The 138927-nt window shown below is 37.1% G+C and overlaps 17 protein-coding genes, 2 long non-coding RNA genes and 2 pseudogenes across 25 annotated transcripts in view; 11 read left to right on the top strand and 10 right to left on the bottom strand.

Annotated features, from left to right (window-relative positions):
* LOC149044795 (uncharacterized) overlaps window positions 1–2617 on the top strand; it is a 3343-nt gene extending 726 nt beyond the window's left edge. Inside the window, exon 2 of the long non-coding RNA XR_016186547.1 lies at window positions 2301–2617. This is a non-coding gene — a long non-coding RNA (uncharacterized LOC149044795). The remainder of the gene's footprint in view (window positions 1–2300) is intronic.
* Window positions 1–4134, bottom strand: part of LOC113672511 (uncharacterized) — a 10409-nt gene extending 6275 nt beyond the window's left edge. The window contains exons 1-4 of the mRNA XM_089206250.1: window positions 3568–4134; window positions 2438–2667; window positions 2021–2156; window positions 808–1238 (exon numbers count right to left, since the gene is read on the bottom strand). Of these exons, the coding sequence (XP_089062376.1) occupies window positions 808–1238; window positions 2021–2156; window positions 2438–2667; window positions 3568–3913 (1143 nt within the window). The 5' untranslated portion in view covers window positions 3914–4134. The remainder of the gene's footprint in view (window positions 1–807; window positions 1239–2020; window positions 2157–2437; window positions 2668–3567) is intronic.
* Window positions 4135–8878: 4744 nt separating this feature from the next.
* Window positions 8879–19109, bottom strand: LOC113672515 (uncharacterized). The gene is made up of 10 exons (XM_089206233.1): window positions 18385–19109; window positions 16961–17262; window positions 16328–16481; window positions 15778–15992; window positions 15530–15662; window positions 14614–14678; window positions 12665–12828; window positions 12092–12123; window positions 11162–11287; window positions 8879–10791 (listed from the first exon to the last, which is right to left on the bottom strand). The coding sequence occupies exons 1-10, from the start codon at window positions 18725–18727 to the stop codon at window positions 10019–10021; spliced, it is 2307 nt and encodes a 768-aa protein (XP_089062359.1). The 5' UTR covers window positions 18728–19109; the 3' UTR covers window positions 8879–10018.
* Window positions 19110–23452: 4343 nt separating this feature from the next.
* Window positions 23453–32815, bottom strand: LOC149044794 (uncharacterized). Its single transcript, XM_089207868.1, has 6 exons — window positions 32752–32815; window positions 30928–31016; window positions 29435–29598; window positions 24773–24816; window positions 24485–24670; window positions 23453–23940 (listed from the first exon to the last, which is right to left on the bottom strand). The coding sequence occupies exons 1-6, from the start codon at window positions 32813–32815 to the stop codon at window positions 23588–23590; spliced, it is 900 nt and encodes a 299-aa protein (XP_089063994.1). The 3' UTR covers window positions 23453–23587.
* Window positions 32816–33043: 228 nt separating this feature from the next.
* On the bottom strand, window positions 33044–37871 carry LOC149044793 (EGF-like repeat and discoidin I-like domain-containing protein 3). Its single transcript, XM_089206248.1, has 4 exons — window positions 37364–37871; window positions 34959–35257; window positions 34140–34293; window positions 33044–33425 (listed from the first exon to the last, which is right to left on the bottom strand). The coding sequence occupies exons 1-4, from the start codon at window positions 37698–37700 to the stop codon at window positions 33184–33186; spliced, it is 1032 nt and encodes a 343-aa protein (XP_089062374.1). The 5' UTR covers window positions 37701–37871; the 3' UTR covers window positions 33044–33183.
* A 1989-nt stretch (window positions 37872–39860) lies between these two features.
* Window positions 39861–53578, bottom strand: LOC113672509 (uncharacterized). Its single transcript, XM_089206230.1, has 11 exons — window positions 52967–53578; window positions 51184–51410; window positions 49361–49511; window positions 48221–48363; window positions 47211–47320; window positions 46288–46325; window positions 45032–45054; window positions 44588–44660; window positions 43501–44177; window positions 42470–42539; window positions 39861–41693 (listed from the first exon to the last, which is right to left on the bottom strand). Exons 1-11 carry the CDS (start codon window positions 53211–53213, stop codon window positions 41446–41448), a joined length of 2007 nt encoding a protein of 668 aa, XP_089062356.1. The 5' UTR covers window positions 53214–53578; the 3' UTR covers window positions 39861–41445.
* A 725-nt stretch (window positions 53579–54303) lies between these two features.
* On the bottom strand, window positions 54304–63603 carry LOC113672507 (uncharacterized). The gene is made up of 10 exons (XM_089206221.1): window positions 63169–63603; window positions 62242–62456; window positions 60372–60492; window positions 59535–59977; window positions 58732–59066; window positions 58146–58177; window positions 57642–57670; window positions 56538–56640; window positions 55791–56119; window positions 54304–55298 (listed from the first exon to the last, which is right to left on the bottom strand). The coding sequence occupies exons 1-10, from the start codon at window positions 63485–63487 to the stop codon at window positions 54912–54914; spliced, it is 2313 nt and encodes a 770-aa protein (XP_089062347.1). The 5' UTR covers window positions 63488–63603; the 3' UTR covers window positions 54304–54911.
* A 55-nt stretch (window positions 63604–63658) lies between these two features.
* Window positions 63659–67732, top strand: LOC113672531 (N-acyl-phosphatidylethanolamine-hydrolyzing phospholipase D). Its single transcript, XM_027188819.2, has 4 exons — window positions 63659–64595; window positions 65250–65911; window positions 66168–66282; window positions 67091–67732. The coding sequence occupies exons 1-4, from the start codon at window positions 64368–64370 to the stop codon at window positions 67196–67198; spliced, it is 1113 nt and encodes a 370-aa protein (XP_027044620.2). The 5' UTR covers window positions 63659–64367; the 3' UTR covers window positions 67199–67732.
* A 489-nt stretch (window positions 67733–68221) lies between these two features.
* LOC113672530 (N-acyl-phosphatidylethanolamine-hydrolyzing phospholipase D) lies at window positions 68222–74267 on the top strand. Of its 3 annotated transcripts, none has more exons than XM_089206222.1 (6): window positions 68222–68437; window positions 69425–69464; window positions 69963–70178; window positions 71458–72107; window positions 72463–72577; window positions 73263–74267. In XM_089206222.1, the coding sequence occupies exons 3-6, from the start codon at window positions 69972–69974 to the stop codon at window positions 73428–73430; spliced, it is 1140 nt and encodes a 379-aa protein (XP_089062348.1). In that variant the 5' UTR covers window positions 68222–68437; window positions 69425–69464; window positions 69963–69971; the 3' UTR covers window positions 73431–74267. The 3 variants fall into 3 exon arrangements, with proteins under 3 accessions (XP_089062348.1, XP_027044619.2, XP_089062349.1); XM_089206223.1 differs by having other exon boundaries at window positions 68276–68437; window positions 69425–69438; XM_027188818.2 differs by lacking the exon at window positions 69425–69464.
* Window positions 74268–74610: 343 nt separating this feature from the next.
* LOC113672521 (N-acyl-phosphatidylethanolamine-hydrolyzing phospholipase D) lies at window positions 74611–78586 on the top strand. The gene is made up of 5 exons (XM_027188808.2): window positions 74611–75016; window positions 75738–75960; window positions 76510–77159; window positions 77655–77769; window positions 77929–78586. Exons 1-5 carry the CDS (start codon window positions 74913–74915, stop codon window positions 78052–78054), a joined length of 1218 nt encoding a protein of 405 aa, XP_027044609.2. The 5' UTR covers window positions 74611–74912; the 3' UTR covers window positions 78055–78586.
* Window positions 78587–79198: 612 nt separating this feature from the next.
* LOC113672522 (proteasome subunit alpha type-5) lies at window positions 79199–84416 on the bottom strand. The gene is made up of 11 exons (XM_027188809.2): window positions 84253–84416; window positions 84074–84165; window positions 83132–83198; window positions 82645–82771; window positions 82079–82146; window positions 81784–81891; window positions 81237–81295; window positions 80620–80672; window positions 79935–79984; window positions 79659–79745; window positions 79199–79380 (listed from the first exon to the last, which is right to left on the bottom strand). The coding sequence occupies exons 2-11, from the start codon at window positions 84100–84102 to the stop codon at window positions 79300–79302; spliced, it is 729 nt and encodes a 242-aa protein (XP_027044610.1). The 5' UTR covers window positions 84103–84165; window positions 84253–84416; the 3' UTR covers window positions 79199–79299.
* A 15-nt stretch (window positions 84417–84431) lies between these two features.
* Window positions 84432–93793, top strand: LOC113672518 (mitochondrial-processing peptidase subunit beta). The gene is made up of 17 exons (XM_027188806.2): window positions 84432–84554; window positions 84665–84724; window positions 85606–85695; window positions 86260–86346; window positions 86703–86832; window positions 87364–87562; window positions 88448–88527; window positions 88652–88761; window positions 89360–89464; window positions 89808–89870; window positions 90102–90172; window positions 90287–90352; window positions 90886–90971; window positions 91270–91300; window positions 91415–91472; window positions 91977–92052; window positions 93544–93793. The coding sequence occupies exons 1-17, from the start codon at window positions 84477–84479 to the stop codon at window positions 93606–93608; spliced, it is 1455 nt and encodes a 484-aa protein (XP_027044607.1). The 5' UTR covers window positions 84432–84476; the 3' UTR covers window positions 93609–93793.
* Window positions 93794–97519: 3726 nt separating this feature from the next.
* LOC113672517 (ras-like GTP-binding protein RHO) lies at window positions 97520–99810 on the top strand. Of its 2 annotated transcripts, none has more exons than XM_089206225.1 (2): window positions 97520–97669; window positions 98624–99810. In XM_089206225.1, the coding sequence occupies exon 2, from the start codon at window positions 98644–98646 to the stop codon at window positions 99232–99234; it is 591 nt and encodes a 196-aa protein (XP_089062351.1). In that variant the 5' UTR covers window positions 97520–97669; window positions 98624–98643; the 3' UTR covers window positions 99235–99810. The 2 variants fall into 2 exon arrangements, with proteins under 2 accessions (XP_089062351.1, XP_089062352.1); XM_089206226.1 differs by lacking the exon at window positions 97520–97669 and adding an exon at window positions 97944–98081.
* LOC113672516 (ras-like GTP-binding protein RHO) lies at window positions 99806–102123 on the bottom strand. Its single transcript, XM_027188804.2, has 2 exons — window positions 101836–102123; window positions 99806–100638 (listed from the first exon to the last, which is right to left on the bottom strand). The coding sequence occupies exon 2, from the start codon at window positions 100622–100624 to the stop codon at window positions 100049–100051; it is 576 nt and encodes a 191-aa protein (XP_027044605.2). The 5' UTR covers window positions 100625–100638; window positions 101836–102123; the 3' UTR covers window positions 99806–100048.
* Window positions 102048–104328, top strand: LOC149044792 (ras-like GTP-binding protein RHO). Its single transcript, XM_089206224.1, has 2 exons — window positions 102048–102768; window positions 103483–104328. The coding sequence occupies exon 2, from the start codon at window positions 103498–103500 to the stop codon at window positions 104092–104094; it is 597 nt and encodes a 198-aa protein (XP_089062350.1). The 5' UTR covers window positions 102048–102768; window positions 103483–103497; the 3' UTR covers window positions 104095–104328.
* Window positions 104329–105661: 1333 nt separating this feature from the next.
* On the top strand, window positions 105662–108164 carry LOC149044791 (ras-like GTP-binding protein Rho1 pseudogene; annotated as a pseudogene). Its single transcript, XR_016186540.1, has 2 exons — window positions 105662–105966; window positions 106291–108164. The product of XR_016186540.1 is annotated as a ras-like GTP-binding protein Rho1 pseudogene (transcript).
* Window positions 108165–108738: 574 nt separating this feature from the next.
* LOC113672514 (ras-like GTP-binding protein RHO pseudogene) lies at window positions 108739–112761 on the top strand (annotated as a pseudogene). Of its 2 annotated transcripts, none has more exons than XR_016186541.1 (2): window positions 108739–109208; window positions 110746–112761. The product of XR_016186541.1 is annotated as a ras-like GTP-binding protein RHO pseudogene, transcript variant X1 (transcript). The 2 variants fall into 2 exon arrangements; XR_016186542.1 differs by having other exon boundaries at window positions 108877–109208; window positions 110758–112761.
* Window positions 112762–115980: 3219 nt separating this feature from the next.
* Window positions 115981–121179, top strand: LOC113672533 (ras-like GTP-binding protein RHO). Its single transcript, XM_089206229.1, has 2 exons — window positions 115981–116051; window positions 119171–121179. The coding sequence occupies exon 2, from the start codon at window positions 119185–119187 to the stop codon at window positions 119764–119766; it is 582 nt and encodes a 193-aa protein (XP_089062355.1). The 5' UTR covers window positions 115981–116051; window positions 119171–119184; the 3' UTR covers window positions 119767–121179.
* On the top strand, window positions 115981–123796 carry LOC149044790 (ras-like GTP-binding protein RHO). Its single transcript, XM_089206228.1, has 2 exons — window positions 115981–116051; window positions 122189–123796. Exon 2 carries the CDS (start codon window positions 122203–122205, stop codon window positions 122785–122787), a length of 585 nt encoding a protein of 194 aa, XP_089062354.1. The 5' UTR covers window positions 115981–116051; window positions 122189–122202; the 3' UTR covers window positions 122788–123796.
* A 5724-nt stretch (window positions 123797–129520) lies between these two features.
* On the bottom strand, window positions 129521–132443 carry LOC113672529 (uncharacterized). The gene is made up of 4 exons (XR_016186538.1): window positions 132231–132443; window positions 131390–131468; window positions 130916–130970; window positions 129521–129612 (listed from the first exon to the last, which is right to left on the bottom strand). It is a non-coding gene; the product is annotated as an uncharacterized LOC113672529 (long non-coding RNA).
* A 1176-nt stretch (window positions 132444–133619) lies between these two features.
* Window positions 133620–138275, bottom strand: LOC113672506 (uncharacterized). Its single transcript, XM_027188794.2, has 3 exons — window positions 138094–138275; window positions 136644–136936; window positions 133620–135784 (listed from the first exon to the last, which is right to left on the bottom strand). Exons 2-3 carry the CDS (start codon window positions 136851–136853, stop codon window positions 135020–135022), a joined length of 975 nt encoding a protein of 324 aa, XP_027044595.2. The 5' UTR covers window positions 136854–136936; window positions 138094–138275; the 3' UTR covers window positions 133620–135019.
* Between the last annotated feature and the right edge of the window lie 652 nt (window positions 138276–138927).

Below are 138927 nucleotides of genomic sequence, written 5' to 3'. Positions count from 1 at the left end.
TTGGATTTCAGTTAAATTTTGAAATGACTTTTACTTTGATAATGCAATTACTTTTGCTTTTAAATTTGCTTGCAACTTCATTTTACTTTCAATCGTTCTTTTTCCTTTGTTTTGCAGTCACGTTCCACTTTACTTTCAGTTTTGATTTATTTTTTTCTTTTATTTTTTATTAAATCTTTGAAAAATTGTAGAATTTTGAGTGGCAGTCCTCGGCCACCATAGACTTGTAAGTGCCAACTGAAGGTTTTCATAATTTTCTACGTCATCACCCGCTAATTCGTTACCAGTCTACGGGACACTTAATAGACAAAATAACAGCACCTAAGGACCCGAAAAACCGAGTTTTAACTTTTTTGAAATTTTTTCTTTTTTCGGAATTGGTTTGTAAATATGATAAGCTGAATATTTACGCAAAAAATTCGTGTCATTAGCACTTAAGTACAGTTTTTTATCCCATATGTACTCGCTAAATAACACAACTGTATAATTTTACTTACTTAAAACCGTTTAAGTCCCAAGATCTCATTAGTAATTCTCCGTACTGTCTGCCATATAGTTCTTGTGATGTTAGTTTGGAGAGTTTGGTATTAGATCAACCAATAATATTTTTCTTTACTCTCATCACTTGTCTGCTTGATATCGTTTTGATATTGTGACAAGAAATTCTGTCCTGGTCACTCATGGGAGTCAAAGGGTTAATTACTACCTTCTAGGCTCCATTATAATCATGGTTTCATAATTTCAGTGTACCCTCTTCACATTTAATACTTACAGAACTATCAACTGTTCCTAACACAAAAAACTCACCTCTGATGGTTCACTATAATTTGGTTCCCCTGTGCTAACCGAATATTCTGGAATCCCAGTGTTTACTACTTGATTAGAAATTTTTTCTGAATTGACTGGCAAGGAGCTCTCCAGTTCAGCTGTTGATGTTGACAGCAGAATTGGTCCAGATGAATGTAAGGCCGGCATTGTTTGAAGTGACCTGGTTTCAATGTGTGTTGATACAAATGTTGAAAATTTGTCTGTATGTGTTGCATGACTTTTTGTGGTAGCACCCAATGAAGGAGAGGATGATGGTGATGATGATGGTTGTGGCATTGGTGACAGTGAGGATGTTTTTGCTGATTGTGGTAATTGAAGAGATGGTAAACACAAATATGATGACCATGGAGTGTGAGAACTTGAAGCAGTTGGAGAAGTATGTACTGAACTTGTCTTTGATGGGGCATAATCTGAGAAAGGCAAAGGGAACATTTGACAGTGTGACTATCCATGTATACATTTATTTTTGAGTCTATTAATTATAGATAATGAAATTTAAATGCTGGTAAAACTGACAGTCTTTGTTAAAGGGGAAGAACTTGAATAATATTATTCTGAATTTCTCGGTGCGGCACATAATTATAGTCTTCTACTCATTCCTACATGTTTACTAATAGATATGAACCCTCATTTGTTTGCTTAATTTATGATTGGCTGTAGTGCCTTCTTGTTTGTACTAATCCATCCAGAATTATTGAATCCCTATTGGTTTTCTAGATATTTACTTTATGAAGTCTAGTATGAATGACACTTTTAACATTACAGATGTACCAGTAAGGATCATAATCAATAAACTTTATCTAATTCCATACTGTGATGTACCCCAAAATGCATCAATAACTCCCAAACAACTTGTTACATAAAGCAATCTGAGCTCATTTGATGCTCATTTGCTCTGACAAAGGGCTAATGCTCCAAACATCAGCTTTTGAACTCTTACAGTGGCCAATTTACATAAACAACTCAGTTGATAATAGGTTAAATTACCCTGTTGAGCTCATTTGACCTGAGCACTGCTGTAAAGCAAATGTCCCAAGCTACAACATTTAAATATGGTGACACTTAATTGCAACAATTATATGGTAATCCTTATATAATCCATTATCTAAAATAATCACAACCATGATATCAATCCTAAGTTCTGATTACAGGTATTCTTTAAGTCATTAGCTTTACTTTTGAAGAAACTCACATGTCACAGTCCCTAATGCCTTGAAAAGCATGCAACCTTTGAATGGTGAGTGGGGAAGTGAACTTCTGGTATTGCAGCAAGTAACAGAAAGACGAATAATCCTGCCAGAGAGTGTACCATTCTCATCTGCTTTCCACTGTTAAGAAATGGTAAAACAGAGCATAAAAAGAAATTTTAGGTCATAGTTTAAAATGATTTTAATGTATTTTAAGTTATTTTGATCTGTACTTTTCTTTTTATGGACTATTGACCAAACTTTTTTCTGTTCCTTCTCGTGCAGGGAAACATCTCTTCAGGGAATATTACCTGTTCTGTTCTCACAGCTAAACCCTCAATGGAGGATTCAGGAGAGTGCCTGATAACAAAAGAGATATCATAAAAAGGAATACATATAAGACTGAAATATTAATGCTGTACCTGAAGCTTCACATTGTCATTGCTGTTGTTAAAACTGAATATCTGGTCATGTATACTTTTCCATTCACTGTGAAAGCCATTGTAATCAAAGTAGTGCCCATGGATTACTGAGCAGTTATCTCTAGACGATGAATGTACAAGTTCCTCTGAGTTCGCTACTAAAAGATTTACAGCTCCAGACAACAGACTACTTAGTGACCAGTGTTTAAAAAGTATATAGTATGAACATCCTAAAAGATAAAAAGCAGGATCAGTTGTCAATCAGTGGCATGCACTTACTTTGCCTACAAAATTGTTACACCCAATTTGATGTATTAGATGATGGCATGTATTAGAGCTGGTTTGAGTCTCTTCTCCTTAGTCACAACCATGGCTTCACCCATGGCTGTTGGATATTAACTTACATGTTGGTCTTAGCGGTAATGAATACCCCTTTAACAATGATAAGCTTGATGAGGAAGGAAGCACACAAGGGTAAGGATCTCAACAAGTACAATAGAGTATCATCAGAACCTGATTTAATACTATTCCATATTTGGAGCAACTACAGAATACAGGGCCTCTGAGGTTCACCTTGTTGACAGCACATAAAAGGATGTACAGTGATTAAATAAGATGTAAATAAATGGCCCTGTATTCTGTAGTTTTACCTGAGATTTCACTGCCACAGCAACATAAAGGTGTGGTTTTGTGTGGCTGATTTGATAAACCCTCTAACTCCCAAGATCTCATTTGTGATTCTCCTTACTGTCTGCCATACAGTTCTTTTGATTTTAGTTTGGAGAATTTGGTATTGGATCAACTAATAATCCCCCAGTTAATATTTTTCTTTATTCTTATCGCTTGTCTGCTTGATATTGTATTAATATTGTAAGTAGAAATTCTGTCATGGTCACTCATGGGAGTTAAAGGGTGAAGATTAATCAGGTTTTGAGCAATATCAAATCTCTGTTTTTTGGTAATCTTACAAAGTAAATTATATAACTTCTCTCTTTAAGATTATAGTTCTTTTTTTGAGGATATCGTGAATTGTTCCGTGTATTTTGATTTAATCTTTATTTCACATTGCGACCGGATTTCAAGTTAACAGTTCAACTTTTGGAAGATATCAAATAATGGTTCTCTCTTACCTCCTAATCTTTGAGCTTGGTTTCCATCGATACAAGTTAGATTTGAAGACAGGAATGTTAGAAACCCGTTACAGCAAGAGCAACCGCAAGACTTGCCTTTTGTGGTCAGCGAATTATTGAGGCACGCTCTCAGCCCGTTGCACCACAGGTCGACCCGGTCAGCATTGCTAAAGCAGAAAGATCCATTCTTATAATTCAACATGAACAAATCGCCATCACTGCCACCTCTTCTCTCAATGAGATATTTCTCAACATCTGTTTGATTGATGACCTCGAAACTTGACAGCCGAGAAACTATTGTCAACAAAAATAGCTTCAGCACAACAACTTTTAGTCCTCCTTTCATTTTCGTGCAGCAAATTAATTGAATGTTCCGCGGCGACAAGTGATCAACAGCGTGGTGAGAATCACATCATCCAGTATTTCAACTCTTCGCAAACAAGTAACTTGTTCGCCGACCCCTTCTTCACGCCAACCAAGCACTTAATAAACAGTGCATGAAGCTATTTCCGGATTCACAACAGACATATACGCAATGAGGACAAGCAAGCGTCCCGGAACTGGACGGTGTGTGATTGCTTGGCCTTCTGGGAAGGCAGCACCCCTGCGAGTGGGACTGTGTCACAATGTAACGTCCTAGTCCCCTTATATGATGATTATCTTTTACAGTACAGCTGGGTCACACACCCAAGTACAAAGGATATAGTACAAACTAAAGTAAGAAAAAAAATAGAAAACCTTAGTAGTTCATCGATACTAGAATAATATGAAAAATTAAAAAAGAGAGAAGAGAAAAAAGTGTTGGTCTCCGGCTATTGCAGTTGTCATAATCTCGTCCTAATTGCAAGTTATCGGCAAAAACCTTCCCTAAAACTATCGCATATTTTCTAAGGAACGCTTTGTCGACACAATTTAATTATAAGAATACCAATATGGATCTGCTATACAGCAGCGGAAGGCTGGGAAGAGAGAAATCATTGTTCGCACTAAGGGGGTCAGCGACGGTCAAAATGAAGGAGAGGGCTGGTTGAATATCGAATAATTGATCGTGATGAGCTAATAAGGGTACACCCCCCCCCTCACCCGACACATTTTTTAGCACTTAAACTACGAGGCTCGTTATCTATCTAAGCAAGTTGTAATGAAAATGGAGTTTTGAACAAACTTGAACAACATGGAAATTGTTCCGAAGTTAATAGGTATTTAAAAAAAAAATAGTTTTGAAAAATAATATTGAGAGATTCAACCTTAAAAACCGTTTAGTTCCAAGGGAACTTTAAGTTTATTAGTTTCCGAGTCCATTTCCGATAATACCGAGCCGAGGGAAAGAAAGAGCATAGCCAGCGGCAAGAGCATTTAATTAACCGCGAGAATATTTGAGCTCGAGGCCTTCAGCAAAGCAAGCCGACCAATCAGGGATCTGTCTCGCTTGTAACGAGGGCTTGCTCGAAGACTATCGAAAGAAAATGGGCGTAAGGGTCCATAGACCATGAGAGTAGATAGGGAGGTAGAGGTAGGAGGGGCACAGAGCGCAGGGGAAGAGAGGACCATAATAGAAGTGTACATTATAAGCGAAATATTATGTACTTATTGACTGCGTGGGAGGGTCACTCCGGTGCGGCCAGATGTTTTCCCGTCTGGCCCGACCCTACTCAATCAATAAGCATTGTATCATATGACCACTGACTAAGTTTTTAAAACTTAAAAAAGGTTGTTTCAACTAAAATAAGACGAAATAGACTCGCGCGTGCGGGAAAACCACCAAAAAAAATTTAAAACTTTTCCTTTATATTTTTTCAAAACACCAGAACAAGAAAATCACAATTCATCGAAAAACCTGACTTATCCACCACTGTCACTCATTTTTGCAACAAAAGCGAAAAATTTCAAACCAACTAACCTAATCCAAAACCGTACAGGTGCACCAGAGCAGGAAAGCTTTTTCCGAACTGGATCACGTCAACCCGTCCGGCTTTATACACGTCAGCTATCACTATGGTTTCCTATGAGATAGCACAAGCGGGACCGGAGGGGTTACATGATAAGTACGTGAATTCAAAACTGATTTACGAACCTTTTCTCCTTTATATTCTCTTGTTAGCGCATCTGTTACTAAACGCAAGGTTTCTATAGCGAGGAGAATGTATAAGAAGTTTCAAAATTATGAATGGGTTTCTCCATTTGCCTGTTGGTGAAAAAGTCCAATTTATTAAAGAGTCCGAAACTTCTCCTGTACGTAAAGAAACCATGTTAATTGTTAGAATTGCGTATACAGCCAACAATTGATGCGTAACCAATTTAAACCTCGTAACTACTTTCACTGATATTCCTTGACTTGCATAGTAGTACATAAAGCAGGCGGCTGTTGAATTAACTCACCGGTATTGTCACAACACCCATACACTTCAATCAGCTCTAGACATCTGTGCTTACGTGTGTTATACTCTTTGGGATATATTCTTAAAAATCTTGTTTTAAAAGTTCCTTGGAAGTAGTCATATTTCATGGTGTCTTTTTCACTATTTCCAGTAAACCTCTGAAGGTGGACATTAAATGAAACACTGAAGAAATATAAAATAAAAAATGAACATGATTTGATATATCCTCACAATGAAAAAATACTCTGTTAAGTAAATATATGTGAGTTAGAAGAAGAGCCAAATTATTTCACATAAAAATGGTTGAACTCAACTCCCATTTATATACAAATTCATTAAATATTTTATATGGCCCCATAACAATTCAATTCAACTTCCAAAGAAAGGAATTGATCATCTCGTTGAGTATAATGCCCTTGGAAGAAAGGATATTCACATGTAAGATACTTAGTTAAAACTTCAGTTCCTTTTTTTAAACCATTTCAATCTTTGTAATCAAACCATGTTACACCATAATAACTGTATTTCATCTTAAATGTTTTAATATAGTTAGTCAATGATCCTTGGTATCCTTGAGCTGCAAGGGCTGAGACAGGATGCCTGACTTCCATTAGATCAATCTCTAAAAACATGTTGATACAATAAGAGCACCAAGCCTTATAATTATTCAGTTTTCCTTCCGATGGACCAAAGCCTGGAAAACTGTCTATGGAACTTAGCTGGGAATCATTAATTTTCCTCGGTACTTTCTAAACCAAGTGCTTCTGAGCAATCCACAAAAGCCCAAAGGTGACAAATTTATTCAGTATGATTAGGACTCCGCAACTTGAGTGATATTTAATTACTATGCAATCGGGAGTAACAAATAATGATTGGTAGAGAGAATTCATGAAGGTGGTATCCTTGTGAGGGACCCAACTATGTTACCTTCCACAATCATTAGGGTGATTTAGCAAGAGGAAGAGAACGTCAGCTGGTCGCAGTACCGAAAAAAATCGAGCCCCATATTCAAAGGTGGGGTTACTAAAGATCCTTTCAGGAAAATGTGCTACAAACCGAAATAGTTAATAACAAATTCCAGCCTGGAAATATACATTGATATTTCAGAAAAAACTCTGAAGAGTGAGAGGACAAGAACTGAACGCACTTTGATAATCTCTCCTCATTTACAATTAAATAATGTTTACTTCCTTCCAAACAAAGATTTCTTTATACTTGCTGTATCAGTACAACTTCCTGTTTGCGGGAAGCTAAGAAGGTAGGAGTGCCGGCCTTAAATGAACAGCTACTTGTTGCAATATTGGTCACCTAAGCAGAGGTGTTCTGACAGACATCTAAGGGGCATCTGTAGCCAGTTTTGTTAATAATATTGAATACGTTGCTATCGTACGTTCCTTCTTCCCCCGGTAATAACATACTCAGTAACGATGCCGTCTGCACCCAAACTGGCTTGTATCCGAGAGGCTGTACAGTTGCAAGACAAGACACCAAAAACAAAGACATGTTTCTTCGCGCAAATTATGAGCTACATCTTACTTCCGATTACAAGAAATATAATTGAGCGTGTTTTTGACCGCGATATGAGGGCACACTGAAGTTCAGTCCTCTTTAGGGGCGAGTTAGATTTATAAATCTTTCCAACTTCCTTTGCAAACACCTTATGACGTCAAAATGTCCGTGAATACTCCCACGAAGGATCAGAAAAATCATGCTCGGAAATTTAAGCATAATGCTTTTAAGTGCCACCCCAAAAAACATGGCGTCGTGGTGAAAATAAGGATCAAAATTTTCCCTTTTGTTCAACTCAATAATTCAAATTAATAGCTTTTAAGAACCTCTGAACCTCCCCTCCCTCCTCTCCCCAATTACTATCACCGACAGGTAAAACTTGTCAAGAATAGAAAGCTTACCATTTTACTGAACCAAATTCCTAAAGTGCAAGCGAGAAAGCAGGTTCACAGTTGACACAACTCAGGCTATAGAATTCATCTCTTGTTGAACTGTAATATCAAAGGAACTCTTTAGGCGTTTAGTCATAATGCAGACTGATTATGCTCGATATTCTGACCATAGCATTATGCCAAAGTTATGCCACCATACCAGTAATATTACTTCCATACCTGACCCTACTCCCGTGGAAAAAAAAATGTTTGTTGTACTTCACTGGTTCGAACGGAATGGTTTGAGAAACTTCACATCAATTAGTGAGAAAATTGGGAAAAGATAGGGGCTTGAAACAGAAAAGCTCTGGCTCATTGTAAAACACCGAGCAGTATGAAGAATTTGGAGATAACTCCGCAACCAGAAGTGTATGTTTACCAACATTAGTTGTGTTGTCATCGGAGTGGAAACACGGAATGGCTTGCGATCAGCAAATTATTAAATCTTGCTTATGTCGGGTTTACACGGATGCGGTTGTGACTTTCATGAAATATATCCTGAGCTACAACATCTGAGGACAGGATGTTTCGTTTTTACCCTGTCAAATTCAGATACATTATTCTCTGCATGATTCGTCCTACCACCGTTACAACTTCCTTTCTGTTCAGTTCCGCGGGAAATCTTATCCATGCAAACAGACTTTAAATGTTTTGAAAGACTTGAACTACTGATTCCCAGAGGCGAACGATATCGGAAAGAGTGCAGCAAAAGCTAAGGCTGTGGTTCTGGAGGCAGTCAACAGACGTTTGGTGGCTGTAATGATTCTTATGACACCCAAGAATACTTGTGGCATGCTCCGCGATTTGAGCAATCCAGTTTTCCAGAGCTCTGGCACTAATAATCTATCAGTGCTAGACCTTTGCCAGGCCTCTCGCGCACTCATATTTTCCCACAAGCAAAGTGACGCTTGCGCCAAAGCGCTAATAATGACCCAGCGAGCAAGCTAGGGTAAAAAGGAACTCAAAGTCAGTTGACTCAATGGAAAACCCTCATCAAACTCTTATCTATTCATTTATTTTAAAAATTGAAAGATCGATCAAAGAATATATTTGTGACTCCTCCACGAGGACGTCTCTCTATAATAATTTCTTAAAAGTTACCTAAATTATTAAAAGTTTCATCCTATTGAGATAACGAAACTCAGCTGAGACGCAATTGACTGCTTATTTCCACATATTATCAAGCCTCTTATTAATATATCTGAGTAGGTGCGCTATGATTGGTGAATGTATATGTGACTGTATAGCCCGCAAAATTCAAAAGTTTTTTTGATTTGCATCTTCTTGATATAATAAAAAAAAATGTTATTAAATTCGTTTCTCGGTCTGTACTGTAAGTTACAGAACCTCGTTTTACCGCTCGGATTTAAGGCCTGCGCGCGATAAAAAACGCGGTCCACAACTTCCAGTACGAACCTCGGTTATTACGTAGTGCAAGTAGATAACATAGGCTGGCATGTTGGCCGCCAGAAGTAAAGGCGTAGCAACAAAGGTATGTGATAGTTGGTCTTAATAATTCTATACTCTACAGCAAAAGATTTAATTAACCGTTAAAAGTAAACTTGACGAATTTCAACCTTTAGTCGTATCTAAAGTTTAAAAGTAAAAATATTTCTGATCTACGATGCCATTTTGAGTTAACCGTTAGCCGTAATATGACGAAAACTTTAACTGTTCGCCGTAAAAGCCATCGCTCTATTGAGACCCTCTAATACAAATACAATTCCAACGAGGCTTGGTCAAAATAATCCCTGTTTCTACACTTGGCATACGTTCAAAGTATTTTTTTTAAAAAACCTTTCAAAGGTTTGAAACAGTTCTAGGTAATTCTAACTAACATTTAACACTGTCTGCCTACTTTGAATGATTTTTCAGTTTCTTTGTTCTTATTAAAAAAGAAAAAATAAAGTAAACTACGGTAGAACGCCCCTGACTGGAACCTGAAGGAGAAATCGAGAAGTTCGAGTTTCCCGATAGTTAAAAAACTAAAAATTACTTAAAGGGGTATAGCTTTACAACTGCAAGTTTGAGGGCAGTCCAGGATCCCACTCAGGTTCGAGTAAGCAAGGTTCTACAGTACTAAAATATATTTATTCACTGTAATTTCTTTGGCTAAGCTCTAAAGCTTACAAGTTAAGTTACTGTTAAAGGCTGGTATATGTCATCGCCATTAGCGCCTCTCAGGGCCTCATACACTGACCCGTTGTTGACCTTGCTTTGTTCATAAGGTACATTTAACTCCAGAGTTTGCTCATAGGATGGGTTGTTACGGCTACCGGGAGAACAGGGCTCTCTTGGAGCTGCATACTCTGCCTCACTACTATTTGGTCCAGCATCTGAATCTGGCCCCTCAAGCACATTATATAGGCTTTCATTATTTGCACCATTTTCAAAGGGCCCACGATCAGTATCAGGGCCATTATCTAAGACATTATAGAGTGGTTCCTGTTGGTTCTGTTTGGGGCCCGGCCTCTCAAGCACATTATACAAGTATTCATCATTTGCACTATCTTCGAGGGGTCTACCATTAGTATCGAGGCCATTACCTAGGACATTATAAAGAGGTTCCTGTTGGTCTTGCCTGGGATCGGGCCCCTCAAACACATTATATAAAGGGTTTTCCTCTTGGAGCACCTTACAGCTCCTACCTGCAGGGGGCCTTTCAAGTACATTATACAGGGAGCCATCTACATTTTCTTGCGCAATATCAGGCTTTTCAAGGGAGTTATAGACAGGCTCTGTCATTGCACTTGATTGTTCCGTTGGTTGCCCTGTGCCATGATATCCTTTCTTCAGGGCTTGGTACCCTGATGTCTGCGAAACGTTTTCGTCCAGGCTTTGGTAAACGCGGTTGTCATATCGGTTTACTTCAGGTGCGCTGTAAATCGTTCCTCCATACATTGGTTCTGGCGAGGATAATGGGGAACCAAGGGCACATTCAATTCAAAACATCACAATGCTTCATATAAATTCTACCATCATTAAGTACTCTCTTGCACTTAGAATGACCCAATAACTCCCAAGATCTGATTGTTAATCCTCCCCTCTAGCTGCTATGTATTTCCTTGTAAAATTAGTCACGAGAATTTGGTGTTAGATCAAGATAACAACCTCTAGTTCAAGAAGTTTGAGTATTCTCATTACCTGTTTGCTGGATAATGTATGGATATTATTGGGAGAACTTACATGTTAATCACTTCTGGGCCGGAGGTAAGGGTTTAAACATACAAGAAGGCTTAGTCATGGGCCTTTACTTTTACTTTTACTTTTACTCACCACTGTCCTGGACAATGTCCTGGTAAGTTGGTTGATTCTCTTGATCATTGAAAGGTTTGACATCCTTTCCCGTTTTCGTTCTCACTGGGATTTCAAACTGTGAATTTCCATACACGTTTTCCTGTACTGAAATTAGATAAAATGGTTAATGTTAGATTAAATGATCACACGACAATCGGAAAATTTTCATTATTTCAATGTTAGTTTCAATAAATTATAATTCACGGCTGTTGTGTAGTTCTGTCACGCAACACTCTTTGGGAGAGAGAGTATTGTGTGACACGGACAAACAGCGAACAACACGCTCTAGAAGAAAGTGGGATGAGTGGCGTGACCAAACAACAAAAAGAGGGCGTATTGTGTGACGTGACTGGATGACATGCAAAATAGCCTGTGTGAAAGAGTCTTGTGTAACGTGGTCAAACAACATACAGAGTGCTCTGGGAGTTGTGTTGTGCGGCGAGACCAAATAAAGTGCAAAATGCTTAAGAAGGAAGCGTGTTGTGTGACGTGACCCAACAACGTCCAACATGCTCCCGAAGAAAGCGAGATGTGAGACGTTCCTTTACAAATTCATTATATGCCTTTACATGCTGCGCTCTGTGGAACAAGGCGTGATATGTGTCTTGAAATTTGCAGTGCGCATGTTAAGAGACGTGGCCAAACAATGTGCAAAAAGGGTCTGGAAGAAAGCGTGTCGTGTGAAGAGACCAAGAGAACATCAGCTGATATTCTCTCGGAGGAGACTAAATAACGGCTGCAAGGGAGACCATACTTGGCTGTGACTGGGGTCTGAATGACACCAACTCATATTCTTTTGAACTGTTGATTGATTAAGTAAAACATGTTAGTGGCTTCATATGGTATTTATTGCACGACACATTGCTGCACTATTCAAGTTAGATAACTGCTAAGGAAAAGATCATTTACCTGTTGACGATGTTCCTTGCTGACTTTTTTTCCTAAGTGAGAAATTCCAATACAAAATATATTTAGAATGCTGAGTTGTTCAGTTGTAACGTACTTAAAATGTTTCTGTTTTAGTAAAGTCTATGAAAAATCAATCTTGTTCAACATAAGGTAAAAAACAGTTGTGATAAATCTAGAGATTCAAAAAAATTCTGACAAAATTGTCAAAAAGACTACCACAAGGAGCGATCAACTATGTGGCAGAAGATACTTTTGAGAGTAATTTTACGATTTGACCATTCAAATCTGATTACCACTGGTATCGACCCGGTTGAAACATTCATAACTTGAGTCTCTTAGGGCCGTTTTCCAGTTCTTGCAAGATCCTTTCAACCATTTAAAACCCCTGAGAGATTGTCATCTGGTTTCTCCCTAAAGTATACTATTACTGCTGAATCATTCAGTACGGTCATGAGAACAAAGGGAATGATTGCCAAACCCAAGAAGCTTTGATTGTTAAATGAATTCTCGTTGTCAGTACCAAGAATGGTTGTACACGTACATGTACATGCATATGTAGTTGATCAAACTTACAATTTTCTCCTCTTGCAAAACACAACAAGAACAATAAGGATAATTGCAAACACAACTGCACATGCCACAGCAACACCAATCAAAACTCCAGATCCACTGTTGCTCCCACTCGTTCTTGCATCTTTATCACTAGTGTCTCCAACAGGTTCTGTCACTAAAGACATCTGCAAGGAATATTAAACAATTGTTCATCGAAGTTGAGGAAAATGATTGTTTTAGTACATACCACACAAATACGAGAACCTAGTTTACTTCTTTCAATATATCGAAAAATGGTCGCAAATGAAACTTTGTCTCTTCCGCTCCTCAAAGGTAAATGATACTTCCTATTCAATTCCGAACTAGCCAATCAGCGGGCGCGAAAAACAGTATTAATTTGTGTGGTATAGTGGTATATACCATATCCACAAATGACCACCTCCACTTCGGTGACTAGTTGTTAATTGTTGTTGGCTTACTAAATTGATGAACTGCACAACCCTTGGCTAATAATTATTTATAAAATGACTGAGGTACGACGATCGACCTGATTAATCAAAAACCACTCGTTTATCTGAATGCACCAGTAAACCCATAAGAAATCGAAACATTGTAGGTTTGTTTAATAAAAGTAATAAACCGCACTTTCTACCGGTTTACCGGCGTAATGTCCCACTTGGGATGTTGCGATAACACGTGAAAATTTTGTAAATCACTCGCCTCCGATTCTTGATTTACAAACATTTCTAGTGTTCTTCCAACATGCTACTATAGAAACCGATAGAAAATGCGGTCTACTGCTTAAAAATGCAACTCCATACAACCAGTATACCATAAAAAGTCTACATAAAATCTACCCTTGTCATAGGCTGAATATCTCACGTCTAAATTTATAGAGCGAAATGAATCAAACTATTCTCTGAAGGACTCGGTAAGCAAACTTGTTGTCTCCTTTCCAAGAACTAATTACATGAAAAATAGTTTTTAGTTACAGCGGCGCAACCTTTTCGAATAGCTTGCCCTGTAGCATTAAAGAGTCTGGATCATTAAATCAATTTAAACGCCTTCTCTATAGAAATTTTTAAACACGGCATTCGTGGAAATCAGTTTTTTTAATAGCATATTGTAAGTTATTATAATGTTAGGATTAGGATTTTTAGGTTTTAGGATGCTAGTCATTGTATTAGAATTTGTTATACCTGATGAATTTTTTACCATGTATAAATAAATGAAATAATAAATAAATAAATAAATAAATAAATAAATAGATAAATAACCTCCTAAAATTACGTAGACAAAAAAGTCTAGTGGTATATACCATATCCACCAATGACCACCTCCACTTCGGTGACTAGTTGTTAATTGTTGTTGGTTTACTAAATTGATGAACTGTGCAACCCTTACCCCATTGCTGTCACATTTATTGGATATATTAACTCCGACAGACAAGTTGAAAAGCCCGGCAACCGCTTCATAAACACAAATAGTAACTCCAATCATATGGCACTCCAAATGGGAGCCGCTAAAGAAGGCTCTTGAAAGACATAAACCCTAGGCTTGTTTTAGTTTCAAATATTTATGCCAACTACTTTTAGCTCTTAGAATTTCTTCGCCCACTGGAAAATATACAGCCTTAAGCATCGCGAGCCAGTGAGACGTCTGCAAGGGGTCTAGCACTGTAATTACTAGTGCCATACCCCGGCAAACTTCTCCCTAACTCGTCTTACATCTTCCCGCGGGCGGGAAAACGCGCGTCTAACAGTGTTTATCATAGGAACCTGCTTGCGGGCGAAGCACCTCTACACCAATTAAGTTTATATTTCTCTTCGCACCAGAGGAACTGTCCTCTTTTTTAAACCGAAAAACATTACTATTTTCACCTTCTACAAGTTTATCAACCACCTTAAAAGAACAAACAGAACGGAACATTCAACAGTCTTTTGATAATGAAGACTACATCCTGCACAAACCTCGGAAGTCGCTGTGGTCATTAAAGGAATATATGGTGTTGTCTTTGCCATAGTGCTTAGATCCACTGAAAGTAAGAGATACATGTTAACAATGGTGAAAAATTCCTGATCTTTGTTTTCCCATATTTGCTACTGTACACAAAGCAAAGGTAACCCCCCTAAATAAGATGCTAATCCATTTCATGTTACACAGCCCCCACTAGTAATTAAGCAAGATACTAGATTGAAAAATAATTTGCCACGGCCTATCTGTTGTCAGACGTGGTAACCAAAAAGTTCCGGGTTTGGGCCCAGCTGGCCAGAGATATACCAGTAGCACTCTTGGGCAAGACACTTAACCCATTAACTCCCAGAAGTGAGTAACATGCAAATTCTCCCTGAAATATCCATACATCAAGTAGCAGACAGGTAATTAGAATACACAACCAAGTTTTTCCCTTGATCTAACTCCAAATTATTGTTACTAATTTATGTGTGGAATGTGTAGCAGCCAAAGGGGAGAATTAATAATCAGATCAAGCCTCTTTCTCATCACAGGAGTATAAATAGGTACTGGCCAATGGTAAGTAAACCCAAGGTAATATGCAGGGATAGCACTGCAGTAAACCAACCTTCAGCAAAGGAACAGTGTCAAGTACACTAAAAATGCCTCATACATTACAAAAATTAGTATTTTATGTAAAGCTATACAAGCAATATGAAGGTGCACATAACATTGTTATAGAACCTTATCAAATAATCATTGGAACATGAGGATTAACAACCCTTAGAGTTACATGTATAACGAGCTGCCACAAACACCTAGGATTATAAATTTTAGAAGATAGTTACTCTACTGCTTCCAAACTCTTGACATATCTCAGGTTAAAAAGCTACATGTATCAATTCTTATAAATTTCAAGGAAAACATACTCACAAATTATTTGTCCTGAGGTCTTGAAAATCAGACAAGCAGTTTTAGGTGGTCTAGATGCCACTGCTGAATAGTTACAAGTGACCTTTATTTGTACAATTCTTCCCAAAATGTTTTCGTCTGTGGTATCTGCCCACTAATGAAATAAATAATTAATGAACACAAAATCAATCAATTTATCCAGAGCCCTGTGCATACAAGCAGTTGTGAAAGGTTAAGCTCTTAGTGGATATAAACCCTGGATACATAACCTTAAAAACTAGTTTGCCTTGTACTTCTTCAACTTTAAAGATGTCTTGGTTTATTGCCATCCACTTGTTTCCAAGTTGATATTTGTAGTATGCTGCGCTTCCAGGAACCACTTGACAGCTTTGATAGCTATCAGCAGAATTTATATTCACATTTCCTTCCTTTGCAAGGTTAAGGGATTTCAGAAAAAAGGGCCACTCAAAGAAACGAGAGCAAACTGCGAAAAAAAAAAAAAGAAATGACAACACATCAACCATTTATTTTGAAGAATTCTAGCATAATAATCACCAGCAACTGTAGAATGCAGAGTTTTTTTAAAGAGTTCATATGGGGTTATGTGAAGCCAGTTATAACATGAACTATTTGCTTCTGAAAGTTTCCACTCCTAAATTTCATTGCATTTGTGTCTTAAAGTGCATCATCTTTTAGAGAAAGTCAAAGATTGAATCAGCTGTTCATAATAAATTAATAATAATAAAATTCTTCGAGGAGCATCAAATGTGGCAGCCGCATTCGGCATGCATACATTGATTCACACATTAATTCACTCACCAGCATTGTCTTTACATCCATATACCTCAACTCTGAGACATTTAAACCCTGCTGTGTTATAGTCTTTAAGATATAATTTGAGGAATCTTGTTTCAAATGTCCCCCTGAAGTAATTGTACTTAATAGTGTCTGTGTCAGTATTTCCAGTAAATACCTGAAAGTGGACATTAAGTGAAACATTAATTCATAAGTCAGAATAAAAGAATATTGACAATGCAGAATGTCTTAATTTCCTTGTGATATCACCATCAAATAAAAAATAATAAAAAAAGGCTTGGTTAATATATACAGTCATATAAAGGTCAAATCATTCAGAGGATGAAAAAATGTTATGTTATGAATTTTCAATCCCTAAATTCAAGAAAATTAAAACAGTCTATCAAATAAAGATATTACAACACCCAATGATATAAAGCAGCCAGCTTTGAATATTTTCAGAATCACAAAGATAATGACAAAAGACAAAAACAAATGGATGGGATGGAGGGGGAGCAGGAGTGATTCCTTCCATTAAGCCTGATGGTTAATATTTTCTGTTTCAACTGCATAATTGGATGTGTAGTGATGGTAAATTCTTTCCCAGAACATCAATATTGACACAAAAAGAAAAATACCAAAGTTTAAAATTCATACCTTTGTTCTACCATTGTCATCTTGGTAATCAAACCATGTTTTGCCATTATAACTGTACTTTATCTCAAATGTTTTAACAAAGTTGAAGAATTGCCCTTTGAATCCTTGAGTTGCAAGGGTTGAGACATGCCTGACCTCAAATAAATCAATCTCTAAAAACACTTCAGTAGAAAATCTAGCACACCAGGCCTTATCATTATTTAGTCTTCCATCGGAAGGACTAAAACCTCGAAAACTACGAGAGGACTTTAGTTGGGAATCTTTGATTTTCCCACTTTCCATACCAAGTGCTTCTGAGCAATCTACAAAATAACCAAAGACAACAAAACTAATTCAGCATAATCAAGACTTTATATATCACCAGTAACAATTAACAAGCAAGCTAGGTGATCACAAAAGCAGACTGAGAGGTTTTTTTTTCTGATGGAAATGTGGTCATCTTAAGGCAATGTCCTTGAAGATTCCTCTTGCATCTGTGATGAATTCATTTAATAATCAATATTTCTCTAATTCAAGTGAACTTTTCCATCTCTTTTAAAATCTAAAGATCACAGGTAAAAGGATTGCTTCTATTGTTCCCATACCATAAACACTCTAGTGAACCAGCCTGCTAATGAACAGTTTGCTAGGCTTATTACTCTCCAGGGGTCCTTGAAGTAGACAAGAGGCTCATTTTAGAGAGGGGCTTACCAGAAAGGGGGTGCTTATCTAAGACTTGTGAAGGGCCATAAAATCAGTCACTTCTTCTATTCCTAAGTATCAACCAGCTAAGTCCCCCTTATATAGGCAGATCCCCAGAAATTGAGCTCTCAATAATCACATTGTCTTCAGCATGAGACTCATGCATAGGAATTCAATCTTGCACTCTCAATCTGAAATGATTGTTTCTCACATATTTAAGATCCCCCCCCCACCCCACATGCACACATACACACACACATGCAATGCCTGTGGCATGTCAATTTACAACTATGTGATTGACACTCTCACTCTCTGCCAGCCTATAAACTTGAGAGCTCTGCATCCTCCTAAACAAAACCTTGAAAATAAACACAGGGCAAAATACTATTGCTGGGATAATGCTATGTAAATGGCTATACCATAGTATTGTTCTACATCTGGGCTAGATAAGGTAAAATTTCCACAATGGCAATGTGTTGTTTTTGTCATTGTTTTCTCTATCCAATTAAGAACTAAATGCATAATGTCGGATGGGGTTGTGCGGAAATTTTACTAATTTCTCGACCAGAAAAAAACTCACAGTAATTTGTTTATTGTACTGCTGTTTGTAACTCTCCATAACTTGTTTGACTGATCATGCGATTATTTTATAAAAACAAGGAAATTTCAATATGTAGTTAAATCGTAATCATGATAAGATCAAATTACTCTTGTTTACTTTTGATGTCAATTAATTTACTTACTTCCAAACAGAGATTTTTTTATACTTGCTTTATCACCACAACTGCCTAATTCCGGGAGGAAGGTTTGAGTGTTGATATCACACGAACAGCTACATGGTGTGGTATTGTTTACCAAAGCCGAGGTGTTGGCACAAACATGTGAGGGGCATTGGAAGCCAGTTTTGTACAGAACCCTGAACACGTCAGGATTATATCTTCCCCTTCTCGTTATCACGTACTTCTCAACACCATCCGCTTTTAAAGTAGCAAGCGATGAAGTAGGTTGAAGGGTGGTTACATACAACACCAAAATAACGATTCTTGTTAAGGAGCAAGTTGCCAGCTTCGTCGAACCCATGTTCATTATTAATTCGCACAAACAAGCCACAACTGTCTCCGTTTACACTCCGCAATTGATCTTTTGCTTTTTATCTCTGCATACGACTGGAATCAAAGGCATTACTTTAACGGCGGGTTTGTTTGTTTATAATCCAAAACAATATCTTGTGCGATCCCGATAAGCTCGATTAAGTCCGCGTATCAATGCTGCACCCACTTAAGAGACCGTGATATTACAGAAGCTCAAGTACGTGACGTTTCATACGTTGGTGACGTCAAAAAGTAAATACCAGAATTCAAGGTCCTCGTTTTCTGAACCGTATAAGGCACAGTTTCCGTAAACGCCTGTGGGTTTATTTATTTTGGATATCTTCCTTGAGAAATATTTCTCGGAAAAAATGCGTCAGCTAATAGGAAAAGAAGTAAAATATAGTCAGACAAAACTTCAAAGATGTCGACTGCATATGCTTACTCTTGAGGAATCGAGAAATACAAAGCGCAGTTTTAAGAATCTCTAGCTAGTAAGTGGGTTTATTCGCCTTTATATAAATAACGATGGGTCTCTAACCTTTTCGGCATCAAAACTGTGGGTCTGACTGCTTTATATGTAAGACAACACTTTTAAATCAAACTGAACAGAGATAGCAATTAGAGAAGTTTCTTCCGCTGTCAGTTGCTGACGTGAATAAACCGTATCATCTTGACGCGGAGGAAGGATAATACAGCTTGAGGATTATTTAGGGTTAAAATCATCATCTCTTTATCTTAATAATTGTCATGGGGAAGGGAATCATCGATAAGTGAAAATCATGCATGATTGCGTCACGGACCACTTAACACAACCGCTTCAGCCAATTTTCTTAATGACATTTCTCAACTTCAGCGGTGCGCATACTTTGAATATTCAACAAATGTTCTGTTAACTTCTGGAAAAAAAGCTGACGCATGATGACTGGGAACATTAAGGAGATGCCAGTGAAACCAAAAATGGTTGAAACGTGCCTTTAAGAACGGAAACGAAACAGCAACATGAAACTGAAATGGAACACACCGTAAGAGGTGGTCACTTGTTTAGAGAGTTTGGAGAAAGTTCTGAGCACTGTTTTTCTTTCCTGTTTACTTGCGGTTTTTGTTACCATTTCTATTACGCATCACATATTAAACTGAATCACTCAAGATCAGAATTTCTTGACTTCCGCCCTTGGCAGGCCCGAAAGAGACTGGTACTTGCCAGAACGCACACAGCTGACCGATTTAACTCCCAATAATAACTTGTGCACTTCACACTCTACTTCGTACGGTTCTTTCACCCCCTCCCCCCAAGTAAAGAGTGAGCACCAACATGGACGACAAAAGTAGATCGCTTCTCATTCTATCTCCACTTACACAAACTGTTGTATCATTTCCATAAAAGTATTATTCGTAAAGTTAGCTAAGTAAAACGTATAATCTTGAGCCCCATTTGCGATGACTGCCATAAAACCACCATTTACGTCATAATAACAGTCAGTCTGAACAAAGGAAAATACTACAAGAGGCCAATAGGGACTCAAAGCAAATACACGTCATCATCCTAACGCGCGGGAAAATGCAAATAAACCATCGCCACTGGTTTTTCTTTTGCATATGATTGGTTGAGAAGATGGCGCGATTTTCCCCTTGAACAATCAAAGATAAAGTTGAATAGAAACCAATGCACCTTGAGATTATTTGAGATTACTCTAACAACAAAATTTGTTAAGTTTATCTGCAAGAGTTATCTCCATAGCTGAAAGCTAAACTACTAATTACAGTTATTTCTACGATAATTTTTGCCTTTTTTACACGGAGACCATTATAGAGAGACATTTATCTCTAATACATAAACAGTCTTTATTGTTTTTTTAGAGGGCACGGTAACGAATCTTGCAATCTGATTGGTTCTTTACCCGGTCAATATTTTCCTATCTCTGCCCACGGGCCACGGTAACGCTTTCGTGAGTCGCCAAGTACATCCCAACTTTCGTTGTCATTTTTCATAAACATACCTCGTTTTCCGGCTGGGCAGTATTTTTAACCAAACACGTCGGTCACTACCTCAAGCCGATAAATAACTTATAAATCCTCTCTTTTCTCTCTATCAAATCACTTTGGTTGACAGAAAAGTATTGGTTTCAGAATGAATTTGTATAAACAATAGTGTCATTACGTTGGTTGACAAGCGGCCTAAAAACCGTCTGCAATTAATTTTAATCGTTCACAAAAAGTACCCAGAAAGTTGAAACGTGAGGTATTTGGTTGCAGTTAAACTGAACGATGGAACTTTCATTCATTTAATATCTGAATTTTCTCGAGCAATTTGTTCATAGTGAAAGAGCGAGCGAAGTTTTAATTTAAGTTCTACATCAAATATACGCTCCTGGTGAGTCTTTCCAATTCCGTTCAATTTGGACATTTGTACCTTAAATTGCACAACAGAAATTGAAGGAATTTTTTGAGAAAAGGCCGCATTACATTCCCTTGTGTCTCGTTGGAGTGTGCCGTTCGAATTTAGCTTTTGTGAAGGAAAGATCAGAGTTAAACACGCCATTACAGCAAACAAACGAGCAAACTCTCACAACTTCAAAATAAAAAAATTGAATTTACTCACAATTACTTTCCTCGCCGTTTACTTAATGAACAGAGGTAAATCTTCGTACATGAATGAATGGTCGATGAGAGTGAATAATACTTTCCGTTAGATCATTAACTGATTTTGAAGAAAACATTGTCGTGACAGTCCTTGCCAAACTAGTTCTGTTGGTTTTCAAATGTTCGTACGATTTTTTTTTTCTTGCGCGCTCTCTAATTGATAGGTGTCAGATTGTGACAGATACTTCTAAAAATAATGTTTCAAAGTTTGTTTGGAAGCCTTTTAAATCACCTTTATCGTTACGGAAATGAAAATGTTTCGCTGAGGCATCTCTCTTAAATTTGCATCACCTCTATTTTAACTACCATTTACTCACTCAAAATTTGTTCAGTATATGGAAGATCTTGCCGTATTTACGGCCATACATCATTCGGGTTCTTTCGGAAAGAATTTCTTCAAGTTTAAAAACAATAAATATGTTATTTACCGGCTAAGGGTCGGTCCGTATGGTGAAAAACTGTGACCTCGGTCTTGAAAATGCTGCCCTCGGCCTACGGCCTCGGGCAGTATTTTCAAGACCTCGGTCACAGTTTTTCACCATACGGACCTCCCAGCCGGCAAATAACATATATTTCTTCACAGACGGCAATACTTTAGGTAGCTCCTTGACTCTCTCACAAAAAACTTTGCGCAACTCATAATTCATTTTTCATCAATTTTATACGTTTTCTTAATAAAAAAAACTGTATACAACGTATCGATACCATCTGAACTAACTTAAATTATCCTTTAAAAAGTTCAATAAAAATTAACGCAATCGAAGCTTGTCTTAAAAAAAAGTTATCGACACTCAATAACAATACTAACTTACCAACCACAAGAAAGAAATTAGACAAGAAGGCAGGTTCTTATTTAGTAATATATATCTGCGTAACACGCATACCTTAAAATTTCAGTCGCTTAAGCAAACAGTATGTACTAAATTATATAAAACTAAACTCATTAATTTAAAATAGCTGAATTTGTAAAACATGGCCTTCTTTGAAAATGGGCTCAGTTCTAGCGTTTTTAGTCATCCACCCGAAAAATTTAAGACCCGAGTGATCAGTAATAAACTGATTCCCTAATTTCTCGAGCAGCTACAGCCTAGTTCCGAGGCCCTCTCTCTAGCGTCTTTGACCGCATGAAGTCTGGAGAGGAGCCTTTCGTGGGAATGTCTCCAAAGGGATTGCCTGCGTTGCAGTCTGCCTATCTGAATTCTTTTCAGGAATTTTTCATCACGGGCCTCTAGGGCTTCGCAACGTTTGGAAAACCGGTCATCTCATAAAACCTTTAAGCTTTCATCTAGGTCAGTAAAAAGCCTATAGAAGATTACGAAACTGAAAGCGTTTTGATATTCCAAAGATAGCCTCTTTTAGTTATTTTCAAAATGGCAACGGTCAAATTAGAGTTTTAAGCACCTTTTGAACTAAGTTTCTTGACGTTACGTCCCTCTTTGGAATCTCAAGATGCGGTATGCTGTAAATTTCTTTATTAACTTTTTATTATCGGAAATAAAAATTGAATGGTTGTTTGGGAATCCTTCTCCTTCAAGTGAGCTAAGTACACTACAGAACTAAGCTGAATCTGAGAAACACGTGAAAGTTAACCCTTTAACTCCCGTGAGTGACCAAGACAGAATTTCTAATGAGGGGAGAATGAACAATCAGATCTTGGGAGTTAAAAGGGTAAAGAAACCCACGGTGGAGAGACGCAGAAGTGAGGGAAACAGGAGACAAGAAGAGAAGACCGGGAGCGAGAAATAATATATAGATTTAGGCAAGCCTAAAAGCGTAACTCGCATTTTTTTCCCGCACTTCTCTTCAACAAAACTAAAGCCCCTACTATGGATAAAGTGCGTGGTAATATTAATGGATTTTCATTCGCAACTTCTCCGTGTCCGTGTAGAGGAATGATTATAAGATAGTGCCCGTGGTACAGTTGGCCGCGCATGCTAAAAGTAGCACCTTGTACGGTCGGTCGTACAGTCGTTCGGTCGTACATCCCAATTTTTTCGGCTTGATGGGTCACTACTATTTTTTATAATTATGGGGCTACGCTCTGCGAGCTCCGCTATAATGAAAATAGAAATGCAAAACAATGCGTTATTTTGTTCATAATTGACTAGCAGTGATGGTGTTACAGGAATGGAGGATGAGAGATGGGCAAGACAGAATGTGGGAACATGGGAACTGAGACCATCCTTAACCCTGTCAACTATTATGATCCAATCGCTTAATTTGGGAGAACTTCGATATAATCATCTGCTTGTAATGAGTCATCACCCTCCTTGTCATGCGAGGGCTCCTTTGAAGAGGCCCCTGGTGATCTAGGAGAATTAGGTCCTTGGAAGGTTGTATTTTTCGGTGACGAAGGAACATCAGCTTGTCGATGGGAGTCAAGACTGTCTAAACTTGAGCGACTAGCTGTTAACATAATGATTCCTTCTGGTTTAGCATAATCATAGGTTTTATCCTTTGGCTTATCTTGAGGTGGTTTTGGACTTTGGAGTTCGCTGAGAATAGCTCCATCTGAGTGACAATCGGCAGATCCTGTTACTTCCAGTGGAATCAAGTAACCAGAATGATCTGAAAAGAAGAAGCGCGAAAAGAGGCAATGATAGATAAGATTTAAGTTATATCTCTTACTAACTGAGTTGGCAGAGTAAGATATGGACCAACTTTTTCCACTCGCATTTGCAAAAAAAAAAGTTTGTAAGATATTCATTATATCTCTCGGTTCAATTAGAGGGGAGAGATTCAAAGTAAAGAAACTTTAAATTTAGCGGGCTCCACAGTGATAAACGACCCCCAAACTTAACCAATCATAGCAATCATAGCAAACGCATTAACTGAGAGATATAATTAATCTACGTATGGGTGTCATGAAATAGTCGTACAACAATTTCTCCCAACAGACTTGACATAAATAATAATATAATCATCTACAGATTGAAGTTGTCTCTCTTTGCTTGCAGCATGAAAAGGGGAAATTCTCATAAAATAAAAGTCTGACAAAGCGAAGAAGGGCAAGCCTTGGGACTTTTAAAAATAAATAATTAACAGACAAAGATATATCGTATCAAGTGGTGCTGATCCCTTTAATAGGGTTAGTGTGCACCACATAACATACCTTCGTTAGGCTTGATCAGACTTTGATACTCTGAGCGACATCTATCAGGTGCAGGTTTCAAGAGTGTATATTCCTCGCACGACGGACTTCCTATTTCTGCATAAACTGCTTCATCAACAGCTCGTCGGCCTTCAGATGGGGGTAAAGGGATTATAGCCTCCTCCCCTTGGTTAGAGAATGCATTACCTAATACAATAAAAAAATAAGTCAGAATAAATCATATCAAGCATATGCATGTTTAAGGGAGACGAACGAAATAGACATGCAAGAGAAAGTAATATTACTTACCAACATGAAGCCTTGCCGTGTGCTTTTTTCGTTTCCTTCGACTCCTGATGAGATGAGCAGTTATTTGTAAATCAATGAGACAATTGTTGCACTTCATGCAAGATCCTTTTAACCAATCAAAACCCCTGAGTGTCAGCATCTTATTTTTCCTTACAGTAATATTGCTGGATCATTCATCACGATCATGAGAACAAAAGGAATGATCGCCACCCTGAGAAGCTTTGATTGTTAAATGAATTCTCCTTGTCAGTACCAAAGGAAATGTATAAAGAAGGTATGGGGTATATGAATACTGATGTTATGGCACAATCACTATTAGATTCATTATCATTAATTATCAGCACCATCAGAAGTTATGTGGGTTCTGGCACGTTTTAAAATCAACCTTGATTTCAAGTCAACTCATGAATGTAACCTTGATTTCAAGTCAACCTTGAAATCAATCTTGATTTCAAAAACAGTTCTTGCACATTTTGAAATCAGCTTTGATTTTAAAGGCAACTTTAATTGTTCACAGGTGAATAATTTTCACATTCTCTTCACAATGTCTCACTCTTGAGTTCTGAAGAGGGTGTGAACATTATCATCTTGAATGATCCTCTTATCGCGCCATCAGCATCGTTGAAAGGGTGTTGATTGCTTGGGTGAAGATTTTCAAATATCAATGTTGTATCTTCTCGCAAAGAAGTCGTGATGTGCCTTGAATTGTTCTTCAGTCAAAATTGTGTCTTTGTAAATGAGAAGTAATGTCATTAATAAGTCACGCTTTCAAGCTCACGGTTCACGATTTTGAGTTGAGCACCTGAGAGGATGAGGATTTGACATTTAACATTCCCTGAGCCTGATACTTACCTGTCAATTGCGAGCTGAACTCCTTCTTTCGTATTCGCAAATCTCAATCCACTTCCATGACGATCATTGTCATTCATGCTTCTGAGATCGATGAATGGATTGAATCTGTTTCCGGTATAAGAGTCTATTGCATTCATCGCGCTGTTTTCCTTACCAGATCTTCTGAAGACTTCTTCCCACATATCTCCTATCTTCATTCCTTGACTGTAATTTTTATTTGGGATTCCACTGACAATCACCTTCACCTCGGTGATGTTAGGATTAAATGTCTTCTCTTTCCTCTTCTCTTTCCATTTTTGTAGTTAGACAAGCCCTCATCAGCAAGGTCTTGACTGTATATAACTTCATACCCAAGCTGGATATAATTTAATTCTTAGGCAAGATTTTCTAGTTCGCATTCTATTACAACACTGCCGACAGGTGCAACCCTGAGCTCGAAAATAAGCTCATCAGAAAGAGCTCTTGGGAAGAAGACTCCATGATCCTTCAGAATGTCACGATCCAATGGAATTATTAACATAATTTATCCTGAGGCAAAAGCTTTGGAACTTGAGGTCTCTTACAGTAAAGCTGGAAGGTCGCAGGTAAAGATGTTTGGTTAGGGCAAGAAGAGACATCCCTTGTGTTTTAAAGAAAGGGGTACCAAAGAGCAAAGAATGAATCCATCACTACCTAAACAAATCAAAACCTTACTTTGCCCAGAGCGAGAGGTTTTGATTGCTCAGAAGGATGACGAAATTAAAGAGAAACAGAACTCTATTCAGGACGATCTGGGGATTGCCAATGATGAGAACGAAGATCGAGCAACAAGAGAAAGAGAAAGAGAAAGGATAACAGAGAATTGAGAATGAGAGAGAAGAACTTGAAGAAGGCACTTCAACAAGAGAGAGAGTGAGAAACATGTTCTAGAGGTATGGCTTGACGGTCTCAGTTGTTGTACTCGCAGTCGAAACAACGATTGTACTGATTGTGAGCGCATTGACAAGAGGCCTGAAATCTATGGTCAGAGGAGTTAAAAATTATTTTAGGACTCTTGGAAGTAAGATCGCGGGAATTCTCCCAGGTCTCATTCGTTCAATAGTCAGCTTCATTTCCAAGACTGCTGGATAAGTGATCAGCTACCTTGGTCAAAATGCATGGCTTCTGATAGTGGGAGTCGTGATATTCATGGTTGAACGCTTTCAGAAGAAGAATCGATGAATCAAGAAGGCCGAGGCCAGTCCAGCTGAAATCAAACCGACCTTAATAATGATTCGTCTCGCTGTTGCTCCTGCTTGGGTTACGAAACGGCTCCTGGATCAAAGAGTTTCACTTTTCATCAATCTTATTTGACGGATGAGAGGTCGGTTTGCTGATTTTTCATGAGCCCCAATTCATGTGCCTTACTCTAAATGATTTCATCTCCAAATTCACTGACTTGTTAACTCCCAGCCTCATGCCAGAACATGCCTTCTTCAGGCTGTTATTATACCCAGCAGCACTCTGAGTGTTCAGAAGAATATTTAAGGGCATAAGCTAAGTGCCTGGTTATAGTGCAGGATCAAGCCGGACTTTTGCCTCTCCAATCGTAAGCTTAAAACTTTGAACGCTCTTCGAAATGTCTGGCTTCCTGATTGCATCCACGTCTAATACAAGGAACTCACGTTGATGATGAACCCAAGATTAATGATCTGACATCGACTTGTGCACCAAAAATGCAATAAACAAATGCCTCAATTGACTGATTCAGTCCCACTATCCCAGCCTGCGTCAGACCTTCTGACTTGTCCGCCATGGAAAAGTCAAACTGTTTTTCAACCTTTTTGTTGTCATTCCTTATGAAGTAGACCAGATTACCTTGGAAGGGTTTTCCACATTCATCACTGAACTTGTCAATTCCAGGATATGAGAGTGAGGGTTTCCTTCCGGACCAACCTTTGTCACGTAAATGAAAACAGATCCGAGACTGTGATTATCACCTTCTTTGAAGCAGAAGTATGTGCCTAACGAAAATTCAAATTCTGCACATATTCGTTTGAACGATGGCTTGTCATAATTATTATTAATTTGGCTGAAAGTTGGGTCACCTGGAAGAGCCGATTCAACCCATCTCAAAGAAAATCCTTCTGACGGTGATATGGATGTGAAACATCAGAAATGACTTGATCTGTTCTGGAACCTTATCAAACACCGCACGAGATATTCCACGGCCTGTAGTTGCGCACCATACTGCGAAGGTAAGCTGTCGAGGCCGGTAGCTCATGTTTGGCCCTGCAACCTACAATTCAGGAAGCCGAAGTTCATTCCTGTCATCTTTCTGAAGAATTCAGAAACGTCTGTCTTGACAATTATGAGGCTGACCCTGCCTAGTATTTCACCGATGATTGAAAAAGGAATTCGCGGAGGAATTTCAGTGATCTGAAATCACTTTGGAGGGGCAATTAATCTATATATGGGTGAAGCTTATGATGTGACAAAGCTAACGAAATACATCACCTATCTTGATACAAACAATCTTTATGGATGGGCAATGTGTCAAAATGTGCCAGCCTCTTCCTGTCAGTGGTTTCAAGTGGATACCTACCTTAGACAACTGGAGAAATATTCCTTGCATTCTTGTGGTAGATCTTGAAAATCCAAAAGAGCATCATGACTTGCATAACGATTATCCGCTTGCTCCGCAGAGGCTTATGATCAAAAAAGTAGAGAAGCCGAATCCTAATCTGAACGATAAGGAGAAGTATTATATTCATCATAAGAACCTCAAACGATATTTAGACCTTGGTTTGAGGACCAAAGGAGTTATAGGGGAATCAGTTTCAAAGAAGAGCCTTAGCTTTAGAAATACATTGACCTAAACACGAAGCTGTGCACAAATGCAAGAGAATTAATAAAAAAAAGCTTTTTTCAAGATTATGAACAATTCTGTTTCCTGAAAAACTATGGAAAACGTTTGGAGTCGTGTGTACGTGAGATTAGTAACCAACCGAAAGAAAACATCAAAACTTGCAGCAAACCCAACTTCAAGAAATTGACCATATTCGATGAAAATCTTGTTGAATCCCTCATGAAGCGAACTAAGCTGGTGTTCGATAAACCAGTCTATTGTGAAATGTGCATCCTCGATATCAGCATGAATCGGGTGTGACTTCCACTATAACTACATCAAAGAGCAATATGGAGGTCGTGCAAAGCTTCTATTCACAGACACCGACTATACTAAACGTTGCAAAGCTTTGGCTGATGAAGCAAGCCATCTAGCAGATTTATTCGCCTACCCCGAAGCATATCCCGAGACCAACTTTTGATGTTGAATCTCCAAATGCAGTTCATCACGCTGATCTTCTTTTCCTTCCTTATGACAAAGCGACCGAAAGGTCGCGGAAAGTCTACAAGTATGCATAAAAAGTTGATGTTACAAGCAGACTCAAGGCTGGTGAACCTCTCACCTCAAAAGATTCTCCTGAGGTCTCAAAGTCTTTTCAGACAATCTATAAGCGTGATAAGAGGATCATTTAAGATGATAATAATCAAACCCTCTACATAACTCAAGAGCGAGACATTGTGAAGAGGGTGTCAAAATTATTCACCTACGAATAATTCAAGTTGCCTTTAAAATCGAGTTTGCATAATTTCAAAATGTGCAAGAACTGTGTTTTGAAATCAAGGTTGATTTTAAGGTTGACTTGAAATCAATCTTAAATTCATGAGTTGACTTGAAATCAAAATTGATTTCAAAATGTATCAGAACCCACTCTTTGTAACTACTCCATCTGCGAGCCATTTAATCTGAGATAGGTTGTACTCGCACGTGTAGTTGATGGAACTTACAATTTTCTCCTCTTGCAAAATACAACGAGGAGAATAAGGATAATTGCAAACACAACTGCACATGCCACAGCAACACCAATCAAAACTCCAGATCCATTGCTGCTTCCATTCGTACTTGTGTATTTTTCATCTGTGTATTCAACAGGTTCTGTCACTAAAGATATCTGCAAGGAATTTTAAACAATTATTCACCAAAGTTGAGGTGAACAATTGTTGTAGTATACACCAAACAGATACGAAAAACTAGTTTATTTCTTTCAATATACCGAAAAATGGTCGCAAATTAAATTTATCTCTTCTGCTGCTCAGAGGTAAATACTACTTCCTTTTGACTTCCTATCTAGCCAATCAGTGGGCGCGAAATGCAGTATTCACTTGAGTGGTATATACTTTTGTCTAACATCTGTTAGCAGTATACTAAAACATTGGGTAGCGTTGAAAGCACGCTCTGATTGGCTACACAACGTATGAACAACCTTTGCTATTCACCTCAGAGCAATGCACGCAGGATTTTTGCCCGAATATATTGTAACTGTTGCAGGAATAAATTAGTTAAAATCATATTTTTTTGCGACTACATTATGTCTCCGTTTTAGAACATGCTATAACAACTATTCACCTCAGAGTCGCTGACGAGTGGTGGATATGTAAATACCCACCACTAATCACCTCACTTCGGTGAGCAGTTGTTAATTGTTGTTGGTTTACTAAATTGATGAACTGCATAAGCCTTACATTATAATTATTTATAAAATAACTGAAATGCTACGAGCGACCTGATCGACTTGAAAATTGGCCTCTACCTACACTTCTTTTTTAACTAAATGAGACAAACCAAGGATAGGTATTTGGTATTTCTTTGTGTTGCCCGAAATTTTTTTGACAGTTATAGTAACTGTGCACCCATTTTATTAACTGTATCATTTTCAGTGAGGATTGTTAAGACTTTCTGAAGTTTTTACCCCATTGCTGTCACAATTGGATATGTTGACTCCTCCTTCATAAACACAAATAGTAACTCCAATAATAAGGCATTCCTAATGGGAACCGCTAAAGAAGGCTCTTGAAAGACATAAATCCTGGGCTTGCTTCATTTTGGAATATTTATGGTAACTACTTTCAGCTTTTAGCGTTTCCTTGCCCGCCGGAAAATATACGGCCTTTAAAGCAACGCGAGCTGGCGAGACGTATGCAAGGGGTCTAGCACTGTAATTGCTAATGCCATACCCCCGGCAAACCTCTCCTTGACTCATCTTAAATCTTTCTGTGGAAGGAAAAACGCGTGTCCCACAGAGCTTACAATAAGAACCTGCTTGCGGGCGAAGAAACCCCACACTAGTTCAGTTTATATTTCTTTTCGCAATACAGGAACTGTCCTCGTTTGTAAACCGAAAAACATTTCTACTTACAGCCACAACAAATTCATCAACTGCCTCAAAAGAACAAACAGAACAGAACAGCCTTTGATAATGAAGACTGTATCTAGCTCAAACCTCAGAAGATTTTGTTGGTTCAGTAAAAACAGTCGCTGTAGTCACTGGAGAAATATATGGTGTTGTCTTTGCCATAGAACTTAGATCCACTGAAAAGTAAGAGAAACGTAGTGTCACAACAATGGTAAAAAATTATTGATTATTGTTTTTACTTTGCCATATTTGTTGCTGTGACAGTGCTGTGCCTTCTTCGTAGCATTCCCCTTCAATAAGATAATAGTTCATTTCATGTTACTCAGCCCCCACCAGTAATTAACAAGATATCCAGCTGAAAAAAAATTGCTCTCGGCCATGGTAACCAAAAAGGTTTGGGTTTGAGCCCAACGGGCAAGGTTCATCACGGTGGCATTGAGGGGGAAGACACTTAACCATCACAAAGTATCTCTCTTCAGAGGAGTACAAAAAAGGTACTTGGGTACCTAAACTTGGCTCAGTACTGCAAGGGTAGCAATGCTTGTAAGAAACTGGCTTCGTGCGATGGCGGGACCGGTGCAGCGCTCTACAACTGATGATATGATTTTCATATATTTACATTTAATTTGTTCCTCACTTCACGGGTCTACTTGGAACCAACTTAGTGACCAGCTCCAGTTAGCTTGTTAGGTCAGTGGGTAGAGCACTACACCGGTATCGCAAGGCGCATAGGTTCAAATCCCGCACAGCTAGGCCTGAATTTTTTTCAGGCCTTATTTTCACTGTGCTTAAGTAGTGTTCATTAATGCGAAGATGGCGTCTATATTCATTTCTTTATCTGCAATTCACATATCTGAGTTTTATATATTTACAGTAAACTGGCTTCCCATGCATACAGGAGAACTATCAAGTACTCTAACTTGCCTCATGCTACAAATAAATCTACTAACCAAGTTTGCAGGAGGTCTGTATTGTACGTTACAGACCAAGTTTTAACTGCTTGAATTTATGACCCACGCGTGAAAAGAAAATGAGTTTAGTATAATGTTTACTATATCTCTAGGTTCAAATCGAGGAGGAAGATTTCAATTTAAACAAACTTGTGAATTTAGTGGGCTGTACAGTGAAATACAGCCTTCTTAATTGACCAATCATAGCGCACATACTAACTGAGAGAAAATAAAAAAAAAACCAGTATTTTACTGTTTAGCTGCACAAACTATACCAACATGCAGGTTACGTAGTTATATCCTTTACTGCACTCTTTCCTAGTAATAAATATTGTACCACTTAGAATTGTTACTTACCTCAAACACCAATAATTCTAAATTTTAAAACACAGTAACTCTAGTGTTTTCATACTCTTAACACCTCAGATTGAAAATCACTGCATTCTTAAAAATTTCAAGAAAAACACACTCACAAGTGATTTGTCCTGAGGTCTTGAAAATCAGACAAGCAGTTTTGGGTGGTCTAGATGCGGGAGCTGAATAACTACAAGTGACCTTTACTTGCACAATTCTTCCCAAGAAGTTCTTTTCTGTGGTATCTGCCCACTACAGAAATGCAAGCAAAATGCACACAATATGAATCCATTTGTAAAGAGTCTGGAGTATAATGGTGGTTATAGGGATAGGGTTAGGCCTAAAATTGAAAATACTGGAGTCAGTCTAAAGAAAACTTGTTAGGCACAGCTAACCTTACCTTTATTTGATTAGCACAAAAAAACTAACCCAGCAATTAAATACTATTTATAACAGACATCTTTCTAATTTTGAAGACTTTTATCTTCTTACTTTCTATACTTTTTCCACAATTAATCCTCAAATCACCAAACTTTAGAGAGCTCCCTAGGACAATTTAAACTATAGATATTGCAAAAGGAGGTCCAGCTTTCCACAACCTACTCACAGCTTATAGCCCAGAGGTCCATGGCCCACAGCCTGAGCCCCCGTGACCTGAACCTGATGCCCATTTTAGGCCTGTTTGGTAAGGAGACTTTATAATGCCCATACCCTGAAGTGACTAACCTGTAACTTCTACCTGTAATACCCACACATTAGCAGGCACACAAGCAATTAATGAGAATAATCAAACTTCTCAGGTACAAGTTGTTATCTGGATCTAACATCAAATTCTTGTAACTAACTTGCAGGGAAATGTGTTTGCAGCTAGAGGGGAGAATTAACAATCAGATCTTGGGAGTTAAAGGGTTAAAACATCTTTATCATTGCAATTTTTGACAACACTTTGCTTCCCATGAAATGAGATGCAGACTGCTGAGCAGTGAAGTTGTGAATCACAGGCCATAATGGCTGCAGAACTGCTGGCTTGCATGCGTTATCATTTAAAAAACTTCAGGTACAGAACCTTGAAGAATAGTTTGTTTTGTGTTTTTTCCACTTTGAACATTTCCAGGTTTATCCCCACCCACTTGTTTTCCAGTTGATAGTTGTAGTATGCTGCACTTCCAGGAACAACTTGACAGCTTTGATAGATATTACCTGAAATAATATTCACTTGTCCTTCAATTGCTAGGTTGAGGGATTTCAGGAAAAAGTCCCACTCAAAGAAACGGGAGCAAACTGCCAAAAAAAGAGTCCAATTTAAGCAAATTATGTAACCATGTCTGTTTGTAATAAAAAGATTAAGCCTTACAGTCACCATTAACTTGGATGACAGAGTTTTAATAAGGGCTCCGAATGCCACCATCAGCCCTGCCTAGAGTGGCCTTCCAATGGAACAACAGAAAGGTCGAACATGGAGGAGCAACCAACAGAAATCAAAAGTTGTTTTCTCAAGCCAAGACTTAATGTGCATAGATGCACCAAGAGGTCACTGACCTACTAACTTAACCTCATAATGTTTGGTGAAGGTAGTTGCAAATTGAACTAATTCCGCTTCTGAAAGTTTTTGCTGTATTTCATTGGATTGTTATTTTTATGTACATCACCTCCAGGGAAAAGCCAAAGGCTGAATTGGCTAAATTAATTCTAATTTACACTATTACCAAAACATGGTTTGTGTATAAAGGCTACCTAAGCCTCATATTAATTTGGAGATTTTTAAAAACATTTAATATCTTTCTCCATTAGAATGCTGTTGAAAAAGTAAGCAGAAAAAGTTATGATGCATTTGAAAGAGTCAGAAGTTATGTCTTGTTTATAGGATCCATGTTAGACATGTGCAAAGCAGAACAGTTGGTGAGTAAGCAATTTGAAGCTCCTTTAATGTTATTAATTTGTTCACTGATATTCCATGACTTACACAGTTACTGATGCAAATTTAAATTCACTCACCAGCATTATCATTACATCCATACACTTCAACTCTGAGACATCTGTGATCACGCCCATTATGCCTTTTAGGATATATTCTCAGAAATCTTGTTTCAAAAGACCCTTCAAAGTAGTTGTATTTCACGCTGTCTGTATCTTTATTTCCAGTAAATGTCTGAAAGCAGACATTAAGTTAGACATACATTTATAAGCATGAAAAATGTAGATTGTCTTGATCTCTTCCTGATATCATCATCAATTAAAAGATATTGAAAAAAGGCTTGGATAATATATACACAAAAAAGAGTCAAATTCTCTAAGTGGACGTAAAAACATTCTAAATTTTCATTATCTTTCATTGATACATTTCATGAGAAAAAAAGAGAGTTAAAACAAAAATTTTTATCAAGACTAAATAAATATATAACAACTCTTCACTGATAAAGAAGCCAGCTTTGACTATTTTCAGAATATAAAAATTAACAAAAACCAATGGGTGGGAGGGAGGGAGGGGGGGGTCAGGGGTTGTTCCATGCATTAAGTCTGATGGTTAAAATTTTTGGCTTACATTGCATTATTGTGGTAGTGATAGTAAATCTTTTTTCCGTTATTACATCCTTGATTATACTAGTCTGAAAATATATTATATAACATATCTTTGTATTTGTCAATTTGTCAAAGACTGTTTAAAATTGATGAAATATTTGTATCATGACTCCAATTACGCACAATCAGTTTTATTTGATATCTTGTTAGTAGTAAAGCAAATGGTGATCTTGTTGAGTGATGCTCCTGAAAGAATGAAAATTAACATCTATCATAATATCAAAAATTCAGTACCTTTTTTTTACCCCTGTCATCTTCATAGTCAAACCATTTTACACCGTCATAGCTGTACTCCATCTCATATGTTTTAACATAATAAGAGAAACTTCCTTTGTATCCTTGAGTTGCAAGTGCTGAGACACGCCTGACCTCCAGTAAGTCAATCTCTAAATACTGGTTATTTCCTGAGGTGCACCAGGCCTTCTCATTGTTCAGTCTTCCTTCCCAAGGACCAAACATTGGAAAATAGCTTAAGGCACTTAGTTGGGAATCATCGACTTTCCCACTTTCCAAACCAAGTGCTTCTGAGCAATCTACAATGTAATTAAGCACAGGTGACAAATCAATTCTGCATAAACAGGAACTGTATAATCAATTTAATAGGTCATATTTTTAATAAAATGGGTGATCACAACAGCAGAGAGAATTTTGTTTTGTAAAGCTTCCAATCTTACAGAGTTCTTGAGTTGATTTGCTGCCAAAGAGTGAGATTTTGACTGTTTACCATTAGGTGTAATGACTCATGCATCACCTCTTTGGGAAGGGGGGGAGGGTGTGGAAGCACACAACCCAGGAAAGCTGTGAAAAAATATAGCACCTTAAACATCTATTACTTTATTCTAAGGGTCTGGGAGATTCCATGCCACTGGTCCATGGTCAATGTGTGAGCATCTGCAACAGTCAATAAATACACTGACTGATGTAACAGAGGTTCTGCATGAGAATTTCCACTGTTGGAAGGTGGTCGGGGTATGAAGGGAACAGAGTGTATATTGAATCTGATAAGATAATTAAATTGATAGGTAAATAATAGTTTCTGAGTGAGAGCACAAGATTGAATTTGTTTGCGTGCTCTCATGCTCAATGCAAGAGCTCTGAAAGAAAGAAAGTGGGTAGCAAGACTGATTAATTCCATAAATTGTTAATGACATATATTGCAAAAGGCCTTTTCCATAATTTTATATACTTTCTACACTCATTCGATCTCGATCCTCTGTTACAAGATAGAGATTCTATATGTTTATCTGCTATTACAACGGAAATGCACGCCTAAACTACGTAAAACCTGGATTGACATTACTTACCGTAATTTCCGGCCGTTTACCCGCGGGTAATCTGTTGATTTTGCATTAAACGCGCGCCACTGCGGGTAATAGGGAGGTGCGGGTTATGTGACAATTTTAAAATCTACTGATACTTGAATTGTAAAAAATTCTCACCTACATGCGTTTCCACCTCTCAAATGAATTTTATTGTATTAAGAGTGTCACAAAGCGACACGAAAACATGATGCCGACTCGAGTTTATTTCACGCATAATTAGTTGCGTGACGAACAAATTGTTGTCGGCGCGCGTGAAAACAAAACCTTGATGGTGACAGAAATAATCCAAAGATATCCGGCGCATCAGTGACAAATTTCCATTTGACACTAGTTTGAGTTAAAGAGAATTTTCCCGTTTTAAGGGACTTGTTAAGCTCTATAGAACCGGAGATATCTATTTTTTTTCAGAAATCGCCGACAGTACTTTTATTTATTAGAAGCATTCAAGCTTTCGAAAGTTAGATCAGACAACTTTTAAAAGACTGAAATGTATCACCTAATGTCACGTTTTCGCCACGAAAAAGTTGAATAACATAACGTGCGGGTTATCCACCAGTGCAGGTAATCTGTTCGCTTTTTTTCGTCGTATGCAATAATCGGCCGGTTTGGGTAATCGACCGTGCGGGTAAACGGCCGAAAATTATGGTATTTGTTGTTTACAAAAATCCCAAGCTATTTCCTGTTAACTTGATTTTAACAGCTGTTTCCCGTTATACTCTGATCAACACTTCTGCAATTTACAACCGCACGCACGCACTATTTGCAGCACAAATGACACATGCTACAGCGTCATAGGATGTTCCAGACAACTCCTACAGCGTCATAGGATGTTCCAGACAACTCCTCATCTAATTATTTCTGACATTATTGATTTTCTTTATCACTTCTGCTGTGCGTAATCCGAACATTCTTGCTACAAGTCTGCCATTACAGCGCTACGTTCAATTATACACCCAAATCTTAAGTAACCCTACTGTCATCAAACCCAGAGCTTAATTACTAAATTAGAAAATAAAGTATCACGCGATACGCTTACAAGATTGTCGCGAAAACATCTGGGCTTGGTATAATATCGTTTCAGTTAAAATATTCTTGCGTTTTAAATAAGCCCGCAGTTAACTTTCCAAATAAGACAACAAAAAATTTCGACCAAAGAAAATTCATCATACATTCATAGAGTGTTTAAATCGGTATCACTGATCTTAAGTGTCCTTGAACTCGTTTTATGGATCATCTTATAAATACAAGGAAAATTCAATTTCATTTATTTAGTAATAATTGCTATCATGATGATATTGATTCAATTAATTCACTTACTTCCAAACAGAGATTTTTTTATACTTGCTGTATCACCACAACTGCCTAATTCCGGGAGAAAGGTTGGAGTGTTTCCCTTACACGCACAGCTACATGGTGTGGTATTGTTTTCAAAAGCCGAAGTGTTAGCACAAACATCTAGAGGGCATTGGAAGCCAGTTTTGTACCGAACCCTGAACACGTCAGTATCATATCTTCCCCCTCTCGTTATCACGTACTTCTCAACACCGTCTGCATTTAAAGAACCAAGCGATGAAGTAGGTTGAAGTGTGGTTATATACAACACCAAAATAACGATTCTTGTTAAAGAGTAAGTTGCCAGCTTCGTCAATCGCATATTCCTTATTCTGAATTTGAGCAAACAAATCACAACTGTCTCCGTTTACACTTTGCGATTGACTAGAACCAAAGGCGTTACTTTAACGGCTGGTTTGTTTTTTGATAGTCCAACAGTTCGGGCCATAACCATTTCTGGATATCGGTTTCGAGCTTTGTCAAAGCAAATTTGGCCGAGAGGTGCTGGAAACAAGAAGAAGCTGATTTTTTTTTTTTTGTGGCGGCCATGTTGTAATGCGGTAGTAAGCTGAAACAAAATTCGCTAATAAGGACTGGACGTAAGATACCATTAAAGATATTCGTTTATTTCAAACATTCAACATGCATGTCCTCGACATTCTCGCATTCTGGAAGAGTAAAGCTGGTTTTTTTTATGCACAAATTCTTTGTAACGCTGTGGTCCTTCCACCAAGAGCGTCACAGGAATAAAAGCTCCTCCGCCAGCCTGTTTGTATCTGGAGAACTTCTGGGTAGAGCTTGGCCTCGATGTTACTGTCCGTTCTCCGTTGATTTCCCTATTTTGGGTTACAAGAAAACCAATTAAATAAGGTTGAACCAAATAACGCGCACTGATAACAATTGGGACGAGTGAGGTGTGAGATGGCGGAATCGGGACAACTTCATTTCTCTCCAGTAAAGGTCGAGGAAAGACAATATCTTGCTTCTTTCCGATTTTTAAATAGACATTATCAATTTCAGTCCATCAAGCCTTTACGAAAAAGTAACAGTAAAGCAAGAAAACAGTAACTTACCCTTCAATTCCTGGCTATTTTGCCACATCGAAGCAAAGCATGCAGCTGTATGTTTAGAAAGTGCTGAACCGTGCCGATCTGCTGCCCTTTGACATCTCCTAAAGTGTATGTCTTTCTCTGCGATTTGCTGAAAATCCGGACCTCTCGTAGAGCCTCTGGAATGCGTTCCATTTCTCGTGGAAGAAGACAAGCCAGTCATACGTGTCGTCGTCTTCACTCTGAATAACAAGCGGTGTTCCACGTGGAGCTTTGATATTGAAATTATGATACCTGGAATATAAACAAAGTGCAGTTTTAAGAATCTCCAGCCAGTAAGTGGGTTTATCCGCCTTCAAATAGAGAACGATGGGTCTCTAACCTTTTCGGCATCAAAACTGTGGGTTTGACTGCTTTATATGTAAGACAACATTTGTAAATCAAACTGAACAATGGTAGCAACGGTGTCCGAAGAGAAGTTTCTTCCGTCAATTGCTGACGTGAGTTAAGCGTATCATCTTGACCTTAATTATAATAAGCTTAGAGGAACGATGATACAGCTTGAGGACTATTTAGAGTTAAAGACGTCATCTTTTTATCTAAGTAGTGGTCAAGGGGAGGGGAGAACATCTCTAAGTGAAAATTATGCGTGATTACGTCACGGACCACTTAACACAATCGCTTCAGCCAATTTCTTTTTAACGACATTCCTCAACTTCGGCAGTGCGCAATGTTTTGTTAACTCCTGAAAACAAAGTTGACGCATGATGACTGGGAACATTACGGAGAAGCCAGTGAAACCAAAAATGGTTGAAACGTGCGTTAAAAAACAGAAATGAAACAGCAACATGAAACTGAAATGGGACGAACTGAAAGTGGTGGTCTCTTATTTGGAGAAAGTTCTGAGCACTGTTTTTCTTTCCTGTTTACTTGCGGTTTTTGTTACTATCATGTGCTGTTACGCATCACACATTAAACTGAAGCCCTTACGATCAGAATTTCTTGACTTCCGCGCTTGGCAGGCCCGAAAAAGACTGGTGCTTGCCAGAACGCAAGTAGCTAACTGATTTAACTCCCAAATAACTGGTGTACTTCACGCTCTACTTCGTGCGGTTCTTTCCATCCTTTCCCCCCCCCCCCACCCCAGCTAACTGATTTAACTCCCAATAACTAATGTACTTCACGCTCTACTTCGTGCGGTTCTTTTCATCCTCTCCCCCCCCACCCCCACAGCTAACTGATTTAACTCCCAATAACTGGTGTACTTCAAGCTCTACTTCGTGCGGTTCTTTTCATCCTCTCCCCCCCCCCCCACAGCTAACTGATTTAACTCCCAATAACTGGTGTACTTCACGCTCTACTTCGTGCGGTTCTTTCCATCCCCCCCCCCCCCCAAGTAAAGAGTGAGCACCGACATAGACAACAAAAGTAGATCTTTCAACGCTATTCATTTTCTCTCCACTTACACAGTTGTATCATTTCCATAAAAGCATTATTCGTAAAGAAGTTAGTTAAGTAAAACGTTGAGCCCCATTTGCGATGACTGCCATAAAACCACAATTTAAGTCATAACAACAGTCAATCAGAACAAAGGAAAATACGACAAGAAGCCATTAAGGACTCAAAGCAAATCCACGTCATCATCCTAAAGCGCGGGAAAATGCAAATAAAACCATCGCCACTAGTTTTAGTTTTGTATCTGATTGGTTGAGAAGATGGCGCGAGCTTCTCCTAGAACAATCAAAGAGCAAAGTTGAATAGAAACCAATGCACCTTGAGATCATTTAAGATTACTTTAACAACAAAATTCGATAAGTTTATCTGCACGAGTTATTTCAATAGCTGAAAGCTAACCTACTAATTACAGTTATTTCTACAATAATGTTACATTTTTTCCATTTTCTGTACAGAGATCTTTTTAAAGAGACATTTGTCTCTAATATATAAACAGTCTTTCTTGACAGACAATAACTGTAATACTTTAAGTAACTCTTTTGAATCTCTCACAAAAAACTTTGAGCAATTCAGAATTAATTTTTTTATCAATTTTATACGTTTTCTTAACAAATAAAAACTGTATACAATGTATCGATACCATCTGAAGTAACTTAAATTATACTTTAAAAAGTTCGATAAAAATTAAGGCAATCCAAGCTTGTCCTCAAAAAAGGTTATCGACACTCAATAACAAGACTAACTTACCAACCACAAGAAAGAAATTAAACAACAAGGCAATTTCTTATTTAGTAATTTATCTCTGCGTAACACGCATACCTTAATATACCAGTCGCTTAGGCAAACAATATGTACTAAAGTTATATCAAACTTAACTTATTAATTTAAAATAGCTGAATTTGTAATACATGGCCTTCTATGAAAATGGGCTTAATTCTAGCATTTTTGGTGTTCCACCCGATAAATTTAAGACCCGAGTAATCAGTAATTAACTGAATCCCTAATTTCTCGAGCAGCTACAGCTTAGTTTCGAGGCCCTCTCTCTAGCGCCTTTGACCGCATGAAGTCTGGAGAGGAGCCTCTCGTGGGAATGTCTCCAAAGGGATTGCCTGCAGTGCAATCTGCGTATCTGCATTCTTTACAGGAATTTTGCATCATGGGCTTCTAGGGCTTCGCTAGGTTTAGAAAACCAGTCATCTCAAGAAAACTTTAAGCTTTCATCTAAGTCAGTAAAAAGCCTATAAAAGATTATGAAACTGAAAGCGTTTTGAGATTTCAAAGATAGCATAAGCTTTCAGTCATTTTCAAAATGGCAACGGTTAAACTGGAGTTTTAAGCACCATTTGAACCAAGTTTCTTGACGTTACGTCTCTCTTTGGAATCTTAAAATGCGGTAAGCCGCAAATTTCATCACTAACTTTTTATTAAAGGAAATAAAAATTGAATGGTTGTTTGTGAATCCTTCTCCCTCAAGTGAGCTAAGTACACTACAGAACTAAGCTATTTTCCCTTCGTAATGAGAAAAGGTTTGTGACAGTTTCACAGCCCCTTGACTACTACTAACTACATACTACGTGCTCGCCTTCTCGCACAAGGTTCATCGTTTTTCATTTTCCAGTGAAAGGCATAGACAGGGTTATTTTCAAGGCTTTTTATCTCTGAGGGATGAATCGGCAGATCTTTCTCTTCGTCTGTTGAGCCCGAATTAGGAAATGTTTCGTTCATATCACTCTGAACGTCATCAGAGGGTGTTTCCGGTTCAAGAATGTTGTATTCGTGGTTCACAGGCTCGTCAGGTCTTAGTTCTTGCTCTGTAAAAATATCACCAGTCAAAGTATTACAAATACAAACATTATCTGATCAAGGTTACTGTGAGAGCGCTTTTGGATTGAGTGTCGTAAAACTAAAAACAATGTAATGATAACGACCAATCAGAAGAAAAGAAAAAAAGAGTTAATGAAAACTCAAAGTATACAAAACCAAACTGTCTAAAGCGCGGGAAAACGCGGGCGACCAAGTCGTGATTGGTTTTAGTTTTGCATCCGATTGGTTGAGAGAGCGAAGAGAGGCAAAACCGATGCAATCTCGGATTACCTTCGACACTCAATTGAAAATTGCTCTTTCAATCAGTTAATAATTAATAAATCATAAAATTCTTATAAAAATGCCTGACCATGCGTGTTTTGCTTTTTCTCTTGTCTCTAGATTCGTGGTGTTACTCTTAGTTTTGATCCAAATCTGTTATTGTTGTCGTTGTTGTTTTTTTTTTATTTTTGGCTGAGGTGTACGAAACTAAAAGTTTAGTGAATACAAGAAGCAAAGGCTTCTTGAAACAACTCATTTTTCCCTTCAAAGATTTCAAAATTTGTTGTCCGGTGGAATTAATGTCATTCAGCACTGCATACAACTTTGACGACGATAGAAAACAGCATACAAATTCATGAAGGCTCGCGAGAGACACTGTAACTCAGTTAAGATTTCGACACTTACATCTCAAGCCCAGTGACACGTATTCAAGTATCGACCATCAAAATCTCGCAAGATATCTTAACTTCTTGTGCGATTAAAATGCCTAAAAATCAATTACCTGACTCTTCCGGTTCTAAAATATTATACTCCGGTAGTTCTTTGCCATCCTGACTACTTGAGTTGTTGTGCTAAACAAAAAAAAATGATTCAGTTCCTTTTTCGAACTTCATAGCCTCCGCAAATCCAGGGTTCCGTGTAACTATGTCGTAGGCACAACCGAGAGCATTAGACTTGGAAGGCACTGCAATGCGCATTGCAATAAATTCCCCTCCTCATTCAGCGATAAAATGGATCCAAGGTTTATCTCTTACTCACAGGTGCGAACGAAAAGGAATTTCTCTTTACAACATCGATACAATTTCTTACGGAAAATTGAAGAGAGGAAAGAAAAATATAAACTGGAAGACATTATTTGACACAACACCAAATTCTGAGAGCTATAATTATGAGAAGAAAGTGAGGAGAATTGATATTTAAAATCTGGGAGAGAAAGGGTTTATCCTTTAAATCCCGGAAGTGATTAACATGTAACTTCTCCCCATAATATTCATACATTATCCAGCAAATAGGTAATGAGAATACTCAAACTTATCAAGTAAGAGTTGTTGTCGTGATCTAACACCAATTTCTCGTAATTAATTTACGAAGAAATGTGAAGCAGCTAGAGGAGAGAATTAACAATCAGATCTTGGAGGATAATGAGGTAAGTCTTATGAGTCTAGTATACCAGAAACTTCCCAAGCTTTTCAAGATTTCCATAGCATTAAGTGAGTAGGAGTATTGCTTCTTTCCTCTTCCAGGTGGGATGTTAGTTTATCACAGGTAATCCCTCCTTCCACGATTCGATTTCCCTTGAACTGAGCTTACTTCTACCCAATATGTATTCCTCACAAAAAAAAAGGGGGAGGTGGTCCAGTTGGAAGGCAAGCCGGTAGGGGGTGAAACACAACTTCACTGAACCCAACACATTAATCCGGTCATGGTCCAAACTCTGCCCATCCAGACTCTAGCGCGCTAACATTACACCTCCCCCCTCCCCCCTCCCCCCCCATCTAAAAGTTCATTCACATTAAAGGCACTATGCCTTACCTCCATGGCAGACGGTGTCGCATAATCAGATTCCCTCGTGCCTACTTCGGGCGCCAAACTTTCATAAAACGACCGTGTCTTTTCCCTTGTGTTGTTCTCCTTTTCTCGGTGCGGGCAGCATCCAATAGTGTTAGGTCTCTGATAATCCGAGCTATCGTTACAACTCGGACAAATAAACTTGCTCCGAATTCGGGTTCTGTCTATGAGTCCTTCATACAAAACATTATCACCAGTTTCTTGGCATTTAGGACTTTGGAGACAATGACCATCATTATGATCGAGATGTTCGTTACAGTCGTGATGATCGTGACTATCAAGATGTTCGTTACGACCGTGATGACTGTGATTTTCGTGATAATTACAAATCCCTCTATCACCCTGTTCCCGTGATTCTGTAAGTTTTTTCAAGTCTTGCTCTCGCCTTGGCAAAGAACTAAAAGAAGTCTCTTCAAACTGCAAATTTCTAAACACAAGTGATCCGTCGGTTTCCTCTTCTTGTAGACTTCTGTCCCTTTCGCGAACATTTCTTGATTCATCACTTGTTCTTCTAATTCCTTCAAGATTTGACCGTGACAATGGCGAATCAGGGTTTAGTCCTCCTCTTGAAAACCCAACTTCCTGTGCGTAAAGATTCAGAACAACTGATGAACTTTCATCAAGATTAACTGTCACTTTTCCTGAAAAAAAAGACAGCAAAAAAAGTTGAAACAAGTTACATAAAGAATATGTATAAGCAACAGAGGGTCACTGCCCCATTCCCCCCCCCCCCTGAAAACTCGTTTGGTCAAATTGGGCTTAACTAAATGAATATCAGAAACAGAGAACTGAAAAACTGAATTTTCCATAGGATTCAAGTACTCGCAAAATGGTATCTTCCATGTGTTACATTTGAAGTCGGCAAACATCGGTTTAAGCACCTACTATCGAGAAAACAATTTCTAACCATGTTCAACGAAACAGCTCTAAATAATCTTTGGTGTGAATGGGGTGTTGGTCTAATTTCGTGTTTATGTAGCATAAAAACCGAGGAGGGCTGGAGAGTAATTTGCCGCCAAAATTGTGAACAGATGATCTTATAAACTCTTACCTTTAGCCTTGTTTTCCAAAGGATAAACATCTGCCACTTCAGCATACACAGGCTCCTCTTGAATTCTGAAAGTCTAAAGAAAAAAAAAACACTTACTAACCACATTAACTGTGTGGAGCTAGTCCATTTTTCAGTCTAATGCCACAGACTACTGTCCAGGTACTACTAGGGGATAGCTTCAGTGTTAACGGTAACCTTTTACACCCAAAAATCAATATGGATATTCTCCATACTATTGTCTGTGCGTTTTTTAAGATGCTGACAAGGAGAATTTGTTTAACAATCCAGATACTCTTTAGTAGGTAATCATTTTGATTATTCTTGTGATCTTAATATTTGATTCAGGGGTGGAGAAATTAGATGTCAATCATTTCCAGGGGTTAAAGAACTAAAAGGACACGTGACGAAATTGTTAAAGACCCCAAAGAGTTTTTCATCACTTACCGGCTGCCCTAGATTGTTAATCACTACAAAATGAAAAAAAATTTAGAACACTTGTCAATGAAAAAACATGCACAAAACATTATTCGTGTATTTAAAAGTCCCTGTCTTCTTTCACCGAAAACGAAAAAAAAAATTAAATTACAAATGCAATCATGAAAAAATTTTAACATAGGACCCAAGACCCATTTAATAGCCCAGGGCCGCACTCAAGACCAACGGCACAATTTTTCCTAGAAGGACTTGTAATTAACTTATTCAATTTTTTTCAGCTGGTTACTTTTTTTTGCCACAAATAGCATGGAAAAAAAATCATGGACCACGAGAACAAAGTTGGACTGGTTACGATTGCGCTATTAACCAATATCAGACTCGAGGATTTAAGATAATGGACAGCCTTCTGAGGATACTTCAAAGGAAAAAAGAAATATAGAAAATCTCTTCCGTTTTTAAATTTCAATTCACAGTTTTTCTCTTCCTCTCCCCCCTTGGTATTATTTTTGTATTCACGCGCGGCGCGCGTGATTTCACAAATTAGCTAATCACGTGAAGGAACTCTAACCTTGACATTGGAAAACTGACGTGGACATTTTTCGCGTCAGTTTTAGTTTGTTTTCGCGGAGTTTTAGTCAATTGTTTTTAAGCTTTCGTTCGCGTTAATTAGTCACTCCTTTGTTAGGAATTTTAATAAGTTTCGGAGTTTTTATTTCAGCCAAATGATGTGGCTCATTTAACGCGTTTAATACATATTTTCTACGGGGTTTGGACTTAAGTCTCTTTTTTCAGAGGATTTTTTGATTTTTTACATTAATGTCCCTCTTGCATAATTGTCAGGTCAACCCCTACATCCTCATTCTGTTCATGTATGACTATATGTGTAAGCTTGTGTACATCCTAATCTATTTGTTCTGTTAGCAAAAAATGTTATAAAAAATCCAAAACTTTTGAGTGAAACAATTCCTAACTTGGTTTTTATGATTTTGATAGCACTCAGAAATTCTTTAAAAAAAGAATTTAAAAAAACGCTTGAACAACTACTTAAAATAATAGCATTACAACCCTTTTCATGGTTTTTAAGCTCTTAATTAAGAAAAAGTATATTAGTAATTATATAGTATATTAGTATTAATAATATAGTACTATATACATTACTAAAGCATCACATACATCATCATAGCAATATTAATGACAACAGACAATTTGTAACAAAAACAAGAGCAATGATAGCTATAACTATTAAAATTTCTTATCAGTCTTACCATTAGAATTCATGATACCTCCTCCAATTTGATGTCCTCTGTGAGAGAGAAGGAAATCTTTAGCCGGTTAATTCACAGTTCAACCATTTACACTCTAGCACCAGTATGCACTGTTCTTTATACATTTCTTAAGGTGCTGACAAGGAGAATTTGTTTGACAATCAAGAGCTCCTTTAGTTGGGGATAATATTCTTTACTCTTGTGTAAGGAGAAATTAGACGCTAGTCACTTTTTGGGATCAGAAGGTTCAACAATTTATATTTTTCAAATCTCCCATATCACATGTGATTCTCTCTAAAACAGGAGACCTCCCCTAATCTCCCATACAGGTTCTTAAATCTCCCTGAAAAAAAATATGTTAAGATATTTTCCCTAAATTAAATGGAAATCAAGTAAATTTTACTTCCATTAAGACGAAATTGAGTTTTTGTTCACCCTTCAACCCCTTGCAGTGATTAACATATAACTTATCTCTTTAACATCTATAAAAATATTCAGCAAACAGATAATGAGAATACTCAAAGTTATTTTATAAAACAATTCAAATTGTACGCATGCTCTGATTGGCCATAAAAATCATTTTACATGAGCGTATGTAAACACGGTTTTCATTCCTCTTTCATTAGTTATTTTATAAAAGAAATGTAAAATGGTTTCTGTGTTTTCATAGCCTGATGTAAACACTTGGGAGGTTGGGAGAACACTCGATAAGCTGGAAACCACTCCGTTTTGCGTCATGGTTTCTTACGCTTATCTCGTGTTCTCCCAACCTCCCCTGTGTGTTTACATCAGGCTATGTAAACACGGAAACCATTTTACATTTCTTCAATCTTGACCTGACACCACATTCTTGTCACTAAATGTAAATTTCAGTTTTCCGGTGCAAAATTGTTTCCCCTTAAAAATAACTTGAATAATTTTACCTTCTTCTGCATGGGCATAAAATTGTGTATTGGTGAAGCAAATATGCAAAGACTCCAATAAGAAGCAGGCATAGAATTATTCCAATAACTACAATAGCTGCATTAATTGCCTGTGAATGATATAAAAAATCTGTTTAGATACTCTGATCAGTATGCAGTGTCTACAACTTAAATCAAAAGTAAAATTTGAAAAAAGAGACTGTAACTCTTCCAATCAATGTTGAAGAACTTTGATGACACAAATTTATGATAAGCAGAACTCCCTTTCAAACCAGAAACATGCAAATGTGACCAAGAAGGAGAACAAATAAATCTTATGTATAGTCTCAATTGAAATGTGTGCTCTAGAAATCACAATAAACTTTAATCTCCTTTATTAAAGAGTGTATACAAAAATTTACTTCTTCCATGTGAACAGTTTGAGAGTACTTCAAATGAACTTAAACCTTGGCTACAGACATTGCCATTTCGAAAGCAACACAAAGCCTGGCTACACACACAGAGCTATAATGAGTAATTCAAAAATTGCCTCTGCCCACCTTGCCATAAAAAATAAAAATAATTTTTCCAAGTTGTACAACATTACTGCTTCTTTGTGTCTCTCCTTGTCATAAAGAGACAGAGAAAGTAGTCATAAGACTTTGTTATGCCACAGATAAGTGGCCATGAGGTTTCTAACATATTCAAGGTTCAAGATTTTTGAAAGGTAAAGTTTACTCTCTTGATTCTCAAAAGCAAGTTTGATTCTTTCATAAATGCTGGAGATAAAAATTATAATGGTTTCAGGAGTACATTCGTCCTCTACTTAAGTGGTCTCATAGACAGTGGTAGACCACCAGTATCTGGCTTTAAAAGTAAATTAGTGTGTTTGCCACCTAATTCAAAACAACTGACTTTTCGTCACAGTTGCAAACAAATTCAAACTGGCCATGAGATTGGGAAATGCCATGTTCTCTTGAAATGCTTAGGTTTTCCTAAGCATGCAAAACACAAAATATTGATTCACTTACTTGATCAGGTGTAGTGATTGGTGTTGTGGTGGTGATGGTTGGGGTGCTTGTGGTGGTGCTTGGCATGCTTGGTGTCCCTGTTGTTCCTGCGGCGGTTAATTGCGTGGTTGGCATGTCTGTGGTACGTGGGCAAGCTAGTGGGACTAAACAACAAATTATACCAAAGACATTATAAGAGACCAGGTGCTTGAAAAAACAGTCTAAGATCACACACTAAATGTAAGGTCAAAGATGTGCGTATACTTATTTCCTGTTACATATCAAGAACAATTATTAAATGATTCAAACTTTGTTAACCAGTTCTGACCATTGACTTAATAATATGTAGATTGCCTCATAAGGAAGGAGACCCTATGCATAATGATTATATACATAAATCAACCACCCCCCAAAGGGGTTTTTCAGGGCCAATAATAACAAATTGTAAATAAACAGAAAGTTTTCACTGATGTGCCCACTATTTTTGGATTACAAATTTGCTTTGTCACAATGTGGCCAGCAAAATCATTATGCCCCATTTTTTTGTGCAGCTTTGCGCTGCTGTCTTGTTGCCAATTTTTGTTGTCAAATTTTGTTGCCAATTTTTGTTATCAGATTTTGTGCCATACAACTTGTTTGCTAAGTTGAAAGGCATGGAAGTGAGAAATCTTTTGGACAATTCAACAATTGTCTTGTTGGAAGCATATTTTAATGAACTATTGTATCAAAGTGGTGACTACTGTAAAACCAATATTGATAGAAACAAAATAATATGGAAGCCATCCTCACAGTTATGAACTCTACTTAAGCAGTAGTGAAAATAAGGCCTGAAAAAAAATTGAAAAAAATAAAGTGGTGTGCGTAAGAAGTATTTCATAACTGCAACGATTGCTTCAATATTCATTTCTTCAACTGCAGTTCACATATATGATTTTCATATCTTTACAGTCAATGTTGATAGATTTAAAATTGTCACATAATTCACGCCTCCCATCTGTATTACTCACTGCAAAAGTTGTTAACTGATAAACTAATGAACAGATTTCCCACGCCTATAATCACCCAGAAATCATGGTTCTAGTTATATATGACATCTGATGGTTTAAAGCATTCTTTTTAATTGTATCTAATATAGAAGGTTTTTTTTTTAACAGTACTTACATTGGACTTCTCCTTTCACTTTAAAAAGTAAACAAAAGTCTTCTGTTCTTGTCTTGTTACCACTGCTAAGTATAGGATGTTTGGTGCAATTCAGTCGCAGCTTCATAACATAGCCTTTGAACACAGTCAAGTTCGGTGATTTTTGAGAAACCTGACATAAAAAAGATGATAACATCAAGCAAACATTTACTTCATATGATCTATGAGTTATTTTTAGTAAAAGGCTGGCACAGGTGGTCTGAAAACATCAATTCACGGAATATACCCCTACTAAAACTAAGCAATATCCAATATTATGATAATTATTCCACCATTACACCATTTTTCAAAATGGCATAATGTAATGCACAAAATATGCCAAAGAATTGTAATGTAGAACAGGGTAAAAATACTGATGGAAAGCGACGTACCAAAATGATCACTGACACTGAACAATCCCAACTTTGGCTTATTCCTTTTTTTAGTCATGATTTTTTCATTGGTCTAAAAAAAGATTACTGATTTGGTTTGCATTGCCTTTCATCTTTTCCACCCCTTATGGGATTGATATGATGCTCAGATGAAGTTGTAGGATGTATCTTGAAACTAAAATATTAGAAAATTAAACAATAGTGAAGTAATAAATCCTTCATTCTATGGTCTAACAAACTAGTAATAATAGACAGTACAAGCATACATTTTGCTCACTGCCTGTATCCTTGTGTATTATTAGTACCTGTTAAACCCAATTCTCAAACTGTACCACCTATGTTCAATATTAATCATGATAATCCATTACAATTTCCTCAAATGTTATTGGTGCATTAACTGCTCTATTTTATACTTAATTATTCTGTAGAGTTGTAATCGGACAGTGTAATTAGACAGTTGGCTGTAATCAGACACCTGTAATCAGACAGTTAAAGCAGCCAACCAAAGAAGTTCACCCAGTTAAATCCACCAATCACAGAATAACAACCACCACATGCCCCACAAAACTGGAGAATTTCCCAAATGGAGAAATTTTCTACTTCAGACAGTGTCTATACCAGAGATATTTTCTCAAATAAATGTTTTTTTTTTTTTTCAGAATTTTTAACAGTTATAATCACTTGGTAACAATGACTTTGAGATGTCCAATTCCGTCTGTAATCATACTCGTGATTGGTAAATAGGACTCTTGCTTTGCAGTCATCTAATTCTATAACCACTCATATAATTACCAACTGAATTGGACTCCACTCTGTCCTATAACCATCATGAATCAAAGTCTTGGTTCAATTTTAATTCCAGATGATATATAAAGGATATTTTGCTAAAATTTTTTTATGATAGGTAACTAGTACTTTCTTAGAGTCAACAAACTCTTTAATCCTTTACCCCCTAGCATCAGTATCTATATTCTCCATACTATTCACCATGTATTTCCCAAGGTGCTGACAAGGAGAATTTGTTTAACAATCAAGAGCTACTTTAGTTGGTAATCATTTCCTGTATTCTCATGACCTTAATGTTTGATTCAGGGGTGATATTGTAAGGAGAAATTAGATGCTAGTCACTCTTACAGGTTAAAGGGTTAAGGCTCCTGTTTAATCCGAGAAAAAACAGTCAGTTAACTTGAGGGATGGAATACCCCAAGAAAGTTTTTTATAACTAATTAATATATATGAGTGTTTTATCAGAGTATGTGTGCACAAACCCTTTAACTAATATATGTGAATGTTTTATTAGAGTATATAACTGTACTCAAAAAGTGACTGTTCAAAAGAATGGTTCAATTCAGCATTGTATAATCAAATAATGTTACCCAATACTTCAAAAAGCTTGACAATTATTCAGCATACCTTCACGTGAATGGATGGTAAAGGCTGGGTATTCATATTAATTATGAACTCGTTTCCTGTCAAATTGAATAAATGCCATATTCCTGTACTACTGTTACGAAAGGATATCAGTGGTTTCACACGGCATGACTCATATTTCTTGCCAATTATCAAGACAGAATATTTAGCTTCTTTTTCAGGATCAATAACTGCTATCACATTTTTCCAAGAAAGACATTTTTCCTCTACTGTGGAAAAAATAAAACAAACAATGAATACAATGAATTAATCAAACAACATAAGTAAGTATATAAATAATTAGTGTTTATTCATTTGTATTAATTGTGCACGTGAGTGGAATTTCATTTATACACATATCAAATTGGGAGATGCAGTAGGCTACAATACAGGTTCAAGAACTCAAGCCACGTCATTATGTTACATTCTTGGGCAAAACACATAACTCTCATAGCACTTCTTTCCACCCAGGAGTATGATTAGGTATGGGTAAATTATCAGGGAAGCCTGACTGCAATAGAATGGCATTCCATCAATAAGCAGGGAGGAGAACATCTCTTAACCCTTCACCACTAGGAGTGACTAGCATCTAATTTCTCTATACAATAACACTCCTGAATCACACATTAAGGTCATTCGAATAAAGGAAATGGTCACCAAAGAACCTTTTGATTAGCAAACAAATTCTCCTTGTCAGCACCTTAAGAAATGTATAAAGAATATGCATACTGATGTTAAGGTGTAAAGAGTTAATTGCTTCATGCTAAAGAAACCAACATAAGCTCTGGCTGGATGAGCTACACGGCTCAAGTACAGAATTAACTTACATATCAGCTGAGGGTAATTTAGTATTATCAACAAGTTGATAGTGTGAATTGGCCACTGTAAAGGGTTTCAAAGGTGCTGACAAGGAGAATTTGTCTAACAATCAAGAGTTTCTATAGGCAGTGATCATTTCCTAATTCTCAAGACATTAGTGTTTGATTCAGTGGTGATATTGTAAGGAAGAAATAAGATGCTTGTCACTCTTAGGGGTTAAACATATATTGGTCACCTTAAAAGGTTTCAAAGCTGATGTGTCGAGGGTTAGCTCTTTATCAGAGAAAATGCTCTGATGAAGCAGAGCATGTTAAATTCCACTTCTGCTTCCATTGGCTCTGACAAAGGGCATATGCTCAAAATGTTAGCTTTGAAACCCTTGGCAATACTTAATTACCCTGTTATACTCTCCAACCTACACAGCACCACAGTTTCTTTAGAAACTTACCCTCCTTAAACCATCAGTTTATTTGAAATGAAAGAACATATTTTCCTTGGTATTCTGTCAAATGGCCACATGGTCATTACATGGGAATTCACTCCAAATTGGCTTATTTTAACCTTTAGTTTTCTTTCTTTGACAATTTTATGGCTGTTAGGTATATGAATAGTTATTCCTTCTAGTTACAAAAATTGGGTGAAATATGCCGTTAAAGAAGGTCTCTGCAAGTTTTCATAATTTTAGAGCTAGTCAAAGCAAGCTAAAGGAAAATTTTGGTGTTGATTAATTCAAAGCTTGAGTACTTGATTTAAGCTTTTCATGTGAATGGAACAAAGTTCAACATCTCAGAAATATCGCTACCCTTTCAGCTCTATACTTGATTGTTTTGATAAAGCTACTTCTACACCACGTAACAGCACATACTGCACAGAGTACTTACTCCAATAAATAATTCAACACTTCTAGAGAAGTTAGCTAGTGTAGTTATGCTTGGAGAGCAAGCACGCTAAATTCCACCTTACTTACTATTCACGAAGTCATTTCTATCCTTGCATCGTCCTTCATTTCGCAGAAAAACTGAATGCGTTGATTTGCATCTGCAAACCCTTTGTGTTTCGACTGCCCCGTATTTATAGCAATTTCCGCAAACGTCAGTGAAGTAGTCTCCATCGACATCTCGAGTCAGATTAGAAAAAACGACATCAGTCCGACCTTTGACGATGACATAACACACAGCGAAAAGGACTGTAAGTAAATCAATATTCTGAGTCATGCTTTTGGGTTCTATGGACGAAGAAAATGCTCCCTTGGTCGTATTTTGAAGCTACCTAATCATTGTTCCAGAAATATACACACCGCGAAATTTAATACCGACATCATGTGACCTTCAACTGAATTATTGCTGAGTAAATATTTGCCACTTTTCGTGTGTATCCCACCATGAAACAAAAACCACATTATTCCGTGTCTTTTACGGTCTACGTTGTACAAATCTTCAAAATTTTACGCGCAAATGCTCAAAGTCAGAGGACTACTGAAAATAATTTAGAGAACGGAATGGGACAAATATATTTGACCCTTGCCTCTCATTCTACGAGACAGGGGCACATAATTTCTTTCCATGGTGAAATTACGGAGAAAAACTGGATGTTTTTTTTATCCTATTCGTCAGTTGACGCTTGGAATCAATTAGCGATTTGCGTAATTGACCTCTGCGATCCATCTCCATTAAAGGAATTTTTCATCTTCCATGTCGGTTTAGATTCCTATGGAATGTAATAAGCTCAGGCCTGAATATCACCTTCTCGAGTTATTTTCCGCCGTTATAAAAATCCTTTTGTATCGCAATCACTCAATTTGTCTCAACGAAATGTGTAGCCGTTATCTGACTAATTTAGAAGCAAAGGGAATCTTCACATAAAGGGGCGAATGTAACCACGACTTTGGGTTCCAAAGAGGAATTATTGTTTCAATTTTCCTTACCCACTTCGTCCTCGATGGAAAGTAAAAAAAAAACAAATCGAAAAGGAAGCATAACTTTCTTTCTAAAAAGGAACGTTGTAACATGCGTTAAAATTCGAGGGAAAAGATCGTCTGGACTTAAAAGGGTCGGAAGTGTTACCCATGAATTCAGTCTCTTCCCTGTCCAAGCCCTATTTCGAAGAGGACACTCTTAATTCTCTCCACAACGGTAATAAAAATTAAGTAGGAGTGTGAATAGATAATGAAGCAGAAAATTAAAAAGGATTACCGACGGAAGTCTTAAGGATTCCAAAGTTAACTTTTCCAAAATGAACAAATCTCCATCGAGAGTCGATATTCTAACTTGGAATAGGGCTTTCCAACATTAAGAAAGTAAAACATTTAAATAGTAGAGCTAGTTATTTAATAAAATAATCTTCGATCAAATAAGATTTCGTTACTTGAATTAACATTTTTTTTCAAACATATATAACATGAAAGATAAGTTATCTTAAAATAGACGTTGTTTTTCCAAATATACGTTATCTCACTGATTAATAAAAAATATTCATGCAAATTCCTGCAACATTTTAACTCTGAAGTTCTTTAGAGATTTCACGGAGAACATTGCGGTTGACCCTCGGCTTCAACAAGTCAAGTTCATGAATTGTGATTGGCGGATTGTGATCCATTTTCTTTTAAACCATACGACTGGTTCTTAATTATGATCTATAAAAGGACACACGAACAGATGACGTCACCATAAATTAAATACATTGTTATTTTACTCGTGTGGGGAAGTAAGATGAGTGAGTTGATGGCCACTTAAACACTGTACATGCACATGGGGGTGGAGGGATTTTTAGGAATTACATAGCTTTTAGAGGGAATGGAGGCGGGTCAGTGGTCGCAATTCCTGCAAACCCCTACTCCCCCCCCCTTCCCCCCTTAGGCAATGAATAACGGCCAGTCCCTCACTATCACGCATGTTTAGTACGCTTCTTATAGTTCAATTAAAATCTGGTCGTTCAGGGACCTCATACGCGGGTGGCTCAAATCCAAGGTTGACACCGCCATAAATGTGCGGATCAGGACCCTCCAGGACATCGTACACGGATGCATTGGCGTAATCATAGTTAGGCCCCTCAGGGACATTATGTATTGGTGTTAAATAACATTGTTCTCCATTTAAACTCTTATTAGAGGCCTCATTTGCCGATATCTTTTCAAGTTCGTCTAAATCTGCATAGTCAGCATACTCAGGTGATTCTTCCAAATCCGCTGGGGGTGGACCTGTGGTGTAGGGCGGTTGATACTCAGGGGGACTGGGTAAGTTTTTTCCTGGGGTTTCACCAGGGTTGAGAAGGGCTAGATATTCAGGTACTTCATATTGACGCTGAAAGAAAAACAAAGGATTGGGTGAAACAAAGACTTAAATCAAGCCTACGAAGTTCAGTGTAAAAGGCGTTTCAAATCTCTCTCTTGAAAACATCTAATATCTAACTCTACTAATCTCCGTGAAAACTCCGAGGTCGTGGATTCGGGCCTGAATCTCTTCCACCCCGTGTTGCGTTCAAAGGCAAAAGATCAAAAGATGCCCCTTCGTTTATGAGATAGTGCAATCAAGAACTGGGCTGCTTTTGCTAGCTTCGCTCAATTATTGACTCAGAAGACTCGAGCAACCCTGTCCACCAATCAGAAGCAAAACTAAAACCAATCCAACCTTGGTCACCCGTGTTTTCCCGTGCTTTGAGTCCTGAGCTCTCATTGGCTCCTTGTCATGTTATATTTCTTTTGATTGGTCGTTTGGTGACTTTGATTTTGGTTGAACGACACTCAATCGAAATACGTTCGAGTGTAATCCTAAAACAGAGGAACACTTAAATACCTCCTGTACCACGCTTTTTATTAAGGGTTGGTAGATTAATCCATCGGGATTCAAGCTCTGATAAGTGTTTAGATTAGGATCTGACGTGCAGCTTGCCTCGACGTCTGCTTCTACCAAGCTCTGATAAACAGGTTTATCTTGATCTGGTTTTCCATTGTTATGGGATCTAACGTGAGCACAGCCGTAAGAATTTTCCTTGGTAGGAATAATATTTCTACTGGACGTATTGAGTGACTTTTTCGTGGCGTTGTTCAGCAGTATCTGCTGGCTGTTCTTTGCTCCAGGGTTGTTTATTAGCAAATCTTCACAATTCTCGTAGGAAGGATTGCCTGGAAATGTAGAAAAATTAAATAAATTTCAACCCACCAAAACTGACCTTGAGGCCTTCCATACCCATATTCCAAATTACCTCCGTCTCAACACTAATCCAATTTAGTTTAGGCAGCTAGCTTAGTTAATTTAGTTTGATATTTCAATCTTAATTGCTGAGCTTAATTAGCTATAGTTATTTGCAGTTCAGCCAATGTAATAATGATGAACTGAAAGGATAAATAAATAAATAGAGTATTCACCCTTCCAGCCGTCCTTTGAGCTCGTCACAGCCTCCACTCCAGTCCCCACCCAGATTGTCGCGTGACATGCCCAAACGACAGCTGGGAAGAGACTAACCTTTTTCCCTTCATTTTCAGAAACCGATCAAGGAAAGCCCCAAGGGAAGAGGGTAAGTCTGAGTTACAATCAACTCACCTATAAGACTGACGGAAGACTTGCGAACCAGAGCTTCTGGTTCCATGTAGACTGCGTCGTCGCACACGGGATTCTTAAAAAAGCCAGTCATTGGGAAGTGGTTCTAGAATATAAAACACAAAACTATCTAGTGGGTTAAATTCTCTAAGTAATTGTTGTTAAATAAAAGACGACGTCTTAAAGAACCGGGAAACTTTTCATTTTTGCCCAACACAGGAAAGTAAAACACATTTCAAATGAGAGAACAAACTGTGATTTGTTATAGTTCTCCACCTGATTTGTTAAAAAAAAAAAAAAGTTACGCGAATCTTGTGAATTTCAAACCGAAGCTGAGAACCGGATTACATTAAAAAACCAACAGAAAATTGCTTATAGTATCAATAATTTCCATTGAGGCTCCCTTTCAATCAATGAGAAGCTCGCTAACTAAAAGCCAATCGCGCTTGCCCGCGCTTAGGGTTGATTGCATGTGATTCCTTCGAGTTCTCATTGGCTGCATGTGATAAATTTGTTTTTTTCGGACTTCCCGCTGTTGTTACTTTCAACTAGCACAAGTTAAACGACGCTCAATCGAAACGCCGAGCAAGTGACCAACCGAGAGTAAAAGCCATTCAACGGGCAATATAGCGATATTGAATATATATGGTTGGATCCTAATAAGTAAAAACCAAAGACTGAGCATTGAAAGCTTAATCCTTTCATTTTCCAAAAGAGATTCTAGTGTATTTTCTCAAATTTCACTTCCTTTCACCCTTTACACCCTAACATCAGTATGCATATTCTCCATACTGTTCTCTATAAATTTCTTAAGGTGCTGACAATTTTTTAACAGCCAAGAGCTCCTTCAAGTGGTAATCATTTCTTTTGTTCTAGTGAGCTTTAAAATGTTTGATTCACGAGTGAAAGAAATTAGATGCCAGTCACTCCTTGGGGTTATAGGATTAACCAGCGAAATAGTGATTTCAATATGTATCAACTAGTCTGTGTGTAAGTTCTTGGTGTAACACTTCTTTCCCTAAACTAATCAATAGAGAAAATAATACCAGCTGAAAGGCAGAATTACAAGTCAGACTGTGGAAACTAAGCACTAACGTGGCAACTTACCTGTGCACCAGTTGTAGGGTTTGCAATAACTGAAAGTAAAAAAAAAATTAATCAAATCTACATTAAAAAAAAAACAAAACAATCCAGAAATACAAAAATCAAAGAACAAACAGGAAACCTTCCTGCAGTTTAATATACAGAATATTTATTTGTAGCTCACGTAGTACTAGAAAAGATGATTCCCTAATGACTGAAAGAACTCGTGAACCTTTTGCACAATGACATTCAATGGTGGCATATCGCTTCATTTCAAAGATAATTGAGCACAAAACTATGTTAATTTAATTTAAGAGCGATCTTCACAATAACGAACACTACTTAAGCAGCAGTGAAAATATGGCCTGGAAAAAATTCAGACTCGTACAGGATTTGAACCCATGAACTCTGCAATACTGGTGCAGTGCTCTATCCATTGAGCTAACAAGCCAACTGGGAGCTGGTCATTAGGTTGGTTCGTGATAAACCCGTGAAGTTAAGTAACTTAAGAACACTTGATAACTCTACCTGTTGTTCCAGCACCATAACTTTCAGCATTCCTGAAAAGTGAGATAAAATGTTTCCATCAGAGTTGAGGTGAAAATAGCTTTCATTTTAGTTGTCACACACTAGGGATTCCACCAGAGACTCTTAGGGCCCATAATTCAAACAAAGTCTGGCCATTGTTTAACAAAACCACATCCTAAACAATGGTCAATTTAGCTGAATGCTTTTATCTTATGAGTGTTTTAAGTTAAGAGTGTCAAGATAGTCGAAAGCTAACAGAGGATGGACATTTTAATTTAATTAAATCAATCCTCTAATAGAAAGCAACTGAGGCTCACTGATTGTGTAAAACCTTGGTTTGGTTTAGAGCTTGTGTAAATAACCAGAGCTTAGGATCAAAACTTCCTTAAGCAGTTAAATAAATATTTAAAAGCACTGCTTTACAGCCTTCATTTGAATTGTCAAACACAGTGGTTTCATAATGATGCCACATTATTCAGCATACAAATTCATTTAAATGGCCACATATAGGGAAATTTTTTTTACCAGACCTGAAAGTGTCTAATACAAAACACAATCAAAGCTACTGCCAACTATTAACAGTTACCTGTGCTTTCTCCGCTGACTGATAATGAGCCAAGTGCACAGCAACCCAACAGAAATGCAGATCACAGCGGCGACGCCTATCACTATAAAAATCGTCATGTCCTCTAGCTTGTCTTGTTTTTGAGCACTAAACTTATTTTCATTGTTTTCTGGCTCTTTATTTCCTGAGCTGGGGTGAGTTGGCTCCAGAGTTGCAAAATCTCCTGCAGTTGATTCTGTTGGCAATGTTTCGAAAGGGTGATCTGTGATAACTTGACTTTCAGTAGTGGAAGTATTCTCTGCCGTGATTATGGTGCTTTTTGTACTTTCTGTTGTTTTTGCCTTAGATGTAGGGACCTGTAAATGTATTCAGAGTATTTTATGTTAAACAAAACACCTGGAGGCATTTTTGTGGATGCATTGGTCGTTATCTTCAGTCACTCTGGTTTTATGTGGAAAATAATATAGCTATAAAGCTGACTCTTTAAAGTAAAGGAATGCAATTGAAAAATAAAGACAAGGAAAAAAAAAGTTAACAAAACAGGATCTCTCTTGCTCACCCATTCAAGTATTAACCACAGCGAATAGAGCCTACCTTCAGTGAGAAGCAAAAGCATGGCTAATTTCCATATCTGACCACAAAAACATTAAAACAAATTTTTAATGCATCTGCTCAAGGGCACAATTAAGAAATTGCTTCTCTGTGAATGATAAAGGAGCTGCTGTCAAATGAATCTCTAAATTAAGCCAAATTGGTCTGGCAGCAGCACAACCACAAAGAGGCTCTTGTAGGACAGCAGAAGTATAAGTACTCTTTTCACATACCTTAGTTGGAGAGGTTTTCGCATTTGCAGATGTACTTGTCTTTTTTGTCATGAGGTTCACATGATTTGTGGTTGATTTGACTGTTACAGCCGAAGCCATGTGTGTTGACTTTCTTGCCGTAGCTTTTGTTGTTGCTATTGTTTTTGCTTTTGTTGTTGTTGTCACTGTTGTTCCTGCTGCTGTCGTTGTTGCTGCTGTCGTTGTTACTGCTGTCATTGTTGCTGCTGTCCTTGTTGCTGCCGTTGTGGTTGCTGCTATTGTGGTTGCTGCTGTTGTGGTTGCTGCTGTTGTGGTTGCTGCTGTTGTGGTTGCTGCTGTCATTGCTGCTGTTGTTGTTGTTGTTGTTGCAGCCTTCTTGGTGATTATTTTAGTTGGATGCTTTACTGTTGTAGACTGTGCTTTGGTAACTGGTGGTTTTTGAGTTGAGGGGTCTGGAATGGTCACTGCATGTAACAAAGAAATAAAAGGGTAGAGTTCAAAAGCACCACACTTACCAAAGAGTGCAAGCTAACAATACTCTTACTTTCTCTATGCTATTGATACCCAGATACACTGCAGCAGTAGGATCAGGTCCTCTTGGCTTATAAAACTTAATCCTATTAAATTAATCCTTTAACTCTCATAAGTGACCAAGACAGAATTTCTTATTACAATATTGATACAATATCAAGCAGACAAGTGATGAGAATAAAGAAAAATATCAGTTAGGGGATTATTAGTTGATCCAATACCAAATTCTCAAAACTAACATCACAAGAACTTAATGGCAGACAGTAAGGAGAATTACTAATGGGATCTTGGGAGTTAAAGGGTTAATATGGAAACATGGGTACGTACCTGATAATGTTCCTCTCGTTTTGAAAAGAACACAGTATCTCTGTGTATTTTTTCCTTTCCCACACTCTACATTCACTCTCATGATGTAACCAAAATATGCAGAGTTCAGACGTCCATCCCACTGTGATAAACAAAAAGTTTAAGAGCTTACTGACCTGCAACTCAAATGTATAAATTATTTTCTGAGTTGCAGATGCAAAAGTTTAATATAATAATAGATAGTTATACATGGAATAATGTGATCCCCAGTTAAGGTAAAAAAAAAATTGAGATAAAAATAGTAAATAAAATAGCCAGTAAAACTATAATGCCAGAGCTCCAGGCTCAACTTTTTTCTAAGTAGCTGTAAAAAAGGAAAAAATCATCTTTGAAAGCCTTTGTTCATAAAATGGTCAACAGAAATAACATTTTGGTTTTAAGAAGAAACCTTATGGGATATTAGTTGATGTGCAAAGCCACCGACCACTTTGCTGGACTTCAGAGAAAGTAGTAGAGCTGGAATTTGTTTTTGGAGATTTACGCTACATCTCAGGGCTTTATACTAAAGTAACTGAGGAAATGGAGGTAACTTTTATTAACCCTTTAACTCCCAGATCAAATTTGTAATTCTCCTTACTGTTAACTATACAATTCTTAGAATATTAGTTCAGAGAATTTAGCATTGGATCAATTAATTATCCCCAAATTGATATTTTTATTTATTCTCATTAGTTATCTGCTTGATATTGTATTGATATTGTAAGGAGAAATTCTGTCTTAGTCACTCATGGGAGTTAAAGGGTTAAAAAAAGAACAATGGATCTTGAGAAATATTTCCTAAAAATGTTCATCTCATTTTGACTTCAGACAAGTCACAAAACATTGCCCCCCAAAAGGTAGTGAGAGTAAAATGGCTGCTAAATCCAACTCTCAAAACCTTTTAACTCCTCAGATCTGATTGTCAAATCTCCCCTCTAGCTCTGACACATTTCCTTGTAAATTAGTTATGAGAATTTGGTGTCATATTGGGATAAAAACTTCTACCTTACATGTTTGAATATTCTCATTACCTGTTTGCTGGATAATGTATGAATATTATGGGGAGAAGTTTCATGTTAATCACTTCTGGGAATTAAAGGGATAACAATCAAATCTTAACCTTCTAATCCCTTAGAGTGACTAGCAACTATTTTCTCCTTACAATAACAATCACAAATCATCCATTTAAGTACAAGGAAAAGAGGAAATGATCGCTAAATAAAATAAGCTATTGATTGTTAAGCAAATTCTCCTTATCAGTACTAAGGAAATGTAAAGAGAACAGTATGGAAAATATGCATACTGATGTTAAAGCACAAAAGGATAAAGTTAAGAAATTTGCAAAACTTTTCAATTCAAACAGTCATCTCAACTCTTAATCATGGAATATTTAACAAACCTTTCAACCATGTATCATTCTTTTCTTCAGCAACTCAAAGTGACTTTTTTCTCAACTTTATTCTTATGCCTGGTGCTGGGACTTTATTCCACTTTCTTGCACCCAAAGTAGTTTTAAGGTAGCATAAGTGTTGCAGCCAGTATTATATTTGACCAGTAATATCACTTGTATATTAAATCTGAGTAATTCCCAAGCAGTGCATTCCCCATACTGGAAGTAATTTTAAATTTTATTCCATGATTTAAGTCAGCATTTTATTGCAAGTAATTGGTCACACGTCAAATGTGGCTATTTTTTTTTTTTGTTTTTGTTTTTTTTTTTTTGACAGTGATTTTATGTTTTGTATTGTATTGCAATGTATTTTACTGAATTGTACTGCTCTGTAATCTGTTGGTGGAAATAAGTACAGGAAGAAAAAAAATCCTTTCTTTAGTCTTGGTCAAGGGTACCTACCACTAATGCTGTATATGGCCAGTTATTAATGCTGCTTACACTAAATGTATCAGCGTCTTTCTTGGCTAACGATTTCCACGTTATGTCTAAATATTCCACAGATTTCACTTTGCATGTGTTTGATAGTTTTAAAATTCCCTTAAAGCCTGATGCTGAAGGATCCAGAGCTGTCAAAGGATGGGCCAATACTTCTGATTGAAACAACTTTGAACAACCTTTTTGAAGAAAAAAAAATGATTATGATTACTAGTGTGCCTAATTTTGTCACGGCTTTAAGAAGACGGAGGGACTGGGCGAGGGGCTGTTCTGCATTACTCACAATTATGGAATATCTATAACAGTAATCACAATTCGCAACAAACAAGTCGCCCATTGCTAACCGCATCTATCTCTCAACAGTCACAAGTTAGAGTCACAACTGATAATTTAAGTCGATCGTGTGAAATGGATGACCCAGGCTGGATTCTTTTTTTGGCAATGTTTCGACCCATTATCTCAAAACGGTCAAGTTTGGATTAGACCCCACTGAATCCGATTACGTAACGTCACTTCCATTACAACTCCATAATAATGAATGAAACCTTCTCGTCATAGCTGTAGGATTTAATCATGGATCCCGTTGGTAGATAAAGCGATATTATCATAACTTTTGCAGAATAGTATTGTTTCGATCACCTGGATTAATTCGAAAGTACTTGCGATACTCAATCTCGGAGCAAGGCCCTAAATTGTCTTGGATTTAGGAAAGAATGAAAATTTCTTTATCAGTGGATCATCGGCTAATTTCAATTCAAGAATATTCCGTCAAAAGATATAATTGAGGTATATTTGACGTCTCCTCTGCATACACATCATTTTAGCAGGTCGAGATTTAGGAAATATTAATTGCGAAATGTAAAATATCAATATTGATAATCTTGAGCCTACCTGCAAAAGTACGAATGTCCTTGTTTCCAACACAACTTGCGTTGTATGGATTCATTTTCAACTGAAAGGTTGCATCAGAGTACTGGCATTCACAGACACAACAGCCTTGAGAACTACAATAGGCTTTCCTTTCCGTGCACCAAGGTTTTCCGGCGTCAAGATTTGGTTTCTCGTTGGGGCATTTTGCAGAAGGGTCAAGATTCGTAAAACGGTCTATCGACCCCGAATTCGATACTTTGGTGACTCGAGAAACATTGAACTGCAGTCCTTGGCATGTGCTAAAGATTAAGGAGCATAACATAAAAAGCTTAGTCGGCATCTTGTGGAAAATATCAGTGTTTACTATAAAGCTGTTTTGCTAAAGTGTTTTGCAATAATTACAAAGGATTAACCGTATTAGATTCCCCCCTTCACGTCTCTGCAGATACCGCGCCTGCTTGGACCAGACACGCACGTGACTCGAAGTCCGAAGAATATCCCGGAAAAAGCCGATCTTAGACGAAGCTTAGCCGAACTAATATCCTATGGGCGGCCGTCACCACCAAAAACACAAGGATGTCAAATAGATCAGAATGTACCATTCCACATTACGCTGAGCCATTTCATGCAACTCTACACCATTTGTGTGTACGCTGTACCATTCGACATTACGCTGAGCCATTTCATGCAACGCTACACTGTTTGTATGTACGCTGTACCATTCGACATTACCCTGAGCCATTTCACGCAACGCTACACCATATGTGTGTACGCTGTACCATTCTACATTAAGCTGAGCTAATTGACGCAACGCTACACCGTTTGTGCGTACGCTGTGTTTCTCGACGTTGCCCCGAGCCATTTGACGCAACGCAACATCGTTTGTGTACTTTATTGCAAATGAGTGCCAAGCTATTCGCAATTGAGCTAGTCCATTTCACAATTTCATGTTCCAACTCGACATGGGCAACTAGACCGTTTATCATTTGGCTAAGCTATCCATGTTTAGGGTGTTCTGTTTCACGAAGGAAAACTAAACCGTCTATAATTTGGCCATGCTATTCCTTTATTAGTTATTCAATCCTGCAGCTGATCTTTATACAAGCTTTGTATTTGCTGATCTATTTGACATCCTCGAATTTTTGGTGGTGACAGATGCCCATAATATCCGAACCGCAGACAGTTCGGCTTCAGTTCTCGCGCGGTCATTCGAAGTAAACATGGCGATGGGGAAGAGCAGTGTCGATCAGTTTTTTGATGACAAAGTCGAACAGGAAAAAGAATCAGAAACCTTGCAAAGAGCAGTACAAGTAAATGGTCGTTATGTTGATCCTTGGGGTACCGCTCATATGCCATCATTGTTTCAGGTTCTTAGGTGGAAGGTGACTGAGAAAAATGAACGAGGAGTTCGTGGAAGCTGGAAGGAACTGTTTCGTTTCAACACTGAGGTATTTTCTAACAATAGTAATGCTCATCCATCTATCGTTGTTCTAAGTAATAAACTTTCATCGTGACAAACATGTTAAAAACATAAACTTGTTTAGTAGAAGGTGGACGAAATAGTTGTAGTAATATTTGATACTAATTGAAATTACGTAATGAGTCACTAAGTGTATTCATCTCAATAACTGATCACATCCCTTGTCGCCAAGATTTCCGAATATTACCCCATACTTCATCATACACACAGAAATTGGATAAAAAAAAAACCTGTGAGTGCTTTAACCCTTTAACTGACCAAAGATCTGATTGTCAATTCTCCCCTCTAGCTGCTTCACGTTACCTTGTAAATAAGTTACAAGAATTTGTTGTTACATCAAAATAACAACCTCTACCTGATAAGTTCAAGTATTCTCATTACATTTTTGCTGGACAATGTATGGATATTGTAGGGAGAAGTTACATGTGAATCACTTCTGGGAGTTAAAGGGTTGAGGACTACTTTGAATTGGAATAGAGTAGATAAGGGTTTAATTAATACAGAAATCTCCTCTAGTCAAACTATTGAAATTTTTTTATTATCATTATCATTAGTATCATTTTTGTCATTGTTATTGTTATCACTGATTTCTTTTTGTTTCATTTCAACATTTTTCAAACAGGAACTGGAGCAAAACCTTCCTGTCCTGACCCTCGACAGTACAGTTTTATCATCACCTCCTTCAGATAATATTCAAGTGACATGGCTTGGACATGCCAGTGTTCTTGTTCAAATGGATGGTTTCAATATTTTAGCTGACCCCATTCTCAACAGCTACTGTGGACCCACACAATTGTTCAGCATGACACGCTATAGACCTGCTCCCTGTACTGTAAATGAACTACCTAGAATCGACGCAGTATGCATCAGTCATGACCACTACGACCATCTTGATGTAAAAACTGTCAAAGAACTTCATCAGAGGTTTGGAGATCAGCTCAAGTGGTATGTTCCTAATGGGCTAAAATCATGGATGGCAAGCAGCGGCTGTAAAAATGCTGTAGAACTTGAATGGTGGGAAGAGGCAGAGCTTTCAAAGAAAACTGATGCAGAAATTCAGAGCCACAGCACTGTTAAGTTTGTCTTCACCCCAACGCAACATTGGTGTCGTCGCTCGGCCACAGATAAAAACCAGGTGTTATGGGGAAGTTGGACTATCCTGGGGCCTAAGCACAGATTCTTCTTTGCTGGTGATACTGGTTACTGTAAAGGATTCAAGCAGATTGGAAAACACTTTGGACCATTTGATTTTGCAGCAATACCAATTGGTGCCTACAAGCCAAGGTTGGGAAAGTCTATTTGTACTCTAATGGGAAAGACATAGCTCTGTTCACATTGCCTCTCTCTAAAAAGGAGTACATTAAGAAGACTGGGTTCTGAAGGGGAATGGGAGGGGGTGTAAATCCCATTTGGGATCCCAAACTTTGTTCAAATCCCGTTTTCCAGTCATTTTCTTATTGCTGTAGTTTACAACTTTCAATTGAATGTCTGTTGTGGTAATAATTTCTTCATATTTTCCATAATTTTAACTTTTTTGCAGATGGTTTGCACAATTTGCACATGTTGATCCAAAAGAAGCTGTTTGTATTCATGAAGATGTTCAATCTCACTGTTCCTTAGGAATTCATTGGGGAACATTTCCCACCGGAAAAGAGGTATTGATACATCATTTTAATTCTTCTATCTTCTAGGATCTCAGTTGAAATTCTCTCTTCTGAGTCCAATACATTCATTCCCATTTTTAATGCCTGAGTTGTACTTGTCTGGGAAGAATTGTAAAGAGACCATTAAGCGTTTGATCTCTCCCTACCCTTAAAAGGTTAAATGTGTAAGTTATTTGACATTCACACATCAACAGTTTAACTAGAGAGCTGTTTTGCTTTATCAGTTATAGACATTGGAAGTGCTACTTATGTTAAAGTTGTCGTTTGTCAGAATTGGAAAGTTTCCAGTCTCTCCCAGCACCTGTACTCTATTAAGCTAACTTCCTCCAACTTTTATTGGTTTTTGTTTTCTCACAATCCTTTTGCATAAAATGTACTGATTTTGTAAGGAGAATTTACTTCATAATCATCACTCTGGAGTTCAAAGGCTAATAAAAAGTAGGGAATAATTTCTGAAATAAATTTACTGAGTGCAACAGAGAAGTTTGTGCCAATTTGATAATTCCACTGTTAAGAATTTCTGCAATTTTTGCGTATATTCCCTTTTTTGTGTTCAAGTGTGTGTCACTTCTTAGAAATAATGTTTTCAAATTCTGTTGTGCTTCTAAGTAGCTATCTGAGAAAATCTTTCTTGCAGCCATTGTCAAATTAAACAGCGGCACTAAGTCTTGTTTTCGCTTCAGAAAATGGAGATCAATAAGTCACCACAACAGACACAGTTACAGTAGATGTTATAAGAACCATTTTTGGTTAATTACAGATTAATTTGTTATTCCATTTTCTTTTACTTACTTTGTAGCATTATATGGATCCACCTAAAGATCTTAGTGAAGCACTCAAGGAAAAAGAAATACCAGAAGACAGCTTCTTTACCATGAAACATGGAGAAACCAGAATCATAAAATGAAAAAATGACAACCACAATTGAAAAGGGTACTGGGAAATTTCTGCTTAAAACTGGAGGATTGAAATCTTCAGTAAAGACCCAGTCTAAACAAAATTGCTTACAGAATAAATTTTGATATTCATGATGAATTTTGGGGTCATAATAATTTTAAATTAGTTAACTCTGCCTTTTCCTTTGTTCCAGATTTTTTTAGTTCATTGAATTTATTTTTATTTTCCATCACATATAAAATAACAACAATTTACAACAACTGGCTCAAAAAAAAAAAAAACAGATAATTTAATTTAACTTTGTTCCAGTTAAAGTACCATGGCCATATTGTAAACAAAGGAAATACAAAACTAGCTAATTTTAAATTACTTTGACCCAATGTCCAAAGGCTTTTAAACTACAACAAAATAAACATATTGCTTAACTGAATTTTTATCATTATTATTTTGGCATCTTAATTAAGGTCCAAGAAAAAAATTATGTAAATTTGTATGAAAATGCACTATGAAGAATAAAGATTTTATTTCATTTGTTGGAGATGAATCTGTGTTATCCAATAAATAGCTTTGTCACTTATGGGAGTAAACGGTTTAGATATGTGTAGGATTTCATTTATAATAAATTGGTACTGTTCTCTGCCAACTAAGAAAATATTACAAAATTTACATAGAACCTCGATATCTGCAAGATCTACCTTACGTGTTAGGAAGCTCATTAGCTGACCTCAAGAAAGTCAGGATGATACAGAATGTGACACGAAAGTTGATGGAAGTTACCAAAAATATTCAAATTAACAACTAATCTAAACATTTTCATGGGTGAGGAGCCTAAAACATACTGTGGATGAATTCGTTTGCTTGATCCTCGGAGCGACTCACGGTCGAAATATCTCACATTTCGACCGGAACATCAGTGAAAATATTGGAATTTTTCTACATCAGGATATTTCTGCATCAAAAACAACAGATCATTGGCGGGAAGTGCGTGGGAGGGTTGGAAAACACACATCGTCGATTAATAGGCGCGCAAAGCATTCTAGAAAAACATCCTTCATGTTGAGACGTTCCTTCACTGCTGAGGCGTGACGTTTCAGCGGCTACATACTAACTGTACCCGGCACAATTGAAAGCGGAAGCGTTGAACGAAGCAGGATTTACGGCTATGTCGACTTTTCGTCGAGTTTCATTAACACTGGGCTTGATCTAGTAAATCTTTGGAAGTTAAGCTTCTAAAACTCAATCGATAAAGGTAACATTTTATTATTTTTCTGTTTTCATATGTTTTCATGTCTTCGTCTGTGGAAAAAAAACTTTAAAAAATTGGGATTCATCTATTTCGCTCTGGTTTCTTTCTCTTGTCTGTGAAATCTAATTTTGCATTTAATTTTACGTGAAGAGTTGTTCTCACAGGTTTTTACAAAGAGAGTGAATGTATTCGGCAAAGCTGGTGTATAGAAAATGAATTAATTTCATATTCGGTCTTATAACTAGTTCTGATGACGTAAATTTACACTTACATAACCTTTTACGATTTCAAGCCACATATTTCTTCCGTTTTTTATTTGAAACCAGTTGTATTCTAGAAATAATCGTTATTATCCGAACATGTGTTTCCTTCTATGTCAAAACAGGTGCCTATGTTGGTTCACTCTGAAGTAGGAGGGTTGACCACTCCCTGAAGGTTTCTGAGTCATCCTCTGTCATTTTTTCTATCATCCATGGTGCCTTGCAGGGGTCTTACATTCCCATGTTAACTGTGTTGTCTGCCAGTGCTTTAGAAATGAGTCAGGGCAGGAGCCTGTTACTAATAGGCTCTTGGTTACCACAGGTCCACCCTTAAACCTTGCTTTGTAATGGCTGAAATTCAAGTTTTGGCAGTGTTACTTTTTTGTCTTCTTTGGAAACATCCTTTACTGTAACAGTGCCTTTCTTCATCCAAGAGTATAGATGGGTACTGATAAACTGTTGTGGAATCCTGACAATCCAGAGGGAGACTTGTGACTGAATATCCCTTCACCCAAGGGTGTTCGTTATGCTTCACAGATTAGAGAATTCTGCTATTATGCAGAATTGACATACTGAATTTCCATGTCCTGAGCTTTTTTTTCCATCCAGAAGTGGAGAATGGAGAATATTCTCCAACTTTTCACTTACAATTCTCCAGTCACCACCTTCCTTAATGCTTTAACTCCCAGAAGTGATTAACATGTAACTTCTCCCTATTATATCCACACAGAATTTAGCAAACAGGTAATGAGAATACTCAAACTTATCAGGTAGAAGTTGTTATCTTGATCTAACACCAAATTCTTGTCACTGATTTAATAGGAAATGTGTAGCAGTAAGAGGGGAGAATTAACAATCAAATCTTGAGAGTTAAAGGGTTAATGTTTTAACCCCTAAGAGTGACTAGCTTTGAACTTCTCCCTAAAGTATCACCACTGAATGAAACATTTAAGTCTTGAGAATAAAGGAAATGATCACCAACTTAAGAATCTATTGATGGTTAAAACAAATTCCACTTATCAGCTCCTTAGTTATTGTTTGGAGTACAGCGTAAAGAATTTAATGCATATTGATTAATGAAAACTGCATCCTATCCTGAAGGGTTAAAATAACATTACCTGACTAATTGCAAAATGGTAGAAATCCTTTTGTTCAGGAAAACTCTCAGTTCATTGTGCTTCTTTCTTAATGCAACAAATCATAGATTTGGCTTGGCTTTTTTACCCTTCTTATTTTTAAATCTCTTTGTTCATTTCCCCCTTGAACAGCTTCAAACTATGGGCTCACAGCTAGAAAAACAAGATGACAAGGTTGCCGTAAATGAAGAATACCCTGAAGCTATAAGAGAAAATGGAATTTTTAAAATACCTTGGGGAGGAACAAATCCATCAGGACTGACCGCATTGAAATGGTTCATGACTTCTACAAACAGAAGTGGTTTACCAGGATTCATGGTTTCAAGTTTCTATAATTATGACAATGAGGTGAACTGTCCAGCTCCTTTGAATTGAAGTGATTTTTTCTTCGATGACGATTGTTATATGATTAATTTAAAAACAAACACTAGTAACATGATAACATGATTTCTTAGTGGGCAGGATGCAGCACTCCACCTGGTCGACTGTTTGCATCATGTTCCAGGGGGAAACAATTAGCTCTGAAAGTGTCCCTTACCACCCCTGGGATGATTGAGTATTTGCACATTGTCAAGGATAACATTTTCAGGGATAAAAAACTGAGGGGAGATAGGGCAAGGGGTGGATTAACCTTCAGTTGATGACAAATATGACAAGTTCGGTGAGCTCATCCTAAATCACTAACGTAAAGCAACTAAAAGCATCAATGCCTTTTCAAGATGGGATACTGATCCATCAAAGGTAACCTCCCCCAGCATTTTTTCCCATTTCCAAACAATTTCTGTACACCCTTTTACATCCATTGATGGAGAGAAGTTGTGTAAAAGTAAAGTGTCTTGTCTAGGAATGCAACCATAACAACCTGACAGGCAGTCCATCAGGGACCTTTGGATCCCAACTCCAACATGTCAATCACTAGACTACCACAGTCACTATACTACTTGTTATATGCGTTACCTGTAGAGATGCTATGGCCTCAAGGTTAACCCTTTAACCCCTGAGAGTGACTAAAATCTAATTTCTCCTTAGCACATCACCCCTAAATCAAACATCAAGGTAATGAGAATAAAGGAGATGATCACCAACTAAAGTGGCTCTCAATTGTTGAACAAATTCTCCTTGTTAGAACCTTGGGAAATGTCTAGAGAGTAGTATGGAGAATATGCAAACTGATGTAAAGGGAGTAAAGTGTTAATGCACTGGATTCTGGTTTGCATGGTCCAAGTTCAAGACCTGGCAGTGTCATTGTATTGCGTTCTTGAAGAAAACAATTCACTCTCACAGTGCCTCTCTTCACTTAGGAGTAGAAACGGGTACAGGCAAATTATTAGGGAAGCCTGATGAAATGTGGGGGGTAACCTTGTGATAAGCTGGCATTCCTTCCAGGAGGGAGTATTAATACTTCTAGTCACTTTGTGTTACAGAAACCAGGACTAACTCTGGCTGGATGGGCCATTTAGCTTGCTTACAAATGTAACCTTACCCTGCTTACCTTCATGTGTCACCTTGTGTGTTGATAAACTTTTATTTTCCCGCTACAACTAAAACAGCAATTGGTTAAGATCCTACTTAGTCCTACCTTAACTCCAAATGTGATGTATAGGACACTTTGTTTTACTCTTTATAGGAATTAAACACCAATCTACCAGTTCTGTCTCCAAACAAAGCTGCTTTAAATTCTCCTCCACCTGATGGTCTTCAAGTCACCTGGATTGGTCATGCCACTGTCTTGGTACAGATGGACGGTCTCAATATTCTCACAGACCCAGTTTTTAACAGCTACTGTGGAATGACTCGCATGGTTGGCGTGAAACGGTATCGTCCCCTCCCTTGCACTGTGGATGAACTTCCTGACATTGATGCTGTGTGTATCAGCCATAACCATTATGATCATCTTGATCACACAACTGTCTGTGATTTAAACAAGAAGTTTGGTAACAAAATCCATTGGTATGTGCCAATGGGGCTTCATAAATGGATGTCAGACTGTGGCTGTGAAAATGTTGTAGAACTTCAGTGGTGGAATGAACATTCTCATCCAAAATTCACAGATCAGGACAAAGCAGTCAAGTTTGCTTTTACTCCAGCACAACACTGGTGTCGCAGAGGAATAAATGACAACAACAAGGTTCTTTGGGGAAGTTGGTCAATCATAGGTCCACAACACAGATTTTTCTTTGCCGGTGACACTGGTTACTGTCACATATTTAAACAAATAGGCAAGCGATATGGTCCATTTGATCTGGCAGCCATACCTATTGGAGCGTATGCACCAAGGTATGGGGTAAAACCTTTAAAATGCTTGTTTTTTTATTAGGAAGGCAAAACCAACACGAACTGCAGCACACTGTTTTAAGTGTCACACACCTCTACAGTGAAGTTTGTGCCAAATTATTTGAGTCAAATCTGAAACACCTGAGGGGCATAGAAAATACACCAGCTCACATTTACGAATATCACTTCAAGGAAAGCCCTTTTGCAAAGATTTTGTTAAATATTTAAATCAGTATTTTACCACTGACAGTACTTGATTTACTATGTTGAAATGTTTGTTCTGAACAATCCTGTTTACTAAGTTTTGCTCAATTATTGATATTGAAAGTATAAAGTTGGACTTTTGCTTTCTTAAAAGAGGGCTTATGCAGTTCCAACATGTTGATCCTCAAGAAGCAGTTGAGATACATGAAGATGTTCAATCAAACTTCTCTCTTGGCATTCATTGGGGAACCTTTAATTTGTCATATGAGGTCAGTAGTTTCCTTCTGATTTCAGATGAAATTTTTTCCTCGTGTGAGACAGGAAGGTGGAATGGCCATTGATTAGCCCACTGGTCAGCAGATCAGCAGGGCAGGGTTTGAGCCCGGAACAGGTGACTGTAGTTTATTTGCATGCAAGCAATGGACACTCATCACTTTTCTTCACCTTGGGGTACACATAGGTAACTAACAAACCATTAAGGAAACTTTGAAAATTTGGTGGGGGGGGGGGAGGGGGGGAGGGAGGAAGGGGAAAGAGGGGTAACTTGTTATGTACTAGCATCCATTATGATTCAGGAGCACCACTCTTAATAACAGGGTTCATACAAGTCCTGGAAAACCTGGAAATCTTCTTAATTCAAGCAATAACATTTTCAGAACTCACATTTTAAGAAATGTATGTAGAATGTAAGGAGAATTGATTCTAAAATCTTGCGAATGAAAGGGTTTATGGTGAAATTTTGTACGAACCCTGTAGTTACTTGGTGCTGCAGAAACTGAGTTAAGAAATGTATAGAGAACAGTGTGGAGAATATGCATACTGATGTTAGGGAGTAAAGGGTTAAGATGGTGATAACATAAAGTAATTTATATCATGCTGATGGTAAGGTTGACAATTAGTCATATACAGAATTAAAATTTCAATGACCATAATTTTAGTTCTTTTTGTTTGCAGCATTATCTTGATCCACCAAAAGAACTGAGTGTGACACTGGACAGAAAAGGAATTCCACAAACGGAATTTCACACCATAAAACATGGAGAGACCAAAGTTATCACAAGTGAAGTTACAAAACAGGCTCAAGCACGACGCATTGCTGTTGTCTTTGAATCCTCGCACTAAAAATAAATGTCCACCAAAGAAAATAATAACTTAGTATTAACCAGGCCTGAGGGCTATTCTGGGGAATATTTGCCAGAGGTTGTGACAGTACAGACCAATAAGTGCAGTGAGGTCTGTATGAAAATGACCAAGGACTATAATTCCCCTGTGCGACTCGAGCAAGCAAGGTTAATAACTAATTTATTTATGGCACCCGAACCAAACTTGTTTATTTTTAGTTTGCTGGCTTGCAAGAACAAAAATACATGGTTTATGACTGTATATAAAGGTCTGTATAGCAAACTCTGGAACAAGTAAGAACCCATTAAAACACTGGTTTACCTCAAGACTACAATGCCATTTAATAATTAATTAATACAGAAGATATCATAGATATATATTCCTTTGTTGTGAGGGGTCAAGTTTGAAGAGTTTGTAGATTATAGTGCTTGAACTGTTATGAATCTAAAAATGTGTACAGTTGGAGATTTACCAAAGGTCATCCAGGAAAAATATTGTTTGCATGAGACAAAACAAATATTTGAGGATTTGAAAATGTTGATTCGCTCTTTAAGAGCTTTGAATTATCTCAAATTCTAATTGTTTAAAAAAAAAAAGCTCAAATCAGTTGTTAGGATGGTTTTATATGATGGATAACCTGTTTAGAGACAACTTTTTAAGATAAAATTGAAACAATTCCTCATCAGGTATTCATATTGGTTTAAAAGTTTTGAATTAGATATTTTTTTGTCTTAAAAATTTTAATGCTAGTTTATTTATATATTTATTTTTTTCCCAATTGGCACCAACTGCTCTGTAGTGTTATGTGATGCTTAATAAAGTTTCTTACCAACCCAAGCTAGGCAGATTGATGAATGCATTTTTCTTATTGAGATTACATAAAGATAAATTAATTTATGCTTTGAATGTTACAGGTTATCCCCACAACTAAAAGCCAAATGAAAAAACTGCAAATTCAAACTAGCTAAGTACACACAACTTGTTTCTCTTTTGAATTCTAACTGAGTTATAAAGTCTTTTTCCCCATTGGCTGTACTAAGTACTGTTTTATAAAGAAACAAATTGTTTTACACCAACACCTTTTCAACAAGCAGCATGTCTCTCTTTGCAAAGACCACTGCTGGGAGCAACAGCAGTGTGACAGAAGTTTAATACCATTCTTGACAATTCCTGCTAAAAGGGCCTTGGAAAGCAAAGGGGCCAGAGATGGAAAAATTTAGGTGAGTAAAAATCCATTTCCCAAGATATACTTTGTCCAAATTTCATCATTCTTCTTTTTCTATTTTTAGGCCATCTTATTACCTCCCACTTATTTTTCGCCTCTTTTTTTCTCTACTTCCCAAGTTTTTACCGAGTGGAACCTGGGAACACCCCAGGGAAATTTTCAACTCCAGGCCCTTCGGCCGTTCACTTTCAAAATGGCGGTCGGAGTTGCAAGATTTATGGAACCACATTTTATAAGTTGATTTGTCTGACGCAAGTATGCTGTGGAAGCTCGGTAGAAGAGGTTTCTTACACTTTCAAAATACAGATTTGATTCGCTCCGCCGTTATTAGAAGCTCTGAGGGAATCTCTCTCCACGGAAGGTAGTATACAAACACCTGAGTTGCTCGTACTATTTTTGCAAAGACTTGTATGACGTAAGACGAACTGTTGCTCCTTTGAACAGAGACGAAAGCAGGCAGGGTAAAGACACTAATCAGTGTATGCTGTTGTGTCGTATCTTTAAGAATGCGTTCATCATGGGAATAGATCGACACGACTGCATGACCGTATGTTTACTATGGATACCGGTATTAATGTTGTCAAATATATTTATTGAGTGATGTAAATATTGATTTAAGTGTGCTGTAAGTTGTGACTGTATAACCGGAATATCGATAGATTTAACATTTCTATTCCGCGATTATCATGTCTCAGAGATCTAGGAAGCCCATTACTTAGGAGCTTCTAGAGAGGACAATTAAGCTTTTGAACCCATAGTGATGAGCATCCAATTTCTCTCCACAGTATCACCCCTGAAGCAAATATTGAGGTCACGAGAATAAATGAAATGATCACCAACTAAGGACACTCTTTATTTTTAATCAATTTCTCCTTGTTGACTTTGTATAAAATGTATAGAGAATAGTAGGGAGAATTTGCTTACTGATGTTAGGGTGTAAGGGGTTAAAAATTTACCCAAGGAATTTGCTTACTGATGTTAGGGTGTAAGGGGTTTAAAATTTACCCAAGTCAATGATAGTCTTGTGTCATACAGGCTCTGCCAAGTCACACCCCTGTAACAGGTTAAACTTGTTTTAACAGACAAAAGACCACAGCAACATCAACAGAAAAAGAAAATGCCAAGCTTTTTTATGATAGCACAGAGTATCCTAAAGCCAAGAAAGTGAATGGAAGATTTGTTCTTCCATGGAGTGGGTCACGATTGCCCTCAATGCTTGTTGCTGCTCAATGGTTTTTGGGGTCTCCTAATAACAGCAGTGTACCAGGAGGAGGACTGAAAGATTTTTTCCAGTTTGATGATAAGGTTCACTTAAGTGTCATTATCTTAAAATATTAAATTTTGAATCTTTAGTATGCTAGACAAAACCTCTTTTTTTGTGTGTGAAGTAGTGTTTTTTGATGAGGGTCTCCACCAGCCAGGCCAGGATTGAGGCTGAAAAGATAATGCTGTATTTCATATATACAAGAAGCTGAATAACAAGGAGAACTCTTGTACAACTGCCCCCCTCCCCCTCAAATTCCTGAGTAAACAGCAATGATCATTCACTCTGAGAAAAGGGCTAGGTGCTTGAAATGTCAGCTGTAAGTTGTAAATATCTCCTTGAACATCTTTGTTTATAAGTCAATTTAAAAGTTTGTTCATTCAGGAACATACTCTTCCTTTCAGTGAGAAATCTTTTGAGGTTAACAAAGTTATCCTTTCATGATTATTTCCCTAAGTCTAATGACCTTTACTTGTGATAATGTCTTTATTGTGACAAGAAATTTGATGCTTATGAATCTCTCAGGTCTTAAAAGGTTGAATACTGATTTTCTGCTGGTTTAACCAAATATATTTAAATTTATTATCTAGAAACTGGACAGGACCCTCCCAGTTCTCAAACCAGACAAAGCAAGATTAGAATCTCCAGCATCTAATAGCATTCAGCTTACTTGGATTGGACATGCAACTGTTTTAGTCCAAATGGAAGGACTTAACATCCTAATAGATCCAGTATTTAGTGATTATTGTGGTGCTGTTCAGGGATTTGGAGTCAAAAGATATCGCCCTGCTCCTTGCACTGTTGATGAACTTCCAGAAATTGATGCTGTGTGTATCAGCCATAATCACTATGATCACCTTGATTACAACTCAGTGTGTAACCTGAACAAGAGGTTTGGCCATAAACTCCTCTGGTATGTGCCTATGGGACTTCGCCCATGGATGAAAAATTGTGGTTGTAATAATGTTTTTGAACTGGAATGGTGGGATGAACTGTCTCACCCAAACTTCACAAAAGATGAAAAGGCAGTGAAGTTTGCATTTACTCCAGCACAACACTGGTGCCGCAGAGGACTAAATGATACAAATGAGATTCTTTGGGGAAGTTGGTCAATCATAGGTCCACAACACAGATTTTTCTTTGCTGGTGATTCTGGTTACTGTCACATATTTAAACAAATAGGCAAGCGATATGGTCCATTTGATCTGGCAGCTATCCCTATTGGAGCATATGAACCAAGGTAAGGGATAAAACCTCTTAAGTCTGTCATAGTGAGACCCCTTCTTTGGTCATAGAAGATTTCATCAGGGATAAATGAAAACCTTAATTGAAAAGGTGCTGAGAAATGAACGAATCAGTGAAGTTTGCTTTCACTTCTGACCAGTGTAATGCTGGTAAATGATAGATGTATGATCGATGTGATTAAACAAATAAATAAACAAATGAATAAAGGGGTAAGTTTCTAAAGAAACTGTGCTCCTGCTTCTTTGGGAGTAAAACAAGATAATTTTGGTTTTATCAACTGAGTTTGAAATGTAAATTGGCCACTGCAAAATGTTTCAAAGCTAACATTTCAAGCATTAGCCCTTCATCATTTGCTCTGATGAAAGGGCTAATGCCCGAGATGTCAGCTTTGAAACATTTTGCGGTGGCCAATTTACATTATCAACTCAGTTGATAAAACCAAAATTATCCTGTTGTACTCAGCAAAGATGCTTCTTTTGTTTTTAAACAGGGGATTGATGTCTTTCCAGCATGTTAACCCACAGGAAGCTGTAGAGATTCACCAAGATGTTAAATCTAACTCTTCTGTTGCAATTCATTGGGGTACATTTAATTTATCATATGAGGCGAGTGTTATAAATATATAATTTCTTTACTGTTTCAGTCTTTGCATTGGAATTAATTAAAAAAACATTTAGCCATATTTCCTTGAACAAGAGCCCATGTTTTTCCATGTTTTGCAGGATATTTGACCATTTCTCTTTCTTTTTTTTTTCCTCGTGTAGCATTATCTGGACCCACCAAGAAAGTTAATTGAAACATTAGACATGAAAGGTATTCCTCGGGCTGAGTTTCATACCATTAAACATGGTGAAACTAAAGTTGTTAAAAGGTCACAGGAGAGTGATTAAATAAGTAGAAAAAATGCCAGTGTTGCATACTTATTCCTTTTCATCCATATATAGTAATATTATTAGTCCTTCAACAGTATTTTATCTACAGTGTCTATTTGATAGTTCAAATTTTTCAAACCAGTTGAGACGTTTTTTTCAAGATTATGGAAAAAAGGGAAATAGTATCAAATATTTCTTGTGTGGAAACTTTTGAATTAAAACAACAACTCATATGCTATTTAGTGAATATTATAGAATTGTTAATAGTTTTGTTAGATAGTATATGTAGACATATAGTATATACAGTAAAGTATTCATTTTATTCATAAACAGATGAAGAACTGGGGTTGAAATTGGTGTTTTCATAACAAGCTTTCTCTGGTTAAAGAATTATTTTTTTAAAGTACATACATGTATATCTTACAGCTTTCATTTGACAGCTTTTAAACACTAAAGATGTAGAAGCCAAGAAGCCAAGACACACAAAATTAAAAATGAAAAAGAAATGGAAAACTGTAAAACGAGAAATAAAATACCATTTACAAGACAATAACATTATTTTGACAACAGCTTTGAGAAAATGTCTGCTCTTGCAGCGTGTCCAATAAATTTTCACAGCTGCCTCCCACTTGAAAGGAGAAGTTCTCTGATACATTAGCTCAAAATAAAAATTTAAAAAAACTGTCGCAATGTTTGTGTGAGGCTTTAGAAGTCTGCATAACAGGTCCAAGCCTTCTGATACTATATGCTGGCTGATACACCAAAATACAAAAAACTGCTTCCAAAAGTAATGTAGAAATTCCTAATTTTTTCCTCTAAAAATCCCTCAAGAACTCGAAATATCCCAAAACCTACTAACAACAAATTTGCAAACTCATCCATTTGTTACTGCTATGGACTAATACAGCATGGCTGATGTTTAATGGATATGCAAGTAACAGACACACCCATGATAGTGCTTCCTCTAGTCACAGGTAACCCAAGCTCACACAATGAGCCTTTATATCGGTGTAAATATGTCTTCTGCAAAACAAACATGTGAATATACCCATCTGACTTCTTGCTCATGTGTGACAGTCTGCTACATTCACAAGTCAGTTCAAGGGAGCCTGTCGTTCTATAAACACCCCTTTCTCCCAATTTAAAACAACAATTCAGACCATTTATATTAACACCAATCCACTTTATTATGAACAAACACTAAGTGCCAGAGAATACTGGGTGACCTAAACAAAGTAATTTTTCATTGGCTTGAAGTTGCAGTTATTTTATTTCTTGTACAAGTGTCTCAATCTCCTCTTTAGTAAACATCCGGAATTTTCTGTCTGGTGTTGAGGTTCCAAGCTGTAAACAACAAATTAGTGTTAGCTGTGCAAGTCTAATCATCACAATGGCCTTATAAAGCTGTATTGTGTGGAAAGTATGTCAGCAAGTTGGTCAGTCCACCAGCCACTTTCCTCTTCCCTGTTCTCATTTCTTTATTCATCCATCCATTATTCCATTCATTTATTCAAACATTAACTCTTGAAATCAGGAAACCTTTCAAACAATCAATCAATCACCAAATCCTTGCCACTTCCCACTAATTAAATTTGCTACATTACAACATCAAAATATCTAACCTCTACATTTGTAGCATTGAGTTTTTCCTCCATAACTTGTTTGAGTATTGTTAGAGCTGATTTACAAGCTCCTCTCAGTGTCATGGACTGCAACAAGATACAAGAAGATAAGAAACATACAAGACTGTACAAAGCAAACCAGGAAATTTTAAGATTTACTTCTCTACAAGTTAGTTATGCAAAGCCAGTAGTATACCAACAACAAGTTTGATAATAACCACTGTCAGTGATAATCAAAGAATTTACAGCCTGTTGAGACATTTTAAAATTTTTTACCTTGTCATAAACTTCTTCTAGAGCTTGTTGTGCTCCTTCTGACCCAGAACCTGTGATTAAATAATCCAGATTATGAGATAAACTAAATGTGGTGATAAAGTGGTAAGTTTCTATAGAAACTGTGGTGCTGCTTCAGTGGGAGAGTATAACAGGGTAATTAGGTATTATTAACTGAGTTGATAACATAAATTGGCCACCGTAAAGAGTTTCAAAGCTGACATTTCAAGCACCAGCCCTTTGTCAGATGCTCTTCACCATTCACTCTAAGGGTTAAATGGGTTAATTCTTGAAACATCAGCTTTGAAACCCTTTATGGTGGCCAATTTTATCAACTCAGTCAATAATACCAGATTACCCTGTTATAAATCTGGTGATACACCAAATGAATAGAGAATCTCCAATCCACTCTTAGCCAGTGGAAGATAGATTTATTAGATACAATCCATGTTGCTACATGTACATATTTGTTCAGTAACAGATCACAGACAACATCATGTGATCTGTAACTCAACAGAACCATGGCAACATAGAATCCATTTCAATTGTTTTAGGTGAAAAAACCCAAATTTTGTTAATGGTATAGTGATTGAAACATTTGTCTTCCAACCATAAGCATAATAATGTGCATAATTTGGTTCATTATTTAATATTATTGACATATCTTCAACCTTCATTTGGTTTGTACCTATGGCTTTTGCATCATATTGGAAAAATGTCCCAGAGGGGTCCAAGTGATAACTAAAAAAAAAAGATAATAATAATTATTACAATGGTTAGTTATGATTATTTTTAAAATTTGGTGTCACCCCACTGATAGAAGGAAGAGGGAAGAGTACAAGGAAAATGATTTTTTTAAAGGATGAACTTCATTATTTAGTGACCAGAGAATACTTGGAAACTTTCTTGTGTTCAGTCTATGACCTCTCCATTAGTATTCATGTTGCTTTATCATTGAGCATCAATTGAATCAAGTAAATTTTCCTTCTCATATTCCGTAGCAGTTGATAAATTTTGAAAAAGGATGGAAATTATGCATGTGTGTACCCAGAAAAAATTGACCATCAAGGAAATGACCAAATCAGGTTTTATTTAACTCTTTCACCCTTATTAGTGATAAGAATCTAATTTCTCCCAACACCTGAGTCAAACATTAATGCTATGAGAATTATGGACAATATTACAAACTCAAGAAGTTCTTGATTGTTAGGCAAATTCTCCTTAAAACTACAATAGGAAATTTATAGAGAACAGTATGGAGAATATTCAAACTGAAATTAAGGTGTAAAGGGTTAAAATTCTTACAGTTGAGGGCCTTTGGCATCTACTCCTCCAAATAGCAAAGCTACACCAAATGGACGACTCTGGAGAAAGAAAAAAATTAGTTTAATTTACTTTATATGCAAGTCAAATGAAATTTAGTAAAATTCATGAGATGGAGAGGCATCCCTAAGTGTAGTTTGAGCAGAGTATTTCATTTCTTATGGTCAAGGTATTTCAAGACAGTGCAGACCTTGTCTTTATCCTGTGAAACAGAAGTTTTCTCTTCTTCCTTATTGGAAAGTTTATGAGAAAATTGTCACATGCTCATCATCATCATCCTTCCCTTCCCTTGATGTACCATGAATTGAGGAGGTATAAACAGTGCCTAGAGTAGTTGATCATTACTTTGTTGCTGGAGTTACTAGCTACAGAAGCACTCACTGTCTTGCAAGCATTTCCTATCATAGATTTATTTGGTTGCAGTGGAAGACCCCATATACACTTCATCATTGATCATAGAGCTTCACTCACTTATAAAGGCACTTGATAAAATTGTTTGACTTTAAAAAAGGTGAGCAGACTTCCTTACCATTGCTCCTTCTCTGGCATCATCATCTCCAAACTCAAGTGCAAGGTTTGATACAGCTTGTGTGACACTTTCCACACTCATCTTCTCATTATATGTGAACCAGTGATTCTATAATTATTATAAAAAAAAAACAACAACAACAGCATTCACATGTAATCATAGGGAAAATTACTTTTTCAAAATAGTGTATAATCATCACAATTACATTGTGAAGTCCTAATTACATATATCAATCACCAATCTCAAATTTTATGTCCTTCTATAACAAACCCTTTTCCCAAATGACTCAGTTTACCTGTGCTTCCACTCTTGCTTTATCCACCATTGTTCTGGAATCAGCAATTAGCCCACTCATAGCACAACCTAAGAATGAAGACAGAAGTAGATATGTATGTTATATCTAAAATGAAGAAAAATGGGAGAAAAATCATTTAACAAAAACTCTTTTAACAATATTCCATCCTATCTAGCAGCAGAACAAAGTTTTGGCCGTCTCCCACAAGTTTGCAGTTTGCAGTTAAGACATAACAGGTCATGCAGCATATCAGCATCAATCATTTGCCTGCATCAAATAATCAAACTTAAAAATACACATGAAAAAATTACATGCACTGGATTGACTATAAACAAATGCATATTTCATGTAATACGTGCTCAAAGTTATAACACAAGTACAAATAATCTTGAGGTGTAAAGGATTATAAAATTTTGGCAGTGTGTGCACACTGAGCATCTTATACATTCATATTTCATTACTATACTGGAAAAAGATAGCGTAAGGCTTCTGAATAAAAATACGCGTGAACTGAATTTTTATTCTCTGAACATTGTAGCAGATGCTGTGAATCTAATTTTAATTACCTATATGACTGTCAATTTCCACAATTTTTTCAACACTGGTTGGTTCCATTAGTGGGGAGGTGATCCGTTTTTCCACAGCAAGCACAACACCCTCTGATGTCTGTATGCCAATAGCAGTTGATCCAAGCTGTATATTCAAAAAGAAAAGCTTTAAGCTTTCTATTGACAGATTTGACAGACAAAATAGAGAAAATTTGAATGATCAGCTGGTTGGTCTGTAGACATTCAGTCAATCAGTTAGACAGACAGACAGGCTGACAGACAGAATTAATCTTTCAACCCCTAAGAGTAACTAACATCTAATTTCTCAATACAGAATCTCTACTAAATCAAACATTAAGTTGATAAAAATAGAATTGATGATTTCCAGGTAAAGAGCTTACTGATAGTTAAACAAATTCTCCTTGTCAGCACCCTAAGAAATGTATAGAGAACAGCATGGAGAATATCGATACTGATATCTGGGTGTAAAAAGGTCATGGCTTACTTTTATGGCTTCTATTGCATATTCCACTTGAAAGAGACGACCCTCTGGTGAAAAGGTGTTGACACCTCTAAAAAAAATATTTACATTAACAGTATTTATTGCCTCTTACCCCTTTGCATATATGAGCTGGCAAATGGTAAAATCTCATATTCTCAAGAGACAGACCAATATTTGAAAAGTCAGAGATTGAGACTTATTTACTTATAATTATGAGCCCTTCATTCAAGGTGTTAAAAGGTACAATGAATTACAGGAAAGTGCAGTGTTAGGGTTTCAGTCACTCTTTTTCTTCTGTTATTGCAATACATCAGCTAAATTTTCAAAGAGCAACAATTATACTAAGACTTTTGTCACTAACAATGAATAATTCCTAGCTATTCTAACTCTATACCCTTAGCAACAAGTAAAAATTTTTCAGAACTTGTGAACTTTGAAAAGAATGCAAGAGTTCTACACTTATCCCAAAGATTGCAATGCAACAGCTGACATGATTACAAGATCAGATGAGACTTTTGTGAAACCCATCGTTTTTCCTTGATACCATTCCCCAAACCATGTGTAGCTTAAAATACAAATGTGAAACAGTCTACAATAATATTGTCTGAGTAGCGTCAGTCATGTAAATTACTCTTGCTGTTGGAGTGACCAACACGTACATTGTACTTTTCCAGAACACGGGTAGATTCACATGCAGACTTCTACTCACTTTGGTGAAACACTAATCGTTGAAATCAAGAATACATCTTTTCAGGATTACTCTCACGCGAACGATCGCATTCAAACACGATCAAGCTTTAATTTAAAGATTCGAACCATATACTCTAATACACCTAGTCAATTGAGTATCTCAGACACCTTCGTCTGTAGATATCTACATAAAATTTAATTTTCCCTCAAACAATCCTGTGGCCATTTTCGACGTAATTAAGGAAGTACACTAACCTGTCGTACTCTGATCTTGTGAGAAACATTATCAATTCTTCAAATGATTCTTGATGTTAAGTATCAAGGCCACGAGGTTTCTTAATTCTAAACTGTCAAACAACATAGTCGAGGTTAGCTTTTTTTAGAACAAAATGAAGCAATGCCAGTCTCATGTCTTCATGATTCTAGGTACTTACAGTATTCAAAGAGTGAAATTTACACAAAGCAGCGCAAATCGTGGTAGAACCAACAAATTTTTCGTGAAAATTTCAGTCCAAAGGAGCTTATTAACTATGAGTGTGCAAGTTTCCTAGAGCCCGTCAACTGGAGTGTCAGCATTTCACCAAGAAAATATATGCTCAGAATAATTTCATACCCATACCTCTCCCTATCAGATCTGTACTCTTCGCTACGATTCAACATGGCGTCCCCAATCGCCTTTCGTCATGGGTTGAAAAATGCCGGTAGATTAACGAATCTTCTTTCTTTAACGCCAAAAGTATGTTATTTATATGAAAATAGTTATATTTATGGATTACTTCTGGTTTTAAAGGGATAAAACTTCCTTCTTTGCTTTAAAAAGTTTCAAATTTGTTTGTACTTTTGCAGGGTAAAACCGGCATATTGGCCTGTAAGAGGTACGGATCAACAGCTCTATCATATGAACAGGTGAGTGATCATTTCTTTGATAAAAAACATTTATCAGTGATTTAATCCTTGTATGTGTCATTTCCGTAGAGAAGAAGGTGCTATTTCCTAAACATTACACTGAAATACAGCAAAGTTTGAGTCTGTACATGTAAATCCGTATGTCCTGCCTATCTGACTGACCTTTAAATTAGACTAAACCGAAACAATTTTCCCCCGAGAACGAGTTTGTAATTTACTTAACTAACTAAGTATAATCTTCTAGGAAGTAATGTGCGAACTGGAAACCCCATTCATCCATCCTTTGAACACAGCCCTCACTAAGAGGGTTATCCTGTTTGTCTACTGAATCTGTGGTGCTCGTTACTTTCAACCCCTCCACCCCCCTCCCCCCCTCTCCTCCAACCCCCACAGATTTAAAGGTGAATTCTCGATACTGCAGTACAGGCTGTTATTATAATTTCAGTTCTGAGAATTTTGATATTAATTAATCAAATATTTAGATTTTTCTTGTAATCTTTCTGTATGAGAAGGAATTGCTTGGCTAGATATAATTTTTTTTGGTGATTCATGGTATTGAATGGGTTTAAGAACTCAGTTTTTTATCAACTTAAATAAGTTAATTATTGAAATATAATTGTTTCCTCAAATGTGGGTCCTAAGTCCACTAGGAGATTAAAAGTTTTTTTCATCATTCTGTTCAGGACATAGGTTTATTTGCAATTTGTATCAATCATCTTGGCAATGTTTTGAGCCTCAGCCAGATTTTATGATAGTGCTCTAGAATTTTTGGAAGTATTCATAAATTGTATGTCAGAGTTTACTCTATGTCCATTTGATTATTTGCTAAGGGAAGTTTCTTCCATCAGCATAATTGATCTTATTTCTTTCTACTCCAACAGTCTTTGTACAATGTACCTGAGACTAAAGTTACCACACTTGCCAATGGTTTGAGGGTTGCTACTGAAGACTCAGGGCTTTCAACAGCCACAGTATGTGGATAATTTTTTTGTATAGAACTTGTTAGTTGACATGTAACCTTGCAGAGATTTAAGTTGTATTTGAAGGACTCAAGATTAATCCTAGGTAATTTGAATTAGGTTTAGAAAAACTTCATTTGTTCCTTCCTGATGTACTGAATAGTGACAATCAAGTGTAAATTGACAGTCTTGAATTTGAAATTTATCCTGCATGTAGATCCTTGGAAGTTTCAAGAATCATGAACTGAAGAATTTTGCAATAACCAGTATTAGAGTTTTTGGAAAAAAGTTTTATTATCCAATGCATGACTGTAACAAAGGGCACGGCTCTCATCAGTTTGCCTCCTTTACCCATATGTGGCTCTGAACATACATGCAGTAGCATTGCCATTTAGATCAGTCATCTTTTATCTTGTGTAGCTGATTCTGGAGTTTTACATTCTTACCACATGTATATTAACATCCTTCCTTGGTTAATAATACAAGGATTAGCTATCATTTTTTGTTAATTTACTGGTCAAAATGATTTTGCATCTCATGGAAGGAAATCTAAACATGTTGATGTTATTTTCATAGGTGGGTTTGTGGATAGATGCTGGTAGTAGATTTGAAACAGAAAAAAACAATGGAGTTGCACATTTTTTGGAACACATGGCATTTAAGGTCTGTCCTTTATTCCTTTCCTCCTTTCTTCATTTTCTCCTCTGATCTAATGTTTCTCATTCCTTTATTATGTTTTCTGCTGTTGTTTTTGTGGATTGATATTTTTTGAAGAAAACTAATTAAAAGTTGTCTACCATTGGAAAAATTACCAGCCTCATCATCATAATCATCATTAAGACATCACTCTTCCAAATAAATATTTCTTGGGACCTCCTGTTTAAGCAAAAATCTTGACACAGTCTCACCAGCCCTAATATAAAGAGATAGTTATATTTTGTACAATCATGGGACCCCTTATGACATAGAAGATTTCTTTGACAATAAGTCATTTTTTTTTTTAATCATTGGGCTCTCAGGGTACAAAGAATCGCTCACAGATGGATCTTGAGCTGGAGGTAGAGAACATGGGAGCTCATTTGAATGCCTACACTTCTCGTGAACAGACTGTGTATTATGCCAAGGTCTTTAGCCAAGACATTCCTAAAGGTGAAGTGTTTTACAACATGTATGAGGACTGTATTTGCTGATCTGTACTGTTTTTCTAGCTAGTTCATGTTTCTTTCCTTTATCTCATCTTTTTGTCGGTAGTTGTAGGTATATTGTTACAAGAAAATTTTTTTAAGGTCTCTCACTAGAAGTGAAATAATTTGACTGATTTCATTAGCTTTGAAGATTCTAAATTATGCCTAGCACCTTATTAGAATTCTTATTTTCAGAAATCCTAAGTGAATAAAGATCATTTAAACTTATATCTGTCACTAATCTTGTGATCTAAGGCTGTAGCTTAATTAAATTACAAATAAAACCAGGTAGATTTGCATGCTCGTCTGTTCCAGTTGTGTCCAGAAATGCATGCAGTGATGAAAATGGCAGATTGATGGGGTTAATGTACGGTATCTTGAACAAAGGAGAAAGCAAATCAAACTAGTTTGAAATCTTTTTAACCTGGACTTTATTTTTTTTCAAAATTCTAACTTCTACATGCAAATGTAATCAAATGTGCATGAAATTTTTCAGCTGTGGACATCCTGGCTGACATTATTCAGAATTCAACTTTGGGTGAGGCTGAAATTGAAAGAGAGAGAGGCGTGATTCTACGTGAAATGCAGGAAGTTGACACCCAGTTAGAAGAAGTGGTGTTTGATCATCTCCATGCCACAGCCTACCAGGGCACCCCACTTGGAAGAACAATTCTTGGGCCAACTCATAATGTCAAGTAAGTAGACTCAATTGAATTTATTGAACCTTTACCCTCTAAGAGTGACAAGTATCTTATTTCACTGTACAATATCACCCCTGGATCACACATTTAAAGCACAAGACTAATGGCAGTGATCAGCAGCTAAAGAAGCTCTTGATTGTTAAATAAATTCTCCTTGTCAGCACTTTATAAATGTATATATAACAGTATGAATAAATTAGGGTGTAAAGGGTCAAATCCAAACAAAAGAAATTACAACAGCAAGCACACCCTCTTCTCAGTTTCGTGGTGTTTGTTATAGTTTTAATGTTATTTTACCTACCTATAGACGTGTTGTGAATAAAGAAGGCTGTTGTTGGTAGATCTGTTTAGAGTTGTGATGTCAGTAACAGGCATATTTTTTGTTGATTGATGTAAGCAAATTGTAGAGGGAAAAGGTAATTGAAAGTGATGCTTTGTAATATTATGTCAGGGTTGTAAAATAATAATTGAAAAGAAAATAAGGAAGAAAAGGAATGATCAAATCAGATAAATAAAAAGTGTAACATCACCAAGGATTAATGAAAACAAAAAAATTAAACAAGCAGACTGCCGGCTACATGAAGGAATGTTATAGTCATTACTGTAACAGTATATACGCTTACAAGACCTTTCCTCTGTTACTGAGGCAGAGAGTTTGTTTGACTTTCAAGAGATTCCTAAATTAATGATCATTTCCTTTATTCTCATGACCTCAACATTTTGTTCAAGGGGAATACTGTGAGGAAAAATTGGAAGCCTGTCACTCTTGTGGGTTAAAGGATTAATACTAAAGATACTTTTTAACATGTTGGTGTGTTTGAGTTCATTTTGATTTAAGTGTTGAAAGAGTAATGTTAACGTTTTTTGCTCATTTTCTAGGACTATAACCCGTGATGATCTTGTAGAATATATCAGCAAACACTATAGTGCTCCAAGAATGGTTCTTGCGGCAGCTGGAGGTAAATTCTTTCTTCCTTACAGTATACTTTTTTCACTGATTCAGTCTGGAGAAGTGAATTTATAAAAAGAGGCAGTCTTGTGAGCTGTTTGTCTTCTCTTCACTGTGAATTTGTCTTGGTCTAGGTGTGGATCATGATGCTCTGGTCAAGCTTGCAGAACAAAATTTCAGCGGTTTAAGATCAACCTATGAATCACAAGATGTGGTCAACCCATGCAGGTATACAGGCAGTGAGGTAAGTTGACTTTATCAGGCACAATATGATATGGTTTTATCCACTGAGTTGACAATGTATCTCTGCTCTGATAAAGGGCTAATCCTCGAAACATCAGCTTTAGAAACTTTTTATAGTAGATAAAACTAAATTTTCTAGTAATACCCCCCAAGCAATGCAGCACTGCAGTTTCTTTAGCAACTTACCACCTTTATTCATGTATAAGGCACAGAGGCATAGACCCAAAATGGTCCAAAATAAACTTTTTCACACAGGTGGCAAGTGCTCATTATACAGATTTGTTTTAATTACTAGATGGATCAATTAAGTGGCCAGAAAAGTATGATTTTTAAATTTCTTTCTGCAGTTGTATATGCAAAAAAAGCCAGTTTCTCTACTCATTAACAATCACCCTTTTAATTGAAGTGAAAAGACAAATGAAAAATGCTCCTTTGTGAAGTGCTAGTTCACTTAAAAGATCATTTACATAGCTTTAAGTTCATCACTTCTGGGGACTAGTGATATTCTAGTTGCCAGCAACTTTATTATCATTTTTAACACATGTAGGTTAAAAATTGTTATTGATATACAATTATTAATGAAGATTTTTGAATGATAGATTCGTGTCCGTGATGATGACATGCCATTGGCCCATGTAGCTCTTGCCGTTGAGGGATGTGGCTGGACTCATCCTGACTACTTTGGCCTGATGGTTGCCAATATGGTAGGTTGTGCTTGAACATGTTTAATTGTGCAATTCCTAATATTGTGATAAAATTATAATCAGTAATCAGTTTTGATGTAATTTGCTTTTTGGGAAAAGTACAAGGTAAGGTGAGTTAAAATTTTTTACATTATTTCTCCCAAAGAAAAGCATAAATCTGAATGAATTGTCATTATGATTTCTTGTGATTGCCCGCAGTTGCTAATAAAGAAATCGCAATAAGAGAAATAATTTACTGAATAATTGTAAGAAATATATCAATGACAAGTCCTTGTCTCCATTTCTCTTTTCCTTTTTTTTTCCATTTAGAAAGTTTCCTCTGTTTTTTTCTTTTTTAATGTAGTTGATTGGTAGCTGGGATAGATCATTTAGTGCTGGTAGAAACATCAGCAGCAAACTTGCCCAGGTAAGATGGCAACTATGATCTAAATATCATTCTTGTTATATTCCACAAAGAATTTTGAGAGAAATCAAACAATTTCCAGTATACATCCATTTAATAATGCATTGATGTGGTATAGTTTGAAAAACTCTGTTATTTTGACAAGCATTGCACTGAAAACTGAAACTTACTGAAAACCAATAAGTGGCTAAAACCCTATTTGTTTTGATTCTTTTTTTCTGTTTTTTTTCCCAGGATATGGTGGAGTATAACTTGGCTCACAGCTTCATGTCATTCAACACATGTTACACAGACACTGGACTCTGGTCAGTGCTGTGACTTCCCCACCCTACCCACCCCCACCCCCTCCTTGACCCCTTTTGACGTTTGAGCATCCAAGTAACTGTCTGCATCTAGATACATTCTGTTCTTTATTCCAGGGGTGTTTACTTTGTTGCTGATAGAATGAAGATTGATGATACAACGTATTGTATTCAAAAAGAATGGTAAGCCTTTACGTCGTCCTCTCGGGAAAAAATGAAAGTCAGTAGAAAGTATCTAAGGGCAATGTTACCTGCTCGAAAAATAACGACAAACGGGGCTTGTTGTCAACAGCAGCTACTATCACCCCTATGACACCGACCTTTAATATAGATACCACAGACAGACCACATCATGTGTTCGTGGTTTATAAGTGTTTTTCATGAGACTAACAAAATCTATGACTTACCATCATCTGTTCAGGTCCCTTTTAACCAATCTGAGCTCATCGTCAAGTTCTCTGTACCTTGGTTGATAGACTAGCATATTGCGAAATCTTAAGATCTGGGGTTCGAATTCTTGCGCCTTGCTGAAGGATTCATTTTTCCTGTCCTTCGTGCTGTAGGAAATGTGCTTTTATAACAACCGAAAAACTGGAACTGTGTGGGTCTTTAATCCTCACGAGGGATAAAAATGTCTTGGTTTTCTACGTTCGTGACAAAATTCCGTTGTATTACTAAAAAATTTGGTTTTTATTGTGCTGATTCGCGGTGTTTAGGATGCGTATCTGTACCAGTGTGACCGACCATGAGGTGGCTCGTGCCAAAAATCTGCTGAAGACCAACATTCTAATGCAGCTAGATGGTATGTTTTGTTGTTGTTTTTTTCTTAATGAAGAAGAAACAAAATAATTGAAAAATGCCTTCGGTATAATAACAACACATTCATGTTTAACTCTTTTCACACAATGGTAGTTTCGTGGACAATTTGTCAGTGGCATCCGAGTTGTAACCTCGTGTGACGCGCTGGTGTTAACGTTGCCTTTACTGCCCGAGATAAATCCTCGTGCGTGTATTTCTCTTTAAAAACATAGTAAGGCGGAAAGAAAAGGATTAAAGTTATGTAGGGTTTTTTTTTTGACAAGTTTTCTTTCTTTCCATAGGATCGACTCCGATTTGCGAGGACATCGGACGGTTAGTCATTTCTGTTTAATTTTCGTTTTGTTTTTTCGGTTCTACTGTGGCGAGAGTATTGTGTAGCTTACGTAAATTTAAACTTAAATTATATTGTTATGGTTGATTCCACAGACAAATGCTGACATATGGCCGCCGTATTCCCCTCCCTGAGCTCGACAAACGAATTGAGGTGAGTTCTTCATTGGATTTCCCTTTGCCCCTAAGAGTGATTGGCTTCTAATTTCTCCGTACAGTACCAGTCTTGAATTAAATGTAAGGGTCATGAAAATAAAAGAAATGATCACAAGCTAAGAGGCGTGTTGTTAGGAAGAGGGAGCTTTCTTAAAAGTAAAGTTTATCTTGAGGACCCGTCAGCGTCCTGTAGGAGTTAGAGATTGTGCCGGTTTGTGAATACAAGTGAAAAAGTGATCTTCTCAGCTGAAAACAAAAATTGAGCTTCGACAAGTTTCGAACCCAGGCCTCCTTAGGTGGGCGCCACTAGCAACTGAGCGACGAAGCTCCACGTCGAGAGCGAGGAAAATTTTGATGGGTCGTCGTTCCCGTGAGAAAATCTTCACGCAGCCCATCTGCAATGACCATTTATTTACTTGTTCATCTACTGCTGGTCAAAATTTAATTTACAGATTTCATTTTACTGCTGCTGATTTACATCTGCATTAACTTCTTTCTGTAGATGGTTGACGCCAAGATGGTGAGGGATATTGCCACAAAATACATCTACGATCGCTGCCCGGCCGTGGTTGGTGTTGGTAAGAAAATTCTCCTATTTTACAAATTGTCGCTAATACTTTTGGAGACTGATATGAAAGTGTTACGTTCGAAATAAAATTTTATAATACCGCAAGCGCTTCATTCAGAGGCTCTCTCCTTAAATCTCCAAGAGAAAATAACCCAATATCTACTTCCTTTTTTTTTTGTTTTGTTTTATTATTTCACTATTTTTAAATTGAATCGGCATATCAAGATTTATCGTTTTTCAGGTTTTCTTCCTTTGTTTTCTTTTTTTTTTTTTTTTTAGTATAGTATAGTTTAGTTTAGCAGGTAATTTAGTGTTAACAACTCAGTTGAAAACGTTAATTAGCCACCTTGAAGGGTAAAAAAAGCTGACGTTTCGAGCGTTAGCCCTTCGTCAGAGCGATTCAACTCAGTTGTTAACACTAAATTACCTGCTATACTCTCCCACCGACGCAGCACCACAGTTTCTTTAGAAACTTACCCCTTTGTAGTTTAGTTTTGTTTAGATTTGTTTTGTTTTATTTCTCTTTTGTCTTGTCTAGTCTAGTCTAGTCTAGTCTAGTTTAGTTTAGTTTCGAAAAGCAATGATTTAAAACGGGGTAAGAAACTCTTGAACCTGTAGTAGGCTGTAGCATTGTTATTGTTAGGTATTGCATCACTCAATTATTACCTCAATTCTGTAATGATGAGTTAGAATTAGTTTTTAATAGAAGAAACACGCGAATTAAGATAGGAACGTCGTCATAAGCTATTAGAATCGACGTACACGTTAATTTGCTGACACATTTTTTCATGTTTATCGACAAACCGTATTTCCTGGATTAAGCGTCCACGCTTTAATGAGTACCCTCCCCTGAATAAGCACCCACCCTCTAGGCCTTAAAGTAAAATAAGCGCCCCTCGCGATCATGGATACGAGGAAAACCTGTAGGAATACAATGAAAACGTGTTTCTGTTGTCACATAACTTAAAACCTTAAAGCCTCAACTACAGCAGAATCAGTACGGGCCAATAGTTTGTCAATAACCGGCCCCCTTGATGAAACACTCTCTTTCCAAAAGCGGCCTTCCTTGAAACCCAAATTTTAAATAAGTGAATAGGCACCCGGGGACTTATTCGAGGAAATTTGGTACACGCTAATTTGCGTGACATATTTTACCCGGTTTATCAATTAGTTAACCCTTTAACTCCCAGAGGTGATTAAGATGTAAACAAGTAGTGAGAATACTTGAACTTATCAAGTAGAAGTTGTTATCTTGATCATACACCAAATTCTCTTAATTAATTTGTGAGGAAATGAGTAGCAGCTTGAGGGGAGAATTAACAATCAGATCTTGGGAGTTGAAGGGTTAATGTATTCATACGAATTAACTTCTTCGCCGATTTGCGTGACAAACTCAACCGTTTTTAATTATTAGTCAATTTATTCACGAGAATCAACATGAACACCAATTTGCGTAACAACGTAAGCTCAATCTTTATTCTTATCTTTTTTTTTCGTTAAGGTCCCATCGAACAGCTTCATGAATACAACAGAATTCGAGGCTCTATGTATTGGTTGAGACTTTAAACAGAATAATATGCCTATCGCCTTTATCATTTCACGGTGATCGGTTCTGTTATTACTGCACAAAGAAAGACAAAGAGGCCATTGTACCCGCCCTCCATCGTTTGTGTCGTGTGAAACTTTGATCTGTAAAAATTTAAGGAATGGTTCGGCGCAATCAAGCTTGTTTTAATAAAAGTTTAAATCTACCTACGTTTTATTTTGATTTTATTCACTATTGTTTCTGTAACAACTACGATTGCCACACTTCTCAAAACAAGTAAAGAAGTGACAGTGCGTAAGGGTTATGATACAGGAATATCCAAAATATACTTGTAAAACATGTAGCAATGTATTAGCTTCCAAATTCTTATATACTTCTCGTATTAATATGCGTGTTTATTTGCTTTATTATTTTCAAGAAATATCATTAACACGCGAGTAGGCATTAGTACAACTAACACAGTATTCGTCATTCGTGAAATTTGACAAACTCTACAGAGTGAAGTTTGAAGGCCTATATCACGCGATCGCCAGCTGAGTTTCGTGAGATAAAAAGCCATGTTTTTTAGAGCAACTGCAGAATACCCTACCACTTTAGTCCACCTCATTTACTTGTGTCGGAAGGCTTCGAAGAACAAGGCATAACACAATGGACGCTTTTCTTATCCAGTGACATGTTATTCTGCAAAATGGCTGGTACCTGTGAAATTCTTCATTACGGAGACAGTTTTCAAGTGAATGCATATTTTAAGTATTCAACACACGTGTTTGTCCAAATTTAGGATATTTGAAATGGAAAAAAAAAATGAAAGGCAACTTCTGAGGTTATCTTAAGAATTAACTCCCTCTATATTATAAAAGTTTTTGTTGTAATCTCCTCTTTTGCTCTAAATTCGATCAAATCGCAGAATGTTACAGGTAGAATAACTCCAAAGATAAATTTCGGGGTGAAGATGAAAAGCACTTCTTTGGCAACTTCGGATGCTTCAAAATCCCAGAGCAATGATGATGACTCGTCGCGGTAAACGAGAAATAAGCACAGCAGCAAGCCTATGACAATGAAAACACGTCTTTTTGTAATCAGTGGTTCCGCTTGGTCCATTTTATCGCTGGGGCCATTTCTTGAAACAGTGATGAAGAACAACATCAAAGTCACAACGAACAGAACCTTTACAGATACTTCAGAGTAGTTCATTGAAGGGAAAATATTAAACCATAACAGAACAACTGATTCGATGAATCCCATGGAAAGTGTGGCATACAATTTAAATGAAGTATTTTGCTTGCGTGTGTCACACGGAAGAATTCGGCCAAAATACATGGTTAAAATCGCCATTAAATTGTACACATGCAGGAACATTGTAGAGAGTAAAACCAATTCGAGGATCTGACACGAATTTGAGCGTTGATCATCGATGTAGCAATCCATTACGGCTTGAACTGAGGCTGTAGCGAGAATGGTAAGCTGGCATATGCCTTGGATGATACACAACGCTCTGCTTTTTTTGAGAAACTTGGACATCATTTTGTTACGGTAGCAACACCACAGCATTTCCGAGTTAAATAAGAGAGCAGTGAGGTCCAGTAAAACTAAAAGAACAAATTTCAGACCCATGGCTGTACGCGAAATATTTTGTGATTATAACAGTGACCTTAGTACACTAAGAGGTTAAGTGCAGGGCTCTCGGCGGTTGACAGACTGTGAATTGAAGACGTCCAATTTATACTAACTAGCATGAAGGAGCAACATAACTAGGTGTCAATCATGCAGTTTGTGCATTGTAATCACGAGACCGCCCTATGCAAAAGCAATCGTGCGTGGCAAAGGCTCGATTGCATCCTCGTCATTAAACAGAAAGCAATTAAATAATGTTTTTTTTTTCTTTTGTGAGTCTAAACAGGTGTTTAAATACACTGGTGCAGAGGAAAAAGGCTTCGTAACCGTCTTGATCGAGCTTCTTTGGGTACTTAAAGAAAACCATGACAACGAGGGCAACCAGTACCGAGGTTGCAAGCAAAAAAAGTAGAGAAGAGAAGCCAACGCTCTACTCGTGCGTCGTGCATCGTTGCGTCGTGCGTAATAGAAATTAGTGAACAATTTTCTAGATATATAGTATTCTTCTTTACTCTAGACTCTTCATATGTAGCCAAAGAAAATGGAAATAATGTATTTTGCAAGCTAGTCAGCCAAAACATGATAGCTTGGTTTTACAGGTTTGATTTATTGATATCTCTGATTAAAATGATGGAAGTCTACTCAATAACATTGCAAAATACTTGCACTAAATAAAACGCTATTACTTATAATCTAAGAGCCCCTCCTATCGTGAATTCGGCGTAAAAGAACAGGAATTCGGATTCCATTGTAACTGGCTCTTGAAAGTAAATCCGTTCATTAGTGAAGAAAGTTACTGTAAACAACATTTTGTCATCAATCTGAGTTAGTCTTTGAAACCGCTGTTTACAGTCGAAGCTGCATTAAGCAGCCGGTTGTCAAAGTCCTAAATTTGTTTCCCATCAACCACTGTAATTTTCTTCCCTAATAAGCGGTCACCTCTGTCAACCTTTCAGCCCCTAAGACTGACCAGCATCTGATTTCTCCCTACAATTCACCCCTCCCGTGACACATTAAGGTCACAAGAAGAAAGAAAATGATCACCAACTAATGAAGTTCTTGATGAGTAAACAAATTCTCCTTGTCTTCTTGGGAAATGTATAGAGAACAGTATGGAGAATATGCATACTGGTGTTAGGCTGTAACGGGTTAAGTGGTCGTGGTCACCCTTAACTGAGTCCCAACGAACTTTTTGGATTGTGTTTCACCTGTACTGAACCAATAATTAGGGCAGAATTGCTCAAATAAAACGAAGACTAATCTTTCAAGTAAAATTTAATCCATGTTCATCTCCCTACTAAAAGTAAGAATTATTTTTGAGTGGGTTTTTGTACATTTAGCGGTCAATGGTGGCATTAAATGGTGTTTTTTATCGTTTCTTAAATCACCCCTATTCTGTGGAGCCATTAAGCGATCAGTGGGTGACCGCTTTAATACTGGTTCGACTCTTGTTATACTAGCCTGATAATTATGCAGTAGTAAAGTGGCTTCGTACCAGCTCAGGAATGGGTATTTTTGACTCGGCGTAGTAAAATCCAGGCCATAATTGAACCCGCGAAGAGTATACGTTCTCCTGTGTCGAACGCGGAAAAAGAAGTTGATAGGGATTAATAGTGTTATACCAAAAGAGTGTATGATGAAAGCCTTAACAAAAGGGAAGGTTGAGCAACCGGAAATGACACGTGAATGGCGAAAGCTCGTCAATCCATAGTCACGGTATCATAAGTAACGCAATCTTAAGATGCTCAACTGTCAAAGATTTTGGGGGTAAGTTTCTCAGAAAACTGTGGCGCTGCGTCGGTGGGAGAGTATGACACGGTAATTAAGTATTATCAACTGAGTTGATAACGTAAATTGGCCACCGTAAAGAGTTAAAAAGCTGACGCTCGAAACGTCAGCTTTTTAACTCTTTATAGTGGCCAAGTTAGTAGATAGTACTAAATAACCCTGTAGAGGATTTTGTTTGAAATAAAATTTCAACGGTCTCCTAAAGAAACATGTACATTTTTTCATCTATTATCTATCAAGAAGTCTTAACTTTTGCTCTTCATAAGCAGCGCATCTACATTCAATCGATGTCATCGTCCCAAAAGGGTAAATGTAAATGCGACCGTTTTCGTTTTCTGGTAAGGATTATATCTCTAGCTATTTTTAGCCCAAATGTTTGTCGAATCAGAAGCTTTGTTACAATGTTAGATTGGTTATATTCATGGGTAAACGATGAACGATACCTTCTACCAATCGGAGGAAGGCATAAAACCCTAGGGATTTTCCTCAAGATCTAACGTAAGTGATACGTCAGTTGCCATTAATAAAAACAGCGCTATGAAAGAATAAATTTGAGGCTTAATGAACAGTGTTACTTATATGAAAAAGTCTTACGTTCGGCCTACAACGTTCATTAAGCAGTGCATCCTCAAGCAGAACTGCCTCTGTAAGGAGAGCCCTGTTGCTTTGATTGATAAAGGTAAGTTGACATCCATGCCATTGCGTCATCTGAAATATACAATAGCCAACTGTTTATAGAAAAAAAAATCGCAAGATTTCTTCAAGATTCAGTGGTTAGAGTCTGATGCCTATCTTTATTACGGCGATTACATTGAAAATTTATCGTCAATATTCAATAGACTATAATATTCTATACACTGTATATTATACATGCAATGGCTAAACGAGTGACTTTGCTGACTGGGAAATGACACAATAATCGCCAAGGTAAGGGGAATTACCAGGGAAACCTGATGAAATGCTAGGGGTTAAACTTGCGGTGGACCGGTATTCCAGTCAGCGGGCGAGGAGTGATACGTCTAGTCGCTTCATGCAAAGGAAACCGGGAGAAGCTCCGCTTTGCTCGAGTACAGACTTACCTACGTAACTCGGTGAGTCGAGAAGGTTGTTCGGTAGGATTTTAAAAATATCACGTAGTCTTGAGTTTGGTGTTCCTTAAACTAAATCATTCAAAGGTTTTTTCCCTTTTTTCTAGAATGGAATAATCATTTGTGTTTTCTTTATCTGATTGTAAATTACGTCGAGTTCATCAATCAGAGCGTCAATGATATTTTCGACTTCAGTCTTCTATTCTTGCCATCGAACAAGATAACTTTTTGAGCCCCACACAAGTAAAAGTGAAGAAAATGGAACGTTTCCTTGATTGCTTTCTCAAAACATTGTTGCGCAAACTGATGGCGAGGAAAAAGCTATACGTGAGATTGAGGGTGACTTTTTATAAGGCTAACGAAGTGTATAATAGCAGGAAGGGAGAGTTACCGATTAGATGTCTTCTTTCTTCCTCTAGCAGAGGTCACGGGTTCAAATCCCGTACAGACCTGAATTTATTTCAGGCCTTATTTTCACTACTGCCCAAGTAGTGCACATTACTGCGAGGATCACTTTCACTAACAGATCTCTCTTTGTTGCACAGGTTGAAAAGCAGCAGCCCCCATGTCGCCCATAAGAAGAAAACTAGTAGTTGTTGGAGATGGTGCATGTGGAAAAACAAGCCTCCTGTCTGTGTTCTCTACAGAAAAGTTTCCCGAGTTTTACGTTCCAACCGTTTTCGAGACTGATGTCTCTGACATTGAGGTTAACGGCGAAATGGTAGAGTTAGCTTTATGGGATACCGCTGGACAAGAGGCTTATGACAGACTGCGACCTTTGTCTTATCCTGACACTGATGTGGTCTTGATGTGCTTCTCCATTGATAGTCCCGACAGCTTAGCAAACGTCCTCGAAAAATGGGCTCCTGAAGTAAGGCACTTCTGTGGCCAAAGGGTTCCTCTCATTTTAGTCGGTAACAAGATAGACTTGAGACACGATAAAAACGTAAAGAACGATTTGTCCAAGTTCAAACAAGCGCCTTTAACTAGCGAAGAGGGACGAGCAATGTTTGAAAGGATCAAAGCTTATGCTTACAAGGAGTGTTCTGCAAAAACGAGAGAGGGAGTGAGAGATGTGTTTGAAACGGCCGCCAAGGCTACACTGAAAACTAAGTTATACAACCCTCGACAGTGGCTTAAGTGTCGTATACTATAACTAAATGTGAAATATCCGAAATATTTAAAACCTCTCTGAGCTTTGGGGCCCAAGGGCCAAGTTTAGTTTCAAAGTCATAACGCGCTGAAACGTTTTAAAAACAAATGCATGGTTTTCATGTTTGTGTCTACAAGTAAACATAACGAGCTAGGAAAAAAAATCTCTAATTTCCCGGTCATTTGATTCACACTATTTACATTTTTTCCACAATGGCTGTTTTGTGTCTGGTGAGGTCTATTAAAGAAACGTAATCTTTTAACTCCAAGCAATCTAATATTGGTAAACGACAAAAATTATATTTTGTTCGAAAAATTAACATAATATTGTTGGTAGCTTCTCTTGGCCAAATTCAAAGTCAATAAAAAGGATTCAAAATTCGTATTTTTAGACGTTTTTGTTGTCCTCGATAGGTTTGTTGACGACGGGTTTTTTTTCATCAAAGTTTACAAGATAAGATTCCTCGGGGGGCAGAATAAGATTTTTTCATATAAGATATATATTTTTATCAGACAAAAGTGTAAATTTACTGATATTGATGTTAACAGAAATTGTAGAAAATAAACAGTCTTAATTCAATAACAATAGTAATTTTTACTTTTTAAAATAATATTCAGATGGGCATAACAACAATTCAAAACTGAATACATTCTTTATTCTACACTAGGGACACGGCTATGGGAAGGAAATTTCTGGGTGCCAGTCATCTTTAACCTCAAACTCTCCCAACTAATCTTTTAAGATATGTGTTGTAGCTTGAAGGGAGAATTACTTATGCGATCAAAGAAGTTAAAGAATCTGAGGCTACGTGATGATTTTAGAGTATACAACATCTCTTACGATCACGATTCTTCAAAAGAGCGGCTCTTGCAGCCGTTTCAAATACATCTCGAACTCCTTCCAAATCTTTAGAAGAACATTCTAGGTAAACATTTCCCTTGATTCGTTCACACATCTCGCGCCCCTGTTCGCTTGTTACAGGAGATTGGTTTAAATTCGATAACATTTCTTCAATCCTTTGGTCATGTCTCAGATCTTTCTTGTTCCCAACCAAAATTATCGGTGCTTTAGGACAGTGCTGCCTCAATTCAGGTGTCCATTTTTTAGCGATACTCTCCAAACTCTCTGGTCGATCAATGGAAAAGCACATCACGATAACATCTGTGTTGGGATAAGCCAGAGGTCGAACGACGTCGAAATCATCTTCTCCCACAGTGTCGCAAAACTCAAGCTCGACTGTCGTGCCATCAACGTTGAGGTTAAAAACGTCATTTTCAACTGTTCGAGGTTTATACCCTTCAGGGAATTTGCCGGCAGAGAAAGTCATCAAAAGGCAGGTTTTCCCGCATAAACCGTCACCTACGATGACGAACTTTTTTCTAATTGCTGACATGATTAATCCACGATCTGCAAATGAGAATGAGATAGAAAATATTGAATAGCCCCTCCAAACGAAAATTTGGGAAGCTAAGCCCCCGCCAATCCACTCCACCCCCGTTCGGCAAATATTCATTTTGAACGTTTTTTAGCGAAATCAAATGTGGTGAGAATTTTTTTCCATTTGAACAGCTCCGGCCCGTGTTCCAAAAGGAGACATTAAAGACTGAGTAGGGGTATGTACTTGGCTTAGCACACAGCATGAGCCCCCCCCCCCCTACACTTCTAAGCGCTCCGCTGCTTCTCTGTCAACCCTTTAAATCCCATGAGTGACCAAGACAGATCTTCTCCTTACAATATCAATACAATATGATGCAGAAGAGTGATGAGAACAGAGGAAAATATCAATTACGAGATTATCAGTTGATCCAAAACCAAATTCTCGGAACTAACATCATAAGAATTGTATGAAAGTCAGTAAGGAGAATCACTAATGAGATCTTGGGATTAAAAGGGTTAAAATAATTAGTCTTCGAACTATCTCTCTATCAGAAGTAACCAAAAGCAGGTTTCTCCTCTCGATCATTAATAAAAGCGATGACATGAAGTAATTGTGTCAATCAGAGAATAACGATTGATTCAAAAGCAAATTCTCAGGGCTTAAATTATAAGAACTACATGGCAGACAATGCAGAAGAATTGACATTTTGATCATATGAGAGATAAGATCAAGGTGAGGTTCCCTACCATTTAAAACTGACTAATTATTTTGTCTTACAATACGATTTGGCGATCCGTTCGATACCTAGACAAGAACCCCCCCACCCCCTCCCTCCTTGATTGAAAAGAGAGACCTCTTGGAATTGATACACCTCCCATCCCATATGGTGTCGCATTATTCACACCATTCCCCTCTCTTCCATAAGGAGGTCCACTTGTCTGGTGACCCGGATTCAATGGTTGTGATGTTTCAGATATAATTTTTGATCGAATGATTTGAAATCATTTGCGGGAGAAAACCCGTGTATAACAAATCGTGATTCAAGCACAAAACTGTCAGTCGAAAAATAAATTCCCTGACTAATTTCCTTATTATAAGACTTCAATGTCAATATCGCGCTCGCTCTCATCGAACCATGCAATGTTGCGAAATCCACACTTGCTCAGATTCTGTCATTATCGACGTTATGATGACAGCGAAGCATAGCGACGTACTTTCTTACTTACCTTAAAACCACAGGCTCTAATATGAGGGGAAAAAAGCAGTGAACTGCAACTGAAAAACAATTGATTCTATCTAGAAGTTTCACAAGAGGAAATGATATCAAACGGAAATGACGCCACTCTTGTCACGCAAGTCGCTTGTCACTCATACCGGGAGAATGACATAAGAAAGTATTTTTTAAAACTATGAAATGTTGTTTCTCTCGAAAAGATTTGAAACGAGAATTTTTGAGAACACAAGTGCTTGTTTTAAAAGCGCTGTTCATTGACCTAAGAGGGATCCAAAAGAAATAAGACCGAGAGCGATGGGAAACAGGTTTATGTCTGAGCCTGTCTTTAGATCAAGCATATCATATCATATCCTTCGACGTCAATTCCTAAGGACAAGCACTTGTAAAATCAGTCGCACTTTGAAAGAAAAAGTGGTTACAAAAACGCAAGAGATTTTCATCACTTCCTGACAAGACAAAACGACAGCATTTTTCTAAACATGCTATGGCAAAAAGAAATGCTCATATGTCTGACCAAAATTAAACACGATCCATTCGATTTTTTAAGTCCATGTAATATATAATTACTGTATCCTTCGAAAGTGAAGGAAATTTTGACAATATGGCATAATTATATATCGTAAGCTTAGTTTGCATAAATTAAAATTATGACTCATCGATGTTTCTGTTTATTCAAGCTTAGGCATTAAATTTAAAAGTAGATGAGGGGTTTTCAACCAATCAGAAGCCCGGATGACATACTAGAGGTATATTCCCTGATGTCATATACAGTTTCCAATAATAACTCCTCCGCTTAAACAGAATAAATTCAGGAGTTTGACAGTTATCTCTCATTCACGAGTTGGACTTCGCATTCAAATATCGGACATTTTACCTATTTCAGACTTGTTCACGCACGACCTCCTTAGAAGTGATTTTTATTAAGGTACGTATTGAGGAATGACTCAGAATGTACGGTCAATTCCACAATTTACTTTTCGCTAAATGAATATCTTTGTATAATACAAAAAACCATTAGAATTGTTGTGAAGTTAACGGGAATGATTATAAACAGCTGGTTCGTGCGTAAACTGTGCCTTTAGCGAGATTTGAAGCACTCGTGAAGTTTGAAGAGAGCATGCGATGACGCTCGGTTGCGCCGAGCAACTCTTATTTTTAGAGGGCCCTCCAAAGTATTTAAGTGCTTTATTTCACGAGTAACTCACAACTGAAACATAAAAACATTGTTTTATATCGTCTACAAAGTGGGAATTTAATGAGAAGGTTCCCACTGTTACGCTTCAATGCTCACTGACCGGCAAGCGTGAAGTAATTGAGCGAAGTAATTAAACGCGAAGCACGCTCGCACTGTTGAAACGAATTACAATAGATGCATGCAATATCATTATTTGAAAAAGTTACTGGCATTGTTTATACCTACGGTTTGATCTTTTAAGCGAAAAATAATGATCTCCAGAGTGCCTAAGTTCAAACTGTTTCCCTTCAAGACACGATCTCGCGTTTTTCCTCACCATTTAGAATAATGTTCAAACATTTGTATCTCAGTAAAAAATAAGAATTTTTCTTCAAAGTCATGGGCTATGTATGTTTGTTGAACTGATAAAGCACACTAAATACTTCCTCCTTTTTGCTTTGTCAGACTGAGGATTCAGTGATGTCGTTATCTGCCACGAGGAAAAAACTGGTCATTGTAGGCGATGGCGCCTGTGGGAAAACCTGCCTTCTGTTCGTATTTTCTAGAGATGAATTCCCCGAAACTCATGTGCCAACAGTTTTCGACACTTATGTAGCTGATATGGAAGTTGATGGAAAAATGATAGAGTTAGCACTTTGGGATACAGCTGGACAGGAAGATTATGACAGGCTTCGACCTCTGTCTTATCCCGACACTCATGTTGTCCTGATGTGCTTCTCTGTTGATAATCCCGACAGTTTTGAGAATATCCCTGAAAAATGGGCTCCTGAAGTAAGACATTTCTGCCCATTTGTACCGATCATTTTGGTAGCTAATAAGAAAGATTTGAGACACAACGAAAGTGTGAAGAAAGAGCTAGCGATTTATAAACGAGCGCCGATATCAAGCGAGGAAGGATCAGTTATGTGTGAAAGAATCAAAGCTCATGCTTACTTGGAATGTTCAGCCAGAACGAGAGAGGGAGTCCGAGATGTGTTTGAAACGGCTGCCAGGGCTGCGCTTAGATCGAAACCATACAAGCCTCGTCCATCATGGCAAAAATGTCGTCTATTGTAAAAGTTTGGCCAGATGGGGTTTGCAGCAGTGTAGCATGGAATGGAACTCGATATTCTTTCCGAGCTGAGAACCGTCAGTTAGAAATAATCAGAACAACTGATCATGAAAAAACAGTGACCTTTATGTTCTCCGTTATCATTTAACATTCGCGAAATTCTCAGGCTTCTGATTTAGATTCATAGTTTAACTCAACGCAGAGCGTAATCTAAAATAATTAAAATTAATTTATGAACATTTTGATGCTCTCATTTCAATTTGTAAATATTTTGACAAGGCTTGACAGACAGCAGGTTTTTTTCTTTTTTTTTTCTGAAATGTTTTGGTAGTCTAGTCTATTCTTTTTCCAGTTACAAGGTAAGAGTCGCCACCCTAGACCCTGGAAAAAAATCTCGGTATTCAATTTTAGGAATTAAAGGGCTTACAGGCAGAAGAAAATGTTCACGAAGTAATCAAAATCTTCGAAGGAATTTATGGAGGTCTACCTCCTTAAGTCAATTTAGGAAATACCGGTTCTTTAAATTGAGAGGACAAAAACGCAAACAAGGCATCTTCTCAAGGAGTTATATAATGCTTCAGATGATTTTTGCAAATTCAAATTGCCTGCACAACAGGCGTAATTTGTTCACGTTTCACAGGCGAACAAAGATAAGAGCGAGTCGCGAGCCTAACTCAGTCTGTCAAATTCGCTATTTGCAGTAAACCTTTGCTATCTCCACTCTTCAATATCCATGTCAAGTGAAGTCAATTTTATCTTTAACTCACACGAACTTTTGCTAGTAAGATAAATTGTAATTGACACACATTGGTGTGAGAAAAAAAGCTCAATAACTACTTGAAATAGATGAAAAAAGGAAGGGAATAGTAAAGTATCGAAAAAAAACAATAGCACTATTGTTGTGTGTGTGTGTGTGTGGAGTTTGATACACCGGAAGAGTTCAAGGCACAAATGGAGTGGGTGCCGCAAAATAACTGATCAATACAAGGAAAATGAAAATGGAATAACTTACTTGTTAGATTAGTAATTTTACTTCATGCAATTGCTATCAAGACATGCTATAAACAGCTAAAAATTAATAACATTGTTCATCTCAGAGTCCTGTTTATTCTGATGAAAGCTACAGAAGGAAGTTATTATTTTGACAGTTGGCGAATTCAAAACGTGGGCTGTTTTGTTGATATTATTGTTCTGTTATGCTTTGTTCTTGCCTCGTCAAAAAGGCAATTTTTTGCTTCCCTGCCCGCAGTAAATTTCTTACGGATTTACTTCCAATATTTCAGCAATTAAAGACGGCCAAAAAAAAGGCCACCGAAATCACTGTGTGTTTCAACTGAGCTCTTCATTTCCATCGATTATCAAATGAGTTTTCTTGATAGAGCATCAAACTCCAAACTCCCAGCCAGTAACAAACGTCATTTTGTAGAGATTTTTTGCATGCACTTTTAAAGCCGAATCCCAAAAGCTGAGCTGCAGCGGGTATTTTTTCTCCGCTGAGGCTGAAGTTCATAAATATTTACGATCCCACAATCCCCCGACGCACGTACAGAACGAGGAAGCGGAAATGACGTCAGCTGAATTAAGTTCCGCAAAACGATTTTGACGCGATACGAACGCCGGCCAAATCAAACATTATTTCGTTATTGGTTTCTATTCAAGACAACTAAAGGCCAAAAGGATACAACGCAAGGACTTTTCCTGATGTTTTCATCAGTGGCCAATAATTACTGCTCTGCCCTGATACAGTAGTATAAGATGAAGGCACCTAAAAGTTTACCATAATCGTCAGTGGCTTATCCTGAGATCTGGGAATTTTGGCTCAATCGACGAACTGTATTTGATAAGAAGAGGTAATCAAGAGGTAATATTTCTTTAAGGTAAGCGGAAAATTTGATCGCCAACATTTAATTCTACATACATTTATTGATAATTGTTAAAATCTGCGCAGATGTCTATAAACAAATCTATGAATTCGTTAGATAATCTCTTGGGTCGATGTTTGGCGTGTCGCGCAAAGCTTTGCGTGACTCAAATAACGGGATGAGGTGGTAGGGAGAATTATGTAAAGGTAAATGGGGGGAAGAAGGTTTATTCTTTCGCCTCCCCTCTTATTTATTTATTCGCTCTGAAATTTGAGTATGGTGATGAACTTCTCTAGCAAAGGGTTTCGTGTGAAATTTACTCTCTGTTTTATTTTGCAGGTTTAACTGAGAAATTCACTGATCATGTCATATATCTGTAAAAAATTGGTAATTGTAGGTGATAGTGGCTGTGGAAAAACTTCTCTTTTGACGTCGTTCGCTTGCAAAAAGTTCCCCGAAGAATTTGTGCCGACACTTTTTGACGGTGGATATCGGGCTGAGATTACAGTTGATGGAGATACGGTTGGGCTGGCATTTTGGGATACAGTAGGAAAAGAAGAGGAATACGATAGGCTGCGACCTCTGTCTTATACTGACGCTGATGTTATTTTGATGTGTTTCTCCATTGATAGTCCTGATAGTTTAAAGAATGTCCCTGAAAAATGGACTCCTGAAGTAAGGCACTTCTGCCCCAATGTACCTATCATTTTGGTTGGCAACAAGAGAGATTTGAGAAACGACAGAAATGTGATAAACGAGCTATGGAAACTGAAGCAAGCGCCTGTTACCAGCAAGGAAGGATTTAAGATGTGTCGAAAGATCAAAGGTCATTTATATCTAGAATGTTCTGCTAAAGCAATGGAAGGAGTTAGAGATGTATTTGAAACGGCTGCTAAGGTCTCGCTGAAAACAACGTGTCGTTGCCGTAGATATAAATGTGGAATTCTGTAACTAGTTATTGCTTTTCTAGATCAATGCCAGGAGCTCAGCGATTACGCACCTACCCTCCCCTAGCCCAACATTGACCCTAACTTGTTATCAGTTGACTGTTGTGAGTTAGGAGAGGGGTAGGTGTGCAGTTGATCAGACACCGACATTGATCCACCTCGATCGGTTGGCAGAGGCGGATCCACGAATTTTGGACAGAGAGGTGGGTGTTCAAACTCTGTTTCAGAGAACGCAAAAATGTTTTTCATACAAGAGCTTAAGAACGTATAGAAATGCCTGGTATTTCAAGACAAGTAGATTCTAAATACTTCACATTGATTAATAACATGCAATCCTATCGATGCAAGAGTTGAGGGTGTCATTTAAGAGGTAAAAAATAATCACAGGTGTGATGCGAGGAGTATTAAACTGGTGAATTCGCCCCATAAAAACTTCGCCCTCATCCACCATTATTTGTGAGTTCGCTCCCTGTTGCATGTTGGTCGCAAAAATATCATGTTTTCGAGTAGAAATTTATAAGTTCTGTGATATGGAAACGAGTCGAAAGATTTGGAGGCGAACTGTTTAAGGTGGGAGCGAATTTGTCTTTACGTAGAGAGGCGAACTCGCAAAGGTGATAGTGGGCGAACTTCCAAGGGGGCGAAGTCATTATAAACCGTAAGAGCTTACCCGCAGGCTAAAGGAGAAGTTCGAAGTGTCGTGTTAAGCTTTGGCTTTCAGTTTTGCTCTATATAACCTCTACATCGTATTACTTTTAAGCGACAATGGTCATATACAGACATCTGTCGCTCAGAGCGATTACTCTAAGCTACTTAAGCTTTAGACCCTCAGCCACAAAAAAAATTAAGAGCTTTAAAAGAAATACGATACTTCAGGCTGCCGGCTGTAACATCATGGAAGACCCGTGACTTTTTAAACTGAGGTACCATTCGCCAATTGCATGTTTACTAACCGAATATTTCCTAAATTGTTCAAAGAAATTATTCTGAAATGTTAACGACAAGAATTACAGTAATAAGCTCCAAATGTTTATCTTACTCTTGTAATCCATAATAAATTTATTATTTTCTTACTGATGAATAAAAAAAATTTCGTTATCTGTTTGGTCACGCAAAGATACATTTTTTTCAAAAATATTTTCTCGACACTACCTAAATTATTCATCACGATACAATAATCTGCATTCTATGTGGTAAAGATTGCAGAGTTATCGTCTAATAATGATATTAATACCAAGAATGATAGTAATAAAGATGAAATGATTACGAAAGTTGACGATTTTGGGCGGGTCTACCTAATCCTCTGACCCTCATCCTCCTGATTAAAATTCCTGGTTTTCATGTAAATTAAGCCTCGCAAAAAATACTTTTTATTCTTTTGCTCAAGTAGGAGGCGTTTTAGTGTCTTTTTACCAGACAGCCGCTGTAATATTTGTCTGGACGCGTACAAAGATTACGCCTGTTGTGAGGGTTAAATAAAACTTCAACCTCGTGTTGATGGAACTATCGCTTAACTGTCAGTTGCTACTATGACTAACGCTACAGGAGGGTTTGTGTAACGCTGTATCATGAAGGACATGAAAGGAAACAGTTTATCAGGGCAAAAATGAAGAAAGCGTTGATAATTTTTTTTGGGTTGATACTTAGCCTGGCCCAAATACTTAAAACTTCAAACTTTTTGAAGTCAAGTGAGGGTTATAGCCTATAGCGTGTCATATCACAACAGGGGCGGTTTCAAGTCGGGGCGTACTTGCTTCCGATATAAATATATCTCTCTCTCAGAAAATTCTAGAATGAACAGAAGGAAAGACCTATATCTGTTCCCGTCTCAAAAATGTCTGAGTTTAGTTCGGAACCGCAACGTACTTATCGTATTAGGCACTTTTTTGTCTCTATGTTTCCGATTACATGTTCTCGAACAGTTCTTGTCACAGGAAGTCTTAGTCGAATGTCACGCATCGCTTATTGACAGCACAGAACCGAAATACACTATTGATACAATCAAAACTGGATTACATTAGCTCATGTTTTGCCTATTGGCATTAATAGAGAAAAAATCAATCTTGAAAAATAGAAAAAAGAAACTTTGCGCGAACCAGCATCCCCTTGATGGATCACGAAGATCTAAAGTCTATTTTTGGAAAACACGTGTGATCGACGTGTAAACTGAGGTCAGCGGTAAGAATAGCAGAACCCCCCCGACTACACTGTAGCAGAAGAACGGGTTGTCGCTCGTTGATCGTTCGTTCCAGTCACTGTTGGGAGTATTCTAAACCCACGATAAGGAACAGTATTCTTTACATTTGAAAGGTAGGTTATTAAACACAATTACATCTAAAAGAAAGCTTAGAATCGTAGATCAGGGTCTCATTGCCAAATATCCAACGTGAATCAAACTTGAAAATGGCGGCCATTTCGTTAAAAGTATTTTTTGGGTCACAGAACCGCTCATCTGAATTTGTTGTGCGAGTATTTTAGTGTTTGTCCGCCGCTCATTCCGTCAATCAGACCTTCATTTTTCAAATGGTGTTATGTAATTTATTGAATTCGTTATACCGATTTGAAGAGATTCCAATATCATGTCCTCTTAATTTCTTTCCTTTCACTCTCAACTCGCTGGTTCCCTCTGATTGGCTAAACTTAAGGAGAGTTTAAAAGTCTGTTAGTCGAGCATCTTGGTTGGTGAAATGTTTTTGAAAGATTCAATCAAGTTTTCTGTGAATGTGAATAAAGAAAAATTTTCAGATGACCTTTCGACACCCAGCTGATCTACACCAGACCAACTGAACTCAAACAAGAGACTTGGGATGGCGATGTCAACACTAACATTGCTGAAAATAGTAAAAATTATCAACTTTTTCTAAGTGAATTCCAAAAACTGTGGTAATTTTAGTCACTGCTACTGAAAAAAGCAGTTTTTGGTACTACTCTCGCACCAAAGATCTTGGTTCAAATTATTTATGGTCTGGTGACATAAGTTGGTTTTCATCAACTGAGTTGATAATGTAAATTTGCCACTGTAAATATTTTCTAATGCTGATGTGTCGAGCAGTGAATAGTGGGTTGTGTGCAGTTTGTTGCAGAAAGATGGAGCCACGCTATTGGTGGAAGATTGCATTGTGTATTTTCTGCTACTGTGTTCCCACCAATACCATAGCTTAATTTTTCTCTACATAAATTGTACATCACCCACAATTCCACTTTTTTCTCTGGTGAAGGGTAAATGCTCTAAATGTCAGCTTTGGAAACTTTACCATGACCAATTCACTTCATCAAGTTATTTGATATAGTCAAGTTATCTTTAATACTCCCCATCAACACAGCACTATAGTTTCTTTCTCTTGTATGGTGAGATTACCTTGGGGAGATTTTAAAAAATCATCTGTTACTGCTTGTGATTGACACTTCAACAATGAGACATTGACGTGGAAATATTGATAAGAACCATTCAGATTAATGAAGTATCAGCCACTTACCAATAAACACTTTTTGACCAGCATCTTATGTTTCCTAACAATATCACCTTTGAATCACACATAAAGGTCATGACAAAAAAAGGAAATAATCACCAAATAAAGAAGCTATGGATATTTCAACAAATTCTCCTTGTCAGCTCCTTAAGAAATTTATAGGGGACGTTGTGGAATTATGCATATTGATATTAAGTGTAAAAGGTTACAAACCATTCCAGGACCACTTTCACTTAAAAAATCACACAGTGACTATATGATGAAGAACTTGAAAGCTGTGCAATATAAGTGTAGATTGAAAATGCCTATCTGGAGAAGCTATAGCAAATTTTTCTTGGAGATGCAGAAAATGTGATTTGACTAACTTGACTGTACAGTTCTTTCCCTAGATTGATGATTTAAGATGGCAGCAATACGCAAAAAACTTGTGATTGTGGGTGATGGTGCCTGTGGCAAGACCTGTTTACTGATTGTGTTCTCTAAAGATGAGTTCCCTGAAGTATATGTGCCTACAGTGTTTGAAAATTATGTGGCTGACATTGAAGTTGATGGCAAGACAGTAGAGTTAGCATTATGGGATACAGCAGGACAAGAAGACTACGATAGGCTACGACCTCTTTCTTATCCCGACACTGATGTTATCCTGATGTGCTTCTCCATTGATAGTCCTGACAGTTTGGAGAACATCCCTGAAAAATGGACTCCTGAAGTGAAGCATTTCTGTCCAAATGTCCCAATCATTTTGGTTGGTAATAAGAGAGATCTCAGAGATGATGAACACGTCAAGAAAGAATTGGCAAAGATGAAACAGGAGCCAGTCAAACATGAAGAAGGAACTCAAATGTGTGAAAAGATCAATGGGTATGCATACTTGGAGTGTTCAGCAAAAACAAAGGATGGAGTGATAGCTGTTTTTAGAACAGCTACAAAAGCTGCCCTTGATACCAAAGCAAAGAAGAAAAAAATGAAATGTTGCATAGTTTGAAACATCTGGTGAGCCAGTTTACCTGAAACTTATTAAAAATTGAACCGTTTGATTATAAAGTTATAGTTTTTTGCTTGAAACAAGAGTAATATTTTCAATGGATCAAAAAATTCTTCACTTATGATTGGTGAATTTTGATCCAGTCTGTTTGTTTGTCATTCATGGTTATCAATCCCAATAACTGATCAGATAGAATGTAATTATCAGTTTGTCAATTACTTCAGAGTTTGCATGTTAAGTGAACAGTACAGCAAACAGTACAGATTTGATTATCATCCCATGATATGAATTATTTTTGTTTGAGGTAAATGATATAATGTATTAATAAGTGCATTCATGCGTTTTCTTTTTCTATAAGCAATTATAAGTAGATCTTTAAAAAAATTTTTGCCATTATTGTATTAATAAAATAGCTTTTAGTCATTGAAAAAATATTTGTTCTTCTTATTTAATGCAAACCCAATGAAAAGCTGAATACAGTCATTTTTTGGTGGAATGCTATGATGTCTCCTTCTAAAATTTGATATTCGCACCTCATGCAGGAAAGATCCAGCTGTAAATGTACTATTTCTGTCTTTTGCTGATGCAAATATCAATATATTTTTAGGTAATTGTGTTAACCAATATGCCATTTGTTGTTTCCTCAAAGGGTTTTGCTTTATTTCACCTCCATTGCTGAGATTTGATTTAATGTTTTGTGATAAAAATCAAAATATTCCTGCAAAGGAAAAGTGTGTAATAATTTTTGTATCAAACATTTACATGACATTTCTTTGGGAAAAAAATATGTGTGGGTGATCACTGCATTCCAGGTACTCTAGATCAGTATCGAAATTGTATCTGATTTGAATTTCTGATTAATATCTCTATGATAAGCAGAATATTAGATAGCTATTGACCTTTTTCGCTCTTCCATCAGTATCCATTTTCTCCCCATTGCTTTCAATACATTTCTTAAGGTGCTGACAAGGAGAAATTGATTATCGATCAAGAACTTCTTTAGTTGGTGATCATTTCCTTGATTCTCATTAACTTAAAGTGTGATTCAGAGGTGTACCTAATTATTAGGTACTAGTCGCTCTTAGGGATAAGGGGTTTAAGGATGCTGCTGGTATCTTGTTGTGTTGATGTTACATCCTATTTTAATCCAATCTTTTGGATTAGCGGAGACAAGTAAAATAGTGAGGGACTGATGCTAGGTGGTTGGTTAACTACTTTTTTTTTTTCCTTTGACACCTTGATATTTTTTTACCCATTCTTTTATTGCTTATTTTACGTCCAGCTGATGGAAAGTCTGGCATAGGTTACTGATGATTCAGTATACTTGTCCTAACCCAGCCATGTTGTATTCTGTACCAATGTGTGGAACACATTTGTTTGCGAATAAAGTCAAAGGACACTTTTTTTGTGTGGTAGAATCTTGTTCTTTTAGTTACCAGCGTTATGCGAGTGTGATCAAAGGTCACACTATCAGGGAACTATGTTTTTGTATTGCAATTGAGCTCCCTAAGGGTACAAAAAACCTTGTGGTTTTGGTCGACAGTATTTTTGAAAAGAAACTGTTTTACAAAGCTGAGGAGTTGGCGGAGTCAACCCACACTCATCAGTGGAATAAAGGCTTTGAAATCCAGCCAGATCTTTGTACTGCGGTCTCCTATCTGACTCACTGCCACATTTGAAAAAGGTGCAAGCTGTTTAACAAAAATTACTTTTAATTAAAAGAAACTATAAATGCAATTATGACTTCAACATGCCCTTTATTAGCGCAGAGTTGTTCTACAGTCTAACCTGTATTAAGGAGTCACACAGGTTGACTGGTTAATTAACTTCCAAGATCTCATTAATAATTTTCCTCACTATCTGCTGTACAGTTCTTGTGATGTTAGTTTGGAGAATTTGATATTGAATCAATTAATAAACTAATTACTATTTTTCTTTATTCTTATCACATGTCTGCTTGATATTGTATTGATATTGTGAGGAGAAATTCTGTCTTGGTCACTCATCATTCACTGTATATCTCAGTTTTCATCTCTGACAGACCGCAAGTAGATCATAGATGCAGTTGACCTTGAATTAAGTCACACCATATTAAGGGTGGTTGTCAAAATTGCGAATTTGTTTCCCCATACTCACTGTAATTTGCACTCCCATTAACCCTTTAACTTCTAGGATCTTGATGTCAATTCTCCCCTCTAGCTCCTATATGTTTCCTTGTAAATAAGTTACAAGAATTTAGTCACTGATCAAGATAACAACTTCTACCTGATAAGTTTGAGTATTCTTATAACCTGTTTGTTGGATAATGTGTGGATATTATAAGGAGAAGATTCATGTTGATCACTTCTGGGAATTGAAGGGTTAAAGGGTTAAGGCAAATAGTATTTTTAAAACACTCCTGTCACTTTTATTTTCTCCTTTGAATGTCACCCTGAAAGGAGCTAAGTTGATCTTGACCTCTCCATTGTCTGGAACCAGATGTACATTCTAATGTGTCAAACATGTTGGGATATCATTGTAATTTTATTCTGGATATCCAATCTTAAACTTGTTGTTTTATGACCCACTTTATAGTGTGATCAGACATTGTAATTGCTATTCATGGGTTTAAGGGTCATGACAATTCTTTGAAAACTTTTCCTGTCAGTGTAGTTCATGGAAAACAGAACATGCAGCTCAGTGAGGGGAAATGGTACCTTCTTTCTTGATTGATCATAATCAGATTTGGAGCCAAACTCTTCAATTCTTTCATTTATGTGAAGGAGCTGAGTTGATATGCAGTTTATTTATGCATAAATGTGATGCTATCTATCTGGAGTGTATACTATGTAGTTACCGGTGTTTATTACCTTCAGTTTAGCTTAGTACACGTTAAGTTAGATGCTGAAAGATATTCAATTTGTACAGTTATACTTAAGATTTGTAGTGAAGTTGGTATTTAAAAGAAGAAAAATAATATAGACAGCTATTCTTGGAGAAATCTCAGTTGACCTTTATACACCCCAGATCTCATTGTTAACTTTCCCCTCTAGCTGCTACACTTTTGTCTGTACATTACTTCGTCCAAAATAACATTGGAACTTGTGAAATATTATTAACCTAGAGGTGAACTGGAAACCAAACAGTACTTGTCTGGAAGGATAACAAAAAGGTGCTTCAAAATGGAAAGAAACAACCGAAAGAGATGGAGTTTTGTCAAAGAAAGTGATATTTTCAGAGATTGCGAAGGACACTCCGATTTTTTTACTCCCAAGGCTAAATTTTCGGCATGCGTCAGGTAACCTTACTAAAAAATTTTGCCTTTTAGGGTAAACGAGAAAACTATGTAAGACATCAATTTTGAAAACTTTCCTTTAATTGCCTTTGTCTCAACAGCCAGACATCTTAGAATCATTCGCTCCTTGTTACAGAGACCGTTTATGAACATAAAGCGACGTAAACGAACAATTTTTTCCTTTGTATCAGTTTTCCACCCACTATTGATTCTAGGGATATTTTAATTATTTGAAAAATTTAATCTGAATATGTCGACACACAGGCGCTCACCGGGTGCCAGTCGCTGCGCGTGGTCAAAACACCCCCCGCCGTGCTGTTTGGTAAACGAAAGTTTCCATGGCGAACTTTTTGGCTCGAAAATGAGAGAGTGGCCTCTATATAGCATCAAATAAAAAGTGCCTTGAATGTAGTGTTGATAGTTTGAAGGCTGCGCTACAAATGCGTATTCCCTGCAATGGTTTTCAAATACACTGAAAGGTAGAATTGATGGTGACAGACTGGTTAAACGATTACCACAGTTGCGTGACATACGCAAAAACCGTGACGTCCGTCGAAGATGTGGTCAAAATTGTGGCTATTTTCATGATTGAAGTTTCGAATTGACGCAGCATTTTTTTATCAGTGAAGTCAAACGAGCATTCTTGAAGGAAAACTTGTTTCAACAAAGAAGGAACGCTCTGAGATGCGTCATTGCATATCCTGACTGTCACGCCACCGGAAATGAAGAACAAGTAAATTTTCGCATGAAAAGTTTGAATAAGATGCGTTTGAGGTCGAATCAAGTAAAGTATTTGTATGGTAGAACTTATTGCAAAGTTTTTAAATTTCTTGATTTTTATGAGTTCACCCGGCTTTCTAACTCGGCGATTGTTACAGAATGCATCTGAAAGCAATTTCTTCGGATTTATATGTAGGGCTATTCTTAGTACAAGATGCTATCCAATGAAATGCTTCGTTATAAGTACATACGAAATGTGGTATGCCAAGAATGTCGTTAAGGCTTTAGACGAAAACTTCAATTACAATTAGCAATTTGAAATCAGTTATCTATCTGGAACCTCTGCAGACTTTATGACTGGATAAAACAATTATCTTCCGCTACTATTGACCGATGGAAATCTATCCAATTTGGTCGAGCATATGTTTATATATGTCTGCTCTGGAATGAAACACGGAAAGCAATTGGGTGGATTCATTGAGGTGTAAAATTTATTGTATTTTGACCAATCAGCGCGGAGGTTAAGCCCATGGGATTTACCGCAGTGTGGTGTGAGGTCAGCGGCGAGAAATACCCAAACCCCCCTATAGGATAAATTGAAGGTGTGGCTTGAATGCTTGGTGATCAACTCTCGGCCATTTCCTGATTTCTGAGTTCATCGGTTCTGGCTCATAGCAAGGGATAGTTCTCTTGGTTTTGGAAAGGTAGGTTTTAAAATACTACTTATTGAAGACTTTAGGATTGGAGATCGTGCACTGGTTGATCGATTGGGATGTTAATGGAGTCAAGTGTGCTCTGTTCGTCCGAATGCGACTGCGACTCTTACCGACCAAGAGAGCAAATTCTTTACGATGTAATTTCCCAATCTATCCCTCATTCAGCCCGCAAATCAACCCAAAGATTGTAACTCTTTGGGTTTCCTTAACGTATTTCTCTAACTAATCCTCCGATTTTTGGCGAGCTCCGTCTCGTATCTTGCATTCAAAAGTGCCTGTTACAAATGTGTTTTTGCTACAGCTATTTGCGAAGGTGTTCTGCTTCAGCGCTGCGATTTCTAGCTACTGTTCAGTTGTTTTTTGAATTTGCTTTACCAACCTTCTTCAGATTTAATCCGTTACTAGCTAAAATGCCTGATTTTACCTAACATGAGAAGATTACGAATTTGTGTTAAACATTTTCAACAATTACAATCGTATTGTTGGGCGCTTTCGATGGATCAGGGGTCAGAAACTTGCTAAGTTCGAACCGGCACATTTTAGAAACGGCCCTTTCGCCCTTTGGAGTTGCTGCGTTATCCTGAAAAAGAAAATCCTTCGATTTTGGTCTCCTATTCTTATCAACTTCGTACCTCGAGAAGTTTTACTCCTTTTAAACGACTCGGTTTATGTTCACTCAACATCATTTGAGCGTATTGTGGGTTGATCAATTTCGTGAGACAAGAATTTACTGAATTACTTAGGAATACCTTGATTTGGGGTGAAAAAGAATTCCACTTTTGATTCTATAAATGAATGCTACGTTTTATTCGCTCTTCCGCTACACCCTTACCTCGCGTTTGAAAGGAGTGAAATTATTTAATAGACACATCTTCGCCAAGTAACATCAAATTCGTTTAATTCAATTTAACCATTCACAATTCTCCAACAAACTGTCTCAAAATACGACTTGATAAAGTTGTTTTTAAAAGAAAGCATTTTCAGATGAAGTAGTGATATAGAGTTCCTGTTGTAGGCGAACACGACTCTAGTTGAATTCAATAAATACTAGAAAATACGTGATATTTGCCGCTGTAGCTGATTTACCAAGGTTGAGTTATGTAACTATTTTGATAGTAAGAGCAAACTCTCAGATCTCTCAGTGGAAAAAATTACTTATTTCAAGTCTGATGCATTGTCTACTATTTTACATCAAACAGTGTAAGTGTAAGGATTATCACGATTGCAAATGGATATGCTCAATATCTCTGAGTATCTCTTCGGAAAATTTAAGCAAATTGTTAAAATTAAAGGATTTAATTTTATTGGTTTAGTAAATAAATTGAAAATGTTTAAATTATGACTTATAATGCTAAAGATTTGTGTGAGAGCTTGCATTGTACCTACATCCATACAAGTCCAATCGAAAAAATTCCCAAAATTTCATCCTCACAAAGAAAGTGTATCAAGAAACGTTTCGTAAAAAAGAACTACAAGGAACTAGTCACTTGTATTGCAAGTTGCGAGTTACAGTGGTAAACATCGCCCAGCTACGGTTGTCCTGTTGGCGTTTGCACTTAGAGAAGGTAAGTGTTGTAGCTAGATTGATATGATTGTCTTTATGTGATATCTATACTTATAGCATGTTTACTTGTTATTGTCTTTTTTTTTGATAAAATGTTTACTGGGCTGTGCACATTGTATAGTTTTGTGTCATACCCTTGGTTTTCAACAAGCACTCCCAGTAACCTTTCACCTGTGTTTTTTTTTTTTTGCGGGGAATGTTTTTTTGAGAGAACACCATTTTATTGCACAGAATTTCAAAGTGCATTTTTTCTGAAGCAATTTTTTTTTGTCTACACCAGACACAAATATGTTTTGTAAGTGAAAATGTGCTTAGGTACTTTAGGTATCTGTAACAATAGACAGCTAATTGTGTCTATATCTTTTGTACTTTTGATCATTGCTTCTTGTTTTGATTTTTATGTAAGTGTCAGGTGCAAATTAGTCTTTTAAAAACATTTTTGTTAGAGAGATGTTTGGACTTATTGGAAAAAAAATTGGAACATTAGCTTGCCAAAATCACTTGCTGAATCTGTTTATACCATTATTTTCAGAGACTTCTGGTTATTGGAACAAAATGGATAGGCAGTTTATGAAGTAAATACCACAATAGATGTGAAAGAACAAGAGCATGTTTTTTACTTGAATCTCTGCAATAGATGTGCTTATTGTTTGCAACAATGTAAATGCAAGAAAAATGCTATCAGCTGCTATTCAGGTCTATTTCTTGCCAGTTATGTTGTAGGTGGGGCAAGAAGTTTTGTTAGGACAGCTAAAAATTGTTAAATGTTTTCCACAAAACTAGAAACAAAAACTTTATCGATTATAGAAAGTGGTTCGTTTTGGTTGAAATGTGGTTCTAAGACAAACATTGTATGGTTTGTCTTTCCTGTTTTTTTTGTGATTTCATTGAAGTCTGAAGAAAATGGAGAAAATTGGAATCTAGTTGATAAGTCATTGTCAAATCTACAATGTTTGCAAGCCCTTTAAAAGTCACACTGTCATGAAATAAGCAAAGTACTTCTGTATAAGATTGTTTGGGAAATACAGTTTGTGAAGTAGTGGAAAGTTTTTTTGTTTACCTTAGTGATGTTATGTATTGTCTGCCTTTTGTCAAAGTATCAGTTTTAAATGTGTAATAAATTAGTCAAGTATTATTTACTGAATTATTATTGTTCTTTGGTGTCTCAGAAATTTGAATCAGTCTTTTAGTTACCTTTAAAGAAGCAAGTTGTTAACTTGCTACTCAAATTATCATTGTCTATTGAGTATTGGCTTGGATTTGGTTTATAGTCTTAATCAATCCTTGAGTTTTTCAATGAATGTTCCAAGTTCAAAGTAGTCACACAATTAATTTTTACTAAAGCTTACTTTTAACTTTACTCAAATTATCCAACGGTTGAGGTCATCCCATGATAAATTTGACAAAGAATGTGTCGTAAAATTCCACTCAACAAACAAATTTGTCATTCTGTTGAGTTAACAGCATTTTGTATGGGTATTTTAGATAAAAATTGTAATGCTAATATTGAACAACTTTACATTTATTCTTAAACTTGACTCAGGTTGATAAATTGCCATGACAGCCCTCAGGAAGAAGCTGGTTATTGTGGGTGATGGTGCTTGTGGAAAAACTTGCCTCCTCATTGTATTTTCTAAAGATCAGTTCCCAGAAGTGTATGTGCCAACAGTTTTTGAAAATTATGTGGCTGACATTGAAGTTGACGGCAAGACAGTAGAGTTAGCATTATGGGATACAGCAGGACAAGAAGACTACGATAGGCTACGACCTCTGTCTTATCCCGACACTGATGTTATCCTGATGTGCTTCTCCATTGATAGTCCTGACAGTTTAGAGAATATCCCTGAAAAATGGACTCCTGAAGTAAGGCACTTCTGCCCTAATGTACCAATCGTTTTGGTTGGTAACAAGAAAGATCTGAGAAATGATGATACTACAAAGAGAGAATTAAACAAGATGAAACAAGAGCCGGTAAAAACTGATGAAGGAGAGTCAGTTTGTGTCAAAATAGGTGGCTATGCATACCTAGAGTGCTCTGCTAAAACAAAAGAGGGCGTTCGAGATGTGTTCAAAACAGCCACCCACGCTGCATTGGAGAAAAAGGGAGGCAAGAAAAAGGGGAAATGCAGTATATTATAAAGTTTGGATCATGTTATTCAGAGCTTTGCTGTTTTTTTTTTTTTTTTACCATCCTTTTGTTGATCAAGACAAAAATCAGAATGATAAAGAACTTTCTTCATCTGCCTCAATTTTTTGTTTAGTTGAACCGTAATGTTAGAATAGTTTTTTTATCAAGTGCATAATTTGGTTTTGCCTTTCTGCACACATATTCAAAAGATTGACAAAGGGAGCTTGTGCTAGCTAACCAACCTATCAGATGCAGTACTGAAATCTGTCACAGCTTCTTCCAAACTTTTCCTTACACTTCCAGCTCCCATCAAGTTCTCATGAGACATGCTTTCATTTTGGAAGTTTGTCTGTGTATTGTATTTAAAAAGTTTCTTTGTCGTGTGTGAACTCTGAACCCTTCGGCTCCTAGTGTGACTCACATGAAACTTTTCCTTGTAATTCTGATATATTATCTTAACAAGTTACAAGAATACATAAGCTTATCAGCTATAGGGTGTTATCTTGATGAAACACAAGTCTCTCTTGTCTTATCTACTAGGAAATATGTGGCTATCAGTTGGGAAAATGACTAGTTGGATCTGGGAGGTAAAGGGTGTAACTGTCCTCCATTTTCCTCTTATTTGTTTCTACTTTAGATAATAGAATAAGTGATTAAATGTCTTCCTTCTTTCTCATGAGGTAAAAGTTGATTTGTGGAGAATAAAATGCAAAGCCCTGGTGGTGATGTAAAATGTAGTTAATTGAAAAATGTACAAAGAACTTTTTCTTCGCTGGCTAGTTTATTGTTTGACTTTGTGTGTGTCTTTCAGAGTACATGTCAAGTTAGAATTATACGTACTTGTCACCAGTAACTTAATACATATTTGTGATTTTGTTCCTTTAGTTTGATGTTCTAAGATCCTTAAAATTGTTTTGTCATGAATAGTGTATCACAATGAGAGCCTTTGTCTGATAATTTCTGACGAAGTGATGCTTTCATTTTCAATAAGGAAACTTAGACCCTTTAATCCCTTAAAGTGACAAGCATTCAATTTCTCCCTTGGCTTTCACCCCTGATGTAGCATTAGGGTCATAAGAATATAGCAAGTAATCACTAACTAAAGAAGCTGATGATCATTAAATTCTCCTTGTCAACACCTTAGGAAATGATTAGAGAATAGAAGGGAGAATATACATACTGATGTTAGGGTTTAAAGGGTTAAAGTGACCCATTAAATAAAAGTATTTTGTGAAATTTCAAAGCTTCTCTAAACTTGAGGCCAAAATCAAAAGAACTTTTAAAGGAATGGGATGACTAAGAGAAACACTATCTGTAATTGAGAAGTTGAAATATTTGCGTTGTTGTTGATTAAGGTTGTAATTTATGAATGTAGATGTTCTCTAATATTTGGCAAGTAAAATTAAAAAAAACTTATTTTGGGACTTAAGTTGTCCTTAAATTTTTCTATTAATCAAGGGATTTGAAATATAAGTAATCCAAATCTTATTTAACAACTTCCAGTGCCCATCTTGTATTTACTGTGATGATTTGATTTTGTGCTCAGGGTGCATATTTACTTATGGTACTTTGAGGGACTGTGACAAGTAGGGACAGGGTGCTTGTTTCTTTCATGGGAAACAGTAGAAAGTGCAAAACAAAACTTTGATGATGATTTAGGAAGGGTTGTAATGAACAAGTAAAGAAAGATAAACCATAGTTGATTTCAATCTGTGTTATCTAACATACATGTAGGGTTACTGTGACCCCAGCTGTGATACAGGTGTCCATTAGGATAGGGGTGCAAAATGAAAATAAAATTGAGGGAAGTGCTTCCTTAAAAGAAGGCATTTAATGGAACAATGGCCTTAAATCAAATCATTGCAGTACAATCAGCACCATGAATTCTACCCCACAGAAGTACTGCTGAGGTTATTATACCAGAAATCAAATGATTTTCTATGTACTTAGCAGCATATTAGCATTGAACAAAACCCGATTGAAATTTGCAAAAAGCAGAGAAAGAAGCAGTGGAAATCAGAGGCTGTGACTTATTTTAACCACTCCCTAAAATTTCTGTTTTAGTCACTGCTTGGAAAATTGTTTGTAATGTTGAGAAATGAAAATCATATCTTTCTTTATGATAAGTTTTGTCAGGGGTTTTAAGAAATTCAGTTTGGAAAGCAACATGTATGCCCTAAATTTATATGGACTATGTGAATCTGTGATGTTAAGCTAAATTCTTGACTATGGTTGTCCTCATTTTGGCTCTCAGTGAAGCTCAGTAATCAGTGGTAACTTGTCACTCTTAATTCATTGGTCAATGTTTCTTAGGCGTGGAAGGTATCAAATTTGCCAACTAGTACTTTTTTACAGAGACTGTCTGTGCCTTTCTCCAATTTTCTCTTGAAAGAGGAACAGTGATTTACAGAATACAACTTTTTTTCTCTACAGTTTGAGGAGTAGTCATGACAGCCATTAGGAAGAAGTTGGTTATTGTGGGTGACGGTGCTTGTGGAAAAACATGCCTCCTCATTGTATTTTCCAAAGATCAGTTCCCAGAAGTGTATGTGCCAACAGTTTTTGAAAATTATGTGGCCGACATCGAAGTTGAGGGCAAGACAGTAGAATTAGCATTATGGGATACAGCAGGACAAGAAGACTACGATAGGCTACGACCTCTGTCTTATCCCGACACTGATGTTATCCTGATGTGCTTCTCCATTGATAGTCCTGACAGTTTAGAGAATATCCCTGAAAAATGGACTCCTGAAGTAAGGCACTTCTGCCCAAATGTACCAATCATTTTGGTTGGTAACAAGAAAGATCTGAGAAATGATGATGCTACAAAGAGAGAATTAGACAAGATGAAACAAGAGCCAGTCAAAAGTGAAGAGGGGGCAGCAATTTGTGAAAAAATCAGTGGTTTTGCCTATTTGGAATGCTCTGCCAAGACTAAGGAAGGTGTTAGAGATGTGTTTAAGATGGCTACAAAAGCTGCACTGGAGACAAAGAAAAAGAGAAGAAAGAAGGGTCTGTGCAGTATATTGTAAAATGAAATCTCCTTGCCCACACTTTGCTTCAATACTAACTTGTTGAAACATTTCCCATCCTCTTTGGATAGACAATCTGATGAGAGAAAATTTCTTTCTGGAGCAGAAAGAATGCTTCTGTAGTTATTGTTATTAACTTGAATTATTATTAGTATAAAATTTGTTAAAAACCATGCACAGTTGCTCAACACGTGTGGCATATTTTCAGTGGTGAGATTAGGCATCCTTGTATTCAATTCCTGTAAGGTGGCTCTGCTGCTGTAATTAAGGATGCATAGCCCTGTGGTGACATGAAATGTTTATTATTTGACAAGTGTATAAAAGAAACTTGCCACTCTAGTTGAAGTGAATGAATCCTAGTGGCTAATTGTGTTTTATCACAATTGTGGCCTTTGTGTGACATGATTACATGGCACACTGCTTCACTGTTCTGGTTGTACAGTAGGATGGCCAAAAATTTTTAATCAAACTGATCTTGATGTAAAACAGCTAAGTTTGATTGCCATGCAGTCATGTTATACCAGGGTTCTGTTGAGTTCATCAGATAAAGACAACATTAATTTTATCATATGTATTAGTGGTTTTCTCTAAATTTGCTAACTCTTTCATCTGTAGCAGGATAAAAACTGTTATGAAAACGATTAGGATCAATTTTGTAGAATAATTTTTGTATCTGTTTGATGTTCTTCCTCTCAGGCTTGAAAGGTTTGAAATTGTATCTGCAAATAGTACCAGCTTTATGACAGTAATCACATATTTTTTACTGATATTTCAAACCATTTCACTGGACATAAAAGTCAGGTCCACATGGTGAAATAATTAGCTATTTCCAAATCTCTTGCAGCTCAAGCTTTGAAATCTGTGAGAGATAAGGATTATTTTAAGAGTCCAATTTGATTTGTGTATGTGATATGCAATGTATTAAGATGTTGATTTTAAGGCTATAATTCATGAATGGTGACAAGCTTTTCAGTTTGAGCAGTAAAAATAATAAAACTTGTTATTTTGATACTGTTTCGTAACTATTTGTTGGGTGTTTAGTGAGGTCATAAACCCTTTATTTCCTAAGATCGTTTTATGAAACTTCTCTCTCTCTCTCTCTCACAGATTTTTTTTTTTTTTCATATGTAATCCTGTAACTCCTAGATCAAATTTGTAAATCTCCTTAATGTTAACCATCTAATTCTTATAATGTTAGTTCAAAGAATTAAGTATTGGATCAACTAATTATCCCCAAATTGAAACTTTTCTTTGTTCTCATTACTTATCTGGTTGATATCTTATTGATATTGTGAGGATAAATTCTGTCTTGGTCACTCATGAGAGTTAAAGGGTTATGAAATTCAATTTTCAACTGCTGATGATTTGAAATCCAATCAAGCATTAACCTTAAATTGATAGGTTTTCTCTCAAAAATCATCCTTCATCTGGGATACGTACTGTTACCTTAATCCTGTCACTCCCAAGATCTAATAAGTAAATCTCTTTACTGACTGTCTTACAATTCTTGTGATGTTTGTGTGGGAAATTTCATATTGAATCAACTCTTAATCCCTTAACTGATAATTTTCTTTTTTCTCATCACTCAACTGGATGATATTGTAAGGAGACATTCTGTCATGGTAACTCATGGGAGTTACAGGGAGAAATCTTAACCCTTTAACTCCCAAGATCTCATTAGTAATTCTCCTAACTGTCTGCTACACAGTTCTTGTGATGTTTGTTAGGAGAAATTGATATTGGATCACCCTATAATCCCCTGATATTTTTCTTTACTCTCATCACTTGTGTGCTTGATATTGTACAAATGTTGTAAGGAGAAATTGTCTTGGTCACTCATGGGAATGAAACGGTCAAGAGAGTACCCTTTGAACAGAGACAGTATAAACACAGAGGCAAGTCTCGACCGCTCAGATGAAGCAAATGACCATTTTTTTCCCCTTACAACTTCCCTGGGAAGTGGGAACATGTTAACTGTCAGGAAAATCGGCCAGAATGCTGTGAGGGGGGAGGGAGGTTAAGCTGTGATGTTCTGTCACCCCACCCAGGAGGGATAGACATGCTTTTTTGCTGCTATGGAAACCTGAGATGAGCAAAAGCGGTAACTTACATTCCTAGACGTAACCCAGAAACATGTGAATAATAAACCCTGTCAAGACGTTATCTTGATACAGTAACAAATTCTCCTCATTGATTTACAACGAAATGTAAAACTGCTGCAAGGGAGAATTACTAATCGGATCTATGCAGTCAAAGGGTGAAAAATTTGTTGTAACTTGTCTCGTGGTAAACAGTTGATGAGAAAGATAAAGATGAGGAAGATGGTAAGTTTAAGCCTGGTAAAGAAATATAGGATGTTTTTTACGTCTAGTCATGAGCGTGGAACAAACAATAAGTTCTGAGTCCCCATGACGGAAAGGGGACTCAGAATTTTTTCTTTATCCCAAGCTCGTGACAAGATGTAAAAAACATCTCCTACTTCTTTACCTACCTCAAACTTACCATCTTCCCTATTCTATATACAAGATAATGAGAGTGAAAAAGACCTGTTAACCTTTTAATCCCCAAATTGAGTGGTATCTATTTCCTCCTTATAATATCACAGCTGAATCACGCATTAGGTTCCAATAACAAATGTTATTAACAGTGTGGAGAATATGCATACTGAGGTGAGGAATGTAAAGGTTTAAGTAGAGAATGTTACATTGTTACGATACGAAATTCTCTGCACATAACTCAGTTAGTTTGCGTGGAGAACTATTTTCCCTTGGATCATCCTCTAGCTCAAGCGCACAAGCCGGAAAGTGAACGCATGGGATAGATGGGGTAAGGTGGAAGAAGAGCAACTGCCCACCTACCCCTTCCCTAACCCAATAACAGTCAATTGATGACAAGTTAGGGTTAATGTTGGGTTAGGGGAGGGGTAGGTGGGTAGTTGCCCAGATACTGATATTGATCCCATGACTGTTACACAAAGCAAAGGTAAGAGATTTAAATGATTGTGCCTGCTCAAATAAATCTTTCCGCCCTCCCCTTACACACGGTTTGTTCCACGGCTTCCACAGACTATCCCTGCTTTACTTTTCATTGTGTATGATTGCGTTCCCCTGGCTTGGACCAGACTAGGAGAAACAGCTGGCAAAAAAGTGCGATCGTCTATATTATTTTTGTCGGCAGATACTTAGTTTCATTCTTGTTAGCTGTTCTGTTACCCGTCAATCGCTGCGGTTTTCACTAAGATACCTCTCCACCTACTCCATTTGTTTTTCTCTTATTCTTGCCAAATCTCTTTCTTTCACGATACTTTTGCGCCCGTCATCCGTCGCCCTTCTGAAAATAACTCTCCCTCCAAAGTGTATGCTTAAAAGATACAGAATGTATCTATTATTAAATATGAAAGCTTTTGAAATAATGAAGCCTCGCCATGGAAATTCACATCACCCTCGTTCTGAGGTTTTTTTTTTTTCGAGTCCTAATTTGCACGTGTTTCTCATCTCATTAACGTTTTACGGTTTCACGTGGTATGAGCTGTTTCGCTACTTGAAGGAATAATTCACTCGCCGGCTTATCGATTTTAACGTTTATGCCGTTGCCTGGAATAGTCGCGAAACTGCTGGTGTTTGCAAACTTGACATGGACCAAGCTGCAAGTTGCAGCTCGCTGCATAGTTTTAAAGTTTTTTTTCTCAACAGAGCTACAGGTGAGAGTAAGAGAAAATTCAACTTGTAAATAAGGTGCTGTACGCTGAGCTATGAATCCTGCATTATGGGTCAAATGCCTTAAAATTTTTATTTACAAGTAGGTTAATGCCATACAAATTGCCAATGAACAGTTTCGGGAACAAATTTATCTATTAATTATGCGAATCTGCAAAGGGGTTGAGAGAAATTCTTCGCCTGAAGGTAAATTCTAACCCGAATGAGAGCTCGCTTTGAAACGAAAATCTGAAAGCCTTCTTTCGCTGACGAAGCGTTAAAGATGTATAAAATAAACGTGTTGTCTTTGACAAATTTACTCGTGCTTATTAACAACAAACTGCACTCGAAATCATGTTATTATCTAGGCTAAACTTCAGAATACCCAGCAACTCATTTACATGTGTCGGGAGGCTTTGAAGATCGAGGCATAACACAATAGACGCTATTCTTATTCAATGACATGTAACTGAGTTGCGGGGTATTCTGAAGTTGCTCCATTATCTATACTTATCAGTCAGGCTACCAAATTGTTTTGCCAGTTTTAGCTACCGCTACCGTGATGACCCTTGGTAAATTCTACCATTTGAGAAAGAAGTCCATTGTTAATTTGAAATTAGACAATGTGCAAATTATTTTTCACGCGCATTTTGATGTGGAACTATGTCGCCAACAAAAAATGATCGGAATGTCAGGAAACTTTGGCGCGTGTGCACCACGGAGAAACAATTTTACATCTTATTAAGTTAACGTTTTCTTCATCGAAAAAACTTCAAGTAGGTCTCCTTATCGTTTGTATATAATGGAAAAATATTTTGCGATGGGAAAATATATTCTTGAAAATCATTTTTGACAGATTCTGAAAAGCGTTTCAAAAAGAACAGTTTTGCACAGCCCATGTTTCATTATGCATACAATTCTTGGATAAAGAAAACAACGGCGAAAGCAATAGATTGTCTTGGGACTAAGGCTTTGTTTTAAAATAGTTTGAGGTTATAAGGAGCTGTTTACAATGCATCATGATTAAGGTGGTATAGTGTGAAAACCATCGTCTTGGTAAAGACTCAAAGTTGTGTAATACATTAACCTACAAGATGATCAACATCAAATTTCTCCATAACAGTATAAGTAAGTCGTCAAAAACAGCAGTTTGGTAGGACAAAGGGGAGAATTTCCTTATAACCCTACACTTCTCTCAAACAAAATAAAGCAAAGTTTCCGCACAGCCCCATACTATTGTAAAACAAATCTGTTTTCCCAACGGAAATGTATTGTTTTTGTCATTGTTTTCTCTGTTCAAGAACTGAATGCATAATGTAGGATGGGGCTGTGCGGAAATTTTACCCAAAATAATTTTGTTTTATCATCTAAATTGACGATGTAAACTGACCTCCCAAAAGAGTTTCTAAAGTTCCAAAGGTATGACATTGTTTTCTTTATCCAACAACTGTATGCATCATGAAGTATGGGGCTGTCACACGAAGTCTTACAAAAATAAATTTCTCATCTAGAAGATTTGAACTCGATACGGAATCGAGTTCCGAAATATTCCATATATGTAATCCCATACTACATGAGTTCCCTTAACTTAGCTCAACGCAATGTGCGCAAACTACCTAGGGGATCATAAGCATTGATTTCAGTTTGTTGTATCGCGCTATACCGTTGAAGATGAACAACACGCAACACACAGAGGAGTTAAATTAATATAGTAAAAACTCTCTGGTTAAACTGATTACGGACACGCATATTCCTTCTACTCTATCAACTATTGATATCCTAACCAAGTTAAGTTGTTTCCTTTTTTAACATGTTCGTTTTCGTCACCTTTCAGCTTTTGAATGTGGACTACAGTACGGAGGAAAAGATTGAGCTGAAGAGAACTTAGTTGATGGAAGAGGGACAATTGTAAAATTGATTTGTGAGGTACTAGCTGTAAATGTGCACCACTAAAAACGGTTTCAGTATGAATTCAAAAATTTCTCAGAAGCATGTTCAGAATTTCCAGTCGTCAACATAAAGAAAACACTAGTCATAGCCTAGTTTTAAAACTTAGGTTCGATAGGACACAGTCGTCAAGGTGAGGGGTAATATTTTTTTTATGTTACCAGTTCAAGATGCTGAGGCCTCAAGTTGAGTTAAGCTGATCCGATTTTTTTAAATTTTGAAAATCCAAATTATACTATGGTGCTAAGAGGGACACTAAAATAGTTTTTTTCAATAATATAGTTCCAAATTTGTTTTGATGATCCTCACCTGTGACGTTCTTTTGTAATAGCAGTGATCCTCTAATTTGTCTCATTGAGTAAAAACTTCTAATTTTGCTCGTTTTCAATAAGATAGTCTCTGGAAAGGAATTTTTTTGATAGTTATTGCGAGTTATGAATCAACTTTAATGTTACAAATTTATCCTTGACAAGTTAGTTTGTAAATCATCAATTTTATTATCTTAGTGTTGAAAAACTTTTTACTTGCATTTTGAAAATAAACTTACAAAAAGAAATAATTTTTTAGTTACTTTATTGTCTCTTTCCTCTTATTTGTATTTAACTTAGCGCACGAGCAATTTAAAAAAAAATGCGCTTTTGAAAGGGCCTGGTAACTGGTCAAAATATAGGCTCTCTTTTACTTTTTTTCGCGTATGGAGGGTTGCCCAGGGGAAAAAAATTTCTACGGATTTGAACGGGAGTTAAAACAAAATATATACTTTACTTTTGATGGGAAGAAATAAACTACACATCGCAGGATTTTTCCCGCCAAAAGACTCTGTATATTTTCTGATCAACACAAGACACAATTCATAAGCGCAGACCTTTTTTTTCCAGAGACATTTTTCCCGCCAAAAGACTTAATTTTTTTTCGAAAATATTTTTCAGTTTTCTGAGCCATTCCAAAAAAATGTTTCAACTACCGAAGGGATAAATCTTTCCTTTTCCTTCTTGCGAACATGTGGTTTGCCCCCTCGAAAGCGCGAGTTTTTACTCCTACGTAAATATTGCTTTTTTCTTTTGGCGTGACAAATTTCGTTAACGGATGCCTTTATGCCAGAATTACAATAAACTTTATTTCAAATAGATAAACTTCCAGAGTATTCTGGGATGATCTTTTCTTTTGGCATTATCTTTGGAACCTGAAACAAAAAAAATGTATGATTTAATGACAATTTTTCCTTGCATACACCGAGGTGTATTAACTGCTGAACGTTTTGGCAATTTTCTACTTCAACTCTTCATTCACCTTTGTTACGAATTACTTTCTCCCTAAAATTGATTTTTCAGTTTCATGCAGAGACGACAGGAAAATTTTTAAGGGTCAAATAGACCATAAAAACGTAAGGACAAATGAAACAAAATTCAGTTACGACAATTTCAATACTATTTCACCAGACGCACCAATTATTTTGGCACTCCACATCAAGGTGGGCTGGATCATGGGAAAATACAACTCTACACGCCGTTGAAAGCGCAGTGCAAGATCTCTCCCTATTTTAGTTAATCTGAATTATATTCGTTCTCAACTCAACCGTTGATCTACTGAAAAGCGTTGAGCCTTTACACACTAACATTAACATTTGAATTCTCCTTATTGTTCTCTACGTATTTGCTCAAGTGTTGATAAGGAGAATTTGTTCAACAATCAAAAGCTTGGTGATCATTTCCTTTACTCTCGTTGCCTTAATGTGTAATTCAGGAGTGATATTTTTAGGAGAAATGAAATAGTAATCACTTTCAGTGGTCAAAGGGTGAAAACAGGCATTCAAGGCTTCCGAATAATAAAATTTGCGTTTTTGTATCATTTGAAATAATACACATTTATTGCACTTTGCAGTCTCTTCAATTATTCTGTCTGTTGTATAATCTTATAGTCATTGTAATTCCTGCTTCATAGTTATTTTTTCATGTCTAATTTGGATCAATCGACCAGCAATTATGACTTTAATCAGAACTATGACAAAATTCTTGAACGTGATTGGTCATCACCGGCCTGATTTGGGCACTAATTGGACAGTCTACGCGTCATGCTTGTAATTGGACAGTATAAAAGGACAGTTAAAAGGGACAGTTAACAAGTCCTGCCTATGCAAGTGGACAGAACGCGTCATGTGCGCGCACTGTTGTCTCGCATTTCGCCGAGTTAAATGTTGTATTTTCTATTCTAAGAAAACGTATAACCGATGTCTAGTTTGTATCTCAAAAAATGTCAGTTTTAATTAATTGGTAACAGGACTTCGTGTCGTCCAATTCTGTCTGTAATCATACTCGTAATTAACAAATCGGACTCCCGCTTCTTGGTCGTCCGATTTTTTTAATCACTCATGATTACAGACGGAATTGTGCTCCACTCGGTCCTGTTACCATTATAAATCTTGAGGTTTTAACACAACGAGCAGAGCACGAAAATTTCAAAAAGTGCAAAATCTAAAAGCGTCTTACTCTAATTTTATCATTCCCTGCTCTGTTCTTGAGGGTTTCGATGCAATAAGATTATCTAGAGAGGAAAAGTAAAAAAAAAATTGATAAATACATCATAGTTAAAGGGCTTTCGATTGAGTGTCGTAAAACAGAACCAGCATAAATTCAACAGCCAATCGTGTCAAGGATAATGTCACGAGGAGCCAATGAGAACTCGAAATAGAAACGATCAAACTGTGAGGCGCGGGAAACGCGGGTGACCAAATCGTGATGGTTTTGGGTTTTGTTTTGATTGGTTGGGAAAGTGGTGCGAGTTTTCTGAACCAATCACATAACAAGTACAGCTAAACCAAAGCAATCTCCGATTACTTTTAACATTCAATTGAAAACAGTGGATTGAATTTCAAAGCGAACTAAAGCTTAAAAGTGTCTTACAACTCAACGCAGAGCTTAGCCAAACTTTTCGTAAAAAATTGAAGACGTAGTCAAACTGACCTGTATGTACTGACTGTATCTGCTTCACAATCTTGATTTTGTTTATGATGGGCTGTCTTCTCTCTTCTTACATGGTTACCTTAAAACAGAAAAAATTAATTGACGAAAGACAACTGAGGAAAATTTTCAAAGTGTTAAGTGTAACGTTTGAATATTTCACAGAAAAAAAATTTGCAAGGAGGCTGGGAAGGAGAGAGAGAGAGACTAGTGCATAAAGATTTTAGGATGAGTACTTACTGAGATGTTTAAAGTTTGGTTTTCACGACCTCAAGATGAACTGGGATAGTCTAAAGAATGATCATTTTAAGATTGAAATTTTTGATTAACAGTTCGGAATATCTTAGATTTTGCGAATACATCTATTCATAACAAGGACAATAATGTTGGAGGACTCCCCAAAATGTCAGCGTCAAACAAATAATGTTTTTAGAGGAAATGATCTAAAAGTGAACCGATTTGTCTATTACCGCTGCTTCCTTCCCTTCCCTCCATCCCTCCCCCCCCCCCCCCCAAGGATAGGAGTTTTTGGTGTTACTGTGCGGCATGTGTCTCTAAATCTTAACCCTTTTCAGACCAAAAGTTGTCATTTTGATATCCGTATATTGTCAAACCTGACCTTAAAAATAAGTATCCGTTTTAAAACTGGCTTTCGTTGAGTAAAATTCTAATAAATTGCACAGGATTGAGTTGATACAAAAATGTTCTGTCCTTAAAAATTCGTGAAGGAAGGGTCGAAGACTCGCTACTGAAATACTACCTTCAGTGAGCTGAAGCTGTCTCAAAACATTAGGAATTGTCGTTAATTTTCATCTGTGCAGGAGAATTAAACTAGATGACTTACATGAGGTAATCGAATACAGGTCTTCCTTTTCTTCGTGGCTTGACTCATTCGGTGCATCGTTGCAGGCTGCAACATTCGTCTGAAGACCGTGACACGATGCAAAAAAGCGACTCTCAAGACCACCCAAAATTTTTTGTATCGTTCTCGAGACGCTAAGGCCGTCAAAGACTTGTTCGTCAACGATTTTTCAAACCAAGAACTGCAATTTTAAGCCTAGAAGCAAACCAAGTAACCAAGGAAAGTTCTGAGCTCCACGTGCAAAGGCCTCGACTGAACTAAGATAAATATTAAATGAAAGTAGAACCATATTTGCAATTCAAATTATACATTCGGAGCATGCACCTAACAATAAATATTCAAAATAATACTCAGAGGAGGGGAAGAAGGTGTGACTTGTATCAATCACCCCGGTTCAATGTTCAGCTTTGTGCCTCTGTGAAAGTTAAATGTTTCAAGACTGTTTTAATTTTGCATGTAAAGGTAAATGGTAACAGGATAGCTTTACCTTGTTTTAAAACTGTTGTTGGTTCCACGTCTTTTTTTTCCTTCCTCTTGCCAAATTGTTAATTAGCCTAGGTATGTTTGATGTGGAATTATTAGTGGTTCAAATTTCCGGCCAAGAAATTGCCATCAAGCATGGATTTCTGCGCAACGCTAGTGATAGTCCATGGAGGAAGTGGAGGTGGAGGAGGGGTGGGGACGAGTGAAGTTTGGGTTGCAGAGCATCGACGATACCACCACTGCTCGGAGATGGAAGTTAATACGAATTCCTACGATAAGCTAAAAGTTCTGACACATACAACGGGGCTATACAATAAAGAGATTTGTAAGCTAAAAGAGGAATGTAAAAACATATGATACCTATCAGGAAGACAATGCAACTCAACTTAAGTGCGAGTGATGCGTTCAATTTATTTTCTAAATCTTAAGACAAGGCGAGTTGCAGGACAATGATTTTGAAAGTACTGTAACTTAGCCATGGGAAAATCAACTAAAATTCTGACCATGTTTGGGACAAAATGCCGATCGTATTGCTAGACTGTTGAAGAAAAAATTGTCATAAATTTTTATTTTATTGACCAACCTAAGGCCACGTCTGGCATTTCAAGAAATGATAAGTTGCACATGCACATTGATTTTCGAAAGTGTCAGCGCTGCACAGGTGAAAAGCATATCCTCAACGCTCAAACCCTCTCGAAGACCCCTGGTCCGGAAGGCAACATGTTCAATAGATATAATATTCAATCCTCTCACCCTGTGTAAGACTCTAGTTCTCGAAAAACATATTTGTTCGGAAGAGTACTTCCTTTCATGCGTAAATAAAGCGCGGTGCTTTTTACGGAGGGGTGATCTACAAAAAATTGCGTAAAGTTACCTTGAACTCTTGTATAACCAATAAGTAAGTTAATTTTATTGACTGGTTAAATCATGTTTAACAATTCTCTTTCACATATATGTGAAACAACATTAGCATAAATGAAATTTACTCGGAATATATGTCTTTTTCATTATGTCTTCTCTTATACGGCTACGAAGCTGATAAATCAAAGCAATTGAAAAGTGAGTGGTTTTGAACCCTGTCAAAGACTCACTCACTACCATCTAAGATCGTTAAAAGGCTTCTCCTACAAAGGAGTATAGCTAATTTCAACATTAAAAAACTAAGCAACTGATTTATCAAACGTTATTTTCTCAGCATTGTTTTTTTCAAAAAGATGTGTACAACAATCGAGCCATTTTAAACACTGTCAAAGATGTACTTGATGTTGTTCAAGTCCTCAACCTCTCTGATTTAAAATACATCTCCCACACAGGAGTACAGCTTATATCAAATCACTTTTTTCATAGCATCTTTTGTAAAAGGATATGCACTCATCTCCCACACAGGAGTACAGCTTATATCAAAATCACCTTTTTCATAGCATCTTTTGCAAAAGGACATGCACAGCAAACGAGTTATTTTAAACTCTGTTGAAGATGAACTCGATGCTACTTCAAAAACACCTTGCATCAATTTGGATGCAAGATGTATAATTTACTTAGAGGAACATTGAAAAGTTCTTCAATTTTTGTCTTAGCAACAAACATCGTAAAAATGTAATTATCAATTGAATATTTTCTGCCCTATCCAGGTTCAAATCAGGCAAGAGATATAAAGGAATTTTCAAATATTTGTAAAAAAGATCACCCATCTAATCAACTCCCCCCGAAAGGGCTTAACGCAAAATAGTGTAAATAGCCTTTTTAATATTCGCAGAAAAAAAATTAAAATGAATTCCATATTCTTTTCTCCAAAAAATTCCTAGATGGAAATAAAAAAGACAGCAAAAAGTATTGTTTGCAAAATCCAAAGCTATAGAGGTTTCCACACCTCTCTCCTCATGGAGCTAATTGAGAACAAAAAGCGAAATTAAAATGAAGGTGTGCATCTAAATTTAGAGCTCTATGTCGAGTGAGGCACGAGGCTTTCGTCTGCTAGAGACAATAAGGTTATGCAGATATAGTTAATGAGTAATTTTAAACTCAAGCATTCAGATATGTTATGAAATAAGATAGTTTGGTTCTTATTATCACGCGGTATGCACCAAATGATAAAAAGAAATGACAATTAAAAGGAAAAAAGAGACTAAATTTGAAGGTTTCGATTTTTTGAACAGAACTGAATGAAACTACCAATTAAGTTATTCTCCGTATTTGTATCATTGGTAGAAATCATTACCAATGATGCGAAAACGTTCAAAATGAAATCAGTACTCGATAGCTGCTGTTTACTCAGTTTTTTCTCTCTCTTAGTCATTGTTGTGTTTAGGAATAACTTTCAGTGGTGGGGTTTTAAAAAACTTTTGTAAGTCTTCCAACGTGGCGTTGTCAGAGAAGAGTTTGCTCAGTGGCATGTCTTCCCTAACTTCGCCCTCGTTCAAGCCTTCGCGAAACAGCGACCCAGGTTGAATTTCTATGGTAAGTTTGGGTTTCCGATCGGACCACAGGTATTCATTCCCAAGACTATCGGGAGCTTCGAAGAAACCAGCGTGGACTTTCTTTCCACTTTGACCGTCAATAAGAACAATTAGGATTGATGGCAAGTACTTCAGTTCGAGAAGTAACTTAAGAAGCTTTGCGTATACCAAGGACTGGAACTGGAACGGCTTGAATGCCATAACATCTTCACTTTCGTTGGCTTCCTTTACCTTCCACTCCACAATGACGAACTTCTCATTTTTTTCATCCCAGCCGATTGCATCTGCTTTTCCATTCCAGAAATAAAGCTCGCGCCATTGCTCGTTCTCTTTGTACATGTATCCGCACAAACTAACCTCACTGCCGATGCATCTTACATGCACAGGTTGTTTCCCCAAATGTTCGATTAATGATCTCGCTACTCTTGCATTAGGCTCCTCTTCCTTTGTAGTTTTCCTGGACTGATCTTCCCTTATGATGTCAGCTAAACATTTGCCCAATTTTATTCCGAGGCGGTTTGTGATCTTATCATCTGTCTCGAAATTCTCTTCCAAAACAATGCTGAAATTCTTGCAATGTTCTGGTAGCTTTTCTATCTACGATAAACAAATTTGTGATTTCAAATTACGAATTCGTAAATTTCAACTCTTTTAAACTTCTGTCGATTTGCTAAAAACGCGCGTGAGTGAAAGCATTTTTTTCTCCTTATTTCGTGACAGGCAAAAAATAACGTTCAATTTGGTTTTTCGTGGTAAAGGAAAGCACCGAGATTTCTTGAATTCCACCGGAAATAATCAAGGCAAAACTGTATGAGTAATGAATTGGAAGTGCCAATATATAATACTCTAATAAGCGGGAACATTTTGCAAGTGGCTCAGTATTTTCGCTAGCTAACCCCACAGAGTAGAGGAAAAATACGAGCAATGAGCAAAATATCTGCTCGTATTATACGCTGAACCTTCGAATAAGAGAGTTACCATTCCACTCTTATCATTTTTTGCGGTCTTATTTGAGTATCGTACCGATCATATAAGGCTCGCGTGAAAGATGAAAACAACACAAAAGGAACCATTTAAGTGTTCTTGATGACCAAAAACAATTATTTTAGGTTTTGAAGTTCGTTCCTGAAAGAAATCATGGCCAAAAAACCAAAACGAAATCAAAGATCGTACGGACCGTTTCTGTCCGTATTTTTGTCCTGATGTGGCAAATTTTACGCTTTCCATTACCCTGATATGGTAAAATGACAGAGTATAGTGGAAAAATAAATGGCATCTATTGTCCTCTCGACGTGTTTTCAGCTCTCATCTATAAAAAAAGGAGGAGGGGAGGTGGTCCCCTTTCGAAGGGAAACTTTACTTCAAAATTTGGCGAGGCCCTTCTTTGGAAGAAGGATTGATGTTTAAGGATTTAAGGTATCTATGTAATTAATTTTGTAATGAACAGAGTACAAACCTGATCATCAAACGTTTTCATTTTCAAGTTCTTGTCCTTTATCGAGGGAGACAGGATACGGACAGGAAATGCAGCAGGTGGCTTCTCAATTCCTTCAACTTTTTTTTTCAAGAGTACCAGTTCATTTTTCAAATCTGCGTCCGTCATTCTTCTTTCTTCTTCCAGTTTGCTTTCTTCTTGTTCATTTTTTGTTTCTTCTTCTATGTCCATGTCCGAGATAGTATTGTTGTTAGCACTGGCATTTTCAAATAAGTAAAGGTAACAGAGCTATATCGTTCACCAGGTAGAGTTTGCTAGGATTTAAGAAATGGAAAAGCTCGTCTGAAAAAACGCACCCTAATCATGAGATTTGTATAACAAAAATAGAACCGAAAAGCGAAAAAATCGAAATTGCGCCAACCTGTAAAAGCGGTCGGTCAAAGTTCCAAACGTTTTTCCCCTTGAGCATAGGTGTTAACATAATTTCGAGTGCAATTTGGTGTTAATAAGCACGATTAAATTTTTCAAAGACAAAATTGCACGAGCCCGTAGAGCAAATGCAGTTTGTAGTCTTTAAAAAATTAAAAAGGGACTCTTACAACAAATTGCAAGAGAAACATGGTATTATTTGCTAATGACGTACATGGAAAAACATCACAGAAAGTCAAGACAGACGCGCGCTATTTGTAATTTGCACTCGTGTTACAACTTTGCACTCGTGTTAAATGCGAAGTCAATCGTTTTCAGCCAATCAGAAGCGCGTAATTTTTTCATGTACATTATGATGGCTGTAATTTTTTCATCCCCATCAAGAGGTCACCGCTGTTAACCCTTTAACTCCCAAGATCTCATTAGTAATTCTCCTTACTGTCTGCCATACAGTTCTTGTGATATTAATTTGGAGAATTTGGTATTGAATCAACTTATAATCCCCTGATTGATATTTTTCTTTATTCTCATTACTTGTCTGCTTGATTTTGTATTTATATTGTAAGGAGAAATTCTATCTTGGTCACTCATAGGAGTTAAAGGAATAAGTTGTTTTTAGTGTCTGCCACTTGTATCATTTTACGGTCACTTGAAGTGCTATCACCCAAATAAAATTAAGAATTATTTTTCACTTAAGACTCGATCCATGGTTTTTGGAAATGAGTTATTCCCACATAAATTATACAGTGAATTTGAAAGAGAGCACTTTGTCATGAACTTTTGGGGGTAGAGTAGTACAGTTTAACTGTATGATCCAAAACAGAATCAGACATTTTTCACGAAACACATAACTAAAATTAGCTCATTGAAAATTATCACACAAATTCTTCGTACGTAATTCTTTAAAGAAAGGACTGATGAAACAAAAAAATCGCGAATTCAGAATCTACCCTCATTTTTCACAAAAAACAATTGAAAGTAGCTCGTTAAAGATTGACATAAAAATTATACCTAATTTCTTTAAGAAAGGAATTTAGCATACCTTGACACTGAGTATAGACTAAACCAAAGTTGAAAAGAGTTGCAATGGCTGAATCTTCTGATCTAAATAGCGTTGTCCAAGGAATCTTGGAGATAACTAACTCGCATTGAAGCTGTACGTCAGTTTTTATAGAGCTACGAAAGAAAGCCGGCAGTGAGCCAGTTTTCAGAAGATTCCTGTTTACTTTCGTGAAAAGGCCTGTATCTGACGTAGCTAGAATTAATCTTCTTTTGTATAAAAAACGCTGACAGTTTTCCTGACTTTGGTTTCCCCTTAGAAAATGGCTTTCAGCTGGTGGCAGGCGAGTCAATATCACCAATATCACCCTTAATACGGATAAATATAGGTTTATTTTGATATTTACATATTAACATTGATTTGAGGGGTCCGTTCTTCATGAAAAGTTCATGATAATTGACGAGGTTTTGTAGGCACTAACAATCAGTGTAAGCTAACAATAGCTTCAGTTAAAACGTCTTCCGGCTACCTGATATAATGTTGTATTGATGTTGTTAAGACATGTCTAAACTTGACGAATTAAAGGTCTAATTTGAGTTAGTTGGCAGTAATAAGCCTTGTAAGCTGTCTTAAATCTGTCAAAGTACTTAACTACTTGCATGCACTTGACAGGTCCCGTCGGCTGAAGATGAGTAAGGGAGAGCCTTGACCCGTTTCGCGCAGGAATTTTATTAAAGTTTACACTTCACGTATTTAAAAGGGATAACTTAAAATCTCGCCTATTGTGTTGAAGGTTTCAGGGAAAAATTCACAGATAAAGTATATTTCAGGAGGAAGATCACGCCCTAACTTAACGAATCACGCTTGCCTTTCTGT

The sequence above is a fragment of the Pocillopora damicornis genome, chromosome 5, assembly GCF_964200805.1.
Source record: "Pocillopora damicornis chromosome 5, jaPocDami1.2, whole genome shotgun sequence".
Classification (NCBI taxonomy): domain Eukaryota; kingdom Metazoa; phylum Cnidaria; class Anthozoa; order Scleractinia; family Pocilloporidae; genus Pocillopora; species Pocillopora damicornis.
The sequence above is the reverse complement of the archived record's forward strand: the minus strand, read 5'-3'. Positions and strand labels throughout refer to the sequence as shown.

Excerpts from the sequence above, each read along its gene's own strand:
- LOC113672507 (XM_089206221.1), bottom strand. The coding sequence starts at position 63,487 with ATGCCGACTAAGCTTTTTATGTTATGCTCCTTAATCTTTAGCACATGC. Across the intron at positions 62,457-63,168 it reads GGACATTCGTACTTTTGCAG|GTTGTTCAAAGTTGTTTCAA; the intron begins GTAGGCTCAAGA and ends TTCTTCAAAAAG. Across the intron at positions 59,067-59,534 it reads CGAAAACCTCTCCAACTAAG|GTCCCTACATCTAAGGCAAA; the intron begins GTATGTGAAAAG and ends ATACATTTACAG.
- LOC113672517 (XM_089206225.1), top strand. The coding sequence starts at position 98,644 with ATGTCGCCCATAAGAAGAAAACTAGTAGTTGTTGGAGATGGTGCATGT.
- LOC113672506 (XM_027188794.2), bottom strand. The coding sequence starts at position 136,853 with ATGGACATAGAAGAAGAAACAAAAAATGAACAAGAAGAAAGCAAACTG. Across the intron at positions 135,785-136,643 it reads TGAAAACGTTTGATGATCAG|ATAGAAAAGCTACCAGAACA; the intron begins GTTTGTACTCTG and ends TGTTTATCGTAG.
- LOC113672518 (XM_027188806.2), top strand. The coding sequence starts at position 84,477 with ATGGCGTCCCCAATCGCCTTTCGTCATGGGTTGAAAAATGCCGGTAGA. Across the intron at positions 90,353-90,885 it reads TATTGTATTCAAAAAGAATG|GATGCGTATCTGTACCAGTG; the intron begins GTAAGCCTTTAC and ends CGCGGTGTTTAG. Across the intron at positions 91,301-91,414 it reads ATTTGCGAGGACATCGGACG|ACAAATGCTGACATATGGCC; the intron begins GTTAGTCATTTC and ends TTGATTCCACAG.
- LOC149044790 (XM_089206228.1), top strand. The coding sequence starts at position 122,203 with ATGACAGCCATTAGGAAGAAGTTGGTTATTGTGGGTGACGGTGCTTGT.
- LOC113672521 (XM_027188808.2), top strand. The coding sequence starts at position 74,913 with ATGCTGTGGAAGCTCGGTAGAAGAGGTTTCTTACACTTTCAAAATACA. Across the intron at positions 75,961-76,509 it reads TTTTCCAGTTTGATGATAAG|AAACTGGACAGGACCCTCCC; the intron begins GTTCACTTAAGT and ends TTTATTATCTAG. Across the intron at positions 77,160-77,654 it reads ATTGGAGCATATGAACCAAG|GGGATTGATGTCTTTCCAGC; the intron begins GTAAGGGATAAA and ends GTTTTTAAACAG.
- LOC113672515 (XM_089206233.1), bottom strand. The coding sequence starts at position 18,727 with ATGAACATGGGTTCGACGAAGCTGGCAACTTGCTCCTTAACAAGAATC. Across the intron at positions 17,263-18,384 it reads AAAAAAATCTCTGTTTGGAA|ATTGCTCAGAAGCACTTGGT; the intron begins GTAAGTAAATTA and ends GTTATTTTGTAG. Across the intron at positions 15,993-16,327 it reads TGGATGTAAAGACAATGCTG|TTTGCTCTCGTTTCTTTGAG; the intron begins GTGAGTGAATTA and ends TTTTTTTCGCAG.
- LOC113672522 (XM_027188809.2), bottom strand. The coding sequence starts at position 84,102 with ATGTTTCTCACAAGATCAGAGTACGACAG. Across the intron at positions 81,892-82,078 it reads AAGCAAGAGTGGAAGCACAG|AATCACTGGTTCACATATAA; the intron begins GTAAACTGAGTC and ends TAATAATTATAG. Across the intron at positions 79,746-79,934 it reads TAGAAGAAGTTTATGACAAG|TCCATGACACTGAGAGGAGC; the intron begins GTAAAAAATTTT and ends ATCTTGTTGCAG.
- LOC149044793 (XM_089206248.1), bottom strand. The coding sequence starts at position 37,700 with ATGCGATTGACGAAGCTGGCAACTTACTCTTTAACAAGAATCGTTATT. Across the intron at positions 35,258-37,363 it reads AAAAAAATCTCTGTTTGGAA|ATTGCTCAGAAGCACTTGGT; the intron begins GTAAGTGAATTA and ends ATTACATTGTAG. Across the intron at positions 34,294-34,958 it reads ATGACAGGGGTAAAAAAAAG|ACATTTACTGGAAATAAAGA; the intron begins GTACTGAATTTT and ends GTCTGCTTTCAG.
- LOC149044792 (XM_089206224.1), top strand. The coding sequence starts at position 103,498 with ATGTCGTTATCTGCCACGAGGAAAAAACTGGTCATTGTAGGCGATGGC.
- LOC113672531 (XM_027188819.2), top strand. The coding sequence starts at position 64,368 with ATGGCGATGGGGAAGAGCAGTGTCGATCAGTTTTTTGATGACAAAGTC. Across the intron at positions 64,596-65,249 it reads TGTTTCGTTTCAACACTGAG|GAACTGGAGCAAAACCTTCC; the intron begins GTATTTTCTAAC and ends TTTTTCAAACAG. Across the intron at positions 66,283-67,090 it reads CATTTCCCACCGGAAAAGAG|CATTATATGGATCCACCTAA; the intron begins GTATTGATACAT and ends CTTACTTTGTAG.
- LOC113672533 (XM_089206229.1), top strand. The coding sequence starts at position 119,185 with ATGACAGCCCTCAGGAAGAAGCTGGTTATTGTGGGTGATGGTGCTTGT.
- LOC113672530 (XM_027188818.2), top strand. The coding sequence starts at position 69,972 with ATGGGCTCACAGCTAGAAAAACAAGATGACAAGGTTGCCGTAAATGAA. Across the intron at positions 70,179-71,457 it reads TCTATAATTATGACAATGAG|GAATTAAACACCAATCTACC; the intron begins GTGAACTGTCCA and ends TACTCTTTATAG. Across the intron at positions 72,108-72,462 it reads ATTGGAGCGTATGCACCAAG|AGGGCTTATGCAGTTCCAAC; the intron begins GTATGGGGTAAA and ends CTTTCTTAAAAG.
- LOC149044794 (XM_089207868.1), bottom strand. The coding sequence starts at position 32,815 with ATGGGCATCAGGTTCAGGTCACGGGGGCTCAGGCTGTGGGCCATGGAC. Across the intron at positions 29,599-30,927 it reads AACCAACAAAATCTTCTGAG|ATATCTTTAGTGACAGAACC; the intron begins GTTTGAGCTAGA and ends AATTCCTTGCAG. Across the intron at positions 23,941-24,484 it reads TCTGATCAAGCCTAACGAAG|ATCATTCTGGTTACTTGATT; the intron begins GTATGTTATGTG and ends TCTTCTTTTCAG.
- LOC113672516 (XM_027188804.2), bottom strand. The coding sequence starts at position 100,624 with ATGTCAGCAATTAGAAAAAAGTTCGTCATCGTAGGTGACGGTTTATGC.
- LOC113672509 (XM_089206230.1), bottom strand. The coding sequence starts at position 53,213 with ATGACTCAGAATATTGATTTACTTACAGTCCTTTTCGCTGTGTGTTAT. Across the intron at positions 49,512-51,183 it reads TACCATCCATTCACGTGAAG|GTTTCTCAAAAATCACCGAA; the intron begins GTATGCTGAATA and ends TTTTTATGTCAG. Across the intron at positions 44,178-44,587 it reads TTTGGAAAACAAGGCTAAAG|GAAAAGTGACAGTTAATCTT; the intron begins GTAAGAGTTTAT and ends CTTTTTTTTCAG.